This window comes from Falco punctatus (assembly GCF_963210335.1).
Source record: "Falco punctatus genome assembly, chromosome: 11".
NCBI classification, from domain to species: Eukaryota; Metazoa; Chordata; class Aves; order Falconiformes; family Falconidae; genus Falco; species Falco punctatus.
Window position 1 is genome coordinate 2728078 of NC_137591.1, and position 121896 is coordinate 2849973.

General features: G+C 42.8%; 2 protein-coding genes across 12 annotated transcripts; one reads left to right on the top strand and one right to left on the bottom strand.

The window, feature by feature from the left end:
• The first annotated feature begins 14412 nt into the window (after positions 1–14412).
• JAK1 (Janus kinase 1) lies at positions 14413–77029 on the top strand. 4 transcript variants are annotated; one of them, XM_080407243.1, is made up of 25 exons: positions 14413–14592; positions 46351–46430; positions 47298–47496; positions 49714–49837; positions 54946–55099; positions 57024–57187; positions 57761–58100; positions 59592–59768; positions 60503–60660; positions 61368–61491; positions 62981–63170; positions 65110–65216; positions 66479–66625; positions 67473–67560; positions 68114–68241; positions 68749–68884; positions 69325–69476; positions 70599–70749; positions 71477–71571; positions 71762–71954; positions 72574–72698; positions 73452–73624; positions 74082–74199; positions 74552–74662; positions 75300–77029. In XM_080407243.1, exons 2-25 carry the CDS (start codon positions 46425–46427, stop codon positions 75399–75401), a joined length of 3462 nt encoding a protein of 1153 aa, XP_080263369.1. In that variant the 5' UTR covers positions 14413–14592; positions 46351–46424; the 3' UTR covers positions 75402–77029. The 4 variants fall into 4 exon arrangements, with proteins under 4 accessions (XP_080263369.1, XP_080263372.1, XP_080263371.1 ...); XM_080407246.1 differs by having other exon boundaries at positions 62984–63170; XM_080407245.1 differs by having other exon boundaries at positions 46355–46430.
• A 158-nt stretch (positions 77030–77187) lies between these two features.
• RAVER2 (ribonucleoprotein, PTB binding 2) lies at positions 77188–115413 on the bottom strand. 8 transcript variants are annotated; one of them, XM_080407264.1, is made up of 15 exons: positions 114796–115413; positions 104570–104636; positions 98766–99235; positions 94649–94840; positions 93630–93756; positions 92635–92720; positions 89134–89238; positions 88800–88911; positions 87457–87689; positions 85485–85596; positions 84948–85093; positions 83104–83193; positions 82284–82412; positions 79032–79133; positions 77188–78365 (listed from the first exon to the last, which is right to left on the bottom strand). In XM_080407264.1, exons 1-15 carry the CDS (start codon positions 114967–114969, stop codon positions 78303–78305), a joined length of 2208 nt encoding a protein of 735 aa, XP_080263390.1. In that variant the 5' UTR covers positions 114970–115413; the 3' UTR covers positions 77188–78302. The 8 variants fall into 8 exon arrangements, with proteins under 8 accessions (XP_080263390.1, XP_080263389.1, XP_080263387.1 ...); XM_080407263.1 differs by having other exon boundaries at positions 87457–87686; positions 92635–92717; positions 114796–115114; XM_080407261.1 differs by having other exon boundaries at positions 92635–92717; positions 114796–115114.
• Between the last annotated feature and the right edge of the window lie 6483 nt (positions 115414–121896).

Here is a 121896-nt window from a genome sequence, read left to right on the forward strand (position 1 = left end):
GGTTCATGCAAAACGAGTGAAAAAAAAAAAAAATCCATAGAAGCACCAGCTCCAAACGGACAGGAGGTGGGACTGGAGTTTAAAGACCAGCCAGAGAAACTTAAAAGGCTGTGAAAAGTGAGAACTGGCAGCAAACACTGGAAACAGTAGAGTTTTTTTATAAAAGCATATGGAAATATGCAATGTCTTTAGCAATAACAAGAACAAAAATGTTTGCTAGACTCCAAAACTAATGTGGGTTTTCCTCAAAAAGGGGGATTCTTCTGATGCTAACAGGGAACCTACTTAGGCTTTTTGTATCAGGTCTGTGTGTCTTAAGGAACAAAGCAGAAATCGGGGTGGGGGGGTTGTCGGTGTTAGGTGCAAGGGAACAAACTGTATTTGTATTGGAGTAAGAGCTAGATCCTTTCTGGAGAAAATGGCATCAACCCTTACAACATACATGTGTGCAACTCAAACAGCCCTTGTTCCAGAGGGTGCTGGGGAGATAGTGTTCACCCTGGCAGTCACATATACTCTCCCTTTAAAGAGCGTAACAGTAACTGCTGGAGCACAGAGTAAAACCTAGAAACAGTGGTCAAGGCATACTTGAGCTATAAAATCACAATTCTTCTCTTGTCTCTTCAGCCTGTGAAATGTAGGATTCCCAATCCTATGTTTATGCCATTCTACTGAAATGGGTAGAATTTTTCTGCTGGAATAGTAATAGTGTTGTAAAAACACCTCAGAGTGAGAGCAAATGGTTGATTAGTTACGCAGCTTCCTTCCTTTTCAAAAGTCACCGTTGTATATTCAGAATATGTCAGTATTTTTTACCGAGGTTTTTTGTTGTTTTTTTTTCCTAGCAGCAGCGGATTCTTTAATGATTAATCTGCAAATGGTGGTAAATCTGTGAGTTTTGGAATATATGTTTAAGTCATCTGTGTCGTCTTACGTCAGTATTGCATAATCTGTTGGCTGTCCCCTTTTTATGTAATGTATGTTTGTAGTTTGTTTTAAAATGTACAAATATTTTTTTCCACTGCGTGCTTCTACTCAGATATTTCCATATTTGTCTCTCCATTGCCCTCTTGAGTTAAAAACTTGTAAGACATCATTTTGATAGCTGGATCCAGCTGAGTGTTACGTATTTCTCTTTTAAAAACAGTCTCCATAACATCTTGAGACATGCTTTTTTCCAGGGTAATTTAATCAGAGTGTTACACCATTTTTGGAGTTTCTGCTTCCTCCTGGTAGAAATGTGAGAGCAACTTGTTCTGGTGAAGTCCATCAACATCATAAACTTTATAGAAAATTTAGTAACACATTAACTTTTACTATGTAAAACAGTTGCGGTTTTTAAACCTGTTTCAGAACTCAGTTGTATTTGATTCCCTAAACCAAAGGTTGGGTGTTTGTGTAGGAGTAGTCGTTTTCAGCAATGCCTGGTTTTAGGGAAGAAAAAAAAAAGTGTGTGTGTGTAAAGTATAGGTTGATGTAAGTTAATAATTTAACTGGTTTGCAGTGAAAATGTTTATTGTGCAATTTTGTATTTGGATCCTATGATGTAAAAGTGCCAGCTGCATACTTGGAGCACCTCAACCCTTTAAGTCCCTCTTCTGCTTACTCCGGCTGCAGTCCCTTATGAACGCAGCTGGCTGCCTGGCATTGGGTGCTGCTCCTGTCGAAGCCATCAGTAGGCATAGGAACGGGCATCTGTGATGCTGGCTCCAGAAGCACATGTGACAAACTCCGATTAAGCCCAGCTGAATGTGTTCACAGTGCTGTAAAATTCCACCACCTGCCAGCCCGCTCTGCTGGCGAAAGGCTGGCAGGCTTGGTGCAGTATGCCGCGTGGTCATGGCATGGTGCTACCCTTGTATTCGTGCTGTTTGTGATCCCGCTCCTCAGCTGTCACTAGTGGTGTAGTTCCACTAACTTACCTGGCTGTCTGCCATTATACCCATTGACTGACTGGTTCATGACATTCAGTACTTAAGTAGCGTGAACCAAACGCTAGGTTCTAGCTCTAGAATTTAAGGGGGACAGAGGAGTGCCCCCATTCACTGTAGTGATAGTTGTAGAGTGGTTAGTTACCCTTTCTCCAACACAGCACTGGTGGATTTGGTCAGAAGAAGCTGCTACTTAAAAACACTTTGAGCTGCATTGTAAAAGCTGCAGTGGTCATTAAGATAGCATTAATTATCTGGATAATTTTCTGGACTGAAACCTCAGATGTGAAGGCAACGCTCCAGAGCCTTTCACCTAGCAGCTTGGCGTCTCTTGGGGGTGATGTGGGATTTTTGAGACATGTGAGGGCCGAGGAGACAGAGGACCTGCCTCCTGGGCTCGGCAGTGTTGCGGGGGGGCTGCAATGACTGACAGGCTGCCCTGGCTCAGTTATCACAGTGCTGATGCTGTCTCTTGTAAAGGTACAGTACTGTGATAACTGAAGGATGGCAGCCATCTGAGCTTCACGGGGCCCCACGCCACTGGTTCTCTGTGCCCTGGGGACCGACGGACTGACACACAGAGCACAGCATCCTGACCTGGAGCGTACTTGTTTTAAATGAACCTCTTTGCATAAAAGTCAAAGGTTACTGTTTTATTTGAATAAAATATTACACTTTATTGTAGAGTTTGCTTGTTAATTGACTGCTTTGCTTTGAAAGGTTTTCCAGAAATGCTGCACTTTGGCAATCTTCAAAATGGTTCAGAAAGCAGGATCCTGTGTGGCATGGTGAAGTATTACAAGAGCAGAGGGGTGTGTCTATGGGTAGTACTGGTAACAGAAATTACTGTAGCTATACAGAAAATAAACCCCTTTTTAGGTATGTTTTAATACTTCTTGTTAAAGATACCACAGTCTTGGTTAACTAGTCTCCTAACTCATTTTCTGCATGTCTCAGTACATGAAAATAGGTGGTGGGACACAGGGTATTTCACAGACTGGCCAGCACGCTAGGGCAGTGCAGCGGGATGATGGTGGTGGTGCAGCAGGAGTGGTCCCTTGCAGAGTTTGCTTGGGGCTTTTCTATCCCGGTGAGAGAGAGGCTGCAAATTCCCCGGGTAATTTCTATAGCAATGTCATCAAAACGCCTAGAAAGGACGAGGTTTTTGGGGAACCCACTTTGACCAAAGTGGCTGGCGGACATTTTTTGTGCCATGTGAATGGCACTGTGCTGGGAGGCTGAGAGTTGAGCTGTCCCTGCCTCGGTGGCTCGGGGGCGGGGTGGGGGGTGGGGTGCTCAGTGTGCGATGCTGGCGTGCAGGGCTGGGCTGCAGTGCTGCGGTGTGACAGCAGAGGGGCCCCGTGGACCAGGTTGTGTTGAGGAACAAGAAGTCCGGAGATTTTTGCATAAAATAAGCAGAGAGATCTGCAGACATGTTGCTGTGGTGCCTGTTCCCCTACACGTACACGCGCACACCACCCCGCCTCCAAGGAAGTGTATGACCCGAAGGCTAGCACAGCAATTTCCAGAGGTTGCAATTTATTCTTGATACCGACATTAAGTGTGGTCATTAACCCAGCAGTGTTTAGAAAACTCTTCCTTCTGGACTGGATGATTCATGTGTGTCCAGGGCCTTGCCCTGCACAGCCCCAGCTGCTGCTCGCTGCTCCAGGGGGAGGATGAGGATTAGCTCAACCAGCGGTCTGCTCCAAGATAGCAGTTAGGTGGTTTATGTTATTTTTCTGATTCTTTCGTACTGGAAGGCGTTTCTGCCAGACTGCTGCTGGCTGTGTCTGTGGGCTCAGACAGGGTCAGTGCTATATAGCCATGATAGAACATTTTGCCAGCGTGCGTCATTTAAATGGAGGAAATTATTACTGGTGTTTTGATAGTGCCTCGAGTCTGTTTCTGGAGGAGGGCTTTTATTGTACTAGAGACTGCAAATGATAAAAAAGACATCCTGCTACCAAGAGTTTAAGTTCTAGATAGGTTACAATCTGAGCAGACTCAATGCTTGGCTTCCTCTCTGTCTCTTCCCAAAGCCTGCAGGGACCCCTCAGCCTGGGCAGGAATGCCCTCATCCCGAAAAGGAGAGCTGGTCATCTCCTGTGGCTGCAGCTGTCCCTAGCTGTATGACAGCAAGACGCCTGCGCTTCTTCACGAGCCATGGCACGCTTCTGTTTTGGTTGCAGGATGAACGGGAGAGAAGAGGAACTGTGGGAGTGGAAGCATTTGTAAGCTTGCAGGCTGGCCAGGGCTGGGGTTCATCTCTTTTTGCCTATTTCTGCTGTTTTAGCATCCATCAGGTGCTCGGGCAATGTACATCCACTTTCCTGGGAGAAAGGTAGGTGGCAGTGAGGTTTGGAGCTGGAAGTAGCATGGTATTCATCCAGGTCCTTGTGGTGCTGCCCCAGGGATGGCTCTGGGTGTTCACTCATGAATACAGTAGAGATGCTGGCTCATACTAGAAACCAAAAAGTTCTTGTCCTTCCCCTGCTAAGACACACATACCAGCTGTGTTATGGACCAGGTCCAAGGAATGAGGTTCCTCACCTACTGAGCCCTGGGTCAGATTTGAGGGTTAATGACCAACCCAGCTCATTTAGTGGGATGTGCAGCAAAGCTGCTCGCTGTGTACTGCTGCACATATCAAGTACTGGTGAAAGAGAACAAAGAGCCTGTATGAGTGACATGTGCCTCTGGCTTCAGATTGTGATTCTTGTTTCCTGTTACAACAAGTACGGCTTCGAGGTCTGACAGGAACTGAAATGCTGTCTGTGCCTGAAAACAACACCTCTCTGATCAGATTTACTGGGAGCCTTTATCTCCTTCTAGCTCAGCAGACATAGAGTCCATCTCTTTTTTTCCTTTAGCTTCCGACTGATATCATAATGGGACAGACTCATAAATACTGGTGGGTTTGTTATGTCTAAATATTGCTACACATGAACAATGCAACTATCAAGTCTTTTTTTGGCGGTGGAGCACTTCCTCCCACAAAACGTGTTAAAGCAAGATGTAAACAGCATGCATACAGTGATATGTGGCATCACTTTCTGCTCAAAAGTAAGGTCTCTGAGGAGCATCCGTTTTCTGATAAAACTTTGTTATTTATGGGTTTGGTTCCCAAGGCAAGGCAATTTTCTTGTGACACGTCTCAGCTGTCATTCCAGATGAATTTGTTCTAACCCGGTGGTTCTCAGGCTTTTTCATCAGGAAAGTCCCTTTTCCCATCTGGAGGCCATCGCCTTCCCACCCACGTTTTGCATGAGAAGAACAGCAGTTCTGCTCCTGTGACATCTCCTTGGGACTGCAAAGCTGCAGACAAGAGCGGCTGTTCTGTTCCTGGCTCTCGTCCACAAATCATCCTTTTAAGGGTTGAAGTTTCTGCTCTGAGCAAGCTGGCCAGCAGCTATCAGCTTCTGACAACAGCAGGATAAAAGAGTTCCATTGTCTCTTAGCTCTCAGCCTTGAAACCAGGTGAAGATGTTGCTTTTCCCCAAAATACTTTTTTTTTTTAAAAAAAAAATGACTCCTGTTACTGTTCAGAGTGAACCATCGGTACCAAAAAGCCTCGTTTCAGTTGTACTAAAATAAAAAGAATCATTCCCAACAGAGTTTCAAGCACACAGTCGTCTTTTCGAAGTCCAGCAGTGCCCTGTATGAATCAGACTGTGTTTTAATTACTGTTCATTCAAATCGTTTCTGGCTAGCACAGAGCATTTGAACTTTAATCCAGACCTTCTTGATTAAAGATCTTTACAAATCAAGTAGCCTAATTGGAATGTCCCGATATGTGCAAATGTTAGATGAACCAGAATGTAACTTGGTTTTAGGTCAGGTTAAGCAATTTCTGAATGTGAACCTGGAGATGTTGGACAAAGTGGAATGAAAAAACCAAGTGGATGAAGGCTCTGGTGAAGTCTGTATGATCAGAAATGGTGGGGGTTCAGCTGTGCAACATTGATTTTCTTCAGGTGCAGAGATACCTTCTTGGCATGCCAGCTCCAAACCTGCTCAGTTAGAGCACCCCGCCTGCAAGATCTCCTGAGCTTGACAATAATTCAGCATTATTCATTCATTACAAATATGCTCAGCTCAACTGTGGCAGTATTTTCTTTGAGTAAAGTTGGATCGATGTGTTGGAGCTGCATTCCCGCTCTTGCTATTCTCAGCAGAGTGCTGTGATGATGTTCTTGCTCCTGTTTGCAGGTGAGGGCTCCTTTTCCACCCAGTGCAAACACTGCAGTTACAGTAATGGCAATTACACCTGCCTGTTACCGGGAAAAGTAGTCCCCAGGAGTACTGTGAACAGAGGATGACACAATCATTTCTGCTCTATGCATAAAATATTTCTGACTGTATCTCATCTTTTGGAGATACATACTAGCTGAGGTGTTGAATAATACGTAAACCCTGCATTTTTGTCATTCATGTGATTCACAAAGGGAAATGGTGACTTTAATTAGTGTTTGATTGTGGACAAAAAAACTCCTCAGGAACTGAGTGTTTCTGTGTGGTACAGTACCAAAGTTACTGCTATCATTTCTGTATTCAGGCAGATGATGAAGTCAAGGTTGTGCAGCTTGGTACATAATTTGCTCTTCATAACCTTTCATGGGAGCAGGAGGGGGGCATGGATCTGTGGGTGGATTAGTATAATCTTACATGAGATCATGGATTTATGTTGGGCTAACGTTACAAGCTTTCTGGGACAAAACACTGCTGGAGCCAGAGGAAGAACCCCTCTTGACTCCAAAGGGCTGTGGCTCAAGCCTATACTTCAGATCAGAGGTAAAATTCTGATCCCAATCTCAAGTTCCCCATTGACTTCAAGAGGACAAGAGCTGCCCTTAGGGTTTTTTGTGATGCACAGGGATGTGCATCTGACACTGGAAAAAGCCACATTCAACCGTAGCAGAAAACGGGGCTGGGGGAAAGGTGTGAGGCTGTTCAGGAGGGAAACAACTCTCTTTTTGGGTGGTTCCCTGGACCTTCTGAAATCAAGCACTGCAGCCTCAAACACAGCTCGGGACATGTTAGTCCCTAGTGCTGTGCATACACTGGTTTCCTTAAATTAAGGCAAACTTGTTAAGATTTGGTGCTCTGCTGCATCTGGTCACCACTGCCAAGGGAGCACAGCAGTTACGGTGTGGCAGCTTGTGGTGCAGGAGGGGTGGGGAGGGAAGGTGGTTATCTCTGTCTGCCACAGTTTGCTGCTTCCTCCCTACGGTGAATTGAGAGCTCGCTATCGACTGCCCTCCATTTTAATTAACTCCAGAAGCAGGCAAAGTACACTGAATAATTCAAGAGAGACATGTGTTTAAACATTTGCGCAAGCTTCACGTTTCTCTTGCCTAAAAATAAGTCTGTGAGAGAGCAAATGATTCCTGTCCAAGGTGCTGGCAGATGGACAACAGAGCCATGGACCCCATCCCAACACCATCGTGTTGCATCACCCAAGAAGGCGCCATCCATGGGGCTCATCCTTGCTGCTGGGACTGTCCTGGGGCTGATGGTGGTGGGAAGTTCAAGGAAATGAGTCAAAGGCTGCATGCACAAGGGCACCACCAGCACAGGCAGTCTTGGTCTGGTGGTAGCAAAGAGCTCCTAGAGAAAAGCCCTGGAGGAAGGGCTGGTAGAGGAGTAGGTGAGGTCAGCGACAGGTCTGAACATCAGTCGTTTTAATTGTTACTCTGAAGTTACAGTGGTAGCTGTTTTCCGTAACTGGGAGTCTCACCTCCTGCATTTTTTTTAATAGAGCATGACTTTAACAAAAGCACACAAGCAAAAATGTGAATGTGAAGATGCCCTTTAGGGTCAGTGTTTTGGAGTGCTAAAGCAGATGCAATTCTTCCAGAGGGAAGTGGGTTAGGAGGAGTCAATACCTTTCCTGTGGAAGCGCACTGATAATGGCTGTGCCAGTTTAGATGGGCACAGATCAGCAGAGACAATGTGAGAGGCTCCACACCGATGTTTCTGATGTGTGGCCAGGATTACCAGCCGATTTGGTGTACTTCATATGCAAGCAATTTCCTTAAATGTGTTGGCTTCACATTCCCAGAGTGATAAAAAATGTCATGTTTTAGAAAAAAAAATTTCCACCCGCTGCAGAACAGCAACATTCAAGACAGCATGTGATGCCGCCCCTCCAGCATCCAACCTTGCTGCATTCTGGTTTGAAATGCAGTGCTCCAGGGAACTCTGGAAATAAAAATTTCCGGAGGCTTATTGCTGTTGAAGCTTAATTAATTTAATTAATTTTGGATGTAAATGTGACATGCTGCAGTTGTAGTTGCATCCCCATTAAAGGAAAACTAATTTTAATCACAATCTACAGTGGGTGTTTTATCTGAAAATTATTAGAGGAACATAGTAGCTATTTACTTCCTTCTTAGTCGAAGGGCTTTTCACTTTTTCACCTCTGTAAGTGGGTTGAAGTTAAGTTAAAGGAAACACGCGACAGCCTTTTAAAACACTTGCATGAAATACAGCATGTTTCACTGAAGAGGAAATGAGGAAAACAATTACTGAAAACGGGAGAAAAATCCTACACTGCTTTTCACATCCATAGGTCTCATGGAATGAAACAGTAACATCAGCTGTTTTCACCAGATTTTGTATTGCAGCCTGCATGTTCTCGGTGCCTTTGAAACCCATAGCTAACAATATCCAAATGCACTGTAGGAATTACCCTCTTGCTGTAGACAGTGTAGACACATGGTCCTGCTGAATCCATGGTACACGTGGCTAAGCAGCATAGTGGGCCGAAGGCAAAGACTGGGGCACTAAGCTCCTGACAATGATACTGCTAGTTCTTAATAGGCTTGGGAAAAAGTCCACATTTCTCCAGGCTGGGAGTTTGTTTGCCATTCTGCTTTTTTCTGAACCCTCTGTGCCATTATGAGCAACACCCTTCTGGAAACATGACCTTAATTCTCTGTCTCCATATGGCAGAGGGAGGGGAATATGGCAAATGACATATAAAAATGCTACTTTATAACACAGACCAAGGAAATGTAGTTTCCAGAAGTACACCTAAGAAAAGCAGCAGCAACAGAATGTGCTTTGGAAGTTGTCCAAGCAAGGCTGCTAGTGATTTGTTAAAGATTTTAGAAATGCTGTGTGCTCCAGGTTGTGTGTGTTCTGAAAGACACAGGCACGTGGTCTCTGGACACTGACCTGAGACATGTCCCCAGCCATGCAAACAAGCTCTGTGATCTGTGGACCACAAGGGACGTGAATCAATGTTGTGTATCGTTATGGAAAGGTGAATGCTTTGGTGACAAGTGTGGCATTTCCAATCCTAAAATGTTTAATTATTGCTCTGGTTGAGGTCACTGCTCTGCTTTGTCCCTCCCCACCAGCAGACCCACCTCCAGTTCCAGTTAGTGCTAGACTTGCCCTTATAAAAGCCAACCGTTGCACATATAGCTTTTTCTGGGTTTTATATGTGTGTGTATGTGTGTATATATATATATATATATGAAGCTAGTATATAAGCAACTGTGTCTAGCTCTAGTGGTGTAGCTGGCAGGCAGCGTGGTGGCAAGTGGGTACCTGTGAACTGTGCAAGCACCAAACTCATCCTGCTGGAGACAGCAGTGCTGGAAAGCAGATGAGCTGAAGAAAATGCATTTGAGGTTCTGGGCAGTACTGATTTGTCTTTGCATATTTTACTAGTTTGCTTGAAGCACAATAAAAAGGTGCTCATCAAATGAGTCTGACTTCAGTGGAGAAGGAATCAGAAGTGGGATTTGGAGCTGGCCACCATCACCACCACCCCACCATCATTGCTACCAGCACCACCACCACACTGCTTTACTATGTTTCAGAGCAGTGATGGCTGAGACAAGGAGCCAGATTTAGGCTGCCCCAGTTGCAGTGTGCCAGCTGTGCGGCCACAGGCACTGGTGTAACTCCCATCCTTTGCAGCTGCTCTACAGGTCTTTACACAAACCCAGTTTCTGCCTTACGAGAAGTGAACACAAAGTATATTGTTCAGCAGAGAAATCTAGGGAAAAAAATGCACATAATGCTGTTGGTTCAGTTTGTTAAGAGGACAATGATCAAACAGAAAGCGAGCAATGGGAAAAAACAGACAGTGAAGGCAAGCAGCAACTTGCACATACCTGATTCAGGATTGAGGCACAGCAGCAGCAGCACCATTCTCCTAAGCTTGGAGCAAAGTGAGCAGCTCCAGCTCCCTGGCCCGGGAAATCGGGAAATCGAGCTATGTGTTACACCTCCTACACACTGCTCTGCCAGCTCGCTTCAGCCCCGTGCAGGAAATCCCCCTGCAGCTTGGCCTTCAGCAGCAGCTGCCACGGCACCCTCAGAACAAGGACTGCTTTGGATGGGCAAAATTTAATCCTTTTTTTTGCAGAGTAAATTTGGACTACTGACATGAAGTGCCTCTTCTTCCCCAAACTGAGGTTATTAGAAACCCCACTTAGCTTAAAAAAAGGGGGTTGAGCATGATATTTAGAAGTAGTTAATGAAGAAGCAATTCACACATTCCTGATGTCTCAAAATAAATTCTCACACTTGACGAGCACTCTGAAAACTGTCACAAACATGGTTTCACCCATGTTGTGTGAGCACAGGAAGTTTAAGATAAATTCAGCAACAGATCAGATGAAAGAACTTGTGCACTTCTGTATCTATTTATACAGCTCCCATGGCAAGTCCCACCCCATCACTGCAGTGTCTGGGGGCCTCACAGTCTCTAAGATACTGCATGGTGATGGTGTACAGCACTACCCACTTCGTCAATGGAGAGTCATGACGGGAAGGAGGTTGCAGCATGAATTCACCCACAACACCCAGCTGACGGGCGGGCACCCAGTGGGTGGTTTGGAGCCCCTAAGGTTGTTGCGGTGTGACCCCCTTCACCTGACCCAGCTCTGTGTTGCCTGATAGCCTGGTCCTCCTGCTCCTCCTGGCCCTGCATCCTGGCTGCTCCCCATGCTCCAGCCACAGCAGGGTGAACCAAACCCAGCGCAGGTCCAGATGAGAACAGCTTCTGCTCTCTGTGTTATAAAAAATAACTTCAAGTAAAAAGATCAGTGTGGTTGATCTCGATGAAAAAATCATAGAATCACAGAATGGTTTGGGTTGGAAGGGACCTCCAAGACCACCCAGTCCCACCCCCCACCATGGGCCGGGACCCCTCCCCCCAGCCCAGGCTGCTCCCAGCCCCGTCCAGCCTGGCCTTGAGCCCTGCCAGGGAGGGGGCACCCACAGCTGCTCCAGGCAGCCTGGGCCAGTGCTTCGCTGCCCTCACAGTAAAGAATTTTTTCCTAGTATCTACCCTAAATCTACCCTCTTTTAGCTTAACTTCATTACCCTTTGTCCTACCCATACCCTACACGCCGCTGTAAAAAGTCCTTCAAGTTGCTTTCCATTGTAACTCCCACTTTTTTTCCTGGAGATAAAAATGGAAGAATGTTTTTCTTTTTGGGGAAAAAATATTTTAAAAATAAGTTCTAATTTGAGCAGCACTGAACATAGCCTGACACTCTGCAGGAGCATACAAGAGCACAGAGAATTATTCTCAGAATACTTTCTAATACTATCCAAAGTTTAAGGAATTGCTGACATTGAAAGTCAGCAGCTCATTTTACACATTACACAGCACCTCTGACTTCATTGCCTCCTCCTGATTTTTGCTAGTACGTATGAGAAGAACCAGGCTCCAGAAGTACTGCCGGGAACAAATCAATGACAAACTGAAGCCACTTAGGTAGTGTTAGATCATATTTATGTAAAGGTCCAGACAATCCCAAGCTGATGGCATCGGTGATTTAAAGCACTTTACTGTATGTACAGCTCCTCACTGTACCTTGAAATGCCATGGAAAAAAAAAAAAAAGCTTTCCAGACATTTATACTGTTTAAAATAGTGTGGAAACATCACCATTTCAGAGGCAAAAGTGAAGTTTGGCTTCTGGAAGCTTGAAAATCAAACTGCAGAGCAGGCAAGTAAGAGATAATGTGTGCATCCATCCTTACCCCTTCTTTAAAGAAGGCTGCCAAAGAGGGTTTGTTTGAATTTAGTTTGGTTTTTAATTCACAAATATCAAGACAGTCAACCCTGGCCATGTTTATTTTGCCATTTTTTTTTTTTTTGGTGGAGGATATCCATGAATCCTGGAATTTGCAAAATAAATACATAAGACACAAAATAATTCTTCTGACCTGTCACTGCACCCAAGTACAGGACTGACAGGGGAAAGAAAAATTTATTTTGCATCAAACGCCTTTTCTGCAGCTCTTTACAAGCCTATTCTCTATATAAGCAAGAAAACATATTCAGCAAAAAATACATGTGATTAATTCCTTAGAGAAGACTACTTTAAAGGTTTTAATGCAAAATTACATCCTTCCCATAGGATGGTATGTTGTGGTAAAAGCAGACCATTTTGGGTATAGGTTGGAAATCCTCCCCTGTTATTAACATATTTCTTGGAGTAATTTTTAGAAGCACATTAATTTCATCCCAGTTATATGTCATGGAACAACTAGTAGAAACGAGCAGACACTAGTGTCCTGAAATTAAAGAGAAAAAGCAAAAAGCTCACATTGCAGGCAGGACTAGGAGACTGAACACGCAGTTTCTGTGAGACTGTAAGTGCCACAGGAGCTCAGCCCCCTTTTTAGAGAGACATGTGTGAACATGAGTGTTTAATTCCCACTGAAGGATGTGGCCTTTCGCAGCCTGCGTCATTCCTGGACATGGTCTTGGGCTCTAGGCACTGATTTAGATGGAGGCAGAGGTAAAGCTGCTCTGCTCTGAGCTGCTGCAGGCACAAGCAGGCCCAGGCTAAGCCCCTTATACAATCCTTCCGTCACAGCCACCTCCTCAGCTTTGCTTTGATTTGATTTATAGCTTTGAGCTTCAGGATTCAAGGACTTCTGCAGCATCAGTTGCTGTGCTGGGAAACGACCCCTGCCTGTAAAGCATAAATAATAAAGATCTGGTATGTTATTTGGCATGAAAACCCACTAAGAAAAACTGATTTTATCATGATAAAGGCAAAGCCATGGAAAGGACTAGCAAGAATGAAAGCTAATCAATGGAAGCACAGCCTCTGCAGGCAGATCCCAGAGGGGAGGGTGGGGAGCAAAAGAGCAAGAAAAGGTCGGGTCTAAGAGCCTTGGCACAGCCCCGTGCATGTGCAGGGTTTGACATCTCTCCTTACAGCCTCAGGCCCATTTCTGACCTGAGTTAAGATTACCAGAGTGATGGAAACAGGGTGAGACTATGGTGCTTTCCTCTGCACCCACAGCACACGGTTAATCCAGACCCAGTGGCTGAGGAAGATTAACAGGGTGCAAAACCATCCAAATTAGGCTCTGCTGGCTCCTGGACAGCTGGGGAAGCAGGTGGGGAAGGGCTAGCTTGTTCCCTCTTGCTGAAGGGGGAAAAAAATAATCAATGATATGTAATTTGTAAACTACAACCACCTGACATGCACATCCATTGGCCACGGCCTCCCAGCTCCTGCTGGGAGAAGAAAAGCTTTGGTTTGATTTCCTGGAGAGAAGGTTCAGGACTCAGGACTGCTGAGGCACAGGGCAGCTGAGCTGGGGCCAATTAACTGTGCTGGGGTATAAATGCTTCAGAACGCAAAGGGGCTTGCACAGTTGTGTGTGAGGAGAGCTTGACAAGATGTTACCAGTGCTCCAATTAGTCTGAATTATGTGAAACTCCACCATGTCAACAAGGGGCACGTTTACCAGGGTGGTGGTGGTTTTTTTTTAAATTACCAATTCAGCTGTTGGGACAATTTTCGAAAATGCAGCAGCAGGTTGGCTCTTTCAGAAGAAAATGCCAAATATATGTGGGGGGGGGGGGGGAAAGAGGGAATCATTCCATTGAACTGCATCATTTTCTTACTGCTACTACTTCCACTTGTGCCATTCCCTGTGATTCCCGAGAGAAAAAAAGGAGTTTGAAACCTCAGTGAAGCAACCAGCTTCGGTACGGGCAGCAGAGCTGCGCGTTATCTCCTCATTTTGGTGTAAACACCAGGCTGTTTGCGCCGGCTCGTTCGTGCCTGCTGAGGCTGGAGATAGGGCCACAGGTCTGTTAACCCGACCCCGCCGGTCACCCAGCTACGGCACGGCAGGCACCGGCCCGCGCAGCCGGAGCACCCCTCGCCCTCACCGCGCGGCGCCATGTTGGCTGCCGGGGGGCCTGAGGCACCTGCAGATCAAACCTCCGGGCTGGCGCCCCGCCGCACGCCTTGAACGCTTTGCCTCGCTTCGCACCAGCCGGGGACAGCCCCACGTCAAACCCCGCTGCCTCCTCGCTGAGCGGGCTCCGCGCACGCCGCGACGGCCCCAGCAGGAGTGACCTCTGAGGGCCCGAGCGGCCCGCGGCTGGCCCGCCGGCAGCTCCCCTCAGCCCGCGCGGCGGGAGGTGGCGGCGCGGCACCACCCCGGGGCGGGCCCGGCCCGGCCCCGGCCCGGCGCATGCTCCGCAGGCGGGCTCCGCCGCCGTGCCGGGACCGCCGCCCTGCCGCTGCCGAGCGCCCGCCGGCTCCGCTCTCGGACAGCACCGGGCCGGGCCTCTGCCGCCCCGCCAGCGCTGCGGCTGAGCGGAACGGCCGCCCCGCACTCCCCTCACGCCGGCTCGGCTCGGCGCGACGGAGGCGGTGAGTGGGGCCGGGGGGGGGGCTGCCGCGCCCCTCGGCCGGGCCCCTGGGCTGAGGGGAGCCGGGGAGGGCGGTGCGGGCGGCGGGCGCTTTTCCTGAGGGAAGCTGCCGAGATGGCCGACGGCGCGGGGGCGGCCTGAGGCTTCCCGGGCTCAGCGCGGCGGCCGGGTCTGGGGCCGCTGGGCTCCCCTCGGCGGTGAGGGGCCGGCGCCTGGGCTGGGGTGCGGGGCTGTGGGCTCCCCTGAGCGGTGAGGGGCCTGGGCTGGAGTGCGGGGCTGTGGGCTCCCCTGAGCGGTGAGGGGCCTGGACTGGAGTGCGGGGCCGCTGGGCTCCCCTCGGCGGTGGGGGGCCGGCGCAGCATGGGGTATATGAGCCGAAGGGAGTTTCAGAGCCATGTTGTGGCGTGGGGGTGGGCAGGTTTGGTGATGGGAGGAACGGGAATGAAATAACTTCGGTTCTGCCCGCGGATGGGAAAGGGTGAGGTGAAAAAATATCGCAGGTGCTCCTGAGTGAGCTCAGATCCCCTGTGCTTGGTCTCTCTTGTGACTGGAACTGCATAGAGATACTGCTGCCTTGCCCTTCTGTGCAAATTAAGGGCTTGGAAAAATTTATTTGGGCTAGCTGTCAGTCTGGCATCTGTTCCTGTATGAGGGATAAAGACACTTTTTGGACATCTCTCAGCCCCCATCTGTAGGTGCTCCTTCCCCTAAGGGTGGGGACAGCTGCTATGCAGGCAGGCAGGTCACCCATCGGCTGGATATCCATCACACGAAGGGACAAGCAGGCATGTGGAGCAGGTAACCTGGCATTTGGAATGTTGCGCCTACTTTCCACCTTCTCCAGACACCTAAAAACATAATTCTGCTGTACGTGGTGTGAAAACAATTATTATGTTGTTTGGATAATCCTGTTGAGTTGGGATTTTCAAGATCTGTATAGAAAGGACATACATAAGGAGAATCGGGACGCAAAAGCCTGAAGCATGTCAACCATGGAGGTTGATGGCAGAGACAACATGGCAGCCACTCGGTGTGGCAGGAGAGGCTGGACCCACCTCTATTTAAACAGGCATTGAATCTGTGCTTGGGAGGAGGGTGGGGCGGTGCTGGGGAAGCATGTGGCTAATGGGGTGGCCACTCCAATGGATTAGGGATGGGGGGATGTATTTTGAAGCATAGAGACCTGAAGGGCAGATAAGTGCAGTACAAGAAAGTTGGGGTTTTTTTCATTGTTTTTGGTGGTGGTTTTCCTGGGGGGAGATGGAAGTAATTCAAAGTTGCATTGGTGTTTAAACTTAACTCCAGTTAGCTCAGTTTAACTCTTGCTTGTAAAAGTTTCTCTGCAGTTTTCTTCTTGAGCAGAATGTGTATATGTTGGTACCATTTTATTCTTGACTGCTGGAGCTTGATATTAAGTTCAGTTTTGACCATATATGGGGAGTAGTAGGCATTTCCTCCTGGCACTTGTTTTTAAAACACACAGGAAGTTGCACCTTGATCTGGGTTTGTGCTAGGTGACACAGAGACAGGTGCTTTGAAATACAGAGCCAGTTAAGGACATGCTGCTCATGTCTGAGCAAACAGCAGATCGCATCAGGCTCTTGCTGTCATTTGCGGTGTTGAAAGTTAATGATTACAGGCAGATTTTAGAAGTGTTTTTCTCGGTACATTTTTAGTGATTCAGTTCTCCTTAAATACCTTACTTGTTTAAGTATCTGAAAGCTGTTTGCCCCAAAGCCCAGTGGAACAGAGAATATACTATGCTCCTGCAGAGCAAAACTGCAAATGTTTGACCTTTGGGAAAGATTAGGTGAAAGCTTTGTAAAAAGCCAGGGTGAGTGGGTTTAAATTTGCACAAAAATATAAACACAGAACTGGAGCAACTTTTAGTTTGTGAACTCCTGGAAGTAGCTGCACTGCAAAAATCAGAATTTGTTTCAAGGTGGCCTTGTTTGAAAGGCAGCTCCTGTAAATCTTGAACTGTTCAAGCATATGCTGTTTCTATGTGTCCGAATTAACTTGCGTGTTCGATGAGTTTATTAAAAAAACAAATGGGAAGCAAGATCTGGAGAGAATATCTACTACAAAAGCTTTGGAAAGTAGACCTGTTTCAGTTGCAAAGCAAAAAGCTGAAGTGTACATGAACAGTCACTGGACAGACTCAGTGGTGAAAATCAACATACCTTTTAAACTCTTTTTCCTTAGCCAGAGTTTGCAATTTAAACTTTAATTCTTTTACTTTACCTCTTGGGGGACTGGAAGTAAGCCAGGGTTCTGGGCTGGAAGAATAAGCACTACTAATTCAGTAAGCTTAGCTGGACGCTTCTGTAGCAGTTCATGACCTTGCAAATAAAAGACTGAATTCACAGAAACTAGCTTCCCTTTTTTTGTGTAGAGGGGAAAAATCTTTCCGTTTTCATAGGCAGTATCCTGACAGTGATGCCTGCAGTTGCGGGCAGGAAGATTTCACCTCTTTCCTACCATGTGCCTCCCCATCCTCCCTCAATCTGGAGGTGAAACACCTTTTTCTCCTTGGCACCTTGCTGCTGCCTGACTTGGTATGAGGAAGAGAGGTTCAAAATACAACACCAACCCAAATGGAGAACCCTTGAAACTGTGCACTTTGTTGGGTATGAATTGCTCTGTGTTTACATAAAGAGGAGGGTGTTTGAATTGTTTTGAGAGGTTAAAGCTTTTACACATAAAAACAAACCCTTAAGACTGATTTGTATTTAGATGTGAAAAAGATCGTTATGAGAAGCTACGAACCAGAAAGCATGCTGAGAAGCCAGGTTATGAAGACTGAGCTGGGTTCCTGACTCATCTTATGTCCAACAGCAATTAAAAGTGACAAAATGTTTTCTTCTGGACAATAAATTGGCAGTATTCAAGTTGTTCTTCTGTAGCCTGTCCAACAGTTTGCGATTTCTTAATGATCGGTTATTATTTCTGTAAACACATCCAGAGTTGCTGTAGATCTCTAAAGCACTTAAAATGCAATTAGCTTTCAGGTAATAGCAAGCACTTGCCAAAGTGATAGAAAATGGCTTTTACAGTTCAAGCACATGATTCAGTCAGTTAGTGCTCAAAGTCTGCCTTTTGCAAAGAAAACTTTTTCATGGATTGATACTGCTCAGTTTTGCTAGCAGGGTGAGATAAATATGGTTGGAGCTCATCAGGAAAGTGGAATCTCAAAAGAACGGCATTTTGGGTGTTTGATAGCTAAATTGTTACACCTATCTGTTGCTGCAGTATATGAAGTGACAGACTGGGGGGTGTTATTCTGCTCATCACTTGATGTCTTTATCAGACCTTCAGGTTTGTTTTCCCTGTTCACCTGATCCTTCCAAAACCCTGAAACAATGCTAAAAAGTGCTAGGTTACTGGAAAAAGAAGTTGATGATGGTTCTTTTGGGCAAATTGGTTGCAGTTTCTCTTCATTGAGAGTGAGGAAGTGTGATTTAGTGGTTTTAATGTCCTGGCCTGTTGAAAACAGGTGGATTTTTAAGGAACAGGTCCTGACATTTTTCTTTGTGCTGAAGGGTTTATAAAAGTACAGACAGTTTTGCTGGCTAGAGTAAGTCTCATTTTTTCCCTGAACTGGTTATATAAGTGTAACATAAGTTGCATAACTGACATAAGAACTGAGCTACAAGGAACTGGAAGAGCAGCTTCTACTTGGAAGGAGGGTAGTCTGTACCACTCATATTACACATCATTAGCTTTTACCATCCTCTGACACTGTATGAGTTGTTTGATAAGTGGTGTGAATATGGTTCTCTGCATGTTATGTGATTATGATCACACTTTAAAACAGCTGTCCCATAAAATTATTCTGTTAGATTATTTTTATTTTTCCCTGCAGGATGTGAAAGGTAAGATAGGAAATAAAGGAAAAGAACTGGAAGTTGATGGAAAAGCAGAGAATGTATACATCATCCTGAGCTATGGAGCAAGGTGGTGGTGAAAGTCTGGGAAAAATCAAGTTGGAGTTTTTGTTTGAGGAGGAACTTGCCTGCAAGGTTAAGATTCTGAACAAATGCTGTTATAGCTACCAAAGAATAGGAAAATTGTATTGGAGTAAATGCCTTGGTGTTACTATTGATTCTGCTTTGTCAGCAGTTCTGAAAATAAACAGTCCTCCAGAAATACCAAGTCACGGTTCTGCTGTAGCTGTGGATGAGCAGCAAGGGCTTGCTAGTAAAGAACAAACTTTTACAAGGTATCTGGCTTCAAGAAATACATGCGTTTATGATGGATGAATCTAGCGGCTTTGCTTTGTGAAGTCTTTTGGACTTGTATTTGAAGCCAGTATGTTATGTAGAGGAGGGTCTGCTAATAAATGGAATAAATTCAGTATTTAATGCTGTGTTCTCTGACTTTTGAGGCACATAGGATTTACCATGAGTCAAGACTTCGGTTGCCTCTGTGTGTAGTGGAGGAGGGGACGGGAAGGCTCACAAAGATAAGGAGTCAGTCTGCTGGTGGATAAGCATGTAATGCAGCATTTGAGGAGTATAGAACCCTTGAGGTGTTTTAATCTCAGCTGTGTCACTGGCCAGTGCCTGACTTTGGCTGAACAACCTGTTTATTCCTTCAACACATTTCTCCTCCACTCTCCTGGAAATGTTGTGTTCCCTCCCCAGTCCTCAAAGGCTTAATTCCCTTTAAACACAAAATCTAAGTGACCATGGCTACTCCTGCTTCCAGGAGAAAACTCCTAAAGGAAAATTGCACATTCCTCAGACTGTGGTACACTATCTCCCTTTTTTGCAGAGTGGATCTCAGAGTGACCCTCGCTTGTTGAGCCACTGATATACATCAATATACTGCAAGTTTTAGCAGTTTTGTACACCAAGTGCCATTTAAACTGTTCCTCGAGTGTTTTGTTTCAGGTCATTTTCAGCTATTTGAAGACTGAGTGGAGTCTGGATTGCCCATCAGGTGGCCCAGTTGGAATTTAGCAGGGTATTGAATTACTTAATTTTATTAGCAGTATTCCTAATAATTACCTTTCAGTCTGGGGCATATTCTGTCAAAATAAGTTTGTTGGCCTTCCACTTCAGATCTTTTAAACTACTTAGTTTCACTGGTTGGAAGTTGCGATTGAGGTAATATTGACTCATGCTATTTAGAACAGGAAAAAAATTCTTGTTCAGCCTGGGAGGTTGTACCTAGATCTGTGAGAGCTACTGTGCCTAGGGCTGTGCTGGAGACAGCAGTTCTTGAAAAAAAAATCCTTACACCTTTCATGTCAGAGGAAGGACTAACTTAAGCCTTCTACTTTTTTATATAAGGAAAACAAAGCAGAATGCTGGATCATCATGCTAGGTCTGTGACTTGAGAGGGGACACTTGCAAAAAATTTGTATGCAGACTGAATTTTTGAGGAAATTAATTTGGCGGAACTTACTTTTATACTTATTTTGATACACTAGCAGCACAAGAGATACATTAAGCAAAACAAACCTTAAAAGCCTTGGCACTTGTACTGTCTACATAACTTGCTGTTGCTTGCCATCCATAAATACCTGTCTCTACTCCTCTGGATTTTACCAGAGTGTGATAACAAATTCAGAGCAGGCTGTTTGTTTGGTTTTTATAAAGCTATATTATTTTTTAGGGCATTAGATGTTTAAGGGGAAAAACACCAGAAGTACAAAAGGTACTGTCTAGCTTAAGGATTGCATTAGGCTCAGTCTTTTATATTTAAATCTGCTATTTTAGTTGGGTTGTTTCTGTTGTCCCTAGGGTATCAAGCGCTTGCACCTCAACTCAAGCTGGTGGCCGCCTGCATGGAAAGAAAGTGTGGCCACTCAGTTCTGAGGTTTCTGATGAAGAATAACTATAAGCTGGCATTTGGAGTTTACTTACGGTTTTCTTATACACAGAGTGTCTTTCGTGTTTACTGCAGATGCACAAGAAATAACCTTTCACTTCCTGAATGTTTCTGCATTTCACTTTTCCTCAAAGTATGGCAAAACAAATGCTAATAATTTTGAAATTGCCAGAGCCCACCTGTTCAGAGAGTTTAAAAGTTCAAAAGGAACCAGACAGTTAAGTCAGCGAGCCTGACCTGTATGTATCAGCCTCTGTTGTCACCCTTCACAGCTCTATTAACTGTGCTGAAGCACTCTCTTCTACAGGACTTATCCTCTCCCCTGAGAACAAAAGATTACACATTCACTGTTTACCTTTTTGCTTTTTCCTGCTATTGATTTCTGTTGCCTTTGTATTAAACTGTGGGGGTTTTTTTTCTTCATTTGAATCTTCTGTCCTTCTTTCTTGTTCTTTAGACTTAAGCTGAAAGAAGAAAAAGGTTCATTTGACTTCACTAATTGAAGTAACAGCTGCAATGCTGAACCTTAGCGCTTGCTGCCTTCCAGTTTCTAATGGTAAAGTCTATTTGGTCTGTAGGCCATAATGGACCGCACGTTCTTCTGAAACTGTGTTATAGCCTTGTAACTTTTTCTCACTGTTTTCCTATTGGAAACATCAGTGCCTGGCTTGGGCAGAGAATGGCTGAAAACGTGTTTTATTTGATTGTTACATACTGATTTTTAGAAAGCCTCTTAAAAACTCTGTCCCCTAAAGGTAGGGAATAGTCAAGAGTTCATCCAGTCTCTGCAGAGTGCTGGTATAGTCAGAGAAGAGGGGCCTGTCTGATGCCCATTTGTTTGTAGGGTCATAACTCTTCATTGCCAAGAAAATGTCTGTTTGTGTTCATGCTGCTGCATGCCCTCATGAAGGGAATGTAGAAGTTGTGTTTAGTGATGATACAGAACAGGCCCCCATAGCCCACTGAATGTGTTGTACATATGTGCAAATCACTAGCACAAGCATTGCCAGCTGGGATTTTCACCTGGAAGCCTTTGTCTTAACACCAGCATCACCTAGAAAAAAACCCAACTTGTGTTGTTTTATACGAGCACTCATTTTAGTAGTTCACAGCGATGAATTACAACTTTCTTACAAGTGTGGAATTGTTTAGTACAGGAGAGCCTGGGTTTGATTTCACTGTCAAGGGCACAGGTGGTGAGTGAAAGGACATACAGGGATAGCTGACTTAAAAAGCTTCATTTTACAAAAGAACAGCTATCTTCTGCCAAGTCTAAAAAAAAAAAAAAAAAAAAAGTCCTGCGGGTTTTACAGTCCTTTCAGCTTCCTGTACATGTGACTTACACCGCCACCAAGTTACATCCATATAAGCAAGATTCATCAGCAAACGGAAGGCTTGCTTTGCTTAAAAAAAGGTACCTTTAAGTCTTGAGTAGTCAGTATATGCCAGCACAGCCTTAAACAACTAAAACCCATGATACTGGTCACAGTAGCTTAGCTGTGTACAGATTAACTGTTTGCTCCTTGTTGGTACTACCTAGAAGTTTATCTTGCAGTCAAAGTGTGTGGTATCTCCAGGTTTCATCTCACCATGTTCTTACAAGTTTGCTGTCAAATTAAGTGAAAAAGTTTTCTTAGTTTATGCTGTGTGTGTGGAGGGTTTCACATTGCAGGTCACAGCAGCACTGTTAAGGCACTCCTGTTGTGGCATGTCATTCCTTTGGTTGAGCAATTGGCATACTCTGATGGATACCTCTTCCAGCTCAGAGGACTTCTCATCAGCTGCCTCCTCTGCTTTCCTCAGGGATGTGTGAACTTGGACACTGTGTTGTGAAAATCCTGCTTAAGAAACACCAGTATACTTTTAAGTAGAGGCAGTGTGACTTCTTCATATAGCCCAGCACACACAAAATAGTTCTCTAGACCCGACTTGCACCACGGCATATACCTATTAACATGCTCTGTGTGCCATTTAGCATGCAGAGAAGCATTTATGTAGAACCACCCTCTCGCTCTGTATGCTTGGAGAATTAATTTTACATGGTGAGGGCAGGACCTGTCAACCTACAGGACTCTGCCTCTTCAGGGAGATAAATCTGGATTGCTCATTACCTTCACCTCTGCTATGCTGGCACAACCTCTTTGCGTGTCTTGTGATTGTTTCATGCTTTCTCTGATGAATACATTTCTTAAGGCTGTTTAAATCCATTATATCTTTGTTACTTAACTGCTTGATAAAGTTTAATTAGCAGTTAATGTAAACTGCTATGCTTGTTAGTGTACATATATGTGCTAACTCCCATTTGTCTTTAGTTCCACACAAGTTTAGTTTCTCACAGATAGATCAGTGCATATCAGTGAAGCTGAGTAATTACATAAAGAACTTGATTTGTCCCAAGCTTTGTGGTGAGTTCAGCCTTTAAAATACAGCTGAGATGCAAACCACCGTCTCTTCCTGCTAATTTTGCCAAAGCTGGCAAAGGCTTTTCTTAGAACTGCAACTTTTTTCATCACTCCATCTGGAAATACAATTTACCACACGTTTCAGCTCACATATATAAAGCAATTTGATCAGCACTTGTTCTGCTTTCAGGCCAAGACAGCTTGCTCATACCTATGTAACCACTTGAGCTGTACCATCCCTGAGTTGTTCACTGCTCCCTTTTTGTTGAAAGGTACTGCCGCTCTCCCCACAGCTGAACCATGTACGCTTTCTTTTTTTGCCAGAAAGGCTGGTAAACTAACACCTTTACCAGGCTCTGCTGCCTGTACAAAGCATGTACATCTGCTCACAGCCAAAGTAGTTTTAGAAATGTTTTAGGGTATGGCCTAATGACTGAATGATGCTTTAAAAGAAAATCCTTTCTTTTAGATATTAAAAGCAATGGAGGTCAGCAGTTTTCCCAGACCATTTCAAGGTATTTGTTTTTCAAAATCTATTGTTACTCAGTTTCAGAGGCAGAGAAAGTTAGGAGTAGTTTAATTAGCAGGCAAGACTGATATAGCAATCCTAATCTTGGAAACAAGTACATGCTTGTGGGCCTACAAAGCTATTCTACTGGTTTTAATGGGGCTTCTTATGGTGTGTACTCATAAGGGCACAGCCTACAAACACTAACATATAATTCACAGAGTCCCAACCACACACTTAAGAAGAAGCCAAGTATCTTCGATCTCTTTGTTAATAGAGGATAATTTTTCTCGACTTACTTTAGAATCAGGCTGTTAATGGTAGGGATTATGGCATAGTTCTGCAGAAAAGCAAGCAGTCTGCTCCATGAACATCCCATTATAAAATGTGGTGAAGGGGTAATTCCCTTTCTTTCATCTGTCTCAAGTCTTGCCCGTAATAAGGGATGAGCTATAAAATGTCTTTTAAAGGGTAGGAGTAAAAGGTACCTTATTGGGAATTTGACCTGAGGAGTCAATGCGGAGAAGCCTAGTGTGATGGGTGTGCTTCAGTAGCAGGCATTCTGCAATAAATAGTTGATGACTTAGAAATGCTGTTGTAGAGTTCTGTCTTGATTTTGCATGCCGACTCCTGCATCAGATTTTCTGAATTTATAGCTGAGGTGTATCTTCCTGGTTTGATTTGCATTTGAGCCTGTTAATTTCCAGAAGCTGTGACCTTACAAATTAATTGGTATATTTTTGTGTGTGTGAGCATGAGTAATGTAAGGGTGAGTGGGGGCCCAGTCCAGGCAGTAATTCAATGTTTTTTCCTCTTTTATGTTATGATTTTATAGCTGTGGTCTTGTTCTAAGTCAAAGGCGCTGGATTTAGGGAAAGAAAAATAATTTAATCCTGATTAGTTTTTTATAAGGCACCATGTCATCTTATGCTTAAGAAAACAAATAACGTTTTTAATTTTTTAAACAGTTTTGAAACAATTATTTCACAATCAAGAGGCTGGAGCATCCTTCCTTGAACACTTTAGTACTGTGAGGGTGGTCAAACACTGGACCAGGCTGCCCAGAGGTGTTGCCTGCAGAGAGATGAACAGCCTAAGTGGGGACATCCCGGGCAGCCTGCTCCCACCACCCCTGCCCGAGCAGGCAGTCTCAAGAGGTCCCTTCCCGCTTCAGCCATTCTGTGGCATGGAAGTTGTGGTTTAATAAAATTAACAACTCTGTATGTCCATTTTTAATTTAATTCTGTAGTTGGATTTATTGCCAGATGAAATTTGTGTGTTTCAGTCCTCTAAAAAAACCCAACCGATAATAACTAGTAAGGAACGGCTTGCTCGGAATATCTGGTATGTGTATTCTGTTTCCCTTGCCACATCTTTGTTCTCTTGTTACAATAAATAGAAAAGAATCGACAAGATTTAAAACTGGTGGGTTTGGCTTTTGTAATTCTCAATTAAACTTTCATCATTCCTAGCTAAAATTGCAGGGTGCCTCTTTCAGGGTTTTTGACAAAAGTGTTTTTTGGGAGTCTAGGTTAAGTATGTGGCGGTAACTAGCAGAAAACAAAGTTTAAAGCAGCCTAAATGAAGTCCTTTGCCATGGTTTCAGTGACTTCTGGTCACAGTCCATTAGGTCTCAGAAATTCTTGAGATAAAAAAAAAAAAAAGCGATATGGTATTTCTGATGTGTTTGACACTTAACAAATCGTGTCTTCTATTATCATCAAAGAAAAAAACCAGAGCAGTTTTTCTGTATCTCTCTTGAATCTCTTAGGTGTACTTTTGCTTCCTTGCTATGATAGACAAGGAAATAGTGGCACACAGATTTCTCTCTCTTTGCAGAAGTTAGGAATTTAATTTTACTCACAGTGATTTTGTAGAAAAGGCTTGTGGCCGTTTTGCTCATGTGTGAGGTGACTTTGCTCATGAGTGTTTTTTGCATGTCTTGTTCCACTAGACTTTCAGATTTTCAGAAGAGATTGAGAGATTAATTGTACACTGAATGCTGGAGGGGAGGAGTGAAAAGGCTGTATGTTCTTGTTGGAAGCCAATGGATGCTGAGAGCCAGCTTTCTGGTGGCTTGGTAAGAAAACAGAAGATGAGAAATTTGAGGTTCTTGTAACTGTAGGTGTCATGTATTTTTTTAAAAAAAGTAAAATTGTACATGAGCCATTTTGACAAACATTATTGAGAATCCGTCTTTCTGCTTAAGCACTTGTGGTTTGAGTGGAACGGGCATAGTGTGAGCATCCTTGTTCCATGTGGGTGAAGATCCTGCCAGAGCAGAAGCTGTTAAATATATCTCCAGAGATGATCTCCCATCCTGAGTGGTGGCATAAGACATGTGTTGAAGTGGAAAGGAGAAATTGTGGGGAGTGCTGAAATCCCCTCTTCCTCCCCCACTTTATGCCTCAGAAGCCTGCAAGGATGGAGTACTGCTGTAGGTTTATCAGCTGGCTTTGAGTGTGGTCTGTGTAATCCTCAGGATCATCCAGAAATGGTGCCAGAAGCCTCCAGCACAGCGATCAGGGAGATGTTTCCTGGATGGGTTGTGTGTTGTGGTGTTAGTCATCTTGATGCACAGGCATGGAAGTGACAAGTTCTGTACTGTTGACTTGTTGAATGTCTATAGACCAACAGCATACTGGGTTTTTTTAAGTTTGTTTCCCCTTAAGAATGAGGGAAATACTTTTTTTTTTCTATTTGCATAGAAAGACTGTGTCTAGAATGGTATAGAGAAGTGCAGTAGACATGTTTTTAACTGCAAAAACCCTTGCATATTAGAGATAACCACTAAATATGTGCAGAAGTTACATAAAAATAAATGTTGGTGTTCTGTTTTCTGGTTAAGTACAATTTATGTGCATTTATCCATTTGAGATACTGAACCGATTTTACTTTGCAACATAGAAGTAGACACCAAGGTAGAAGTGCAGCATGGTTACAGCCAGATTTCTAGGTTGTTAGACACAGGGAAAGATTTTGATGGCTTGTTTGAAAAATGGGGTCTGTCTGCTGTGAAGTTCGTATGATAACTCTCAGATTGCTTAAGAAAACTGCTGGAGGGGTGATATATATCCAAGTTACTACAGGAATTACAGATATTTTTTCTAAAAAATAAAAGGTTGTAGAGATCACTTGTAACTAATTTCTGTGAGTTTTCTCTGAAGTCTAGTTAACTTTTCAATACAGAGATATGCCTAACGTAACTAATACCTGTTGCAAATTTATTGATACGCAATTTCAGTGTGTTAAGATACAAGAATAGGTTTTTTGACTAGCTTTTAAAATGTGAAACTAGCCAAGCATTATGATTCTTCTAATATGTTGATGAATTTTGAGTCAGTTTTTCACTGGGATAACAGCCTTCTGGCAATTACAGTGACTTAGGGCAGTGGTTTGGAGTGAAGCTGCTAGTCTTCCTAAAATCCATGAAGCTTCTGTAAATGCTGAGGAATGCCTGATGTGGTATTGCTACTTTTTGTAAGGGCTGGACAGTTTAAGACTGGGGATGTTTGTATGTTAGGTCAAACCAACAACACAGTAAAATTTGAAAGAGGTTTTGTTGTTAAGATTCCTGCATGTTAACTTGCAATTCAATTTCTAAGTTGCTTTTAAGGACAGAAAAAAGGAAGTACTTTTATGGCTAAGAGTATTTCGAGCTAAGGCTTAAGTAGCCATCTTGTACTGCCGGAGCTAACAGGCTGTACTTGGCAGTTAGTGTATGCCCCATGTGCCTTCTGGTTTTATTTTTCATTATTTTCTGCAGAAGTGCATGTGCTTTAACAGACAAATTTGCTCCCCAAAGCTTTTTTTCTCTGAGTATTTGTAGGAAGCGTTGCCTGCTACAGTTAAATATTTATTGCCCAGAATAGCTGCACTGCTGTATTTGCAAATTGTCTAGCTGCAGAGCTTGAGCGAAGCATGAAATGCCCAGCTGCTTTTTGAAAGTTCCTTTTCTCCATAGTTTTTAATTTTGAGATCCAGGCTTTGGAACTCTTAATTGTAAAACATCCAGTTCCATCACAGTGTATAAAACCAGGGGAGAGATGTGATTTAAAGTTCCTCAGATTTGCCTCTCTCCTTCTCTTCTTTTTTTTTTTTTTTTCTCCTTTTGTCTTTCCTAATTTCCTGGCAGTGGTGTTTTACTGGAGGACCTCTCTGGTAGCCTTTCCTTTTCAGCTGTATTCACTCTTCTGTGTTTTCTCATTTGTGGAAGTATGAAAAGGAGTACACTGTCTGTGAAGCTACTCTCTGTTTAGTTGAAGTTAGAACTGACTCTTTGCAGCAAATAGTTGATTTTAACTTTACACACACACGCCCCCCAAATTCAGAAGATTTTGTCTCATGGTCTCGACGCAAAATGTGTTGTTAGTTCTGGTATCAAGTTCAAAAGGGGAAATACGAAACCCCAATTCTAGAGCACAGTTCCTGTTTTTCTGACTTGACAGTTTGAGCTCAGGCTTCATTACTGCTAGTTTTTGTTAGTTTTGGAAGCAGTCAAATGCTATTTGATAGTTAAGCAAATGGGTCAGTCTGGGCATAACATTTATCTGTCCTCTCTTCTCAGTTATGCTGAAAACATCCCCCACACATGTCATGTTATGCTTTTCCTAGCAAATAATAGAAGAAAGTTATAATTTTTAAGGCTAGCATATCCTAACATAAGAGAAAAAGTAACTATGAATAATTCACAAATAAGGTACCTAATAGAGTAGTGCAAATACAGCACTCAGCGACTTGGGACTTGTGTAAAATAGGAGGTATTTTTATTAATTCTGTCAGGATAGTGATTCTCCTTCTGCATTTTCTTTTCCCTTGATGTCTGAAAAAGCCACTCAACCCCTAAGGAAACATACTATTGTTGTTTTGTCAATGAGAAGTGAAGATGTAATAAAAACTTGACATAACTTCTGAAGGATATATATGCTGATTAACTATATGAAGTTGCTTTGCTACCACTGGCTTCTCTCCTTCCTTTTGTCATTTTCTTTCTGATCTCTTTTAAGGCATGAGCATAAAAATTAAGTTATTTGGGTCAGTGGAAATTACTGCAGATCTGGCAAAGACTTTGCTCTGCATGATTTTTAAGCACATAAAAATAGTTCTGGAGGGCTAGTTATTTATATAAAATATACAGGATCACATATTGCCACCTATAGTGTATATGTAGTATTAAACAGATTGTAACTGATAGCTGATTAGCCTGATTAGTCTTGATTAAATTGTACATAGAATCATAGAATTGCAGAATGGTTTGGTTTGGAAGGGACCTTGAAGGCCATCTAGTTCCAACCCCCTGCCACGCTTCAGGGATACCTTCTGCTAGACCACGTAGCTCTAAACCCCATCCAGCCTGGCCTTGAACCCTGCCAGGGATGGGGCATCTGCAGCTGCTCTGGGCAACCTGCTCCACTGTCCTCACAGTAAAGAATTTCTTCCTAATATCTACCCTAAGTCTACCCTTTTTTAGTTTAATACATCTATTATAAAGGTTTTGTAATGGCTTTTCCGTTCCTCTCTGATGTTTTGATGGTAAATGTACAGTTGAAGTATAAAAGTTATAAAACTTAACTGTCTGGAAATTCCCTATATGTAACCACTAGTTCCTGTAAACTCCAGTAAATAAGACTAAGGCTTGCTTTAGAAGGGTTTTTCTCTGATTTTTTGGGTGGTTTGAACAAAGACTGCCAGAGAGACTGCATTCAGAAAGCCTGTCCACCCAATTTGTGGGTTTCTAGGAGGATGATCTTGTTAGAGGGCGTCTCTGTGTGGCTGCAGCTAGGAGGGAGAGAGGGTAAGGAAGTATTTTGTGAAGCGAGATGCTTGGTAGTTGCCTGTCAGACTTTTTGAGACTGATTTAAGCATGACAGCCCTTTAATTTCTAGTCTTTTTTGATGTTGGCTTTCAGTCCTTTTGCAGCATAATCCTGTGAATCATTTACTTAGAAATGATCACTGAAGCCTGAAAAAACATGTAGAAAATTCTGATGAAACCTTAGTGTTGAGTATTGATGCATGTGACCCCTCCATCCTGGACATCTCAGTTGGCAGTGGCGTTGTCCAGTATGTAAAATAAGAGATGTTACAGTCAGCATGTGGAAGGTAGATAAGGCAAGAGGTACTTGGGGTGAGTCATAGACAGTTGAGTCAGTGTTAAAAGCAATTGAACAAGAGTGCCCCTGCTATTTTTAATATTTGCTTACTCACATTTACTGTACTAAGCTCTTTACAGGAAAGGCAGTTAAAAGCTGTAATAAGGTCTTAAAGCTACTTTTAATGGCAACAGCTTATTTTATTGATTTGGACTGACGTCTTCAGTCCTGCCTTTTCAGAGATTTTTAGTTCTTAGTGTAATTCTTGTTCTGCTTGATGCTTCCAGAAGTACTGCAGTCCAGTATTCACAGCATTGCATCTAGACCTACGTGAATAAATTGGCAGAGGCCAAACCTTACAACCAGATCAGCAGTGGCACAACTGAAGCGATGAAGAGAGGTGGTGATGGAGTAGCTTGATAGTACATAGAGGTGCTTTTATATCTCATGAAGTGGAAGTCTCTTTCATAAGGGATTTGATTTAATATAGTAAAAAAAAATATTCCTGGGTTTTAGCCACTATGGAATATAAAAGTCACAGCTTTTCTTTTGTAGAAGCCTGCTTGCGATTTACATAATCATTAGGGTGCTGCCCTTCCACGAACCGAACATGCTGCTGTCTGGGGATCTCTGATGACCCGTAAGCTGCACCCCTGATGCCCTTCTTTACAGATAGGGATGGTCTCTTCTTTACAGTGCTGACGGCTGTATTTGCAGGAGGAAGAAGTTTAGGAGGTTGCTTGGGGTGCACATGTGTGTCATGGAGTTCGGTGGTGGCTTCCTGTTTACTGCTGCTGAGTGAGGATTTGGGCTTGGGCCAGAGAAGGTGCAAGAGTGTGGCTTGTGGATTTGCTGTTACACTGGTTTGCCCCTGCCTCTCCCCCACCCTCCCTCTCACTAGCAAGATGTTGCAGAAATTACTGTAGCCATGGGTTGGGTTGTTTCTGCAGAGCAGCCGCAGAATCAATATGCTGGCTGGAAGTCGCTTTCTTTTCAGGCTGCTGAAAAAATTTCCCAGTGTGCAGCCAAGTTCCTTGAGCTTCGTGTTGGCACTGGAGCGGGGGAGGGAGATTGGGGTGACAGTTCTTCAGACCAGAGACTCTTTGGTTGAGTGTGGATAAACTGCGCCTGCTTGAGCTGTTGGAGCAGAGATAACTGTTGTTATCAGCCTCTTGGGAAGAAAGGCTGACTGCGGCATGTCCAGCTAGTATCTTGGGACTCGTCAGTGGGGAGGGGAGCGAAGCAAGACGGAATGATTTCTTGGTGTCAAGTCACAGCAGCAGCGTAATGGTCCTGCATCCAAAGCTGCTGTTGTGAGAGAGGCATCGGAAGAGAGGGAGGGAGAACTGCAGCTAAGCAATGTCCGCTGCTGTGTGCTCAAAAGAGCTGAAATAAAATTATACCTGGACCGAAAAGTGAATTGGCCATAAACTTTTATGAAACTGCTCCTGGCCAAAACTGGACATTCAGAAACAGTGAGCTACTGTAAATTTTCATAATATAAAGACAGTACTGGGAATGCAGATAGGTTCCTGAAAATGAGGATAATACTCCTCTCATAATTTTTGTCTTTGAACAGACCTTGTAGCTGTGCTCTGAAGAGTGCCACTCGGTATTCTGAAATGTAGAGTATATATTACTCACACTTTTTTTTTTTGTCTTTCATACACTGTATAAGACTCATAGGAGGATGATTTTGTTGTTGAGGGGAAGATCACCAAGTTACCAGGCAGCAGCTGCAGAAATGGGGCAAGCAAATGTTTTCTAAAAAGAGAAATCAGTGAACTGTAAATAAACATGACATTATTCAGCCCTACCAGAACTTTATAGAAGAGTTAAGTTGGATTGGTAAACCAGAAGAGGTTTAAGACTTTCTAGGCAGAAAAGTATTTGGACTGCCAGGTTGAAATTGTTGTGCAGGTTGAGATTCTGTGCATTGTCACACCTCTATGTCAAACGCTAAGCGTAGTAGAGTCTGTCTGGGTACGGATGGGTGTAAAGGCCAGCTTTAGTCATTCTGGGACCAAACCATCAGCGATTAAGATAATTGTGCAATCTGCAGTACAAATTCTGAAATTCGTAACCTAAACAAGACTTCCTAAGAAAAGAAAAACAAAGTCCCACTGCTCACCATTGTACATTAAAGCCACCGACATGTCTTACCACCTTTGAACCACTGTTGGCACAGCTCTGAGGTAAACATGCAAAATTTGCTCCTATTTAGCTGGTTAGTTAAAAATAGCATATGTATTTGTCCAAGAGATTGAATGAATTGAGTGTAAATATTTAGTTTGCTTTACAGGGTGATACTAGGACATAGCTCATAGTTGACAAAGACTCACACCAGTAATTCTCTTAATTGTAAGAAGTACACTATGTCAAGCCATAGCATTCACAATTAAACTGGATAGCGGAAATTTGGTAGAGAACTTGCTGAAAATAATTGTTAGAACTTCAGTTGGTTGAAAAAATCTGTAATTACTGATACAGTGTCTTGAAACACTGTACTGCTGTGCTCAGATTATCAATTCAGGTATGTGCAAGCTGGGGAAACACTGAAATCTGTGTTAATAGGTGGTGGTGGAGCAGCATACTGCATTTAGGGGTTCCTTCTCAGCCCCATGTTCCTACAGAATAGACTGCTTGTGGCAAAGTCTGTGCTTAAACTAAAATGGTTGGTTGCTATAGTTGTCTCAGGAGATAAAACTGATACTGGAAGAATATCAGGGTATTCTTGTATTTCAAGCAGAAAACAACTGTTAGATAAGACTTTTAACTGCAGCAGTTGGCAGCCTGGCCTTCATAACATCACAGCTGTCCCATATTCTGAACTCCTGTGGGAGAATCAGTATGAAACTATGAAGGATGTGTGCTGTCTTAGTATCCAGAGACCACCTGAGATATGACTGACATCATGCTTGCATTGAAAGGAGCAGTTGATTACTCTGTGTATGTATGTATGTGTGTGTGCATCTAAGTGAAAAAACAGCCAGCACCATCTATAGGGATGGACACAGGAGGCCAGAAGAGTGAAGGAGGAGCATCTGACCCTACTGTTGGAGAGCCCCTGCAGTTCAGATGCTGCTTTTTGGTCACCAAAGGGAAGCACAAGGATCCTTGTTATCCAGCAGAGCTTGAGTTGTCTGCTCAGACAACTTTCTAAATAGCTTAATTTGGATTTCATGGATTGGCTTCCCTTGTTTCAAGTGGCTTCTGCCAATTTACTTGTATTCGGTGATTCTTAGGCAGAAAAGAGCCTGCAGCTCTGAAAAATGGTGATTTTTTTTCCAGTCTTTGTTGCGGTTGAGATCGCAGAAAAAGGATTTAGGGTGAGATCTGTACCATGTCATGTCTTTATCAACTTTGCAGGTGATATCTAGGGCTTAACTCCTCTTTTTAAAGTAAAGTAGGCAATGCAAGGATTCATTAAAGCCTGAGAATATAAAAGTAATTGCAAGCAAACAAGTATATCCTGGGGAGAGTCTGCTCATCCAGCTTTTGAATCTCTAGTTTAAAGAGAAAAGCTTAGATGCAGATGTCTGAGATCCCTTCTCAGTTAGAAGAAAGATTCAGAAAATTCATCTGACCTACTTCAGATTTGCATCTTGGGCTTAATTGTCCAGATTGACAATGAGAGGAGCATACAGTGTCTAGGTCAAAGGCAGACATCTGAATTTAGGCAGATATACGGAAAACCGGGCAACGTACAAGTATTGCCAGGGTCCCCTCTCAGCTCTGGCTGGGAAACCTGTTTTGAGCACGGCTTCTTTCTTAACAAACCATTTGCCCGAGGCTGAGATGAATAAAGGTCAGTGCAAACTAATTTTTCAGCTGTTAACCTGTGCTTCTCATTTGTGGGAGAAGAGGTGTAACTGTGCTTGGCTTTTTGAAGAGAAGAGATGAGAGCTTATCCCAGTGCTTTTCAGGCAGAGACTAAAAATAAGCCAGTTTTGAGTTTCATCACTGTGATCCTTTTTCTCTAAAGGTCGGTGTATACACCATTTTCCATACTCTTCTATTTTCTGCACACTTGCAGCTACTCCTGGCTGGCCTTTGAGATGAATGAAACAAGGCATGAGAAGTCCTTGGTGGTAAGGCTACAGGGTGTAGCACAGCAGTCCTTGCAGAGGGACCTTGCAGGTGAGCTGACCTGCTGCCTGCCCCAAGAAGCTCTAACTTTGGTGAAATGGTGAGGAGAACAAAAAATAAGCTGAAAATAAATCCATAAAATGGACTGGATGGAATTAGAAGAGGTATTTCAGTGTTGTGTCCCATTTTGCTTCAGACGAGCCAATTAACTAGTCACAGTTCCTTCCTCTGACTAATAGGGATAAATGTGTTTACAGCTAACCATTAATATAGGTGCACTCTGGTGATTAGTCAATAATAAAAAGTAATTGCTATGTGTGTTTATCCCAACAGATGAGCAATAAAGAACTGTATTTCCCACTTGTATTAAAAATTACGTCTTAATGACAATAAATCTTTCTCATCTCCAGTCATATACATACTTTGAAATATACACACGGGTATGAGCATGCCAGTGGATATATACTGCACTGTTGAGAAGTAGTTATTTAAATTAAAAGCTAAAAAATACAATTAGATTCAAATAGCGATGTCAGAACATGACTTTGCTTCTCCTTTCTGGGGGCTGATCTTCCTTCGGGTCTTTGTCATGCTGGTGGGAACCAGTAGGAAATGCCTTTTAAATGCATTTGATACATTTAATGGAGTAGTGAAGTGTGAGAAAGCAGGCAGTTTGCTGGTGCAGTGCTGCCTTGTTTCCCGCTGGCATTTCCTGAATGCCCATCCCTGCTGCAACCCCTTGGGTTTGGTTCTGGGAGATTTCTCTTGAGCCAAGCGAAAACCCAATGAAGAGTTGGTAACTGAGCAAAATATGCCTTGTTAGTTTGTTTCCACATGCATGGATAAGAAAATAAATGTCTGGAGAATGACATTAGGACTTGTTAGCTAAAGTGATGGTGAACTATCTGCAGAGACCATTCCTATTCTGAAACCCACCTACTCATATGTATCCTGACCTCTACATCCAGCCTTTGCTTTTCAGGAGAGGTCTGAAAGCAAGTTTGAGCCACTTTGTGGTCCTCACAGTTTGGTGAGTAGATCTTCTGTGAGCATGCAAATGTCTTGTGCAGGCATATTGGTCTTGTCCCCAGGCGTCATGCATGGAGGCAGAGGTGGGACTGTCAGAGGCCTTTTCCTTGTGTTGGCTGGTTTTAGAACATGAAATGCTAAGCTAGTCACTCTCTTCCTGCTGTTCGAAGCTTAGAACATTTTTTCTATACACAGTGAACCAGTGTCATCCAATATGGGAACTTTTTGGGTCGGAAAACACCATACTATTCACTCTCCATTGAGCATGTCTCTTGTATACCTATGTGGCTAGATACAGATTTTTATATTTTTTTTTTTCCTTACTGTTTATTAGAGCATTAACCTGAATGCCTTCAGTTTTTAAATAATAGCTCCTCCTAGCCACATCTGCCATCATTAGAACATTTACCCTCTATTTGTCAACTGTTTTAGCACTACTGAGCACAGTAGTACACCTTTTATTTCCAAACATGGTGACTGCCATATGCTGTAGTGAGAAGAATGAAGCCCAGTATATCAGAAAGCAAAAGATTCTTCAAAATACAGTAGTTAATAGGTATAGTAAGACAAGGTTGAAATGTTACCTTGACTAACTCTCCATTAGTTTCCTAGCCAGTGTATTGGATTTTCAACGCTCTGGATGGCATTGGCATAGCTACTGTGGAGCTCATGTCTTTCTGTAAATTGGTCTTAGATGGCTGTGGCTTTCCACGGCAACATTTGCTAACTCTTTGGCAAGAAAAATCTGAATAGAAATTATCTCACAAGCAATGAAAAATGATGTGTTGATATGAAGGAGCAGTTTCCCCCTAGATGGAGGTATTGGTAGCTCACTGTCCAGGGTGCTCTGGTAGCCTGCATGATGTGTGACAATGTGCAGTGGGGTGGGCTGGCCAGTGGGATGGGCAGGGAAAGCTGGTGTTGCTCTGCTTACAGTCATACAGAGGAGAGCTACAAGCCGTTTTCAAATCTAAGTGGTGGTTTGCATGATGTAGCAGAAATCATAATGCCGCTTAAGAGGTGATGCTGCTTTTTGGTCTAGCGCTTCTAGCTTTCTAGACATGAAAGTGCAGTCAGGAGTTGAGCTTTTTTTTTTTTGCTGGTAGTAGGGCTACACACTGTGTAGACAGACCAGCTGGAGTCCCCTTGAGTCCTCAGTGAAGGAACACTGTGTGAGTGCTAGTGGTTAGTTGGTGTTGCCATATTCCTCCCTTATGCAGATACCGGGAGGAAGGAGGGTGAGAGAAAAACTGAAGCTAAGCTCTGTTTCTTCCTATTGCTGAGTTTCGCTCTGCCAGGTGGCAGGTTTTGCAGGAATTGGATTCTCACTGAAGGGCAGAGGTGCCACCTAAAAGTTCTTCGTTGTTGATGATGCATGTTTTTCTTTCTTGGTTTCAGTAGTTGTTTTGATTGCAGCATAGCCACACACTGATCTGTGCAGTTAGGTTGAGCTAACTGAAAGAAAGGTGTGCTGCCTCTGCTACTGGAGGAGTTTGGAGGATGAAGAGTTTGGTCACTTGTTTGGTGACTTTTGTTTGGTAGCTGTATGTAAGGCTGTACCTCAGAGTTTTTTGCCGAATTGGATTACCCTGTCTGTAAGACCAGAGGTGATCTGTGCTTAGATCTGAAATCCCATTGGAATTTTTCATGTTGCCCTGTTCTTGTTCTGTTTTACTGTGTGCAATGGCCCTTACAGAGTTTTTATGACTTACAGGACCATGCAGCTACAATTAGCACTTCCTCTGCTACTACTGGAGCTCCTGCTGGTTTAAGGAGATTTCTGCACTTCAAATCTCAGCTTTTTACTTTGTTGCATTGGAACTATGTATATATAGTGCCTAGCAGAAAGGGCTTTATTTGAGACACTATCTTTAAACCTGAGACTGTTTTGTGCCATCTGGCTGTACCTTCTCCAACCAGAATTGCATGCAGTGTTCCAGCTGGGGCTACCAGCATTACAGTAGTGTGATTTTAACTTAATAAAAGATGAGCAGAGAACACAGAGAGGGGTAAGAGACTTTGAAGATGAAATTGCTCTTGCTGTCAGTAGCAAATTCAGAGTTTGCTATGAAATTGTATGGGTTTGTAACTATTTTATAGAAAGAATGTTTGTCAGTTAGGGGATGTCTTTGTTGGTGGTTTGCTCTGAACAGAGAAGCAAAGATAACTGGTAAAGTTTTGTTTGCTTTTGTTTATGTCTTGTTTTAAATGGTGAGCCCTTAGGAGTGAACTTTAACAATATCTTCTCACCACATTAAAAAGAAAAAAAAAAGGCAAACCATCAAAAAACACTTACCAAAGTGCAAAGCCGCCACAGGAAGCATGAAACTACCAGAAATCTTTGTGAATAAAGCAGTCTAGGGGATTCAGGTATCTTGCCATATGCAGAGTAGATGTTGACCACATTGGTAGAACTCTTTTAAGGCCCTTATAAGTGATTTAAGTGCGTTTGGCAACAAGTAAGTGACACTTATTTTTAAACCAGATAGAATGCAAGGAGTTGCCAGTGTTTCAGTTTGTTCTTCTGAGGACTGCGATGGTCAGCTTGAAGTTGCTCTTTGCCATCAGTAATTCCTGCTCCTCAGGGTGCCAGCACTGCTTCTGGGCAGCTCAGCCCCATTGCAGGATGATGCTGTGCAAGTTCCTTCTCTGGGGTAAAGAAATCTTGCAGTAGCAGAGCCTCCTCTCTCACCTGTTCCACTTCAGAGGCCAGGTGACCTCCATGCATGTGGTGGATGCTGACAGGGGACAGAGGGAGGGACATGGGGCATGCTTGCAGTCCCTCTTTGCTGCCACCATCGTAATGTGCAGCCTGTGCAGTTAGTGCTGCCCAGCTCTGGGGAGGAGGAAGCAGGGGGTGGAGAGAACTGGGACAAGAGCCTCCATTTTGTGATACAATTTGAAAATGAAAAAGGTTAAGAACATCTGTAGCTACTCTCAAGGAAGTGGGTACAGGGCTGAACACGGGAAATGACCGTGTGTGGTTGCTGTGCTGGTGGGGAGCCTTACTAGAGTGGTCTGTGAACAGCCGGTGAGTCTTGGAGGAGGGGAGCTTTGCAGCAGCTCTGTGGTCACCAAGATGTCCCAGCCCCTTCGCACGTTTTACATACTCTCAAACTAGAAAGCTGTAGCGTGTGAAGTCCGCCTACTCAGGCTGTTGGTATTTGGAGGAACTGTTGTTTCTAATTCTATCTGTCATGTTAGAGGCTGCAGAGTGGGATGTGGGAGACCCAGTCTAGTTATCAATGCTGGCGCTGATTTGCTGGGTAAGTGGGCAAGTAATTGAATTTATCCTATTCTTCTATTCATTTGCAGAAGAGACACGCTGATAGTGTTTCTTCTGCTGTCTCATCAGTCTTGGCTAGACATCAGCTACTTGTTTGTTTTGGTTTGTTTCTTACTAAAGATCTAAGACATGATCGGAAATCCGGGTGCTGTCATAATAAACCTAAGGTTGTTTTTTCCTTAAAAGCGAGTCAAATGTAGGATTCCATTGTTGAGGAGCACCAGTGGATTGTGGAGGTGATCACTGTACCTGTTTTGCAACAGGGGAGTACAATCAGCCCCCTCCCAGGTACACTCAGTCTGAGTAATTACCCAGCTGAAGCTTGCTGAGTGTGGAACAGTGTGGTGCCAGAATGGCACATCTAGGACCTGGGGTTTTCTCTTCTCTGCGTGTACAGACTGCTGAGCAAATGAAATCAGTTAAGTGGATAAGGTAGAGATGGGATGGACTGTGGCTTATAAAAGACGGGGCTTGTGAGGAGGACGTGGAGGAGAGCCTGTACATGCATAGTGAGTCCCCAAATGTTGGGTTCCTTCATAAAACATTTCAGCATGGTGACATCTCTGAGATTTAAGGCTTGGAAGAGCGGGACAAAGAGACCTCTCTTGCTGCAGTCCAGTTAAAGAGGGGAGTTGTTCTGCAGTTAGACCTTCATCTGGAAGATGTGGATGATGAAAGTGCTTCACCTTCCTCCTGGTGGCTTTTCCTGCTTAGGAAACCTGCTGGTAGTTCCTAAATATGCAAGGAGCAAAGGGACCCTGAATTACTAGGTTGTTTTGTGAAGGAGGAAAGTAAGTGTTGAAGTTTGCAGAAATCCTGTCACAGTGTTGGGCAATGAATCCCCCTTGTGCTTCTAAACCCCAGCACCATCCTGGCCAGACAGCTGCTCTTGCCACATATGTGCACGGCACAGTGACTTGTGTGATGATGTTAGCCCACTATAGTCTTCCAGTCAGCAGAGAATGCTGTATGTCTTGTAGTGGTTTTTCTTCTGTTCTGTGTTCATTTCCACCTTTGTCTTTCTGATGGATCTGTGCAGTGACTAGTGTGTTTTCCTCCCTTGGAAAAGGCAGAGCCGTTCCCTGGGGTTCAGCACCTCCTTGTAGACCTTAGAGCTGTGCTGACTTTGGGCTTGGGCATAGGACCAAAGACTCGTGAGTTGAAAGAGTTACTGTGTATCAGCAGTGCTCTCTGCCTGCCCCAGTTGTGAGGCTCATTCTATTAGCTTTCACTGAAGTTTTAGCTTTGAACTGGGGCACAAAGAGCATGTGCGTAGTCTTGCCACATTCAGTTCTAGTGACCTGACGAGGACCACTTGCCAGGTAAGCCCAGAAAGAGCAAGCTCTGCACACCCTTAAGACTTTCTCTTTCAAGAGAACGTGGATTTGGACGTCTTTACCACACTGACTGATTTTCCTGAAGATTTTTCCACACATCTGAACTGAACTTCAGGAAACCCCTTAAATCAGTGCAGTGCCACCAGGAAGAGGCCACGTTTCCTGAAGATGTGCTTCGTTGCTGGGAAGATGACGTGGGTCTTTGCCAGCAAACTTGCATCACATCTGAAAGGTGCAAACTGCTAGCTGTGTGCTAGCGCAGGGTCAGGGTGGGGACCATAGCTGAGTGGTGTGGAGGAGAACATACAGGAAAGAAAAGGATCATTAATGCTGTGTCCCAGGCAGGAATAAAACCAGATTGTCTGTGTAAATCTGTTTAAGGGTGGAATCTCCCTTCAGTCCTATTAGCATCAGTCTTAGTAATAAAGCTCTTTTTCAGATGGTTGGCTTGTGGGAGGGGGGAAAAAAAAAAAGAAGTTCCATCTATTTTGCATGTAATAGGCTTTGGAGTATTGGCTACCTGGTAATTACATAACAATCATGTAATTGTTTGGTACGTTTCCACGGCTTGAAGCTTGATGTGTAAATAAGTTTGCCTCCAAGGAAATTGATATGGTTTTAGCTGAAAAGTGGTTAGTATGGACTATACAAGGATATAGTAACAGCTAGTAAGCTTCTCAAGAATTGTATGATTTAAAGTTGTTACTATACCAGAAATTGTGGATGACAAAGAATTAGGTACACATTTACAGTTTAGAAACAAGCTATAAAAATTGTTGGTTGCTGTAGAAGCCCAATCCATATCCAAAGGAACATCAGTCAGGCTGGAAAGATTAGGTAAGAAAGAACAGTGTGATTGTGCTTGTATGCATGCTGACGCATCTGCAACAGCCGTTACAGGTGGGACAGTAAAGGTGGTAGATTAACACGCAGCTTTCAGAGCAAGCTGAAAAACTTCTTCCCACATAGGTGACGTCACAAAATTCAGAGAAGTAGCTGAAATTGCAGTGGAAAAGCACAGGAAACAAGCATGGTTAGTTCTTGTAGTGTGACAATGAATTGAGTGGGTTTGTAAAGCGTTGGGTTTGGTCTGAAGCAGTCAGTAAGTGAACGCAACAGGAGTCTGCCGTCTGCCTCCTCTGCTTTTCAGTTAGATTGCTAAAAATGGAAATATATAACATCTGTTAATATAAGCGTGCGAGTGATGAAGGCTGGCTGACATACCTGATCATATACACCCTGTTTTTCAGTTCTGAAGAACTTCGCTGCACCTAACTATCCTTGCTGAAAATTTCCATTACATGCACTCTCAGCCCAATTTTTAAAACAAAGTTTTACAACATAGATCAGTCATATCGCAGAATGAATACTATAGAAAAACCCAAGGGGAATTAGTAATTCTGGTTTTGGGGCAAAGGTAAACAGCATGTGGTGAGATCAGTCTGAATAAAAGAATAAAATAGATTAATACTAAATTGTACATTCAGTGACAGAGTCCTGTGGAAAAAAATAGCATGTGATCACATACATAAAGGTGACGAAGTATTGCATACCCACAGAAAACACCCAAATACAATTTAAAAAGCAGCCTCGTTCTGTCCTGTAGCATTTGTGTTCTTGAATTTCCAGGAATAATACTTTAAAAGCTTTTTTCTTCAGTATGACTCAGAAAGAAACATCCCCAGAAAAGAGCACTGATAGTAGTTATTACATTTAATCCCAAAGTATTAGTTATTAACGAATGGGAGTGTCAAGAGCTGAGTTAGCAGCAGTTAGCTCACTGATTTTACGAGCAGATCCACAGGTCAGAAGATGACATGGGTACTGTAGGCAGTAGAGAGGGAAGCGCTGAGCTTTTTGCTGTCCTCAGATTTACTTGGACAACAGTTTTAGACCTGAAGGAGCTCTGTGTATGGTCATGTTCTACTCTATAATGAAAAGTTTTTATCTTTTTCTCTCCAGTGAGCTTTAGTTAATCGAGACTGGTCCAATCTTTGCCTGCTGTGGTGGTGTGTTGTGCCTTCCCAGGGCTGCTGTAGGAGGGTCTTGGTCAGAGGTTCGATAGCTCCTTTGGTAAAATAGGATTTTAACTGCTGCTTCACTCCTTGCTGTCATATCATTCCTGTCATTTTCTCTTGTTAAAATTTATGAAGGAGAGTGTTTGGTTTTATTTTAAATGAGTCTCTGATAGGTTATGCTCGATTAGATGCATGTACCATGCTGAATGGGCTGTGACAAGTTTCTTTACTAGTATGTTGAAAAAAATAATACTAATAGAGAACTTCTGGGCTGACATAAACTATGAATACTACAAAAATGCCATGCCCTGCAGGCTTAAGGAAAGCCTGTTACTTTCTTGCCATAAGCAATCATAAACATCCCCTGGCTCTGTCACAGTCATGAAACCAGAAACTGAATTGGCTGAAGGGGGAAAAAAGAGGAAGAGCTTGCAAATGGTGCTTCGAACTGACTTCTGGTTTGGTCAGATTTTATCTGGGATTTTCCTCTCTTCACATTTTAGGGACTTTTGCCCCCAGAACAGACCTTCCATCTTTGCATTTTGCTTTCATGATCTTTGTTTATGGTGGAAGCATGGACAGCACAGGCAGTGGTGTAGCAGGGTTGGCGCAGGAGGTCAGCAGCACCAGCTGGAGTCTTGTTTTCCTGTCAGAACTCCCCATAACGAGCAGGAGGCAAAACTTGCATTTTAAATCCAAGCAGGTCTGAGTGCACAGGTTTACCTCAGGATAAGCATGGATGTGTGCTGGGGAGTTCCTTCTCAAAACCTTTGGGTTTCGTAGTTTTCAGTGGTCCATTAAAATGTTTTATGAGTGGAAAACAAAGGGTGCCGGGTCTCGGGGGTCCAGCGGGCATAGGCAGCACCTTTCAGGGGAGCTGAGGGCATTTCTCCTGGCAGGCACAGCAGCTCTGCTTGCATCTCCTCCACGTTGCAGTGCCTTTCTTCTGGGAATTGCAGCAGTTCTGCTGGGAGAAAATTAAGTGTGTCCCAGTGACAGCAAGAAAACTGAGTTGGGGTAAAAACTCAACAAACCCTTTGTCTACTCATATGGGGAGCCTAAGCTGTGTGACATCCATTGCCTTGTTCCAACTTGGGTGAGAAGTTTTCTTAAAAATGCCCATTAGCGCTTGTAGCCAGTTTCTGTTGGTATCAGATGTCTTGAAGTATCTCCCAGCTGACAGTTTTATCCTCTGTTTCCTTATTCAAGTGAAGCTCTTTTTGTGTTTCGAGGTTTTTTTTTTAGAGGGGGACTCTTGGCAGACCGGGTGCAGATGTTCCAGCTTCACAGGAGGCTTCAGAGCCAGGCTGGCTTTCCCAGGCTTCTCCTTCCACAATAGTGGCTTAACTTCTTTCTGGTTCAAGGAAGATTTGCAGTTGTTTCTAAAGTATTTAATTTATGCCTTTGCCTTTTCTTTGTTTGATTTTTGAGGCATGCAAAAGTTTAAAGGGGTCATTTAATAGTGTTGTACATTTGTAGGTTTTTTTTTCCTTAGAAATGCTGGGACTATTGGGCTTGAACCGTTCTGCTTTTACTAAGGTAATCTTGTCTGTGGCAAGTCATAGGCAGGAACCTGAATTTTTACCAACTATTATTCTCTTCCAGGTATTTAATTAAGTATGAATAGTTTAATAGCCAACAGAAACAAACTAATTTTGAACAACCTGTCTTTAGATTTTCCTCTCCCTATTTTTTAACTTTTCATCTTTCTGATACCAAAATTTTGCGGGAGCTTCATCAGTGTATGAGAAAAAAATACTTTCTGTGGGCTCCAGATCTGTTCATTGACCTTGTCCAAAGAAATTAGATATGAGTTTTGGCAATTGTGGGTGCATGGTTTTGTTTTTGTGCCTGTGTGCACCCAAAATCACTGATTTTGTGGTTGTTAACCTTGCATGAAGAATGAGTCATTGTCCCCCTCTGCTGGCAGTGCACCGGGCTGGGGATTTGTTCACCCTGACAGCCAGCGAAGTTACTCTATGAATGAAATACAGAAGGTGGCAGGTATGTGTGTATATGTTGGTCAGGACTTTAAATGGCCAGAGAAACCCTTTGCTTTGGGGAGTGCTTGAAAAGCTATAATGCACCAGCTTTTGAGGTGAAGATACCAAGTGGTATCTTGAGTAAAGCCATCCAACCTTCCCAGAAATGTTTTGCAGCATGCGTTGCAAAAGACTTGTTTCCCCCATGAGAAGAAAAACACACTCTGAAAAGTGCATATTCTGTCTTGTCAGTCAGACTACTCCCAGCAGTATCCCTGTCATCCGATGCTAAGTCCCCTGGAGCAGTGCTGCTCAAGGAGGATGGGTGAAGTGTTGGGAAGTGCTGCAAGAATGAGCAGGGGAAAGTGGAGCTTGTTGTGCAGGAAGAGACCAGTGGAACATGGCACAAGCCAAGCAAAGTGCAACCTGAGAAGGGATCCAGCTGGTGTCTATAAGTTCATCAGGGAAATATAAGCAAGGGAGATAATCTGCAGAAGATACACAAAACAATGGTCTGCTGAGGCTCTGAAACCTTGTAAGTGGCAAAGGATAAATATCCCCTTCAGATTTCTGAGATGAAGCATGAGGGCTGTGTAACATGACGCCTAAGATTGCAAGAGACTGAATGTAATGGCCATGGGGAGCTCTGAGTCATGCACATGGGACTGGGGTGAGCCTTGCAGAGGGGACAGTCCCATGGCTGCCTGTATGTGCTGGCAGGCAGCTGGGTCTGGAGGAGCAAAGGGCTGCCGTAGTGCTGGCCCGGCTGGCACTGGGTGCCATCACCTGTATGTATGTAATATTAATGTGTAGGACTGGTAAGAGATGCTACTGTTAAGAGAGAGCAGGAATGTGTCTTGTTCAAAGGATGCTTTTTGGAAGATTAAGATGCATTTTTAAAAAGGTGAATTCCTGACATTGAGCATGGGAATATCTGGAAAATCTGTTTGTAAATATTAAGTTAGAGATTGGATGTTGGTTTGTTTGGTTCATCCCCTGAAGTGTATTGTAAATGAAGTGCTTAAGGCTTTTTGTATTCTGGGAATTGCTGCTGCGATTAGAAACAAAAGGACAAACTACTAAGCAAACCCAGAGAACTTATGTTGAAAAGCAACAATTTTGATTTATGAATCTGCAAGAAGGCAATGGTTTTATATTTCCCTTCACATTTTAAAACATCTGGACGATCTTTTTACTGTTATGCCCACACAGACATTAAAATATATTGAGTTTCATAGAACGGTTTGAGTTGGAAGGGACATTAAAGATCATCTGGTTCCAACCCCCCTGCCATGTAAAATGTTTAAAAGAGAGTGTTTTCAATTAGATTAAAGCTAATATCTGTAGCCTTTTGTGTTTAATTTTTATGGTCCTGTGCAGAAATAATTACTGGCTTGTCTGCATGTTGCAGTAATCATGCTCTCAATTACTTCTTCCCCATATTACTGCTGGAGGAATGTGTCTGGAAACTCAGATTTAGCATTAAAGTGGCACGGATGGAAGGAACATTCAATTTAATTGTAAATGTGTGCTGTGCTGTTAAATGTGGGGTTTTTTCTATGTTACCACATTTGCTGGGCACTTCCCAAGCACAAGGGAAGCTTGTGCAGCAGTGTCAGACTTTTCTCCTGTCTAAGTGTAAGGCTTGTAAATCAATATTCATCGAACTCTGTTATATCAGATTAAGGCCTAATGCTGTTGCAGTGAAAACAATACACATTTAGTTCAAGTACGTTTTGGCAGAGATAGCAGAGAAGAGAAAAAGGTGGGGATGGAGAATACAAATGGAGGAGTCTTTCACCCTCAGATGAGTAGTGGGTGATGTTTACCAAACCAGCAGTACTGTCAGGTTTAGATCAGGCACATTTTGTCACATTTAGTTTGCCATTGCTCTTCGTTAGTGACTATGCCAGGAGAAGCAAGTGGAATAGTTTTCACTTGAGAGCATGGAGCTGTGGCTGATGGACAGTGACGCGGGACCAGGGCCAGAGCACAGGAGTCTCTCTGCAGATGCAGAAGAGAGTCCCACATCCTTCCTCTCTTCAAGTAGTCCAGACTCCTTCCCCATCTGGCTTATTCCCATTCCTTAGGAGAGGAGCAGCCTGTCTGTCCTTGGAAGGAAACATCACCCATGCCTTTCAAGCATGCCAGTGCTTTCACTGATGCTCCATGCTCTACCATCAGGACTTCTTACCAATCAGGACAGATTTCTTAACAATCCCCACTCTTTCCCCACCTGCTTCTTAAGTATTCCTGTAGCGTCTCGTTGATTTTAACAGCCATGCCTGGTATTAGATAATGCTTTAAATAGAGGCACTGTCATGCCTGCCAGTAAAAGAAAAAGAGATGGTATTGTTATTTTGCTGGTTTGCTTCAGGTGATGAGGATAACCTCTAACTTTGGGTGGGACTAGTTTTGCAAACCAGCCCCAGAATACTGAGGTGGTTTGTGGTGTTTTTAAGCCTTAGATAAGGCTTAACACCGTTTCCCCCCCCCCCCCCCCCCCCCCCCCCCCCGTAGGCTCCTGGAAGGTGCCTGTGCTGCTTGAAGACACTGAAGACATGGGCTGTGCTCCTTGTGAACAAGGTTCCTCTGACAGAAATACAACCCTTGCAGTGATGCTCCCTTGAGTAGCTTCCTTATTCTCTGCATCCCACCCAAGGCTCTGCACCTTTCATAGGGCAAAGGAGACTAAAATAAAGAAAAAAACCACAATAATTTGAAGGGGAAGACACAGTAGAGACTAGGGAAGAATTGGAATTAGCAATATGAAGTTAAAAATGTGAAGAATGAAGTGACTTCAAAAGCCGCAAAGGAAGTAGAGCAAAGAAAAGAAAGCTTCTTTGGTGTCACAGCTAAAGGTTGCAATGACTGCAACACCAAACTGATGGTTAATGCTCTGAAAATAGGAAAAAAACCCCAGTGAATAACCAAGGCTTTCCCCTGTTTTTTGTTTGCATCTCCATCAGGGCATCCAAAGAGTCAAAAGAAATCAGTAGACTTACATAGATTCCTAGACACTTGCTATGACTGTCTTTGGCTGAGACTAGGTCTGGATCTCAGTTACATTAAATGAAAGATTCCCTTGGATTTCAAGTGGCATTTTATCAGCCAGGCCATATATTTTGTGCCTCAAACTGTACAAAGCCATTCTTGACAATATTATTTTTTTTTTCCAGCCAGAGTCAAGTTGCTTTTGGAAAGTGTGAAGATAATCCATTTCAGTTGTGTGGAGGATCAGACAGTCACATAAATGCAGGTGTGTTGGCTTTTGAGGTTTGGTTTTGTTTGTTTGTTTTTCGGTGGGAGGATTGATTTTATAAACTATAGAATTGGTGGTTTGGGTTTTTGTTATTAATTGAGCAAAGGCTTAGTAAAACGTGGAACACAGACCCTGTAATACCTGGAGTGTGTGTTCTTCTATTTCCTTTCTGCTCTTTCTATTAAGCACTGGGTATAAAATGCAACATGCATTTTCTTTCGAGTCAGAGCTGTCTTGTATGCATTCTTGGCAGTCTAAAAGCTATTGGTTTAAACCTACTTAATGCTACTTTTTCCTTCTGGAGAGAGAGAGAAGTAATAATAAAAACCTAACTCTCCAGTAAAGCTCTTTTCATCATGACACATCAAGTATCAGATGTTTAAAAAACAAAGAGTGAGAGGGGAGAAAACTATCAAAAATATTTAGCTGTTAAGGAGACAGTAAAAATAGAAGCTACCTTTTTTTTCGTTTTAAGGAAATATAAATTGTACTGTTTATATTACCAAGCCTCAAGTATTGTTTTTCAGCCAGTTAGGTGCTTAAGGATGTGAAAGTTATTCCTGCTTTACAGTCAGAAGAGAAACCTCCTAGAATAGTTATGGAACCACCAGAACAGAAGGGAATTATTTGGAACAGAGTTACCAGAAACAGAATAAATATCGACATTTCTTTTTTCACTTCTCCCCTCGTTTGTGAAAGGGGGACCTGATTTTCAGTAATCAGGTTCCCAGTGTGAAGACTCTGAGATGCGCTGTGCCTAGCCCATCATAGTGTACAGCAGCCTCATCAGCAATGGATTTGTGTTCTGATAAATACTCAAACTCTGCTTCACGTTTTCCTTAACTATTTTTCCTCCACTTTCAGTATCTAAATGTAAAGGAAGATTGCAAGGCCATGGCTTTCTGTGCAAAAATGAGGAGCACAAAGAAGAGTGAAGTAAACCTGGAAGCTCAGCATCAGGGTTTAGAAATACTTCTATACGTGCAAGATAAAAATCCCATTTGTTACACCAGTGGCGAGTTTACCTCGGAGGAGCTGTGCATTATAGCTGCCAAGAGGTGTTGTGAGTATTTGGATTTTATGTAAGTTCTCAGTGGCAAGGCCTGACAGTATCGAAAGTGATGCATCCTTCTCTGCATGTAAGTCAATGTTTGTAGAAGAAATGTGCGTGTTATATAGTCTAGGATGGAAACTTTTGCCAAGGGTCTGTTTGTGCAGTTCTTAAACTGCTTGGAATGGAAGAAATGGTGGCAGAGACTGTCTTGAGGTTCACCTAAAGTGACGATCTCCCACCCTGGTTTCTGGCAGATACAGGTACTAATTCTTTAATTTGGGTGAGGTATTTATGTTTCTTTTAAAAGGAGACGCCATATACAAATAAGTTAACACAAAGCGGCTTTTACTTTGCACAGGAGTTGGTAAACCTGTCAGGATCTGTCCTATGTTATAAAAATTTTTGGAGAGGGCTCATGAAAAAAACAAAACCAAACCCAAAACCTATTTGCTACTTTCCGCTTTTAGGTTTCTGTTATTTGACACCCCTTTGCAGAGTTATTCAACAGTTAAGATCACCTGAACTGCACACCATTGTGGTAACACGTAAGCGTATAATGAAAAGTCCTTGCTTTGTTACTGTGGTCCTTGGCTCAGCAAAATGTTTGAACATATATGTAATTCTACTGGAATTAGTGGATTTAATCTATGTTTGAGCCTCATGAACCAGTGTGCTTTTCTATTTATGATGCTACAGTTCTTTCCTGCCCTGATCCCAAGTTTGTGTTTCCCAAGCTTCACAGAACACTATTACTCAGCTGATGTGGGAGTGGTGAATCTGGCTGTCTAAATGGACAAACTGGGCTTAAGTTTTCCTGCAGCTTTAAAATATTTTCTTTTCCCGTGTCGTCTTGATGCCTGTGACATAGAGTACCTTTTCGTTCATTTTACCTAATTGCTTCCTTTCCATTGGAAAGGCAGGAATGATGGGAATCTGCAGGACAAACCTCATCAAATAAGTACTTTTGTTGTTTTTGAATAGTTTTAATGAAAATGAGGAGTACTGACACCCCACATATTTCTGTCAGCATGGAAGAGCTGTGATCTTCTACTGTTTGTATGGGTGTGAACCCGCACACTGTGCAGCTGCTCCCAGTAATTTCTGTTGGAAGTTTAGAACCTTTGAAGAAATTACTTGAAGTGAGCTTTCCTTAAAGGAACTTTTTTCTGCCTTCTCTTGCTTTTCACTAAGTCCACAGCACATGGCAGTGAAGTACGAAAGTCTTACCTGTTTCAGCAGGCCTGTGATGCTGGTCTCTGCTGTAAATCACAACTTGAATGTTAAACAATCGATGGCATTTCTGTACTGCTTGTTGACTGGCAGAAGGCAACGGCTGCCCAACACCACCTTCTGTGAACTTTGCAATTAAGCTGTTCAGTTTTTATTCCCTTGACTTCTCTTCTTCCCTTCTGCTGTCTCTACCCAATTCACAATATAGAGTTTCACTGAATTCCACAGGACCCCAACAAAGTGCTCTGCACTTGGCCTAATTTCAGAAAGACACTTAAGCACATGCTAAAGTGCTTTCTGCAGCAGAACTACTTGGCTGCTTTCGTAAAAAGGTACTGCCTCCTGTGGAGCAGGAAACCAAAGCAAGGTTTACAACAAGGGTAGACTTGTAAACATACCATGGTCTGTTTTTCTTTGGGATGATGTAAATACAAAGGTTAAAGCAGGTCGGCCTAGACATACAATTCAAAGTCTGTTCTTCATTGGAAACCCCTCTGTTGAACTAGCAAAGAATGGAAAGATTCTGCTTGTTTGCTAGTGAGAAGGGGATTTTCATTGTTTCGTTAAAACCTTCTTTTTCAACTAGGGGAATAAAATTTATTAATAAAATAAAACTGACAACAAAGTTGTGGTATCACTTGAGTCGTTTTGTTAAAACACCCGTTTCTGTCGTCTGGAAAAAGTGGAGATTTTTAAGTCGTTTCCTCTTAAGTTCAGACCTTTGGCAAAATCAGGATTTCAGAGTAAGTTTAATGTTAGAAGTAGCTTAAATGATACACTGTTTAATACATGATAAATCTGTTTGAGTGAACGAATGTGCAGTTTGCAGTTCCACTTTAACAATAACTTTCTAATGTTTGTTTTAAACTAATCCTAGTATCAGTTTCTGTTCATGGTCTATTTTGCAAGATCAGATATTTACGCATTTGTATTATTGGGACACACATATGTATTGTAGCCATGCGATTCATACATTTGTTTACTTTTCTCTGACAGCTATATCTCCTCTGTGCCATAATCTCTTTGCCCTGTATGATGAAAACAAAAGACTCTGGTATGCACCAAACCAGGTCTTCAAGATAGATGAAAAAACATCACACCAGCTTCATTATCGAATGAGGTAAGTGCAAAACATCTGAAATATGATTCTTTAACTGTATGTGGATGCTCTGACTCTTACTACTGAACTCACTGAAGAAGCAGGAAAGCAAAACCAAAAGAAGCAGCTTGCTTTTCACAGCATAGGTAAGAGATGAACAGTAAAAGCTTAAAATGTCTTGTCTCCTGATTTTTTTTTCATCTTTGCTATTGAAAAAAGCCCCAGAAGTTGAAAACCCACAAGAACCCTTATTCACAAAGCTGTAGGTGACTGAAGTAACGAAAAGGTAAATTGAAGAAAATGGCTGGAAAACATTGTTTTATTATGTCACTATTTTGAATGTTTCAATTGCCTTTGAACACTTTGAAGTGTTCAGAGTGAACTGTACTCCTACTGAAGTTAATGGGAATTTTACAATGAACTTGAAAGGAGAAAGCAACATGCTATTACTTTTGAAATTCTCTAGGACTGTAGGGGAATCAGCATGACCTCACTGTGAGTCGCATGCACTAGACTGTAGAAAGCATCAGAAAGTAGAAACCATTGTTCCCAAGATGTTTACCTGACATGTACCATCAGGTTGAACTTCAGGTGGCGTCCTTAAAATGCAGCACATAGCATGCTGAGGTTGCTGGGGCTGAATGGGTACAGCAGCCCTCATCCACTGGGAAATGAAAGCAGTAATGCTGACAACTGTTGAGCGCTCTCACATACTGTAGCTAAAGGAAGCATGCCCTCCTTTTAGGATTTGACAGAAATCTATTTCTGCACATTATACTGCCGCCTTCTTTTCATTTTTGTTATGACTTTTCTTCTTGCATTAATTCGAGCATTAAGTGTATGATAATAGGAGAAAAGTATGTGGAATAAACTTTGCTTCCAGGAATAATTATCTAGAAACTTTACCCATCTTGCTAAACCAAGTCCACAGATCATTTCTGTCGATTCTTCAAGGTACAACTGTAAGAAAATAAGCTTCTACATAATATTCCCTCTTTGCCTTAAAACGTAATACATACATGGTCAGTTTGTGCTATAGCGAAAAAACTTCAAGTGGTAATATAGCTGTGTGCATTTTAACGTCTTTTTTCTGATAATCTCTAGTTAGACAACATGACTGTCCCTTGTACATGCTAAGGGGGGGATCGGCATGTATAAACTTCAGGTTGTGCATCCAAACTGTTTTCTAGGCTTGTTAGAGAGTAACAGCCTCTTTGCTTATACAGATAGAAAGAGACAGCTTTGAAAAGGTGATCTTTGAATTGTAAGGTTGCGATTCTGATTATGTTTGTGCCAGACAAAAATACTGGCAGTCAACAAACAGATCTTTGCTTTTCAAGTAATTATAATACTGACAGCTATTATATTATAGTCTTTTCTTTAACACAGTCTTTTAGTTGTGTTAATGACTTAACCTTGTCTAATCTCAGATTTAAACAGCTGTGATTTGGCAAATAAAACACCGTAGAGTAATGACTCCACAAGAAGCTCTGAGGACTCTGATGGCCTCTTACAGAGCATTCAGTGCCCTTTCTTGCTTTAAGAGATCGGTCAGATTAACCATATACTAGATAATAATAAAATTTCTTGGTATAATGTGAGTCTGGGGTGTTTTCCCCTGATACTGAAATTCTTTGATGTGGTCTGCTTTTTTTCAGTAAAAAGAAAGTGGTATTTTAAAAGTGTAGTTGTGGGAATTTAATTTATCTAATTAGAAGTATGATACCGGTTTTATCTCAATTCTTAAAAAATAATTTCTGCTGTGTTTGGTGTCCATATGTTTCTGCTTTGGGTGAATGGTGAGAGCTCTCTCCAGGTACTCTTTCATTCCTACTGCATCTTACCTGCATAGTGGGTAAATGCCACCTTCTTTAAAACTGCTTGAAGAACTCCCCCTTATAATCCTTCTTTGACTATTTGTAACTCTTATCAGCTGATAGGTATATAGGCAAAATTGATGTTGAACTTTATTTTCTGGAAATTTTTCTATTCTACCATTTTATAGAATGAAGCTATGGAAAATGCTCTGCTTTCCCTATTTAAAAAGTTTTGGTGGTTTATTTTTTTGAGCTTTGGAGTTGGGATTTAAAGTTTGGCAAGGATGTCTCTTTTGTCAGATGTACTTCATCCATGTAAAACTGGCAAACTTTGGGCCAAGAATATGTATTTAAAATAATTTCACATGCACTTATGAAGAGCCTATATGAGTTAAGCACTAAAATCTAAAGATTCCCATCTCCCTAAGAATACTGTCATGTATTGATGAAGTGGTATTTTTCTTTCTTTCATTTCTGATCTGTTGTGTATCTTGGCTTGGGCATCTGAACTAGAGAGCAGGGCAGAGCACTGTAAAATTATGAGCAATACTGGATTGTGAAATTGTTCTCTAAATGACTATTGTTTATTCTGAGCTCTGCAAGAGCAGAATTCCTCTTGAAAAAGGAAAATGCTCTGAGCTTATTCAGTAGTGCAGTGTATTAGACTGTATCTAGCGATTTAGAGACTAAATCATTTTTATGTGGACAACCTTATGTTTGAAATTTCATTACATTGATAGATTTGATTTAGTCGTGTCCTATTGAAATAATATATATAAAATGAAGGTATGTGACTGAGTAGTTTCAAATGTTTTTAGATGATTGGTTTCTCTCCCACTGCTGAAAGCTTTAGATTTGGTTTCTGATTGTGTGGACTTCCTGTCTTCCTCCTGCCCCCATCAAATCTGTGCCAGCTGCTGTACTTAGGTAATATTTTAAAAGGACTTCGTTTTCTCAAGAAACTTTTTAACTAGCACTGTACTTCTTTCATTTACCTCAAGCTTAAAAAAAAAAAAAAGTCTACAACATACGAAACCACAATATTTTGTAATGCTCTGGTCTAATTAGCACACCAGCTGGTGGACGAGGAGTTTAACTGTTCCATAGCTGCATTGTGTTTAAGTCAGAGGTAGCAGTGTTTCTTGGTGTGGAGAAAGGACCCAAAGAAATGCTTCTGAAAGCTCTGGTAAGAGGGATGATCACAGCTGCTGTAGGTGAAAGAGAACAGCAGCTCCCCCTCCAGCATTTCCACCGGGGGTGACCCGCTCGGGCTGACTCCCAAAATCCCTCTGGCTGTCTCTCACCCATGCTGCAGGTGCCTCCCTGGGCTAAAATGCTCTAAAGGAGGAGGAGTAGGTCATGCTCCTGAAACACAGGAGCCCTCAGTCTCCAGCCCATTTGCAGGACTTCTGAATTGGAAAGCTTGTGCTCCTGTTTCTGTTTGTGAAAATGGAATAGTAATAATCTGTCTCCCCCTTGTCACAAGTCCATCAGTCTGTTCAAGACAGAGACTGTCCTTTATTTATATGGTTCCTCAAACAATTTTTATTGTAAATTTTAAGTGTCTTAATTGATGTGGTTTAAACGGGGAAGGAGTAAATTCTCCTCTCAGTTACAAACAATACGCAATGCCTTGCCCATAATTCTTTTCAGGAAATAACAAAAGAATGTGAGGTATTAATTATTACTCATTTTTATAAAGTAGCATATGAAAACAAGGTATTTCCTGGAGGCAGAAGGATTTGCTTTGCTCTGCTTTTCATGCTTCAACCAAAGGAGTTCTGCATTACCTTACAGTACTTGTCAGGAATTTTTGGTGTAGTTGTGTGTTGGTGTTCCTACTCACGCTATAGACATGTGCTTTTGGGGGACTTAAAAACAACTTACCAAAAAGAAAAGATGTACAGAAACACAGTACAGAAAGTCTCACCTCTTAAAGTATAATTTGATACGTAATTCTTCAGTTGAATGGTCAACTTACTGTGCAGATAACTACGTGTGATTAAAAGACATGATGCTGAAGTAAAAGTGCCAATTTTGCTTTGCTTTTGAAGACCCTGACTCTGGACTGAGGCTGGTACACACCAACCTCAACCACTGCAGAACTGGGGTTTAATCCATGAACTCATATTCTGTTCAGAGTCAAATCACAAAGATAGTCACATAACTTTAAAACACACACGTTTGCATGCGGGTTGTCCTGCACCATAATGTTTGTAAGCATTGATTTTACATCTCCCTTTGTATTAATGCAGAGAGACACAGACAGACAGACACACACACACGTGTGTGTGCATGGTTTGCTCTTGCTGGTGCTGAATGCTCCTCTGGAATTAGATGGACGTATTCTTATAGAAATCATTTCTACTTAGCAGTTGCGTAGGTCTGCTCTGCTGTGGCCTTTTAATTGTAAGTAGTACATGATCACATGCAAGGCATGAACCTTTGCACAAGGCACATTGATTCAAACCAGATTTAACTAAACTTTATTTAAAATGTTAATAGAACCCAGATAAACACAAATTTCCGTAATAATTTAGGCAAAGATTTCTCAAAAGGTGCAAAGAGAGGCTCCAGAATTTCAATTCTTTTCAGCAGATGCCAACTCCTTTAGCAGCTTTTCAGTTAAATAGCCTTGCATACAGATGTGGCTAAAAAGCTTGCTTGCAATATACACAGAAGATCAACTGTGTCCCTTGAAGACCAGATGATTTGAATTAGTGCTTTTTTCACCAGCTCCATCCAAAACCAGAGGGAAGCAGACATTCCAGGGAGCGAGGCATCGTGCTGCTTCCTGCTCCAGCTGTGGGGGAGGTACTCATGGCAGTTCTGCCCTGCACATTGCTTTGGTGCCGATAGAAGAGGAGGCCTGAAGTCTTGCTAGCCCTTTAGATGAGTCATTTTATCTTGGAATGCAAATGCCAGTCATCGCGCGGTAGAAGCATTACAGTCTCATACTGCTCAAGCAGTGTCAGGGGTGATGGAAATCTAATTGTCATCTGAGTGGTGGCTTCTTGTTTGGTGGGCTGTGCAGGGATGCAACAGGCAGTCAGGTGTGAACTGTGAGTTAAGAGTGTGAGATACTGTTGAGTGGAAATGCTGAAGACCTTTGACTAATACACCATTTTCCCTCAATTCCTCAGGCCAGGCATGTGGTTTCTTTCAGCAGCAGACCATGTGCAAGCTGCAGCCTCAGGGACTGATGGGTTTCAACTTTTAACTGATTTTCTTTTAGAAGGTTAAAATATGTATCTAATCTAAACAGAGGATTTCCCCAAAAGTTTTTAAAGTTTATTCCTCTTTTCTTGTAAGGTACTACTTTACAAACTGGCATGGGACTAGTGAAAATGAACCCTCAGTGTGGAGGCATTCCCCAAGGAAAGCAAAGAACTCTTATGAGAAGAAGCTGGCACCAGAAGGAACTCCTATACTTGATGCAAACTCATTAGAATACATCTTCGCACAGGTAAGAGGTTGCTTGCAAGCATCACACAAAAACTATTTGATCCAGTAGAAGTGGCTTTAAAGACCTATTATCAAACTTCTAAAGTACGTGCAACCTTACCTGTTAGTAATTGATAAGTGATTTCTTCATACTCCTGCGTGGTGGAGAGAAGAGAATTGGCTATGTGAAGAGCAACCTACCTATATGCAGAACGTGTGAAGAAACTATGTCTCACAATCCAAAAAGGGCTACATTTTTATGGTGTACTTTCTTTTAATATCAACTATTTTTAGATATAAATGCTATCATCTTTTCTTTTGCCAAACATTTGCACACAACTTTGATATCTGTAGTCCTATGGAGAGGAGCAGCAGCAGTATTAAAACTGACAATATGGTGTCCTTTTAATGAGTCTTTTTTACTGTGTGGTGTAAAAGCATTTACTGATAATACCCCTGTCACACAGTCAGCTTACGTGCAGTTTTTCTTTCCTTCTGTTGTGCCTCCCTCTTGGTGGCGGTACAGGCAGCACGCTGGATTTGGCAAGTAGGCAGGATCCCTATTTCAGAAGGCTTGTGCTCTTGGACAAAAAAGTTTGTCCATGATTTTGCAAACTCCAAACTGTGTAGTTTCACCAAAGAAGTGGGAAGGTTGAAGTTGATGAAGGCTTGTGAAATGAGCAAATTAAATGCATTGGAGGAAAACTTGTTTACTTTTAATTCTGAGTATAATTACTGCAGAATTTTAAGACTTTGAAATATGGTTGTGTCCCTCAGGAAAAGAGATAGCATGAAGGTGCTTCACTGAATCCTTGTTGTTTTGTTGTGAAACCAAAATAAAAGAAAATACCAAATTAGCTACAGCTATGTGTGCGTTTTAATGGTACCACCTGCATTTTATAGTAAAAGAAGCAAATCTTTTATTCTGTATAACCAAACTGACTTACACCTTTTTTTATATGAACATTCCTGTGTACATATATGCAACTTTGCAAAATCACTATTTGAAAACATGCTGCAAAACTGGGTTTTGTCCTTTTTTTTTTTTTTTTTTTTTTTTCTTTCTTTCTCCTTTTTTTGAGTGTCAGCAAAAAGAATGAAAACATATTTCAACTTGTGGGATGAGTAGGGACCCTAATGGGTATTGTCAGACAATATTGTGTTAAGTAGAATTTTACTTCTGGGTAATAACATTTTTAAAAAAGGCCAGACAGACAATGCTAATGGTAATATAAGGCGACAGAAATGTCTTTGCTCTTTGGTAACCAAATATTTTTTGGACTGTCCCAGAGCAAGGCGGCTGCCACAGAGTTTGCAATCTTGGCTTTGAGATGTGGCTTAGAGACTGAGTGCATGAGGTTCATAGAGACACCAGGCGATGAAGGACAAAGATAAAGCAGAGGCACGGAGTATTTGTTGAGTACTAGAAAAAAAAATCATGATGTGCTAGAAGGGGACAAGGGTGGTGCTTTCTTTAGTTAATTACAAAAAAAATTGAATTTTTGATGGGCTAGTATATAAAAGAAGGGGACAGGGGGTTTTGAAAGAGTCTGAGCAGCGCTGGTGTTCTGCCTGTGTGTCTATACACGTTCTTTGTGAAAGCCACCATGCTGTGGACTGCATGTGGGGTGGATATGCTGTGATGATCCACATGGTGATTCCAGCTGTTCCACAAACTGTCACTTCAAAACCAAAGTGCTGGTGTTTCTTCTCAAATAGGCAGGGTTTTGGGGTGAGTAGCACTTGCCTGTGTTGCTGTTTCACTGGCCTGTGGGAAGACTGCATCAATTGCACAGCTCTTTCCTTCTACCCCATCCTGTCCTGGCTTACAGTTTTGGGTGACTCTTGCTCAAAGAGAGCTGTGATGTTGTGACATATTGCTTGCTTGTAGATGATCAAAGACAGGTACCAAATCTGGTAGCTTTCTTTTTTTGCTTCCTATGAAGGGTCAGTATGACCTAGTGAAAGGCCTGGCACCAATCCGTGATCCTAAAAATGATCAAGAGGTTCATGAAATTGAAAATGAATGTCTGGGGATGGCTGTCCTTGCAATCTCTCACTATGCCATCAAGAAAAAACTGAAGCTTCCTGAGCTTCCCAAAGATATCAGGTGAGCTGGGATAACTTCTTTGTCTCTGTTGGGTCTGCTGTGCTTCTCTTCCAGAAAGGATTTTAAGCATTTTGCCTTCCAGGGTCTGACTGCACAGGAGTTACAAGCTCCAACACCACTGTTGCTAAGTGGGTCTTCCTAATCTTGTCAATAGGGATATGTCTTAGAAAACTGGATTTTTTTTTTCTCATCTGGAGTGTGTTTGAAATCCGTGCAGCTAGTGCATGCAGCATACTGATGTGTTGGCTACCTGGGAATAGTTGGCTTGCTGGGAATTCTGGGTTCTGGGTTAGCAGGTTCAGAAACGGCAGTGTTGTTAAGTGGCAACCTCATGAGAATACTGTTAGAATAAATTGTGTTATGGATTTGAGTGGGCTATATCCATCTGACTAAAAAGCTTTCAGTTAAGGTTATTATTTGAATTCCTATTGGCTATTAATGCTGTAACCCCCTGTTACAGTACCAACTGCACCTTGTTCTCTGTAACTCCTAAAATAAGGCAGTTGCACATTTTAGAGAGTTAAAAGTTTAGAAGACGACAGTATTAACCAATAGCATTGTTTTTCTTTCTAGCTACAAGCATTATATTCCTGAAACTTTGAACAAGACTATCAGACAGAGGAATTTTTTAACCAGGATTCGGATAAATAATGTTTTCAAGCATTTCCTTAAAGAGTTTAACAACAAAACCATTTGTGACAGCGTATCTCCACGTGATCTGAAAGTTAAATACTTATCAACAATGGAGACCTTGACTAAACATTATGGAGCAGAAATTTTTGAGACTTCATCTTTGCAGATTTCATCTGAGAATGAAATAAATAGATGTAATTGTGGAGACAATGAGATCCTTCCACGATACGAAGTCATCGTAACAGGAAACAATGGGATTCAGTGGAGGCTCAAGCCAAATGTAAGTATCCCTTGATAAGTGGGAATTAGAGGATTGTTTTGGGGGGCATAACTGTTTAAAAATGATCTTCAGACACTGCAGATCAGCTTTTTATTGAGAGGACTTCTTTCATAGGATTGTAGGATTGTGCAGGTTGGAAGGGACTTCAGTAGGTGTGCAGTTCAAGCCCCTCTTCAGGTTTAGCTTGAGATCAGACCAGGTTGCTCGGGGCTTTATCCATTCTGGTCTTGAAAACTTCCAAGGATGGACACTGCACAACCTCTGTGGTTTAACAGGAAAATTAAAGACTGTACTGTATCTGCAGACCAGACACAAGTCTTGAAAGAGAAATGTCTGTGGAGACCCTTATGGTTTGGTGCCCTCTCTTGATATCAAAGTCTGTTAATGCTTTTTCTGTATATGGCACCCCAGGTGCTCTGTTTGCTCATCCCTGTAGACTTGTCATGAATAAATTAAAATATAGTGACATTAAAGCTAAGCTTTCCCCCATCAGTGATACTTTAGTTGTTCCTTGTTTCAGTGCTGCTAATTGAACTCACTTTGCATAATCTCTTCTGTACTTTGTGTACATAAACATTAAATATGCTCTAGGTTTGAAGGGGTTATGCCATATTCTACAGTATTTCTCCACATACAATACTTAAACGAACAGACCTCCTTTTGCTTGCCTCAGTTCCCGATAGTGATAAGAACCTACTGATAACTGTCTTCTGTAACATGGAAAGTAGTTTGTTTTGTTCTATTTAGATGTAACCTAACGATCTATCTCAACCTAACTGTCTATCTCTGATGGAGATTTTCTGATCTAAATGATAACATTAACGGGGAGGAGGGAAGGAGGAACTGATATTTGAGCAGAAAAGCTTGCAAGAAGTGCAGCCTGTTTCTTCTAAGGCTCCTGTTTCTGCTGCTTTATAGATTGTATTTATTTAAATGCCTAAACCAAAGACTTTCATCTCAACGTGAGCTTTCCTGTGACTAGCAGGAAGCTTTGATCAGCCTGAACATTTATCCTTTTTAAATAAGTAGTTGCTAATAATTTTCAATAATTTTTGACCTGTAAGATGATCAGCTTCATTGTGGCCTGCCTGCTGAATTTCATCTGCTGCTGGCAGTTCAGGCATGCAGTGTGAGAAGAATGTGGCTCTTGCATTTGGGCTGAGCTCTGAAAGGGTATTTCAAGTATATGATTTAGAAATTTTAGTAGAACTTTCAGCTCTGTACTGCTACTAAAATTATTCCTAGCATACCAAGAGAGAGGTAAGTCAGCTAGCTTATGGCTTCTTGCCTTCATCCTCATGAAAACTGTATCGTGGACAATTCTTGATAGAAGTATATCCTTGCAACACAGATACATGGAACATGTAAATGAATTCATAATGCGGTGCGAAAAGCATTCAAGAATTAAATACGTGTGGAAGAGTAATTTGTTGTGAATTTTCATTAAGATACGTTTTTATTACTGTACTTTTATCCAAAATATATTTCCAGTCTGTACAGATGGAGAAAGAGAAGAAGAAAAAATCTGATGGCAAGACCAAAAAGGAGGAAGAAAAACACAAAATTCAAGACTCATGGAACAATTTTTCCTATTTTCCTGAAATCACCCACATTGTCATCAAGGAAGAGTCTACAGTTAGCATTAACAAGCAGGATAACAAAAGGATGGTAAGAACTAAACCTGGATAGTTTTTCCTCTCATGGGAGGCTGTAATGACACAGTGTTGTTGGGCAACAGGTGACAACCTCCTTGAGGCATGCTTTTTGATGAGACTCTTCAATAACAGTTCAATATGCTGTCCTCAGCACTGTACAGATGCAAAAGTCCTGGTTAGAAGAGCAGAAAGTTAGTGAGCTCAGCTGATTCCCTATGCTTGTTCCTGCATGTGGCCTTCCTCTGCACAGCTTGGATAGCCAAAAGCAGTATCAAGAAAGAGGAGCTCAACACAGATGGCAGAGAGGAGCTGGGAGGGAAGGAGAGAAGGGTCCGTTTATAGATACCCAATTTTAAGTGTCCTAAGTGATTTTTCTTCCTGTGGGCTGCCAGCTGTTATCGTTTGAAAAGGAGCTGCCAGAGTGACATTGGCTTCAAGTCCAATGTGTCTGCCCCAGTCCTGAACTCGTCGTGTTTCACAAAGGCTGGCACAAGAGTTGGCCTTTCAGACCTCACGGAAGATTACAGCAGAACATGTCATGCTGGGGATTGAAAGTTTCTGGCCAGTAATGAGCGGAGAGGATAGCAAATGGTCAGTGTTGACTCCTTAAGTATGTATGGTTTTCTGTCATAGGTTTCTGGGCAATTTTTTAGCCACTTTATGCAAAAATTGCTGGATATTGAGACACTCCTGAAATGTTTTAACAGAACCGTAAGAATTCTTCACTAAAATATCTTTTTGTTGTAGGAATTAAAACTGTCTTCACATGATGAGGCCCTGTCGTTTGCATCGTTGATAGATGGATACTTCAGACTTACAGCAGATGCCCACCATTACCTCTGCACAGATGTGGCTCCCCCACTGATTGAGCACAACATAAAAAATGGATGCCATGGACCTATTTGGTTAGTAAAATGTTTGATTTTTTTCTCCACTTGAATAATTACTGCTGCATTGTGAATCCATTGAGGAAATCTGACATTTGGAAGGCCGTCAGTTACCAAAAGGTTATAAAACAACTCTAACTTTTCTAAGGATTATATGGGAAGAATATCCCTGTTTCTCTCCATGTCAACTCCTCTACAAGACCAATGTTTCCTCACTCTAGGAGTATTTTGAGGTTCACTTCACTAATAGCTGTAGAGATCGTTGTCAGTTGAACAGATGGGAATATTTTAGGTAAACAGAGTTGGACTGTGTCTACTTTGACCCTGGGAATCCTTGGATGGACAAACAAAAAGCCGTTCCTTTTTTTTTTTTTTTATTAGCTAAAGCAATTATTTTCTCTTCTGCTCACTTTTTTGACTTTGAAGTTTGAATATGCAACATACAGAAAACCGAGAGCCTGTGTGTGCACTGTGCTGGATGTGGAATTTCCCCATTAAACGTGCTAAGAGCTTAATAAATCTTCCCTTCCTCCGTGCAGCTAAATGCAGGCGTGCGTAATGCACACAATTGAATCATGTTTTAATAATAATATAAATATTTCTAAGTTGCGGTTATACATTTTTGTTCCAAATATAGGATTGCTCTCCTGTGTATTTACTAATAATGGATTTTGGATGCAACTCCTTGTTTGTTATTTTCCTCATTTGTACGTTGACTCTTTCAGCACGGAATATGCCATCAACAAACTGCGACAGGAAGGGAACGAAGCAGGAATGTATGTGTTGAGATGGAGCTGCACGAACTTTAACCACATTCTTATGACAGTGACTTGTGTTGAAGGCTCAGAGGTATGTCACGTGTGGTATTCCCAGCAGTAATCTGATAATAAGCTAAAGACTGGCAGCTCCCTGTAATCCATGTTGATATATTTATGTTCTTTAGGGCAGTCACCCTTATCTTTGTTTGATAGCTGATGCAGCAGAGGGTAGGTAATTCTACTCGTAGCTTTGTTTTCCCCAGACCCTTGTGCTGTCTCCACAAATATGATTCATTACACCCAGAAATTTTCCATTCGTGGTGATAAAACTGTGTGTGAACATGATTGAAATAAGGCATTTTAAACTCATATGGTGTGAGAATGACATACAGCATTTGTCACTGCAGCTTACATAATGTTTTTTGAACATGGATTTAATTATATTAATGTATTTCTACTGACACACTGTAAAAGAGTAGTGCATGAGAACAGTTGCCTTTACGTGTAGAGCACCACAGAAGGAGATATGTACACAGTTAGCTGGTGGAACATACTTCTTGAAAGATGAGTGATAAGCAAAAGCTCATGAGGTAGGATAGGTGAGGGAACCAGATGGTAATGGTTAGAAGTAGAAAAGAAGAACGTGTGAACTGCACAGAAGTTTGAATTTTACTGACCTCAGCTGGAAGTCTGCAGCTGACTTGCTGGTTTTGGGAAAACATTTAAAGTGTACGCACAAGAAGAAGAATAGCATAAACTCATATAGACTGCTTTTCTTGCCTTAGGAAAAAAAACATTACTAGAATCAATGAGGTCACAAAGTGGTATTTGATATGGGGTTCATCTTCTGTAGGCATTTTCTAGAAACACTAGATGATAAACACTGTCTTCTAACAGGATAAGTGAGGCATTGAAACAAGAAATTAGTTATGTCTTGGAAGACATTCAACCTCACTGCAAGGCTTAGAGAGGAAAGGGAAAGGTGGCATGAAGCTGCAGTATGGTAGAGCTGAGGAAGCAGGTGTAGAGGGTAGACCTTGGAAGGGCATAGGCTTGAGGCAGGTAAGTACAAAAGTTCAGTCGTTCTTCCCCAATACCTTTGAAGGAAACTGGAGGGTCTGAACAACCGCCTGAAATTTTGTTTCACTTGTTGAACAATCTGGGTTGTGAAAGGGAGTTTTGCTATTTTTAAAGTTGAGATTTTGAAACTGTGGTCCAGATTCTGCAATTCTTAACCAAGTGAAGAGAAAATTCCTTCTGAAGAGCCAGGGCTTCCACATACTCTGAGGCTCTGCAAAACACAGGAGCGAAAATTTGGACTTGTTAGATGATTGCATTTTTGTGTTGCTGCTCTTCCACTCTGTTATTATGAGCCTTCCTGGGACTGAAGATTATAGGGATTTTAGGGCCTTTTTCTACTTTGTTGGAGTTTGATTAGAGGTCCCTGGCTTAGGAGCAATGGTTAGCCAGTCCTACATGTAATTTCGAAGGCTTTTGGGGAGCTTTTAGGGCTTTACAAACCTTCTTTGACTTTAATGATTATATTTTGCTTTCTTTTTTTCCTCTCTCCCCCCTAATAGCAGATGATAAATAATTCAGTCCAGTACAAGAACTTCCAGATTGAAGTGAAGAAAGATGGGTACTCCCTACATGGCTCAAACAAGTCCTTCTCATCCTTAAAAGAGCTGATGGATAACCTGAAAGGACAAATACTTCGGACAGACAACATAAGCTTTACCCTGAAGAGGTGCTGCCAACCAAAACCGAGAGGTAGACTGTCTTTAAAGAAAGGCAACGAACTTTGTTGTCAAAAGGAAACAAACTTCAGAAATAGGGGGCATACTCAGTGTCTTTTGTTCTGTATTCTTGTGTGAAGCTCTATTTTTCTCTTAAAAAATGCTATTTAAAGTTTCTACCTTCTCTGTGGAGGAGGACTCTGGTCAAAAAGCAAAAGCAAGCACTGTGAAGAAGGTTTTAGGGACTTCCTTTCCATGTTACAAGCCCAGCACAGGATGCTCAGGGGCTGGTGCTTCTCAGGAGCCTTGTTTGTGTGAACTTTTTCAATGACAGTGAGAGAAGTTCTGGTTTCCCTTTTTGCACCTGAACAGCTGGCCCTGCAGTATTGACTCTAGATTTGTTCAAAAAGCAAATGTCACAGCTGCGGTGAAGAAGGGACCATATAAGGTTCTTCCTTTGCTCCACCAAGTCACGTATGCCAGGCAGTGCCGCTGTGCATTGCATTTAATTCCTCTAGCAAAAGAGGGCTGCAGTCTGCAATGGTTGCGTGGTGACCTTTGGTTTGAAGTTTGTTTGCTCTCATGATGAGCTGTTGTTCATTCTATTAATCTTCATGAAGCAGCAGGGAAAGCTTGGTCTGCAACTCTTAGCAAGCCTTGCAGTCGGTAAATCCATCTGTGAGGTCATATTTTGAGAGGGCTGGGGGCGATCATGTAGTTGTTGAACTATTAATGCTAACACTTACTAAAATTGTTTGCTAAAACTACAAGTGTCTTGCAGCTGAATTTTGTACAACAGAGGAAACAGTGCTGTGATTGTGTTCATCAGATAATGGTTTCCTGTTAGAATGAGGGGATTAACTGAGCTACGTTAATTACCTGCTTGTTCTGACAGTTGTGGAGGAGCGGGCTCTAGATAAACACTGATCTTATCAGCACTTTGAAGAAGATTAGTAATTGTCTGGAGTGTGGAGAGATTATACAGTTTGACAATTTGGTTACATTTTGACAGCTGTATTTGGAATAACATAAAACGGGTCAGGGAGTTGACTGCCCACTTCAGCTTTTCCTTGGCATTAGTTACAGTGGGATCCAGTGCATTATCTGTGCTGGTCCCTGTTCTCTTCCATTGTGGATTTTTTTCCCCTGCTTTTTGAATCTGGCTGTTTACTTGGTTATTCACAAAGAAGTTTAGGGGATGCAGAAATAAAGCAGTTTTTCCAGTGTATGGTTCATTACTGATTGTTTTCAGAGTACTAGATCACAGTTGAGCTGTGACGTAACAGTAAGGCCAGATGCACACAGACATCTATCTAAACCCATTGTATTGTAATAAATAATGCCTGCTGTCAAAACACAGGAAGACAAAATTCATATGCAAGAATTCTAGATCCAGCTATGAGTCTCCCTGACCAGAAGCAGTGGGGAGGAAGCACTGGCCTTTTGAGTCTTTTCCTTCTGTTTATTTCCCATTCAATTTAATTCCAGTGTTCTAGAAACAGCCTGTTGGTGTTTCCCAGAGTGCAAAAAATTTTCAAGGGGGTAAAGAGAGAGGAAGTAAGACTCCAGCTACCCCTTTTTTCCCCTCTGCACACTGGAAAGGACTCGTACCTGTTGGCAGGAGGGAGTGTGTGCTATTTTATTTAAATGTACAGCAGTGGTATTGCCTCTTTCAGTCCCAAGTATTTCTCTGTGCAGTAAACCCTGTTCGGTTTCCTAATATCAGCCCCAAGAAGGCTAATACCAATGCTGTATATATAGTATAAAATATGTAGCTCTGCGTTAGTGAATTCTCTGATGAATGACAGAAGTTATTTGAGCAGAAGTTAAGTCAGTTTCTTCTTTTCTCCCTCCTCCTCATTCACCTGGGGGTTTACCTTGCAGTAAGCATATACAGTAATGTTACTGACTGAGAAGGGTGAATGCTGTTATCTTTGAAGTCTTAAAGAACATTTTCTCTCCCTGCCTTCCAGAAATCTCCAACTTGCTAGTTGCAACCAAGAAGGCACAGGAATGGCAGCCTGTTTATCACCTAGGGCAGCTGAGTTTCCATCGAATCCTCAAGGAAGAAATCATGCAGGTAGGAAGCTGCTGAACTCCGTTTCTGTCTTGTCATCAAAGTAGTACGGCAGCCCAGTCAAGTAATGCAAAATCACCCCCTTCTGGCTGGTTCTTCCACTCCCATTTCTCCTCAGCAGAACTGAATCTGAATCTCAGTTTGCTTTAAAGACTTTTATTGCAGTATATAAATGTTTATAAGTCCTTGTGTGGAAAAAGAAGATAAGCTTGGAAGCAATGCCTTTCACTAGAAATTAAATTGATATTTGAGCAATTTTCTAATGTCTGTGGGAATAACTGCTTCTAAGGTAATTCTTAAAAAATCATGGAAGTCTTAAGAGCTGTTTTTCCTACCTGGTTTGTTGCTAAATCTGGCTGTATCTTTTAAAGCCTGGTGTATCAGAGAAACAGGCAACTTGAGGTTTAAGGATGATATCCTACAATTAAAAAAAAAAAAAAAAAGTGAAGTATTCAAAACTCTGAAGAGTGTTAGCACTCAAAATTTTGTGTTCCAAACTGATTTAGCACCCAAATTTTCTGACAGTTGTTTGCAGTTAGTGATGCAGTGACCTGGATAAACTTAAAAAAAACCACGCAGTGGCTTGAATGCACAAATCACATTTAATGTTTCTAAAAGACCCAAGCTTTTAAATAATGCAGTTAGCTTCTTCAGTTAAATAAAAAATTTGGTGATTTTTTTGTTGTTTTTGTTTTTTGTTTTTTTAAAATGACATCATTGACTGGGGAGGACAGATAGAGATTATGTTAATTGTTTTTTGATTGGTATATTTACAGTCAGCGTGCAGGCTTCCTGCAAAAATATCCCAAGGCGGAATCCCCTGTTATTTAGGAGGAAATTGCTTTCCCAAACAAAGTGTTCCGCTGAAATATTACTTCCTCTGGCTCTTGGAAGCACATTAAAGATTGCCTCAGTAGCAGCTTATTGTAAATAAGAGGCTAGTTATTATTTATTCATTTGGTGTTTAGACTAATAATGTTAAATCGCACTGAACCTCTTTGATGTTAATGGAGGTGTAATAGCCTTTTAATATCAAATGGGTTTACAGTGGTGAATATGCTCAGAGACCACTAAAGCAAAGAATAATGTGCTGTCATTGGCTTCTTGCTGTAATAATTTCAAGTCTGTAGCTAGATCGAGTAGAGGGCTAATTCCACTCTTTACTGGGAGAGGCAGAATATAGTGCAGATTCAAGTATTTGTGTAAATCTACACTTGTTTGCTTTGTGTCCTGGTTTGAAAAATACGTGGTGTGTTATGTCTTAGGGAGAACATCTTGGAAGAGGGACGAGAACACAGATTTACTCAGGGATTCTCAACTACAAAGATGATGAGAATGAAGGATATCAAAATGAAAAAGAGATTAAAGTCCTCCTCAAAGTCTTGGACCCCAGCCACAGAGACATTTCTTTGGCAAGTTTTTTCCTTTTTGTCTGTTGTACTACAACTGCCGGGCCTCACCATATCGTACATGGCTAACTATGAAAAGCCTTTAAAAAAGAAAAGGAGTTGTGTATATGGAAATGGGATATGTATATGGAAATGTACATGAAATGGGAAAATGCTGAAGGTACATCTCACCATCTTAGGCAGTCAAAGCCATCATTGACCAGTATTTTTGAGACACTCAGGAAGCTGATCCCATTAGACGGGCAGCAGCGCTGGGTCTGGCTGCAGCGTGCCAACACTCTCTTCCAGCCTGCACATGTGCAGACCATAAGTGCAAGGAAGATGGACTGAGACCCTGCTGTGGTGTAAAACGCACCATCATACCCAGAGTCTTGCAGCTGTGTCAGCTGAGAGCTGGGGAGTTCAGTGAGGGTACTGCTGCCTTCCAGAGTTTACCTGTGCCTTGTGCGTTGGGCTGTGAGTCTGTCACCAGTTCTATCATCAACATGGCCACAGGCAAGTTACTTGATCTGCATTTTGCTTAATCAGCTAGCACTAGGCTGAGCACATAGCTTAATCAAAGACAGCACAGGGGATGCTAAGACCTAGTGTATGCGTGTCTGCAAGAGCACAGGGAGGAGCATTGGTTGCTTGCGTGACCTAGCAAACACCAGCACACCTCTGAGGGCATCCATTGCCCGTTAGTACAGTGGGATGGCACACCTCTAGCACTGTTGACCCTTTACGTTACTAGAAAACAGTGATCTTTTGCAAATGTTTCTGTTACTTGATGCTCTGTATTTGTTAAACACTTCGATGACTGACACAATGACCAGCCACTTAATGGCTCACCTCTTCCACTTCCTAACAGGCATTCTTTGAAACAGCAAGCATGATGAGGCAGGTGTCTCACAAGCACATCGTCCTCCTCCATGGAGTCTGCGTCCGTGACGTTGAAAGTGAGTTCAGTGAACTGGAAGCCACTAGGCAGCACGCTTCAGCAGCAGCCTTGATAGGGACAGGGCAGCCATTCAGTTCAGTGCTAGCACGGGGGGCGACGAGGGCTGGCAGCTGCTGCCTCTTGATTTTTTCAGTGCAGACAGAAGTGGAACTGGAACAGCAAGGCAGCTGCAAAGTCCTTTCTACTAAGAAGTTTCATGTTCCAGTGCTGCCTTACAGGATGGCTCCTTGAGGTCGGAATGCCAGAGCAGTAGTGGTGGTGCCAGCACAAACCGGCCTTCTGGCTGAAGTTATTTCCCTGGGAAGGCTTGGCCCTGTGGTCTTTGAAATGCTTTGTTCCAGGTTTACTGCTCATTCACTGCGTAAAGCCACTCTTTTTAGCCTTTTGATTTGGCCATTGTGGGCACTGAAATAAACTTTGCAGAAGGTGAAATAAAGACATACTATAGCCATCTCGCCTGGCGGCTGCGGGGGAAAATGGTGGCAGGCCTGTTAGGTTACTCAGACACTGGCTATTGCAATACCGACTTTTTTATGCACCTGACTTTGTAGATATCATGGTTGAAGAGTTCGTTGAATTTGGGCCTCTGGACCTGTTTATGCATCGGAAGAGCGAAGTTCTGACAACTCCTTGGAAATTCAAAGTTGCCAAGCAACTTGCAAGTGCGCTGAGCTACTTGGTAAGAAGGCATCTTGACAAAAGCTTTGCCTACAGCTGCTGCAGCCTAACGCTACAGCGGTTTCGTGTGCCTTAGTAAGTAACAACTTTCCTTTCTCAGGAGGGACTGTACAGTGTACGGGGTATTCTTTTTGTATTCATGATGTTGCTTTAAATAAGGAGAAGGACTCTCAGAGAAGGTGACGAGCTCCTTTTTTATCAGCAGGCCAAACAGGCTGTGTGCTTGCGTTTGCCACCAGTTTCTGTACACACCTGCAGTTATGCTCCTTGTGAAAAAGGAATATAATGTTGGTCTTTTTTCCAAAGTGCCTCAGCTCTGCAAATACAAATGCTCAAGTACGAACTCCTCCTTTCCCTGCTTTTCTCAAGGATCATTTCTTCCAAGCTGTATTTTTGGATTTCAGTGTGGAGTATTTTACAGTGATCCCCCTTGTTATAGGTATGGTAGAGCACTTGCAGAGCATTGCTAGCTTGCTGCACTCACTATTCTTTTCCTCCCTTACTGTAGGAGGATAAGGATTTGGTACACGGCAATGTGTGTACTAAAAACATCCTACTGGCAAGAGAGGGAATTGACACCGAGTACGGGCCTTTCATAAAGCTGAGCGACCCAGGAATACCAATAACTGTGCTGTCCAGACAAGGTAGGGTACAGGAATCGGATTTCTCTCTTCAGCGTGGTGGGGAAGGGGAAAGGAACAAATATAATTCATACCAGCTAGAACCGGCTCTAGAATAGAAGTAATCAGCTTTCATGAATCTGAAAACTACAGGGAAATAAAGGAGCGCTGCTGATGGTGGGTGCTTACTGTATTAATTTATTTAAAAAGTCACGTTAAGTTTAGTGAGATAATACAGAAGGAATCTGTTTCTGGACGGCTTAAGGCACGAGCCTGTAAAACCCACAGAGGTGTCCTCCTGAGAGCAGAGATTTGAGAATCCAGATCTCCCTGAAACTGGGCAAACGCTGTAGCTTTATTTTAGTTAAGCAGCTGTTAGACAAGAATAATTAAGTTAGAAGGCTGGTTTTTTTAGTCCTTCGATACTAACTCCAAAATATATTGCTTCTGTGTTTTTATCTAAGAATGTGTTGAACGAATCCCCTGGATTGCACCTGAATGTGTCGAAGACTCCAAAAATTTAAGCGTTGCAGCAGATAAGTGGAGTTTTGGTACCACACTGTGGGAAATCTGCTATAATGGTGAAATACCACTGAAGGACAAGACATTAGCAGAGGTAAAACTACGTTACATAAACTTTGCCTGAACCTCTTGGATACAGCCTCTTTGGCACATGCGTTTCCATATCCAATTCGCTTTCAACCTACAGGAAAACCAGCCCAGTGGGACTCAACAAGGGGCTGATCCATCTAAATGGTTGCAGCAGGAATTCTTGTCCTTACTACAAACATTGCTAATTATTGCTTCAACCTGACCTTGCTGGGGATTTTCAGAACTCGGCATAGTAACAATTAAGCAGAACTTCTGATGCTCTCACACCTGCCCTTTTCTAACCCCTGCGTCCAGTTATAAACTGAGGGTCTGCTTAAAAGCAGCTAGGTGCTTCTCTTGTTTCTTTTGGACATCGGTTCAGAACTAATACCCTGTGGGACACCATTGTTGCTCACTCTGAAATCTGAAAAAAAAAAAAAAAAAGGAGTAAATCTTGTTCTGCCTTACTGCTGGCAGTTCTGTTCATCACTGCTGGAGTCCCTCAGCATGTGTTCCACATGTGCTTTTTCTCTCTTGAAGTTTTGCTGTGTTGGGAAGGCGACGGAGCAAGGCAGCTGCTGCTCCTCTGAAGGAAATGACTGAGTACTTGAGTCACTGCCCAAGTTGTTCTAACAGGAGGTAGCTGAAAGGAATTCTCTGCCCTGACTATGGGGCTGCTTCCTGCATGTGGCAGGCAGCTGGGGGTGGTTCTTTCAGAGCTTAAAAAATGCACAAGCCCACCCTCGTCCCATCTCCCTGAAGCTGGTACCTTCTCGGGGGTCGTGGATAGCAGGCAGTATTGTGTCGGTAACCTGGGCAAGCATTTCCACGCAGCCATTTGTCTCGCTGCATAAGTAACATGGCAAACCTGGCAGAAAAGTAACTTGTGAAAGGTGACATCTTCAGCACATTTTAGAGACTTCGTGTGTTTTCAGGGGTTGCTCCAAACTACACCAGATTCAGCACAATAGTAGTTATCTACTATTAGGAGATGGTTTAGAGTTGCTGCTGAAAAGGAGGATTTCCTTGACAAAGTTGAGGTTTGCTGCGAGTTAAGGGTCTAATGGTCAAATCTGCTGATGTAGAACATGGGGTTATCAAGTGAAAAGCTAAAATTCATGCAGGAGTTTCCATGTGTGCCTTGCAGAAGGAGAGGTTCTACGGGGGCCATTTCGTGTTGGCGACACCATCGTGCAAGGAGCTGGCTGACCTGATGAAACAGTGCATGAACTACGACCCCCACCAGAGACCCTTCTTCAGGGCAATCATGAGAGACATCAACAAACTGGAGGAACAGAGTAAGGCACAATTTTGCTTAGCGGCTGGAGAGAGGGGTGAGGTTTATTTGGCTGAGCTGGGCACCTCACAGCAGCATCCTTCCCCAAGTATGGCTGTATTGACAGCAGCGTGTTGTGTTGTGTCCCTGCAACAACGGAACTAACCCCTTCTATGGGTGAGCGCAAATAGGATGTGGGTGTTGAATTCATACTGGATGTGTGGCTTAAGGTGTGGTGGTGTTAACTGCCGTTTCACTTGACGATCCATGTTTTATACAACAGCTTAAGTTAGTTTCAAGACAATCTTTGAGCTCCGTGAGATTTCCATAGGACTCTCTTGATCAAAGAGCAGATGGCTCTGGTTCATCTTAAGTTGAAGTTTACTACAGAGCTACTAATAGATGCTTAGTTAAGGGCAAAACTTTTCATCCTGTACCTAGTCTTACATAATCATGGAAGCTGAGTGGGTGGGAAGTGTACCAAGAGAAAAGTGACGGGGTCTGGAAGAAGACCCAGGCAGCAGCCCGCAGAGTGAGGGAGGAAGCTTGGCAAGTGATAGACGGGCATGTACAAACAGGAGGCATTCCCTGCCGACAAGCAGGCAGGATTTAAATAAGACCAGTTGTGACAGCAGGGACAGACACACTGCCAGTGGCAGATGGGAAGTGAGCAAGGATGCCTTGAAGTGTCAGGACCAAGATGGCCTTGCAGGAATCTGTCTGACCTGGGACTTTTCTTCCACTCCTAGATCCCGATATTGTCTCGGAGAAGAAGCCCTTTACAGAGGTCGATCCCACTCTCTTTGAGAAACGCTTCTTGAAAAGAATCCGTGATTTGGGAGAGGTAAGAGGAACATCGGATACAGAACACAGATGAGTGTTGGTGTGGGTGTGGGTGTGTGTATACACGGCTGTGTGCACTTTGTGTGTCGCAACAGGAAGATGTGAACCATCACCACCTGACGCAGTGCATCAGCGATGCTATGGCTGGCAAGCGCTGTGTTAAATAATGCTCTCTCTTCTTTTACAATTAGGGTCACTTTGGCAAGGTTGAACTCTGCAGATACGACCCAGAAGGTGACAATACAGGGGAGCAGGTGGCAGTTAAATCTCTAAAGCCAGAGAGTGGAGGGAATCACATCGCTGATCTGAAGAAGGAAATAGAAATCTTGAGGAATCTTTATCATGAGAACATTGTGAAATATAAGGGAATTTGCACAGAAGATGGTAAATTTTCATGTAGAATATTAAAAGTATACACTCAAAGTATAAGGGTTTTCCTTTAGAAACGAAGCGTAACAGTCTTGGTTCAATCTTAGATCTCTTTATTCACCGAAAAAGCAGCAATTTCTCTGTGTAGTCCTCCTGCCTATGTTTGTGCTTGACTAACCTGGATGGGAGCAGCTGGTCAATATTCTCACCAAATCTGTTAAAAAACCAGCAACCAAATCCACCTGGACAGGCTGATGCTGTCCATGTGTCGGGAGTGAGCTGACCGCTGCAGCTGGGTCACAGCCCTGTAAACCCAGAGGCCATTATTGGCAGCATATGTTATTCATAGAAAAGAGCTCAGTTGTCTTCTGCTTTTGCATTTGCAGTAGCGATTGTTCTAAGCCAGTATTAAAAAACTTGTAAGAACTTTGAGTTCAGTAACTGCCCTGCCTGGAACAGATTCCCCTCCGGATTGGTCCGGCAACTGCTACGGGGAGTTAGCCCGCAGCCTGGCCACGGTCACACGGTGCCGTTACAAACACTGCCAGTGCTGTGGGCTGGTACAAAAGTTACTGGTGTTAATGATGTGGGAAGGGCCGTGTCTCTGCAAATTGAACACACACTCTGTTTTTAGGAGGAAGCGGGATTAAACTCATCATGGAATTTCTTCCTTCTGGGAGCCTGAAGGAGTATCTCCCACGGAACAAGAACAAAATCAATCTCAAGCAGCTTCTCAGATACGCGGTTCAGATCTGTAAGGTGAGCTTGGCACCAGAGCCTTCCTGCAACTCTTCTGTTTGATTAGGCGACTATTTAATTTGGGGTGGGGGTTGGGGGAGAAGAGAGGCTTGTTTGGTGAACAGAACCATTGTCCTGTCAGGGACCTGAATCCCAAAGCAATCTCTCTCGTGCCTCAGGTGCTTACTGGCACAAGGATCAGCAAGGGAGTCATTACCACGTTCCCTTGCATAAAAGTTTAGTGTGAGAAGTTGTTCCTGCTGCAGAATTTGAAGTATTAGGAGGGAGGGCAGCCTTTAGAAAGGGCGTGTTGGCAAGAGGGAAGGAGCAACATGCAAGCCTTAAGCGAGGAAGGGATGCGAGTGCAGTCAGGCTGTGTGAAGCAACGTGTTTTCTGCAAGAGACTCTGGTTTTGTGATGACAGTGGACTGGGTGCTTGTAAGGAGCACAGGCACAGGCTGTCAGATTTAGCAGCACACAAAGGAACTGCTGCTGCAGAGAGAAGGGCCTGAAGACGATGGCTGCTCAGCTGAAAATTAAAAACCACAAAGCCAGAAGAGCAGTCTCAACAGATGAGGAACTTGGAGGCAGCATTTAAGGTGTGGGGGTGTCAGAAAAGGACCCTCGGAAGTGCCAGCAGATGGAGAACCTGCCGTGGGAAACCTGGTACTGAAACATGTACTATTGTGTGAACGAGGGAACGTGTGACGGGGAGGCTGGAGAAAGACAGTGATTAAAGTATTGGAGAACTAGTGTAACTCTGTTCTCTCCTAGGGAATGGACTATCTGGGCTCCCGTCAGTACGTGCACCGGGACTTGGCAGCAAGAAACGTCCTTGTTGAAAGTGAGAACAGAGTGAAGATTGGAGACTTCGGTCTCACCAAAGCAATCGAGACTGACAAGGAGTACTACACGGTCAAAGACGACCTCGACAGCCCTGTTTTCTGGTAGTAACTTAGAACTTACTTTCTTTAACCAGACTGTGCAGTGGAATAACTTGTCTGCTCCTGCAGACTTAGGCTTTTAGGTGTCCTCAAAGTTTTTTCTGTTTTGGCAAGAAGCCTAAATAAAGACACATCAGAGCAAGGAAAAGGCACCTGGTAGACTATACTTATCTACTCTTGTTCTGTTTATTTATTCCTGCACTTAATGATCCCTTTTCCCATGATATTTTTGTTGGTTTTGATTTATTTTTACAGTGACTTGCTGTGTAAGTCGTACCTTACTTACCTACTACTTCTGTGGCACCCCCAGCCCAACAGGCGCGTTAATTTGTGTACAAGGATGCTGACTTTTGTGTACAAAGACGCCTCTTTAGTTCGCTTTAAATGCATTGGGCGTGCGCATGTACGAGCAGATTGTGCAGCTCTGAGTAAGGTTTAACGCTGCCCGTTGTGTCCTCAGGTACGCTCCGGAATGCCTGCTCCAGAGTAAATTCTACATTGCCTCGGATGTCTGGTCGTTCGGGGTGACACTGTACGAACTGCTTACCTACTGTGATTCCGAGTCCAGTCCTATGGCAGTAAGTGGTTGTGAAAGAAACTGCTGCTACAGCCGCTTCAATCAGATATTTTAATTTTTTTAAAAAATGTGTTATTTTTGGAAACAAGAAGTGGAAGGAATCTCTTTATCTCCTGAAAACAACCCCTTGAGGTTGTCTTTCACTAAAGATTCTGTACAGAGTTAAGTTGTGGTGACGCTATGTTGATGTTGCTATCTATTTCCTAATGCGAGTATATGGCGCACGGTGTCCGTACAATAAGCATCTACTGATTGTTTTTATTTTGAGACTCAAATGTCACCTTAATGTCAAATTGAAATGGGCTGGATTGGCACAGGGTAAGAGGATGTGCAGCTGACTCCTCTCTTCACAGGAGTTCCTGAAAATGATCGGCCCGACGCAGGGACAGATGACGGTAGCACGGCTGGTGCGTGTCCTGCAAGAAGAAAAGCGTTTGCCACGTCCACCCAACTGCCCGGAGGAGGTAATGGATGCGCCTCTGCTTTTATAGTGGTGACCTCTGATGCTAAATTAGCACCAAAAGCATCTCGTGTTCATTAGCCTGGCTAATCCTGGCAGGAAACCAGTCAGGTGTGCCATTAAAAAGGCATTTCCAAGTTTTCTGAGCATTATTTTAAAATGCTTTTTGACACTGACATTCCCAAGTTCCTGACATCCCTACAGAGGCATTAAGAACTTTGCTTTAATACCTGGATCCATGTAAAATTCGATTAGAATCCTTCTGATTTTTGAGATGCAGAGTTCCAGGGTGTGCAGTGGGGTCCCAGTGCACAGACCCCGAGGCGCAGCCTGGCTCCTGCTCCTGGGGGAGCCGGGACATAGCCCAGCTCTGCCTGAGGCACGAGCGATGGAGGCGGGGAGGGGGGGGGGGGGCGGGCAGGCGGCTCAGGGACAGGGAGGGGAGCGGCACAGCGTGGCGCTGGGGAGCTGCCTCAGAAGGAAAAATCCTCACTAGTAACAGTGCTGGCGAACTCCGACCAGAATCCGAGGCGTGTCTGTCTGGTAGCAGTGGGAACCCGTTCCACTGTATTCACTGGAAAAAACTGGAAAAATACAGTGTTTCACTCTTCCTCTAAAAATTTCTCTTCTGTTGTTGCTAGGTGGACCAGCTGATGAGGAAGTGCTGGATATTCAAGCATGACGAACGGACAACCTTTCACAATCTGATCCAAGGATTTGAAACAATTATGAGTAAAATTTAATTAGTTTTTTTTTTTTAAAATACGGTCAGTACTTTAAATGTGTGTCAAAATATAAAGGCCTAAGACCTTTCATTTTATTTTTTTTAACTACTGTAATTTGTACTCTGACTGTGCTAATGTGTTTAAAGGATTCTTTTTCCAACAGTTTTCCTTTTTAATTTTAGTCAACAGTTGGATCAAATTAATTAAAAGGTATGGCAGAAACAATAGCTTCAACTCATTTTGCTGCTGTTATTGCAAGGCAGTTTTCTCTTTATCTGATTCTGGTCTCACCACAGCTGGAACTACCCTGCCAAACACGAACCGAAAGGGTGGTGTCAGAAAGCGCTGCAGGTGTCAGTGCAAAGCTGGGGCACTTAACATGTCTGCTGGGCACGCTTATTCCCTGAAGAACTAAACCAGTGGACATTAGAGGACTGGAGATGGTAATTCAGTTTGAGGAAGTTTTAGAAAAAGGTTTGGCTGACAACCGTCTTTCATGTGCACTTAAACTGCAGTAGCAAAAACCCACCTCTGGCATAAAAATCCAGAGAAGACAAAATAATGAGCTCACCTTAAAGTGCTCTGCAGTTCTGAGCTTTTAGGTATGTTTCTAAAGAAATTGCTTAACTGTTGTGTTCAAAAAATGAACCAAACGAGAAGCATGATCAGTGTGTATAATTATGCATTGAATTGAGAAACCCACTTTTGGATAAATATATTTGCTTTTCCTAACTCAGCCCCCTGCCCCTTTCTACCTGCTGAGGCTTCTGCCCTCTGTGTCGCTGTTAACTGTGCGAACACAACACTTCTTGGCTTGTACTGCAGGCAAACTGGTGTGGTGAAATGTGCGTAGGAGATCAATTACACACTTCGGGGATAGAAAAGAAAATGAATTCATGTACAGAACCCAGGGGAGCACTCCCCTAACAAAGAATAATTATCTAAAAGAGAGGACTGAGCAACCAGGGCAGCATTACTAGGTGAGCAGATACCTCCAACACACCAAACAGTCTTTTTGTTACCTGCAGTGCCATCCAAGGGGTGCGTGATGCACTTTTTTTTAATTATTATTTTTCTATGATCATTACACCAAGGATTTATTTGGCCAGCAGGTTGAATAATTTTAGTAAAGCTGTTTATTTGGCCTGACGAATCTTTAACACAGCACTGGCCTTCATTTCATTTGACATACAGGCTCGAACCATACACTTGTGCAGTATTGAGTTAACCAAAGGTCAACAGCGGGACCAACTGGGACCATGCACGTTTTATTGTCAGGGCCAGACTTGGGGCACGGGCTGTAAGGCGGCCCAGTGAGGGCACTGGGCACAGGTGGTGTAAACCTGCCAGGCTTCCATAAACAGCAGCTTAACTGGAACCTTCTGCTGACCCCTGTCCTAGGACTTTCCCACCACACCTGGATTTTGAAAATGCTTTGAGGAGATATTCAGTTCTTACAACAGAAAGATGTCTTGAGATATATGTATCTATATATATATAAAATTGTAATTATGAGCTGCAACAAGGTCAGATTTATTTTTACAGTATTACTTGTTTTTTCTGTATGTCACTTATGAACCTGATTTAAATCTGTAAGCACTTTGTTACTCTTTATACAAACAAATCTAATAAATTTTTTTTCTCCACGTGCACCTCTTTTTTTAAATCATAAATTAAACAGAGGCAGATTTTAAAATAACTTCCATAGGAATGGTGATCTGAACATGCTGGCTTCAAAACAACCCTGCCCTTCATTAAACGATCACTTTAAAGGTAAGCTAGAGATGTTTTCCTCCCACAGAAATCCACTTTAAATGCGTACCAACAATTTATTTTCATTGAAAAGCGTAACAAGTTGAGAAAGTTGCATATACAAACAGTTTGAACAAAATATTACAAGTGAACTTATCAATACATACATGTAGAGTCCCAGAGGAGCTCTGGTAACCTGTGTTTGCTATTTGGCTGTCTTAAGCAGTTATGCCTGTGGGCACAGCGCCCTAGCTCTACAGCACAGCAGCTGAGGAAGAGCCGCTTGGATTGTGTTTGGTTTTTTAAGCTTTGAAAATACATATCCTGGTCACATCACAAAGCTTGAAAGGCAGAGTTTAAGACTTTTTTTTTTTTTTTTTTTTTTTGAAACAGTACTGAAAAATGGCTCCAGTATTATCTAGCAAGGTGAAGCCAGAAGGACCTGGGTTCCAGCCTCAGTGCACTCAGTCCAAGGCAGCAAACCCTGCTGCCTGTCACAGAGGGCTGGCTCCTAATCTGTCGTTCACAAGCACTGACTTCAAAAGGAACGATTTCTAAGTCTTCTGCTACAAGGATTAACAGCAGAAAAGAAAGGCTTGAGCCAGAGCGGCTTAATGAATCAGCTGAAAATACCAAGTCTTTAAAAAAAACAAAACCATATCAAAACACAATCAAGCTGGGAAATAATGGGGGCCAGGCGATGCACAGGGGCAGGCAGGCTGCCACAGCTCAGTCTCAGGGGAGGAGGGAGCCCACACCGTACACCTGGCACAGGTGAGTGAGTAAACAGTGTTTCCTTCTAGTGAGAACTACTTCATGCAAAAGGTAGTATGTAAGAAAGAGTGAAAACCAGAACGAGGATGCTCTGCTCTAGCAGGCTTTGGAGTGCAGCGCATTGCTACAGTTAAGATGCTTAAAAAAGAAGAAAATACAGTCAAGAGCAGGAAGGAAGGATTAAAGCCATCACCGAGGAGCATGTCAGTATTGCTTCTGCTCCAACTGAATCATCCAGATCCAGGAGGAGTCAGAAAAAGCAGAACAGGCCATTGATTTCTTCCACTTTGTTACCTTTAAACTGCTCCACCACCTGAGCATGCTGCCAGCAGCCGGCCACACTGACACGCGTGCCTGTTGGAAGGAGGACGGCACTTTGCCACGTACACTGTGTTACACAGAGGCATTCACAAACTGTAAGTTACTTATTCCAAGGAAAAGCCGTGGATTCTTGGCCTAAAAGCAGATAAAGGTTACTTCATTGTCAAAGTATCACCTATCTGAAGCGAATTGAGTGTTGCAAGGCAGCACACAATATAGCATCTTACTTTTAACAGACATTTATTGAAAACATCACAGAGGCTGTGGTAATACATTTGGTGTATCTCCATTCCAGGATTAAGAGGAAATATTAAAAATTTAAAGGCTGTAAATGCAGAACTTTTAATCCTGGAAAAAGTAAGATTGAAAAACCCATAATCTGAGTTAAAAAAATATGAAAAAAATTACTATCAAGATTTCATCTTTTAACTTCCTCAGTCTGAGGACTAGGGAAAGGATCAGCATTCCCTCCTCAGTATTTTTATTGCTTTCAGCTGGTAAGCTACCCAAAACATGCCACATTGCTTTGTCAGCCTCAGCTCACTGTTCCTTGCAGTGGCAGACAACAAAGGAAACACTCGTAGCAATATGTACCATTTCCTTGGCAAATTTGCCCATTACAGAGGTTGTTCCTCTTGGGATACTTATAACCCCCCTGGAAAGAAGAATTATTTGTCTGAAGTTAAGGCAGCAATAAATAGCAGAGGTACGAAAAGCCTGCCTTCACACCTCGAGGCAGGAGTCATTATTTAGGTCTCAATAAACGCGCTTTTTTTTTAGAGAGGATTCTGCATAACGTACTGTGGGGCCCTGAGTCTGCTGGCCAAGGTACTCCAAGGGGCCAGGTTCTGGGGAGGACATAAGGTACGACGAGCCTCGCTTCTCACTTCTCATTGGAGCCACCTAAGGACAAGAAGAAAACAAGTGACACATGATCCAGAGTAAACGGTGTCAATAAATAAAGCTCCAGCCTGGGAATTACCAAGGACTGGGAGCCAGTAACTGACTCCAAAGGCCCGACTCCCTCAGCTGTAAGGTCCAGCTATACACAGCTCATGAGTCAGCATTTGTGCCCTTTCCCTAAAAAATCCCAAACCAATCATAAATGCATTGGTGCCCCACCATCCATGTGTGTCTGTAAGGGCAAAGGGCTGGCTGGGCCAGGTGGCCCTGCTCCAGACAGCTTCAGTCTTTCCAGTAAGGCACCACTGGGCCACCTTTTATCCCTCTGTCCTTTCTCCTGGAGAGCTGAATGGGTTAACCCATCCTGGCCCAGCTGTCGTGGCAAGGCAGATGGTGAAGGACTCGGTTTGTGCTGCAGATTACAGGTAAGCAGCTGCCACTTGCAGGCACAAGTTTACATCTGGCACCAAAGCCAAGGAGAGAGCAGGAATGGCTCTTCAACCAAAACTTCAACTCAGCTGTGTCACCCTGACACTGCAAGGCCCAAGGCTCCCAGAACTGGGCTTCTAGCGAGGGCACGGGGACCTAAGGCTGCCCCCCTGCCAAGGGCTCAGGTTCAGTTCCTCTTTGGGATCCAGCACGGCAGGACGGCGCACTAGCCACGGACCTTCAGCACTGCAAGCTGTACATACACATTAGAACCCACTGCCCTAATATAGATCCCTTCTCCCTGTCCCCCAATGTGTTATTAATTTCATTACCAAACAGCTTAAACAGTCGCCCAGTTCTAAAAGGCTGAAGCATCTGCCCTGTAACAACCACCTGAACCAGATCTGAGCACATCCTGCCCCACCACACCATGTGTCCTGGGTTAACTCTGCCTCCTAGATCAGAAGAACTGGGGTTTTGGTTGATGTTGGAGTGAGTATTTTAGAAACCTTAACATGTTTCACAAACCAGGACACTAACGCTTTAACTCAATCAAATGAGCAGCTGTGCTGACCCATGTCCCCACGCCAAACACTTCCCAGCAGTTCCCGGCGGCTCCCCTTGCTGATTCACATTCACAGCTCAAATTACCCTCTAAGTCTGATTTCTTTTGAGCCTGCACTTGTCATCAATAGGAATCTGCCTGAGGAAGACGTTCAGTTTTCCTCCTGTCCTCTCCCCTGCACTTCTAACAGCTGTGGAACATCACACATCCACCGTAACCTCCACCGTGTCCTGCTCGCATGGCAGAGCGCAGCACCACCACTGCAGCCTGTGCACCAGGGGCTGACCATGCTCCTTCTGAACTCTGAAATGCTGCCCACAGAAGCAGGACAAAAATGGGCTGCAGGGTTAAAGCAAGTGCACACGTGAGCACACATGGAACCGATACAGAGCCTCTCGGGGACCAGGCTGCATGCCCTCTTCATGGAGATTTAGCTGTTAATTCCTGGAATGAGGAAAGTGCCTCGCTGTGGAGGAAACTGCACTTGTGTTTGGTCTGTGCCAAGGGACAGACCGACCGCTCTCTTTCTGCCTTTTATGGCATCTGGCATTAAGACAAACTTTCAAGCTGCTCAGCATCACCCCCACATACAAGCTTTCCTCTTTACACTGGAGTTAAAACTCAAAGGTATTAGTTAGCTCAAACCCCGGAGTCTCTCCTTCTCTTGTTACAATTTCTCTCATTTCCAGAGCTGTTAGGAACCTGAAAGCTCAATTTTTTGCTGCACAGACTACAGCTTTCACATGGCCTTGGCCATCTCTAACCCAAGACCTGCCAACGCCAGCTCCAGCCAGGCCTCATCTCCTATCTAGGACTCACAAATTGCTACAGTTGTGTGCTCCTTCTAAATCTGCTCCAAAAAACCATGGGAATCTCATGCCAAGCCCGAGATGCAAGTTTCTGAATGCCAGAACATCATGTGCTGAATCCGGCTGCTAACCTCTGCTCAGTGAAGGGATTTAAAGCCCTGATGGAGGAGAGCTGCGCAGGAGGCTGGGCCCCCTAAGCTCTCCCAGATGTGACTGCTGACTACAGCCATGGCTCCTCTCAGCACGCCCGGGCACCGCACAAAGGTCCACTAGCTGCGCTGGAGGCTGGAGAGGCAGCTCAGCATCCCTCCAGCAGTGCTCTGCTCCCAGAGATTACCAGCGCTCCCACAGCTTTGTGGCTCACAGTGAGGCATACCTGCCTGCAGCCGCTTCAAAAGAGATGAAAATCTGGCTTTTAAGGTCTCTCCCACCCATAAAACCAGGAGCAATGTGATTTACCCATGGCAGGAGGGTATGAATTCTTCAGGACTTCTACAGCACTCGGGAGATGGGAAGTCCTCTCTTCAGACTGAACAAAGCTTTTATCCCCACCATACCCCGCCTGTGTTCAACCAGCCTCTGGTTACACTAGCCTCCAGCCTCCTTTAGGCTGGTCCTCCCTGCTTCCATAGCATTTCCCCATCCCCTCCACAACTTTTCTTGATGAAAACTGTCTACTGAGTGCACCAGACAAAGGAAGCTTTGCTCAGTGAGTCTGGCTGAAGTAGGCTGCATCTGACATCTGTTATAAAATTTCAAATTAAAGCCATTTTAAAATGGTTTTCTTCCCAGGATCAGTTAAGAGTATTACAAAGTGAAAGCTGTAGGTAAACTGGACCCTGCCTTGATCTGCCAGTTCCAGAGGTTTTATCCCAGTGGCACTCACTGCAAAACATCTGCAAGTCAGGCAAAAAAACCCTTTTAAAACCTCTGTGAACTACCTCCTACTCCTTTCTTCACTTCCTACTTTATTTGCCTCCTTCAAGGCATTTCTGCACATTCACCCTCACAAGTAACATCTTTCCCAGAAGTCTGCTCACAAACATCCAGCCTTTCTTTGCCTGTGGGCTTCGGTGGTTTGTGGGCAGTGAGGAGCACAGATCTCCAGGGCGCTGGAGGGCTCCGAGGGGGGCTGGCGCTGGCACGCCCTGCCCAACCACTGCTTTTATTTATCACATTCACTGGGAACTGCACGTGATCCTGAGCAACTCGGGATCCCGAGGGGCAGGGATGCAGTGGAACAGCTCTGCCTTGGCTTGTTGTGGGTCCAAAGTCCACTCGGTGGCAGCACAAAGACAGCTGGCTCGGGCTGTGCCTGCAACCACTCTGCTCGCTCTCTCCTCTCACCTTATTTAACGGGTTTTGTGGAGGAAGCTGCAAGCTGCCTGGCTGGACTGATCCCTGGGCTCCACTGTAAAGTGTAGGCATGACCTGCAAGCAGGTACTGTAGTCTGGGTAAGATCCACCTGTAGATTCCTGAATGCAGAACGGGATCCATGATCAACCAGAAGTTGAAAGAAAATAGGTTTAGAAATTAATTTTTACTTGATATAGTAACGAGCGCTCAGCTGGCATTTTCATATCTGAGTCACACTCAATTGCTAAAAGGAGTGTACAATTCACAGCAGCTCAGGCATGCAGCAATTTCTTGAGCAAAATGTAAGATTTGGGGGATGGCTTGCTTTACACAGTTCCTTTAAAAAAAAAAAAAAAAAAAAAAGAAGAAAGAGGGAAAAAAAAAAGCGTGCTTGTCTGTGGTCACAGAAACCTCGGGCTATGTAATAGCCTGGGCAGGAAACAATCCTCCAAGAGGCTCGCTGGAAACAACATTACACTGTGCTGTTTCTTGGCAGGAGTATTTTAATACACTCCTGAACTGTACAGGTAACTTTGGCTTGTGGGATTTCAGAGGGAGGGATATTTATGGCAGATATAACCACAAGCGTGAGTATGAATCCTGGAGAGTAACTGTGCAGGGATGCCCTGTGGAAGGTGACCATGCAGTGCCATTCATCCCACACTCTCCGGCCCCTTATTTCTTTCCACAGTACTGACAGCAGCAGCCACTATCAACAAACAAAGCAGGTGTCCAGAGTCCAAAAGCACCCTTGCAGCTGATGGGAGAAACAGCCAATGGAGACAGGAAGAAAATAAAATTATTTCTCACCTCAGAGGCTTCATTTTCAAATTCATCAGCTCTTGCCTGGGTAGAGTTACATGCCTGAGCATAATGCTGATACCACTGCTGAACAGCCTCCTATAAAGGAGGAAAAAACCTCTTCCCATTAACTGTCTACTAAGATCACTTTTAAATGAAAACAATTCTTACAACCTCACAGGACATGAGTAAAAGGCAAAGCTCTCCAAGAAGCATCAAAACATGTTTAACACCAGTGATACTGTAGTTTTAAATGCTTGGTTTTATCTTTAAGTGGTTAAAGATACACAAGGCACCACTGCCTTGGCAGCAGACAATGTCATTTCTGATGCGTAGAAGGAAGTGACAGTACCAATATAGCTGAGTGAGTGACATCATTTGAGTCCTTCTTGTTACTACAGGTAATACTAATAACACTAATACTACAATACTGCTGATTTTTTTGGACACTTTTTTAAGGATGTGGGGTTAGGGACTACCTCCAGGAAACATCAAAAGAAATGTAAAGCCCAGTAATCACATTCAAACAAAACATTCAAGAATACCGTAGCGTTTACACAAAACACAGAGCACAGCAGCCCACAGGACACCTCTCTTCCTTCTTGAGCCCACAGCTGTCACCAGACTGATCTGACTGGGAGATGGGTCTGGCTCCTGGCAAAGCTCCCTGCTGCAGCAAATGCAGTGCAGCGACACCGTCGCCTCCACCACTCCTTGGCCAGGCTGAGACCCTCCTAATATGAAACAACCCCCGTGCCCACCCACGCGCGCCCGTCTCCATCCCCCAGACCCAGCCGGCTCCCAGAGCAGCCCTGCTCTACCTCAGGAGTTTTGCAGCCACACACATTTCCTTGCCAGCAACCCAGGAGAGGGGAGCACAGTTTGTTTCTGCCTCCCAGCCACAAGAGAAAGATCAGGGAAAGATCAAGCGACTCTGGGGAGGAGGTGATGGGGACAGGGCATGGAGAGACCTACTAGCAGAGCAGGAGCATGTGTCTCAGCCCAGACCCAAGATTTTCACACAGATTACCTGATGGAACTACAATCCAATTCTCGTATTTGATTTGCATACAATTATATATTCCTACACAGAGTAGTGATGGCTAATGAAAATATGGAAAGGTTATTTCACAGAGCGTCCCGACGTCTGTGAAACCCAGAACTTGCTCTCAGTAGTGCACCACTCTCCAGAGGGGCAGCCCTCCACCTTAATGGCCATGCTGTGATCACCAAATAGGACGTGGGGGGAAGAAATCCTGAGCAGTGAAACCAGCTGGCAGAGACTGCAAAAATTCCCCAAGCTACACAGGAACTTCTGGTAGACAGAACAGGCTCTTCTCTGGGATCTAGCCAAAATTCAAGAAAACTTTAAAACTCCTTGGGAAGGGAAAGAGAAGAACTTCATGGTTTTAAAGACAGACAAAAGCCAAGCCAGAAGTTACAAGTAGTAATTTTTTAGCCGACTGCACTGAATTCAGGTTCTCAAGAAGCAACCTTTCAATGGTTCTATTACTGCAACAGGGAAGGTATTGAGGCTCTTTTTGACCGGCATTAGGTGTACTTTGTGCTAAACCAATTCTGTACCCTGAAAGAGATAAACTATCAGTGAAAAGGACCTACAAGGTTCAGTCTGAAGAAGAGGGTGGGCTCTGGTTGTAGGAAGGCCTAGGAACCACTGAAGAAGAGTTCATGATGTTGGACAATACTGTTCAACTGCATGCAGGGCTATCGGACCACCTGTGTACCAAGGGATGAACATCTCAGGAACCAATCCCTGAGCAGATCTCTGCCAAAAATCCTGCTATGAGAGCTCTGAGTGACAAACCAGAAGAAGGTGCTGCAAAACAATGTACCTGTGCGTATTCCCCATGCTGTTGAGAGTAATTAAAATAACTTTCCATTGCATGTTGTGATGTAGTTCCCTGAGACACAGCAGCATCCACGACGTTGTTCGAAAGTCCAGTCTGCTGTGGTGGACTAGAGGCTTTGCTGGCAATTGCTGTTTGTAAAACAAAGAATACACGGTTTGTATAAACACACCACTTGTATAAACTGTACAAATTAGGTTGCAATCTTGTTTAGTAATATTCTGGGATTAAAAGAGAAATCTGCTACTTCAGATTAGGCTGTGCTCAAAATTTATCAGTGCTACTAAAATTGAAGGCTTTCTAGGAGTTTCTCTACATCAGTAAGCCCATTAAATCTGAAAATCTATGCTTCCCAAAGAAAATATTAACTGTAAGGATAGATTACATCCCAATTTTAAGAGAGTCTACAAGATTTCTGTAAAGATAAATGTTGCTGTCGCTAGAATTACTCGCCAAATGGTATAACTATTTGCCACACTGGTCAAGGAAACTTGCAAGTGAAACTGCTAAATGTTTGCTTACCTGGAAGACATATACCAGGCAACACACTCGCCAAGTTCAAGTAGGGGTTGGTACTAAGACGTATTTCTTTTGGTGGTTCTCCTAGCAGCGAAGTCTGTTTTTTCAAGGGAGTCTGTGAAACAATTGGACAGCACAGTTTGCGTTATATTCATGCAACATTCGTCAGAAATAAGGTAAGTGTTCCAGCAGGATTTTGAAAAAAGCTTAGCCCTATGAAATCTAACAGGAAAACTTTTAAAATAAATACTGGGGATAACGATCTGGACACACTGGCTGCACTTTTTTTCTTGTCAAATAATTTTGTAGGAATGTTTCTCTTTAGACTGTAACTAACTGAAGGATATCAAAAACCAAACAAGAGAGAGCCTTTTATGTTCAAGTAAAGGAACAATAATCACCGTAACGACTCCAGATGCAGGGAGTTAGCATTAAGAACATGGCCGAGACAAAAATCAACTCCTTTCACCCGGAGTCACAAGCAAATAAAGGGCAAATGAATGCTGGAGAGATGACACTGCCTGCCATCTGCCATTATAAACACTTCTTACTGATCACTCTTATTTATAAGCCCACACTTAAAAGGAGAAAATATTTATGAGCACAAAGCATCAAGACTCACTCACTCACTCCAAAAGTGTTTGTTTCCTATGAGGGACTAGGAAGGGTACACTACCTACCCCCTTACTTCCCATTAGCTTGTATTAGAAAAAATACTGACAATATGGATGAAGTAGCTGTAGCAAGTTACACAGCTTGCCTGAAATACACAGCTCAAAGACATTTATACAGTATTCTACTCTACATCTATTCTGTTCATTTATTCAAAGCTCATTAGGAAAAAAAAGCTTTATTTTAATGGATCAATACTATTTTCAGTAAAACTATTAATCAACAACTTTTCAAAAACAGTGAGACCAGTTTGTAAACACAGAAAGTTTCAACAGAGTGCTGAAACTTTTCATCTGGGTGCAAAAGCAGGCATTTAATTAACTATATAGACTTCTAATGGTTTACTTAAGTTTCCTTTTAACTAAATGAAATGCTGAAACAAACCACTGATTTTATATATGTACACACCCCCCCCCCATGTATTTTATTCACATGTATCTACACACAGGTAAAATACCACTTCATTACAGTAAAAAAAAAAATTTAAAACATGAAAAACATACTTTCTGAAGTAGGACCATATCTGTCAAAGCTGTCTAACAAAGACAGATACCAATACTGTATATAATCTGATTGCTTCAGAAAATATGTAAGGAAAACACAGATCTGATCTGAATTAAGAACATGTTTCCCCATAAATGTCAAGGTATTTATGTGTAGTATAAAAATAGTAAATTCTGTTAATGGCAGGAAAAAAACTTCTGAAAAAACTACACTGTTCTGGTTCAACTTAAATCCCACCCCATCATCCTCTCACCTCATGCTTTCAAGGGAATAAATATTAAAACTGATACAGACTAAGTAAACATCAGCTATGGCTAATAGGGTATGGATTAAAAGCCGACAATTTACACACACACACACACACACACATATATATCTCAACACACACCCCACCTGGAAACCCAAAGGCCCTACACATACCACCAGAATTGCTCCTGATTAGTCATGAAATTCAACCACAAGTTCTATTTTCAGTCTTTAAAAGGAACATTACTTTTGAGATAATTTCATCATCAAATACTATGAGGTATACATATGGAAAAAAAAAAACCCTCCAGCATTGTAAAGACTCCTTTGTTAATTCATCTGGACCTTTCACCAAAGAGCATTATTGTTCTCTCCCTATTATTCATAACTGAAATGACCTTACAATGTCTCCTGAATGATCCTGTGATCTAGCAAATTTTACAGTGAAGAACTACAATAAGCAGTTGCAGGTAACTCTTAAGCATGTTAAAATAAAAAACTATAAAATCCACAGACAAGAAAAAAGAAAATACTTGTATTCAGTGTTCCTTACCCCCAAACTTGTATCAGTACTTTTTAGTTGATTTTGTTGTTTGGCATGTCCAGTCCGCAAAGGTCCCACAGAAAGATTTGTTAAGGTCTGATGATACGGCTGTGAACCCGAGACAACCGCTTCGGTAGGCGGTTGTTTATCTGGAGCATTATTTTGCCCTGGTATAGCTTGTCCAACAATGTGCTGATTCGGAAAGAATGGCAGCATGCCCATCCCTGCTGCTGCTGCTGCTGTTTGAATTGGAGTCAGATTAGGTGCCGCAGTCAACCATAAATGGAGAAACTTTTATGTTAGACAAGATTTATCAGTACATTTTGTTTGTGGTTTCTACTAAGTGATGAGAAAAACATTTAGAGATCTATTTTACAGCTGCCCCAGAACACTGGATTCTAACGATAGTTTTTTGTTTTTTACCACCTCAGGAGCAAACAACTCTATTTAAAGCTAACACAATTGAAGAAACTCCTGACTTTTCTAAATGTTCACCATGATAAGAAGTTACTTGGTGTTCCTGTCACTTTCAAAAACCCCATGAACAACATCCCAGAGGATCCTGCATTGCAACAGACAGGAAAATTATTTTTACAAACAAAAGAGCCAGAAAGTATTCTCCAAAATTAACATCTAGACATTCAGAACAGGTTTTTCCCCCACTCCCTCCCCCAAGCTTTTCCTTGCTCCTCGTTACTACCATAACTCAGACCACGTCTAGAACCGCAGAATACATGGCTCTCAGTGGAGGAAACAAAGAAGATGTACTAGAAACAGCACAACTGATCTCTCCTCATAAAAATTGAGGGCATGACTGGTGCAGAAATCTGCATTCAAAGTTGACAGCTGTCACAGACATTAAAGCTCTAGTACTCAATGAAATGAATGCAACAAATCTATCTGCAGTGCCCCTTCAGCTACTCAAATTATCTGCTTTGAAACCACAAACCCCAAAATTTTGGTCCTAAATAAAAACATATTCCAAGTGTACTAAAAATGGCAGTAACTGAGCAAGCAGAATATTTAACAACCTGCCACAACCAATTTCAACCAATGCCACAGTGTACTCTTTCTTCCCTGACAAACAGATGAGAGAAGCCAGGCAACAAGTCAAGATATATTGTTTGTTTCCTGCTTAAACCAGCAGGTTACCATTGGTCATATAGATACATAACTTGTTACCTTGCTTAACTGTATAGCTATATAACGTGCATTATTGTCCAGCTCTCTGCCTACCTTACTGTGCAGTCAAAACATTCAAACGTATTATTGCTTTTGCCACAGTGGGAGAAAGCGCGTAATTCCAAGCTGAGCATTTATACTGATTTGGTATGAAATAAAATGTCACTTACACTTAAGAGTTTCTCCACGGGCTCCCATGCCTGAGCTCACTGATGGCATTACCCCTATTCCCAGTACTGTCTGAAGCAGCATTGTTGGAGGTTCTCCCAGCAAACCTGGTTTCTGTAAGGAAGAATAGAAAACTCTCTAAATGAGTCAAATAATCCATCTGTAGCTCTTTCTTATAACTTTCACATTCAGTTAATCTTTTTAGATATACTAAACTGTTAAAATTATACTAGACAAAAACAGTTATCTGTTTTAGCAGTTTTAAGAAAGTTGAAGTTGACAGTCTTGAAGTTGAAGAATGAAGAAAGACAGTCGAAGTTGAAGTGATGACCTTACACTATTAGCCTTAATGTTTTCAATCTTCATCAGCTGCTGCTGTGGCAATGGTAGGTGAGCTGGGCTCTGCAGCAGTAAGTTAGATGTACTCCCCAGAATTGAACTCTGTGGAATTATTAAAAAAAGTGTTAGCTAACAGTCCAGGAAAACAGTACATTCTTGAAACATTTTCAGATGATACTTCTTAAAGAAATCTAGATTACTTTCTGAGTTAATACGGCAAAGGAAAACAGCTTTCTTCCACAGAACTTGATTTTTGTTTCATTCATATTTCAAGTTCTTCTAACCTCTCTTCCACCTAGCCCTTTTTTTCACCTCAAAACTACAAGTATGCTTTGTGATGGCTTTTACAGGATCAAGAGTAACTCCAAATACAATCCAGACTCCATTGCAGTCCCTGTGTCTAAGCCAAGATGGAAAGTGCAATGTGTTTGGAGCCTCTGCAGACAGACTAGATAGGGGAGTTACCTATAGTGCCAGTAAGAAAGATGAGACACAAGGATTTCAGGGGATTAAGAGCCCTCTGAATAAGGACTTCATTGTTGTTAACATCTGCACTGTGCCTTGCATTTCAGTTTTAATACACAATCTCTGTCAGGTATCTATACACTTCACAGGACTCAGCTGTAACTGGCAGGGACTCTCATTCCTTGCTTTACAGTGACCAAACAGTATCTTCACTTTCAAAGAAGAATATCCAGATATGCTTCCCCTCTCTTTTTAGTGGCAAATATCTACATGAAATTCTATTCCAGAACCATTAAAAGGCTTACAAATCACAGTGCCTACAGATTGCCAAGTCTATAAAATATTAGTATTTTTCATTCAAAACATTCTGCATCAGTTTGCCAGCAGAACCGAGACACTTAACAACTTTGGGGCACCATGTTCAGACTCTGCTACTGGTATATTCAGCATTATGTGGCTTAAACGAAACCTTATGTCCACTCTGGATCAAAACCCACATTATGATTCATCCTAGCTGAGCACCGGCTTGAAACTGTCTGACAGCAGCTTCTGAGCATGATCTGTGAGGCAAAACATAAATTGCTCAACAAACCTTTTTGTACAGTAGTGCAATAAAGATATATGGGACACTGTGTCAAATCATGAGTATAGCCTTCCTCATTTTTTTGAAATCTCCTACATAGGAAAGATCACCAAAACCAGGTAATGAAGATGGAACCCCACAAAAGCAGGCAGCCCTCCCAATGCACGGCTCTGCAGATTTTGCCACCTCCTGCAAAACACTTCAAAACTATTTTCAAGCTTAAGTTTGTCTGAATATACAGCCCTCTGTACCTGTAATATGGGCTTCTGGACTCAGAAATGTGCAATTTAAAACAAAAAAAGTGCCATATCTACATTAGTTATATATCTGCTCTTTTAACTGTCTTAGTGATTTCCATTAAAAATTATCCAGGGCTGTTTATTGTCATCGATACCAGTGTTCTTCCTTCTTGGTTACGTCAACAAAGAACATTTACTAGTTCAACTGCAAAACTTTCAGACATACAGGAGTGGAAAATCAATTTGGTTTGAATCCTCAAAAGAAAGTCTCTGGGTTAATAAACATTCAATAAACTGTTGGATGACTGAGGGAAACACACGACTGTGAAAGCTTAAAATGCATTATTTTAGCACATGGTAACTATAACTAAGAGAAATTAAAAGAAAGAAGTTTAAAATCATGCCACCTCCACAGTTGAAAGATTACTTAATGAATAACCTGTTGAATCTTGATCAAATTCCCCTCTGTTGAATCTTTTTTTATGGATTATTTTCTAATGTTGTGGCATAGTCATCCTAAACACATTATTTCTCTTTTTTTAAAATCTTTTTAACTTTTTTTTTAAAAAAACAACTTTATAAAACCTTGACTATAAAATAGCAAAACCAAGATATACAGTAAGCTGAATCAGGGCGTGACTGGGGAGGTGGGGAGAGAGTCAAGCCAAGACACTGTGTCTGTTCCTCTATCTTGCAACAACACTGAATTTCAAGACAATAAAAACAGTGACCTGGTTCTCTGGCTTTAGAGAATACTCTGAAATAAGTCACTGAATAACAGAAAAATGTGCCTAACAGAAGGAACTGGGATAATCAAATCATTGTCAACAAAATTCAGGCTATTAGACCAGGTTTGGAGCTAATTAAATGACAGGAAGCTCCCTGGAAGAGAACTAGACTTGTAAGTCTTCCTAAAGAGAAAACACCAAGTTGTCTAGCTGCAGCGCTCTTAAGCCAAAAAATATTGGATCATCATCAATCACACTGTTAACTGTGTAAAACATGCCTGTCTCCAGCTGCAATTAGAAAACACTCACATTGCCTTCCAAGGAAGTACAGACTCTCCAAGGCTGAAGAGAGAGCAGCAGTAACTAATCAATTGAAAACGTCATTTAAATGGAAGAAGTACAAGCAAAGAATGATGGTTTTTCTTATTGTACAGGACCAAAGCAACCCATCTGAAAGGGCAAAATTAAGTAGCATTTATTCAAAATGAATATATTCACCTACCAGTTTTTAGCAGAAAAAAACCCAGAAAAGCTAAATATACTTAGCAAGTATCTCTGCATTTTGGTGTGTTTGTTTTTTTGTTTTCCTAAGATCTTTAAGTCTGTGTTTGCCAAAAGAACAGCAGAAATAACAACTAATTGTATTTTATTTTTTAAATCGGAATTTCTGAAACACCAGAAATAGTTAAGTCAAAGCAAATGAAATAGGTACTTATGAAAATCCCTGCCATGAATATCACAGGCAAACCTCGGCTTCTGGAGCTGGAGCAGTCTCTTAACAGAATCTCAATACAAGGTGGAAGCCAGGCTGCTGGCCAAGTGCACTGCTGCAGGGAGGAGTTCTGGCTGTGGGTGCTACTCTAGCATATACTCATCTCCAATTTCTAGGGCAAACTCACCCAAATATCCTTTATAGTACCTTTCAGAAATTCTGGTGTCCATCTGGAATTACAGATGCTCTCAGAATACTTTAAATAGCTTAAAGCTTGGGGGTTATTTTTGACTAAGTAGTAACATCTGAAAATCACTATTTTTTATGGCATATATAGCACATTCTAGTCCCTGCAAACTTTAAAATGAAGATAGCAATGCTAAGCTTTTTGGCTTGAATAAGATAAAACAATCAAGTCTCCACAGGAGAAGGAAGTGTTATGAGTCTGCATTCTCCAAAAGAAATGGCTGTGCCATGCTCCTCCAGCACTAATTTAAAGAGGACTTTTTTTGCCAGTAATGGCAAGTTGTCTCTACATCAGCAGGTGTTAGCAAATCAAAAGCTCAGTTAAGATAAAATAACTCACTGTGGATAGTAAGCACACTCTGCTCTTACATCCCCACAGGCATCTCATAATAGAATGCTTTTCTTAAAGATAGCTTTAATGAAAACTCCTGATTTCAGTTGTAATTCCTTAAAACTTTTGAGAATATTTTTCATGCTAAGATCTCCATAAATATCTATTTTGACAGAAGTTATTTTGTCACATACCTGATGAACTTTATTCAACTGCAAAAAAGGTGGGCCAACTGCGGAATTTATAAGGTGAGGTAAACCTGCTGATGCTCCAAGAACTGCTTTAGAAACACAAGAAAACATTGTAGGCAAGTAAAAAATCTTCAAAAGAGTTATCCTATTTTTTTTAATTTGGTTTTCATGAAACTTTCCAGTGTACTAAAGGTCACTATAATGAAACTTTTCAATACACCCAGCTCTGATCTGCAATTAAGAGCACATGAGACACAAATACACTCTCAAGGCTCTCCTCTAAAGCTGAGTTTCACTCCAAGATTCAGAAATGCCTGGAGCTGATTACAAGACCACAGCATTATCTCAAGTGCTTTGAAAAGTCAGCATTAGCTGTCATATTTCTTTGCTGAAGTGGCCACTTCACACAATTTCTGTGTTATCTTCTGTCAATAGATCGTGTTACAAACTCTTAGCTGTCCCCCACTTGACTCTTCAAATTATCTGTTCTCATCTCTGTTCCTAATGCTTTTTCACCATCTGAAATGTGGTAAGATTGTTTTTTGTATGTTTAATAACATCCATCCTAGTAAGACGACAGAGGAATGTTTCTGGGCAATACCATTACGAATGCTGTTTACAACTACGGTAGCACCCAAGTGAATCAAGATTTACATTGGAAACAACAGGAGAAAGACTCAGGCTGCAAAATTCACATCTAGAATCAGATTTCAACTTGTCATTTTAATGATGTTTTCCAAAACCATTTCATTTTAAACCCATTTCTAATATGAACATTCAGAGACCACAGAGTTAATATGAAGACATTTTTAGGTAACACTAAATTTTACCCAAGCACAAAGCATAGCAATCCACCTCCTGCTTTCATAAAATGTGAAAGTGTCTACACAAACACACTGCACAGATTTTAAAATAGCATTCCTCCTTCACTCATCTGCTGAAAGCCTTGTATCACTAAGAACATGGTTCCTTTTCTTAACTGTTTTTAAACAACTTACCAGGTTTAACAGCATGTCCACGCAACTGGGGTTGCAGTAGCATTTGCAACATTGCTGGATTGTTAAAACTTTTCATAATCTGCACTGGATTCGGCTCTGGAAGCAAGCCTTTTCTGTTGTTCCTCATCTCCAATTAGAGAGATACAAAAATGTTAGAATCCAGAGAAAACAAGGGATACATTCAAATCCCTCAAACTTGTGTGACAATGACACACAGAACTCATTTTCCACAGAAAAACCAACTCCTTCCCTGTTTCCTGCTCTTTTCCCTGTTCATTTTCCCTCAAATGAGATACCTAACAAACTATTCCCCCCCAGAACTTCAAGCGTATTATTTTTCCTGAGACACATTTATTTTTATCCCATAAGCCAAGACAGAGTTATCAATAAAGTATATGAAAGGCACTGTTAACATGAACACCACACGCTGTTTTATAATAGTGCCAGTCATCTCTTTTATGAAGACATGGGCTAGAGCTAACCAAAGTAATGAAACTTTTCTGCTTCTACATTTAAGACAGCATCATGTAACACTTATCACATCCAATTTTCTAGGAAATAACTTGCTAAGACATGTGGGTGTAAAAATCTCTCTTCTATATTGAGCATGAAATTAAACTATTTCTCTTACCTTGAAATTTACCTCAAAATTGACTAATTCTTGCCTGTTTTAAACCAAGTTTAGCTTGCCAAATGACTCTATTTCCCATTACTTTATTTTTTTTCAACTGGAACAATTTATCTTACAGAAAATTAAATTTACAAAAATCCCAGAGCTATGTAAAGCGTAATTTTGTGATATCCTACAGCTGTATTTTACCCTTCCTCCTTGCAGGATATGGCCATTCTTTGCCTAGGAAAGAGACTTAATTGGGCTGACTAGATTTAAAAAATAATTAAAAAAAAAGCTAATGCTTCCAAAAGCTTGGCTCCTTTTCCTAATGCAAAGCAGCTGAATGCCTCTGACCCAATTCAGGTGTATCAAACTCATTCTGAAAACAGATTTGCAAGTATCTTACCATCCTTTGGGCTGCTATAAGTGCTGCTAACGTGCTTCTGCCTGGTGCTCCTGGAGCACAGTATGACACCTGGATTCTCTTTCCTTTGATAGTCATGCCATCAGTGACTTCATGTACTTTCTCAGCCTGCTCTGCAGTTTCATACTCAACCACAGCAAAGTCACCAATGCAACTGTCTTCATCCTGAGCAAACTGAAACAACATTTCACAGCACGCTGAAAAAACATACAGAATTTCAGGAACTGCTTTGCAGCACTCTCACCTATCCACAATAAAACACCTCACAAGCAGCCAACACCCTATGTCAACGCCTACCCAAATCAGTATGTTTCTTTCTCAGATGTACTAGATATAAGCTGAATATCATAACTTCATATGATATTTGGCACACATACTCTTACCAACTTGAAATACCACCTTCATGTCAATCTAATCTCGGAGAACCTGAACTATGAAATGTATTTAACAATTATTTTCAGAATGAAAAAAGGAATGAGAAGGAAATTGTACATACAGGTGTATGCTACTATAATCTTTAATTTGCATGAGGATAAGAATTACAAATTCATTATTGTTCAGTTTTTAAGCCTACAATAATAAAGATGTCATTCATCAGACTGTGTGGTAGCTGTTGAAATATATAATGATGCAAATTCCACTGATATATACTGTCTTTTAGGAGAATATGAAGTGTGCGGTTGTATTTAATGCCAAGAGAAGATGCCAGACTGATCAATCAAGCAGACTGGAAACAGGCTTACATGGAAAACAATGCTCTGTCCTTTGTTTCCGGAGTTTTTATAGCAGAATGAGCAGATTTAAATCAAACAAAAAAAGAGGGTGAGAAGGGAGGGAATAAAGCTTAGGCAAAAATCTCCAGTCCCAAAATGAACAGAAATGATATACTGAAACTAGCTCTTATGTGGAACAGAGGAAATCTCTAGATTTCACTGGATAAAAATAACCTATTCACAACTATTAGGACCCACAAACTTACATGAACAATTGAAATAGAAATCTCAAAGATTTTGAAGAAAAAGAAGGTGGTCAGATCTTTAATGCCACTGTTAAAAGACTGGCCTCTGGGAAGAGCTCTGAAAAACACACATATTTTGATATACAAATACACACACACACACACATATATATATGCTATGTATATATGTGTGTGTGTGCGCGCCTATGGGAGAAACACTGTATTTTATTTTGACATCAGTTTAGCTGCACTGGTAAAGACCTGAAGTACTTGTGAAAAGAATGGTTTGCAGCTATGGCACATATTGCAGTTTCATGCACAGTTAAAAACTCCCTTTACATGGGGAAAGTACAGCTACCAGTGTTCTCACAAACAGATCAGTATTTTTAAACTTCCCAAGTAAACAGGTACAGAAGAAAAGCCCTCTGTCCCTATCTAGGTAACAGTGGAGACTTCCTTGTGACAATTGACATAAGTTGACATAAGAAACGAATGAGCTTTTCTGGTTCATTTTATTAAGCAAGGGATGAAATACATTCCTATAAGTCCTAGGAAAAGTCATTTTTCTAAGACCCATGTATAAGTATTTGGCTTCAGCTTTTCCTGACGCAACATTTCTATTGTAAATAGAGGAGACATCAAAATGATTAAAAAAAAAAATGGTACCTTTGGAATAAAATGAAATAAACCAGAGTTTATTTAATGAGTTAATCTAAGATAAAAGATCATATTTACATGATGAAATACTGTGTCAGAGTTACCAGCAGAACCAGGCCATGAAAGCAGCACTGAACAGCTACATTAAAAGGAGCCACGCCAGGAGATGGGCAGAATAGTTTAAAGTGACCCTACCAGGGGGACAATCTAAATGCAGGAGTGGTGTGAAGGCTGGACTGGCCAAGACCAGGAAAAGGAAGGAAGACAGTGGCAGTAGTCACCAAGATGTAAAATAACAAGAGTGAATGAACATTTTAGTGGTTTTTCTAAAACATGTTCATTCTTCCAGAAGTTTTCCAGACAAAGGCACTTCTCCTAGTTGTTCTCTATTGAAATTCCCTCCGCACTGACGTTTCTGCTACCCTGTCCTCTCCTTGTTTCCTCTTATGTCTCTGCCCATCATTTCACACCTCCTTGCTTTTTTCCACACTTTTTGGGGTCTTCTTCCTCCTCCTTTCTTTGTACTTAATTTTTAGGTCACCTCTCTCATAAAACCATAATTAATTAGCACTATTGTGATGAGAATTCATCCACCACCTTCCCTTTTTCATCTACCAAATTTGAACTACTTGTTTACCTACCTCCACCCTCATATCTTCCCTCTCCGGAGGGCTCTGCTTCCCCCGTTAGCCCATGAGGTTCATCTCTGCAAACTAGCACCTCTGCTGCCTCTCCCCGCCACCTCTCAAGGCAGAGCCTCCCTTACCAGTCAGCACCTGCTGGATGCCCAGTGGAAACAAGGCGTGACTGAGAACAAATCACACGTTTATTCTCTGAGAATCACCAAGAATGAACTGTAAGTTATAATGAGTGAACCTATTTTTCTTCTATTATCATACTTCTATGGTCTACCTAATTAGTCTGTTACAGAGTGTGCTTATTCAAGTGATAGGTAATATAAGAATGTGCCAATAATGTTTTCTTGGATATATTTTTGTCTGGGTGCCTATTTCCCAATTCAAAAATCATACTGTCTGATTCCTGTATTTTACAGAAATGTATTTAGTGCCATTTACTGATATAACACATACACAGATGCTCCTCACTTACACCAGGTGTGACCCATGTATCATTATGATTTAAGAAGGAAGGTAAAGCCCATTCTTAAGTGCCTCTAACTGCACTGTAGAATACTGTTAGTGAAAACCATCTTTATCAAAGCTTGTTACTCTTTGAACTTCAGAATTTTTGAAGGATGTTGAAAAATTGCTGGGGGAGCCGATAACAGCCTCCAGATTATCTGACAGCTGGAAAAAAACCCTGAAGTAAAAGACTTTAAAAGATCAATCTGTTTAGCTAATTAAATAAAGACTGAACAAGTGACTTGATTAAAGCATTTAATACCTTCTTACAGGAAGAAAATGGTAGGGAGCAAAGGCTCCTCTATTTAGTCATCAGTGAGGTAAAGCTGAAGCCAGATACATTCAACTGAGAAAGACAGAACTGCAAAATAACAAAGGAAGGGCAGTTTCTGTAAAGAGTTTCTTCCAATTTATGCATCTCCTAGTGTATTTGGATCAGGGAAGTATAAGGATGTACTTTAACTAACTACAAATCACTGGGGCTTGAAAAGAGCACTAGCCAAATTGTGATGGCCTGCAGGTGGTCAGACTAGACAGCCTGATGGACCTTCTGGTCTTAAGATACTGGGGATCTCTGGTTACTTATCCCTGAAGCTAATCCCTGAGCAGCCTTCCAAGACACTTAAGAAGAAAAACCCAACTAACTGAAATCATACCCAACTATGTGACTATGTAGAAAGCTTTCTTTCTACTGTCTGTTTATGCTATGTTGTTCTGCATCACTTCTACAAGCAACATTTTAATCATGGTCTAGTATCTCACAAGCCATGAAGATGAGTAGGAAACCTTTATACTTGCAGAGACTTCTGTACCTGCAAGCTTTCCAAAAGGCATACCACTTGTATCACTGTCAAGCCCAGCAACTATGAGATCCCAAGCCTACATCTTCCTCAGTCAGGGAAAAAAACACATTACATATTTGCAGAGATTTACTAAATATATTAATTATATATTCTCCTTCATCTAAACTGTTGCACTTGTGATATTCATATACTATACCTTTCCTTACTGAGCAATAAAACCATGAGCAACATTTACTTTAAAAGTTCTCTAAAGTATTTCTAAAATTAGTTTCAATAAAATACATGAGGAGGGGATGTCTTACAAACATCTTATTGGTGCTTCATGGGTGTGGTGTCCTGCAGAATTCCCAGGTAACATAGACCAATCACTGCAAATCCATATCAATAAATCATTTGTACCACATCATGTATCACAATGCAGATGCATAATCATTTACTACTTAACGTAAAAATAAAAGTATAAGCAAGCAGTGAAGCATGCAAATACAGAGCTACTTAAATCAGACCTTGATCTTACAGAAGATACAAATTCAACATACCTGACAGAACACAGGTTTATACTTCAGTGAGAAAGCTTGGATCAGTTCTTTTGAATCAGCATAGTCTTTTTGAAATTTATCTACACAAAGGCACTTAGAGTGAATAAGATTCGTGGTCAGCAGGTTCACATCCATCCACTGTGCAAAGAGAGTGCTCTCATCTAACTGTTTCCCCAGAAGTTCCAGTCTTGCCTTTGCAGCAGAGTCCTTCTTCATATATTCCACAAAGCCATAACCCTTTGAATGGCCAGTAACTTCGTTATAGACCAGAAAACACCTCTCGACATTCCCATACGCACGAACAAGTTCTTCAAACTCTTCCAACGTAAATGAAATGGGCAAATTAGTAATGCACAGCAAAGCATCTGTTGGTTGCAGCTGCACGGATATTTCTTTTCCCCGGAGAGAATACTGGTGAAATTTCTGAATTGCATTTTGAGCTTGCTCTCCATTTAACAGAGTAACGAAAGCTGTAAGAGACCAAAACAAGTTATATCACCTACCATAGCTCCTCTCCAGCTACAGATGTAATTACTATACCTCTCCCTCCCCCTAAAACCCACCAATGTAAGTCACAGGAAGAATAAGACTTTGCGATGTACCCTGAAGATGCTATGGATAGATGGATATGCTGTAATACATATTTTACAATCTAGCATTATCAACTGGACATCGTAAGTAATTAACTCCAAAAGTGATTACAGAAACACAGATACATACAACCTAACTACTTGTAATACAACAAAAAACTGTATTTGGGAAACAAAAAGAAACTAAATTTTCTACTGAAGTCAACACATTCCTGATTATACTGATTATCTTTGACAACAGCATCAATAAATTCTCACTTCAGGGTTCCTGGACCTTTTTTGGGTTTTCAGTCCATAATGCATTTCACACAATCAGAGGCATACCCTGGATGCGGTCGGCAGGCACCTCTAGAGGTCACCTTGAATAACCTCCTCCTCAAGCAGGGCTACCCAGAGCCGGCTGCACAGGACATCATCCAGGTGGGATCTTAATATCTCAAAGGATGGAGACTCCACCCTCCCTGAAACCTGTAACGGTTCTTGCTGACCCTGTTGTGGTTTAACCCTGCTCGTAATTAAGTACCACACAGCCGCCCCCTCACTCCCCACTCACCCAAAAGGATGGAGAGGAGAACTGGAATGTAAAACTCCAGGGTTGTGATAAGAACAACTTAATAATGAAAACAGAATAAAAATTAAGAGAACAATAATAATAATAATGATTATGACAATATCACTTATAATGAAAAGGGGGCTGGGGGAGTGCAGGTAAGAATAAAATCCAAAGACAAAAAAAGAAGGAAAACAAGTGATGCACAATACACCTGCTCACCACCTGCTGACTGATGTTCAGCCAGTCCCCAAGCAAAAAATGGCAGATCCCAGCCAACCCCGGTCCTGGTTTCAGCTGGGATGGAGTTAATTTTCTTCTTAGCAGCTGGTGCAGTGCTGTCTTTCGGATTTGGTGTGAGAACAATGTTGACAGCACACTGATGTTTTCAGTTGTTGCTGGGTAAAATTTATACTAAATTAAGGACTTTTTGGTTTCTTGGGCCCAGCCAGCAAGAGGGCTGGAGTGGCACGGGAAACTGGGAGGGGACACAGCCAGGACAGCTGGCCCAGACTAGCCAAAGGGGTACTCCATACCGTATGACATCATGCTGAGTATATAAACTCTGGGGGAAGGAGGAAGAAGGAGAGGACATTTGGCATTATAGTGTTTGTCTTCCCAAGTACCTGTTAGGAGTGATGGAGCCCGGCTTTCCTGGGGATGGCTAAAAACACCTACCTGCCCATGGGAAGTGGTGAATGAATTCCTTGCTTTGCTTACGCGTGTCGCTTTTGCTTTACCTATTAAAACTGTTCTTATCTCAACCTTTCAGTTTTACATTCCTTTCTGACTCCCACCCCCGATCCCTCTGGGTGAGGGGGAGTGAGCAAGCGGCTGCGTGGTGCTTGGTTGCCGACCGGGGTTAAACCACAACACACCCCCAAGTTTATGTACCAAGCAGGACTTCCCATGATATGGAACCTCCCTTTGGCTAGTTTGGGCCAGCTGTCTTGGCTGTGTCCCCCTCCCAACGTTTTCTGCCCCTCCAGCCCTCTCGCTGGCAAGGCTTGAGAAACTGAAAAGTCCTTGACTTAGTATAAACATTACCCAGCAACAACTAAAAACAGCAGTGCGCTATCAACATTGCTCTCGCCAGAGCCACAACACAGCACCGCATTAGCTACTAAGAAGGAAATTAACTTTATCCCAGCTGAAACCAGGACACCCTCGCAGTGAAAAAGTGTTTCCTGATGTTCAGAGGGAAACTCCTGTGGTTCAGCTGGCACCTGTTGCCTCATACCCTGTGAACTAAAGAGGATGCAACAGTCTGTAGCGAACCACACATGTGGGTCCGTGTGTTTTCTTCCAGCGCCCAACTGAAGGGCAAGGCACAGGGCAGTGCCAGGCAAACACGCTGGCTCATTTCAGGGACCGACAGACAACTGTCTTGCACTTCACACAACACTGCCAGCCACTCCTGGATGGACGGCTGGGCAGCGGGACACGTCTTCAACGCCAAAGTTGTGAAAGATCACCTTCCAGAAAACTCCACAAACTTCTTTCTTCCAGAATAGCCTTCAAACCCACAAATCTCGGCAAGTACCACCCAAACTCTTCAACAGAGAGCAGAGCGTAGGACGTGCTGCTTTTAACTCTCTTTTAACCTTTGCTGAGCTGCTGTTCTTCACATCCTACAGCTAATTTATTTGCTTCCCCAGCACTACCAACTCTCGTTTTCCGTTTCATTTTTATTCTTTACTTAGTTGTGTCTTCTCATTTGACCACTGGAAAAGCGGGATCACATGGATGCAGCACCAACTCCAGGCACCAGCCTTGGTGATGTCACGGACACATCACAGTGGGGGCTGCTCGTGGTTGGCCACCTCACAAAGGGCTCAGTGACACGGTTGCCCCACCTCGGGTATAAAAAGGGCTGTGCTGGCTCAGACCGCCAGACAAGGCAGGTGAGCAACAGCTGCGAGGAGCAGGCACCGAGGGGAGGGCAAGGGGGCTGGGGCTGACCACAGGAATGGAGCGTGACTTCTCTTTTGTTGTTTCTCCTGGGAATTACAGCCAGACTCTTGGAAAAGGACGCAACAAGGGCACGGCTCCTGTCCCTTCTCAGCTCATCACTTGGCGTGAGAGTTCTCAGCGTTCTACAGGACAGATAAGACAGTCCTGGCTTCTACCCCATCCTGGTTTCTCAGGGAGCCTCCCGACACCATAGGCAAAGGTAGCTTCACAACCCTCTCCCCTGGGTAGCCCAGGGCTGGCCACCAGCCCTGGGGATGTCCCGTCCCCTCCATGCCACAGCAGGCAGAACAGCAGCAATGGCCCATGTCATGGTGGCTAAGGGACAGCCTTGGTCCAGGGCAGGTGTTGCCTGGCTCTCTGGGATTCATATGATAGACAGCCTTGGCACAAGGCTGGCCCGGTTCCAGGCAGGGAAGCGAGGGCTGCTCATGGCCATAGAGAGTGGCTGCCGAGGTCCTTGCTTCTCTGCTTGACAGCCACACCCTGGACATGAGCACAAACACACAATGGCACAGTCCTGCGGTCTCCCACCTTCTCACTCAGGGAGAGAGCTCTCAACACTGCATGGGACAGATAAGACAGCCCTGCCCCCCTACACCATCCCGGACTCGCAGAGAGCCCCCCAAAAACATGGGCAAAGGGAGCTCCACAAAATTCTCCCCTAGGGAGCTGAGGGCTGGGACACAAAGCCCTGGCCCAGGACTGGGCGTGTCAGGGTGATGTCACAGGGGGCCAACTGCTTATGCTGGTCAACCGACAGTTGTGCCATCCCCCTTATCTCTACCCCATCCAGGTACCACAGGAAGATCAAAGGTGCCCACTACCATGGATAAAGGCAGCATCAGAAGACCCACCTTATACGTACCCCAACATCATCCAGCAGCCACCAAGACGGTGCCCACAGCCATGGGCAAAACGAGGGCTACAGCACCCACCCCGCCTGTATGCCCCCCTGCACCCACGGGCAGCTCAAAGGCACCCACAGCCGGGGACAAAGGCACCTCTGCAGCAGCCACCACCTCTCTACCATGTTCGGGTCCCACCGGAAAACAGAACCAACATGCAGCCGTGGAGAAGTGGACCCCTGCAACACGCACGCTGTCTGCAACGTGTCTTCGTCCCACAGCCAACAAGAAGGCGCCCACAACCACGGGCAAAACGAGGGCTACAGCACCCACCCCGCCTGTATGCCCCCCTGCTCCCACGGGCAGCTCAAAAGTGCCCACACATACGGACAATGGGAGCACCACAAAACCTGCTGCATCTGTACCCTGTCATCCTACAGACAGCCAGAAATTGGCCATGGGCAAAGGCAGAGCTCGAGTACCCACTGTATCCTCACCACATACAGCTCCCACAGGCAGCTCAAAGGGGCCCGCAGCCGAGGACAAAGGGAGAGCTGCAAAACCCAGTGTTTCTCTACTCCATCTAGCTCCCACAGGCAGCTCGAAAAGTGGCTGCAGACATGGACAACGGGACCACCAAAACACACATGGTATTTGTACCCCGCTGTCATCCAACAGCCAACAGGGAGGTGCCCACAGCCATGGGCAAAGAGGGCGCCGCACCACCTACACGACCGACACCCCATCCAGTTCCCACAGGCAGCTCAAAGGTGCCTGCAGGACTGGACATCGGAGCTGTGCAGCATGCAGCACGCCTCTCTACCATGTCATGGTCCCACAAGCAGCTGGAAGGAACACGATGCCACAGACAAGGGGACCTCTGCAACAGCCACGGCAGCTGTACCCTGTCATCATCCAACAGGCAGCAAGAAGTACACGCAAGAGCAAATGGAGTTCCAGATTAAATTAAATCGTTCTTCTCTTATTCCTTCCAAGTATTTTCAGATACTTCTCTTTACACTGAACAGAGGCATTCATTCTCAGTGTTCAGCAGTACCTCATACACAAGCTGGCCTTATTCCAACTTCAATACATTTTTAAGGTAATTGGACAGTAAAGTACAAAGTTTTGCTCCTTAAGAGGCAGCTGCCAAGAAACGCCATCATCTTCACGGGATCCTGACAGAATTCTGTTACATACACCGCTTTAGTATTTTTCCTGAAAACCAAGGTTGCCTGAGGAGATGGTCCAGGCTGCAGGACCTACGGCAATTTGGAAGGACAGCAACACACAGAGAATTATTTGTCCATTTCTGTACCTCACAAGCACTAGGGATTCGCCAATTCCCCATTTAGGGAATTAAGTTGTAAATGAAGGAGTGGACCAAAGTAATTCAGGACATTTCCTTCAAAGACTTAAGTATTCCTTTAATAAACCGCTGCTGGCTTAATTACCCAACACAAATACATCTGGAGCTAGGTTCATCTTCCTCCAATCCTGTCACAGGCACATGTCGTTTGTCCTAAGAGAAGTCTCAGGACTAGTTCTTCAAAGGGAATCAGACAGTTGAGGTTAGCTTTGTCCCAAAGAGTCACTCCCTAAGGGAACACACGAGAGAGATACCATAGTGGGACGACCTACTGCTGGCTGGTATCAGTAAGGCTTCCAACTTTCCATTGGCTTCAGTAGAAGGTGACAATCTATGCAGCTAAAAAACATCCCAGAGGGACAATCAAGCTGTATGACAGCGGAGAATTTGATGACTTCACACACTGCAGATGATCTTCCTCACTAGTTTCACCACACAGCTGAAACGGTTGACACTGGCAGATTTGAAGTTCTTACCTGTTCTTTTATTTCTGTCCACATAACAGTACTTGATCTCATAATCTTTAAATAAGTCATGGATTTCCTAAAAGAGAGAGAAACGTCAGATGAGTAATTCACCAGAGCAAATAAGGCCAGAAATTAATCAAACAAAAAAAAGCAAAACACAACCAAAAATGTTTCAAATAAACAGAAAATCTGACCATAGAAACACTATCAAATATTTGTTTTTAAAAGAGTCGGTTATAATACTGCAGCAATGTTTTTATCTCATGTAAAAAATAGGCTTACTGGATTTGATTATTTTACTTCTCGTTATATAAAGTCACGTAAGCACAACAGGGTGTCCTGTTGACTGTCTTTTGACAAAGACGAGTAACATCACAGTTCATAAAAGTAGCAAAAGCCCTACAATTTCTCCAAAGGACTGCCAACATATTTAAAATAACACACAGACAAGAAGTACTGGCAACATCACATCATGCAGTTTACTGAGGGCAATGCTGTCATAAAACACAACAGTTGCTTTAGTTGCCTGTAAATGCTCAAGTTCGCTTTAAAATATTCTCAGTCTTTTAATAATGAATATTCTTTTAACCAGAAGATAATCGTGCACAGAACACCCCCTGGAAAGTATCCTCTATCAACTATGCACAGACGGTCAACGAAGAATCAATCCAAAGCATTACTTACTCGCGCTAATTCACAGGGAGAGAGCAGGGGTGTGGGAGGGGTGGGGTAGGAGCAAGCCTAAGAGGTTTGTACCCATTTGCTATAGCTATTCCCAGTAAGAGCAAGGTGTATGCACATGCCCCACAAAACCATGAACGATTATCAGTTCAGTGGTGAGAATACAAAGATGAACTTTAATCATCCCCAAGAGGAAACCATGAGTAGCAACCTGCGTACGTGTATTCTTTCAGTTGGATCAATCTCATACACAATAGCAAAAGACCATCTGAATAAGCAAAATAATCCACCAGCTTTCTCTGAAAGTTTAATTGCAGACAATTGCCAGTAGCCCAGCCTACTTGCCACTTTGTTAATTCGATATATACAGTCTAAAGGTTAATTGGGTTCTCTGTGACTGGTATCAGGTGTATACCTTTTAGTCAAGTGAGCACCAATCTCTAGTTTCACTAGTTAACAGCTGTCAAATACTACATTAATAAAATATGGCAGCGTTTCTCAAGCTACCTCTTCTCAAGACATCCTCTATCAGATGTGATAAGGATGTGGTTTCTAAAAAGCTAAATATGCCAGGCACAATTCAAAGATTCGAGCCAGGTAGGCGATTGGACATCTCTTTGACATGAATTAGATGGTAGTTTCTTGTCAGTCATGAGAGACCGGGAAGACACTTTCTGCACAGTTTTGTACAGCTCAGCTGTATTGTGCCACTGAAAACTCCAAAGAAGTTATTTCTGTCCCACTTAGAAAAAGAGGGATATATTTACCTTTTTTATTTCTTGTATGATTTTACAAGAAAAACACTGGAAATTTTATATGATCACTAAGTAGCAGGCAATACTATTTCAAAGTGCTCTGAACACTCTTTTGAAAGTCATCTGTGAATCATATGATTTCACATGATTTCCCATCAACTGTTTGAAACTTTAATGGAAAGAGAAAATAGATAGTACTGGGCATATTTTTGTGGGGTAATTATAAGGTCTCATGTGAAAAATGATGAGGACATAAGAAAGATTTAAAATGAAAACCTAAATTAAGGAAAGTAATTTTAGTAAAGATTTTAACACCAACTTCCACAGGTTGTTGCAAACACTGCCAAGTTTTTGTGCAACAGGACCTCGCTGGAAGGTGCCTATACTTGTGCTCCCATGGTCCCTGTGGCAGGCCTGAGACCTTACCTGCAGAGCTGGGTTTGTGTAGTATTGCAGTGAAAGCATTTGTCACGTAAAGACCATTCCGGATAATTTACAAAAATAAAACACACCATGACGACTCTTAAGCAAATGTATACTCCTTCAAACTAAACAGATAAGTAAATATGCGCGTACATTAGACTAAGACTCTTCATAGTATTTTCAGAATTACTAAGACAGCTTTTGAACTCAGGCACTTCTCCAAACTTTACCTTCAACAACTTGCAACACTTGGTTGTTAGAAAAGAACCAACACTGTTACCATTTTAATGTTGTTAACAGTTTCTGTTCCCCACAGCTCAGAGCAGAACTGTCAGGGAAAGCAGTAAGAACACTTTTATCTGCTGCTCCTAACCGGGTTCAGCTGCGCACCACCAAACATCGTGCACCACCAGCACTGAACGCAAACACAGTTGGTCCCTTTGGTGTAAGCAGGTAGCCGGTACTTGGGCCAGGGAGGAGTGTTTACTCTAGGAGGAGAAATGGGTCATCCAAGTCAGGTATATTCTCTGGTGCGAACCTATCAACTTGCAAGGAATGTAAGCAGAGGGCTGTTTCCCTGAGCACAGCAGAAACAAACAGCCACAGGTCGTTCCCGGTTCCTGACCTTCCAATTGCCTGCCCCCCCCTGCCCAGCCACGCCAGCCCTCTCCTCACATCAGGGCCTACCGCCACCACCACACGCACCCACAGAGAAGCCGTTAGCCCCTACCCACACTCTGCGGCAGGAAAACCTTTTGCCCTCCCCAGGTTAGCCTTACCATGGCATCACCTTGTGCTGGGCAGCCATGCAAGAACGGCAAAGCAAGAGCTCACCATTTCTTTTCCCATGAGGTTTAGCAATGCCGTAGTACTAAACCCAGCGATGGCACCGCACACAAGCACTGGTTGCCATCCCCAGTGCCACCACTTTGCCCATGCTCACAATATTCACATTCAAACCATCTGTTGACCAAGCCTGGCCACTGTTAGCATTTTTTCCACATAACGTTCATGAAGTTGCTTCTCCTAAAGGATTGTTTTCCTCTTTTATAATAGAATGAATCTATTAGTCTAAAAACAAGTGACCAACAATCACCACAATAATCACAATTTAACTGCATCATATAAAGTCTAAACATAATGGCAACATCCACTAACGTGCTGGAGGTCTAGATGGCATGAGTGTCACACTGAACATCGGGCTAGATGATAGTATTTCGACAACAAAAGTTTTGAGCAGTTACAAAGCTATCTGGCAGACACAGAGCAGTCACAGATCCCATAAAGTTTCTAACACAAGCACTGTTTATAGTGGGGTCTGTCTTGGCCCTTAATTATTGCACTCCTAGGATCAACTCATAGCCGGCTCCTGAACCAGACCTAAAACTAGCACCAACTCTTGGGCACCGACGTGCGTTTATACCCAAGCAAAACGGAGCAGAGTCCATGCCAGGCAGCTCCTGGGGATGTGTCCCTGGACAGAGCAAGGATGATATGTACCACAGAAAGGGAGAGGAGGAGAGAAAAACAGAGAAGAGAGCTTGCTCAGAGTAACAGCAGTTGCATAGACATGCAGGCCATACCAGCGGCTCTAACTAAACATCTTGGAACAGGAAATGTACAGCCCCTTAAACTTTCAGAGTTCTTAAAAGCAGGCTTCACAGCTAGTTAATCTTAGCATCAGTAAAAATTAAAATCCTAACCAGAAAACAGTCAGTTCACACTTGAAAATTTGCAGAAAAACCAAAACCAAATGCATTAAAAGGAGTTTAAGAGAAACCGCTAATTAATACAGGCTAAATATACCTTAAAAATGCATTATTTACTACTGTAAGAAACATGGTCTTGAAAGACTTCAGTTCTTGTCCTGTCCTGTCTTGTCTTGGGTAGAAAAACTGGCAACATGATATTCTACCACATACGATCAATATGAAATCTGCATCTCTCAAATGGAAAGAATGCTTTCCTCAGAGTGGATCCGTCTTGATGCTTTATTACCTACATTGTTTAAAACGCAAACAAGGAAGGCAGCTACTAACAGGCACATTTGCCCTATCTATCAAATTAGTAAAGCTCAGATTTCACTTCCAATAAAATCAGCTTCTCATACCCAGGATCTCACAGTGCAAGAATACGCAAGAAATACTCAGCCACCACCTGGAACAGCATACTACACGTGTTACACCTCCAGCACCCTAAACCCAAGTGTTTTTCTCTCTCTAGATGTAACACTCATTTGTGTTGTTCTGGCAACAAAAATATTTAACAATTATAACAGTGCCTGGCCAGATTTCTACAGTAAGCTTTAGTGGTGGTTCCAATATAAACACTGTACAAGTCCGGTCTATAACGTGGCTCTCAGTCAGTAGCTGAAGGCCTCAACTTGACACACATATTCTTGAAATGGGAATCAATTATGTCTTAAAAGCAGCTGAGCTAAGTAACATGTTTGGCTAACCAAGAAGTTTTAAATCATCTCGTAACTAAAGAAGACTTTGTTTTCATTTGTAGAGACAGAGCAGGAAAGAGGAGGAGTTCCTGAGAAAAAGAGAGCAAGAAAGAGGAGGGAAAAAGGAGGGAGGGCGGGAGGGAGGGAAAAAGGAGGGAGCGAGGCAAAAAAGTAGTCTGCTATGGGGAAAGAAAAAAAAAGGGGGGGGGAGGTAGTAAGAAAGAGAACATTAGCACAGTTTAAAATTATAATCTTTTACTGAGGGAAAATCCTGGAGCCTCTGTTGGACAATGAGAAGTGGAGGACACAGCACCAATGACAAGGCCGGATACCAAAGCACAAGGTGTGATGCACAGTGCAATTCTAAACACCTCCTGTCTGCTAATGACCACAGAGGTAGGAGGTCCTCAAATTTTCACCAACAGCGCATCGACTGCGGATAAATCTTCCCTTGCTTCTAAAGAGCAAAATCTCAGACAAAGATTGGGCTCACCATACTGTATAGTACGTTCTCTCCTCTGACAAATGTTCAGGGGTTTTTTCAATGTTGCATTCAAGAAAGTTCTTAGATGAGCAACAGCTGTAGGATCAGGTCTAAGATGTTTAGCAGATGTTTACCTGCCCAGGACTCCAGGAACAGTGAGCCCTGAGATGTGCCCTAAAGCTGTTTGCTCAGCACATTCCCTCTTCACTTCCATGAACAGTCACAAACTATGAAAGTTGCAACAAAATCATGCCTGTAATTTTAGGCCACAAACTGCCTCCGGTGCAAACCTTTTTGTTTGAGAACTGACTCCCACTTTTGTAAGATCATACCCTCCAAAGATCTTTATTAAAGGAATGTAAGAAAATGTTAAGAGAGAAGAATAACGGTTTCTCAGTAAAGTTATGACGGACATGGAAGGAAAAACATATTTCTCTGATCTTCCAGAGACATATCAGTGTGTTGATAAGAGGAACACTATGAGACTGGAAATTAATTTCATCATCCTGGGTATTCTGGGTGGTATGCAAGCTAAAGGAAAGATGAAAAAGACATAGAAGAGGTAACACGAGAGAGCAAGAACACAAAGCAAAAGAAAAGCAATAAAGAAAATAAAAAAAACCCCACGTACATCCTAAGGCATGAAAGCTACTCACTATCCAACAAGTATGCCTTTCATGTTCAGTCAGCGTGACAGGGGACTAACTAAAACACAAAGGCCCCTTCTACTTAAACGTCAGGCATACAACAGCCTGGGAGAGAGTACTTCCTCAAATCATCGCAGTTCATTAAAGGCTTTCGATCAAAAAGGAACAAGGAAAAATTGGGGCTAATCCAGGAAGAAAGAAGGGAAGGAAAAAAACCCAAACCCAACCAACCACTCCACCAGAAACAGCATCACGCTAAGCAGTGATCTGTCTTTTGATCAGGAACAGACACCAGTGAAAAAAACTGGGTAGGCACATCAGGTCCCAAAACACAAGATAAATCCCCATCCTGGGCGGACTGCACCAGTTCCTTATCAACACCTAAAAATATTTCATCTTTCTTTAGACTCCATCATACCAAAGAAGAACTACAGGGTATTAAAATAATTAATCAGCCCTACTTTACTTCATGTCCCACATCAAAGTAGAACATTCCCTCTACAACATTTATTTTCTAGCCTCAGGCGTTAAAGAAGAAAAGCAGGAATGTGAACGTAACATGGTGGCATTTGAAAATAATAAAGCACAGGAAAAAACTGCTTGGAAGCAAGTGCATCTCTCACAGAAACTCACTCCTTAACTGCAAAGGAGGGAATCAAAAAGCAAACAGCCCTTGCTGGTCAGCTAATCTTCGCAGTGAAGAGTGGAGATTTTGCTACACATCTCAGTAAAGATTAGCAGGAAAGATAACCCAAGGCCTGTTCTTCCCAACAGCAACTCCATGGGATACAAACTGGTATGCCAGGGTACCAGACTGCTGGCTACCTCACAGTAACGAGCCACTGCTCCTACGGAAGTTAATCAGACATAAATAAGGAACCCCTAACAGTGAAAAAACAGTGCCTTGGGGGAAATCAAAACCACTTCTTGTGATCCACTGAGGTAATTACACAAACCAAAACAAGCAGAAGCTGACTTGCTTCAGCTCCAGCAAAATGAAACTTCCTGTTCAGCAAGGTACAACTTCAGTTACATTCTGGTCATCCTGAAGTCCTTAGCATCTCTTTGCCAGTAAAGAAGAGAAGTTACCATCATTTCCCTCCCTCTCTCTGCCCAGAGCTGTCCTTTTGCCTCCCAGAGCATTCAGAGCAGTTTCAGGGTAATTCCAAGGTCCTTCAATTTGCGATGCATGCCTTTGAACACTGCACTTTCAACAACATATGTGATTGTGTTCCTTGCTGTTGAAATGGATTCATTGATTCATCAGCAATGACAGTTCAGGGAGATGCACACACAAGGCAATCGCAAGAGATGTCCAACCAAGAGACTGACAATTCATTGCCGAGCGCTGACCAGAATAAAACGAACAACTACAACCGAGCTTAGCTTTAAGTCTCTTTGCAAAGATTCTCAATACAAACATCAGCCTTGCCACAACACTGCAGCAGAGGACATTAATCTAACAAGAACACACCCACTATCTCTTATTTTCAAGAAGACAGACACCAGTGGGACAACCTTGCCTGTCTTACTGTAAAACATCACATTATCAGTGCCCTCCTAGGATTCCTTGAATCCTTCTAATGGCCCTACACACTAACGAAGGCATAAAATTATTACTCTGGTAAGAGCAAATGACAGTTCCCCACTCTTGCAGTAAGAATTGCAAGTGAGAGGAGTATGTCCATTTCTAGGTCGTTATCACACCACAGCACAGTTCAAGTACTGTGCTGGAGGAATCCGACAAGGATGACTATAGGGACCTAACTGGCAACTCTGGAAGACTTCACCATGACAGGACAGTACAAAGTCAATTGACTTGCCAACTAAACAGAAAACGGGCAATTTGCCTTCAAGAACAGCAAAGGTGCTATATAAAAATGTTTACTGCAGATCTGTCACCAAAAAATCCTTTCTCCATCGCTGCAGTGAGAGAACTGCTTGAAGAAATACTAATCCTGCAAGTATGTATTTGCAGAAAGAATCTTCGTGATGTAATTTTGACTTAATTAGTTCCCCTTCGGATTTCCTTCATATTGAGACCCAATGAGAAAAAGCTTGTCAATGCTGACTTTCTTGGGTGCTACAGACTGCACGGTGCTTTTTATTCCAACTGTCCTCCTTCTTGAAAGCAGGCTCTGGATTTCCTCAGGAACAGCGATGTTGCCAAATGCATTTAGAGAGAATGCCACTTGCCAAGATTCAAATGTGGGCAACCTCTGACCCTTAACAATGCTCACCCAGCACCTAAAGTGCTGAACACTTCGGACATTTAAAGATCCCTGTTTGGTTTCTAAGACTACAAACCTGTGGTAACGTTTCATGGCTAAGGCACATCTCTTCTATGGCCTTAATTTATTTTATTTTTTTTTTAACTTCGGTTTCACACAGGTGGAACTCCAAAGGTAACAGAAGATTACAATAATAAAGAAAACAACCTGTTAATATGTAGCTACAACTGACAGAGGAAAATGCTTGTTACCTAATTTCACCTAACAAAAATTGGGAGTTTTGTTCTCATTTTGAAGATGATGAGCCTTCTGACAGAACCGAGTATCTCCAGCAATCTGTATCAGTAGAACAGCGGTTTCTCATTTGGAAACTATTTTGGTGAATCTTGGTCTCACTCTTCACTTACTAACAACAAATGATAGCAAACTCAGCACCCCAATGATTAGAGATGAATATTTACATTTATGAAAACCTGTTCTAGAAGACTTTGCCGCATTTTAACATTTAATGTACAACTCTTTCCTCACGGTGAATAAACTGACCAGATCAGCAACAGTTTATCTGATTTTACTCGGCTAACCGATCACTTCAAGAAGGAAACAGCAGACAAAGCACCTCTGCGCGGTGTTTACCAAGAGTGTTAATTTGAAATAACTAATGTTAAGTTTGGTGGTAATTTTTGGAAATGCCTGACAGCCAACTACACAGGTATACTTAACATGCCTGACCACAAACATACTTCTCCTTTCCAAAACTGCTCCAGGACAGAAACTTTCTCTGTACAGCACAACTATTCTGCCTTTACATGCCATCACCAATAGCTCAACAACGTTAACAAATGTAAATGACATTTTTTGAAACGGTATTTCAGGACCTGTACATGGTGGTACTGTTCTATCCTATGAAGAGGTGAACATCAGGACCTTACATACGGAGAAAAAGGCATCTAAACGCTACTTCTAAGTTATCAAAACAAAATGGCAAACTTCCAAAATATTACGTGGCTGCCAAATCGGACCTTCACACTACTATTTCCCTGTAGCATTCTTTGTCTGACCAGGCAACGCCAAGCCTGATGGCTTCCATATGGGTGAGATGTGCTTTTAGGCAGCACACATGTGAATTCATGAAGTACCTGCTGCACGCAACAGGAGCAAGTTAACACAACTGTTTTGAGTGTCAGACAAAGTGATCCTGTTCCAGCTATCTGCAGAAAGCATCCTGTGATACACCAGTAAGCCCTCTCTGTCAACACAGTCACGTGTGACAGCTTCTTGAAGAGACGATGAGGATTCGCAGGTTTTTCCAAGTTGTGAGTTTACTATTGGATTAGGTTATTAGGTTGCTATACACAGAGGTGAGGCTCTACACGTAAAACATCGTGCAGGACCACAGCAAAGCTGCCGTATCTAAAACTCTACCTATAATCACACTACAAGCAACAGACCAAAAGGTGCCGGGTATGCGAGAACAAAATATGAAGTGCTGCGGCGAGCAAGCTCGGTACTCTGGATCAAATTACACTGATCGCTGAAAGATTCTCTCCAAAATGAATGGTCCCTTTCCGCCGGAGTTATGGAGAAAATGATAGTCTACACGTGTGCACTTACCCGCAGGTAGCAAACTTGCCCGTGCTTTAGGGAGAGAAGGGAAGAGACACAAGGAGCGGTTTAGAACAAAAGCTGTAATTACTTATTTTTTTATACTTGTGCATCAAGTTGAGTATTTGGATCTGGTAAAGATCCGGTAAGTGACTGGGCTACCAAATCACCTCACAGACCGACTCATGCATTAGTTCACGAATTTGCCGATCTTCTGCTATGAACAGCAGTAATTTGAGCGGAATTTTCCTAAACCACCACCAGACTGCAGAAACCCACTTTCACTGAACACACGCTGCTCACCTCCGGAAAAAAAAAAAAAGCCTTTTAGCTTTGTTTTTACACAGAAACGGGCTGTAAAGGCGCCTTACCTGTTCGGCGAGGGCAGGCGCGCAGGTGCCCCCGCGCCAGTAACGGCCCGCGCCGGCCGTCGCCTCTCCTCAGGGGCCGCCACACAGGCGCTACCCCGCGCCGCCGCCCAGGGAACCGGGGCTGCCCCGGGACCGCAGCTGCTCCCTCACTCCCGGGCCCGGCCCGGCTCCCGCAGGCGGGCGGGCACCACCGCGGCGCCCTGCCCTGCCAGGCGTCGCGCCCCGCGGATGAGGGAGACGGTTCCCGCCCGGGGGAGGCCAGGCTGCAGCCGCTCTCCGCAGGCACCGCGGCCACGGGCGGTAACAAAGCCCATCTGCCACGGGAGGCGTCGGGAGAAGCCCGAGCCGACCCGCGGGGGGCACGAAGGAAGGAAGGGAGGGAGGGAGAAGGGTGCGAAGCTGCAGCCCACGGAATCCCCGAGGACGAGGGCTAACGGCGGGCCGCCCCGCACCTCCCTCAGGCCGGCCCCGCGGAGCGGCTCCCCCGCAGCAGCCGGCCCCGCTGCGGGCGCTTCCCCGGGCACGAGCCGCCTGAGGCGCCGGCGGGAGCGCGCCACGCCGCCGGCCGGCTGAGGGGAGGCGGCGGCCGTACCTGGCTGCTGCTCTCGGCCGGCAGGTTCCTCAGCAGGATCTTACGCCTGTTGCCCAGCTCCCGGCGGGTGCTCGCCAGGCGCCTCGCCACCTCCTCGGCGCCCAGCGCCGGCGGCCGAACCCCCCGCGACGACTCCGCGGGCAGCTCCGCGCCGCGCTCGGCTGCTGCCGCCATCTTGCAGAGCGCCCGGCCGAGCGGGGGGAGCCGCGGCGGTGGGCGGGCGGGCGAGCGGGGGGAGCCGCGGGGCACGGCACGGCACGGCCCGCCGGCGGGGCGCAGAGAACCACACCAGGCCCCGCCGCCCGCTCCCCGCCCCCGGCCCGCCCCCCGCTCCCCGGCCCTGCTGGGGCAGCCGGGACCCGCGCAGCCCGCGCTGACGAGCCCGGCGGGGGGCAGCCCGCGGGGAGGGGCCGCAGCCCACTCTGAGGAGAGAAGGGCGGGGCGGGGGCGGAGCCCGGCGCTGCCCTTCCCGCCCCCGGCCCGCCGCCTCCTCGGGGCGCGTGGGGATGCGCGGGAGCAGCGGGCCGCGGTAACGCGCCTGCGGAAGGACTGCGCGCTCTCGAGGAGAGCCTGGGCTGCGTTATGAGGGAAGCGACCCCAGGAGCCATCATGGCAGAGGCGCCTCACAGAGGCCAAGGCCTGGGCAGCGGCCCTCTCCCCTCACCCGTGCCGGCACGTCCCTGTCCCCTCCCGCCATCACCACCCTCCTTAGGGACAAGTTCACCCAGAGACACTGAAACGCAGGATGACAACAAAATAAAGCAGGTCTGGAGTGAACCCAAACGCTCCCTCCACGGTTAGCAGGCACCACGGGCCGAGATGATCTTGTTCTAATTTTATTCTCCATCGGAAACATACCAAACAAATTACACAGCCTCCAAATGGGTAAACCAAGGCCTGCCCTCGCGGCAGGAGTCACCCTCTGGTGGCAAAGCACCCTGTAATGGCGGCTGGGCAGGCGCAGGGCTCGCGACTCTCGACAGGAGCACGACATCCCGACAGAAGGAAAGCATTCCTGCGAGTCACTATCAAATATATTTCCCCTTCTACAAAGCATCCATCCATAAAAAATGTTTCACTCTGTTAGTCAGCACTTACTTTAAAAAAATAGAACAGATTGTTCTCCTGGAAAACTCATTTCCCCTTACCATAGTTACTTGCAATGTCACTTACAACACAGTAAATTTAGCTCTTACTATTGTCAGCACTGCTATAAATGAATGAAGAAGAATTTCAATATTTGTATCCGGTTTTAGATGTAAGGCTGGCCACAAAGAACAAGCAAAAGAGAATCCAAATCTGAAAAACAGTAGTCTTAAAAAGGAAATGGGAAACACGCTCTTAGTTAAAACTGGGGATATTTGACTGGGTTCTTATCAAGAAAATCTAATTCCGCATGAGAATTCTTGACCAAGTTTCAAGTGCCATTTTAGAGACAAGGCTTACCAGTTACAGAAAAATAAACCCCAACCACGTAACACAACCAAATAACAATAGTGGGTTTAGAAATTGCTTTAGGCCAAACCAAAGCTAGCAAAGAATCCTGGACCTCCGTTACTTCTAAAATTAATTGCAAAATTACTGAGCAAACAGTAATCAAAGTAGGTTTTTGTGTGCTATTAAAAAAGTTGTCATGAGCTGACAAACTTCTCTTCAAGGGCTTCCTTTTCCCTATTTGTTTTGAACAGGTAACGTTCTTCCTCCTGCAATATTTGCATTATGTGTAATGATTTTTTGGAAATCAGAGGTGCGAACGGCACTTGTAAACAGTTCATATATTTGTCATAGGAGAACTTGAGAACTGCCAAATTCAGCCTGTTCTGAAAAATATTAGCTTAGCCCTAATACTTAAACCCAGGAACAGGGGAAAACTACTATAACAAATCATTAGCGTGAGATCTGATCCAAAAAAAATTTCATAGTCTTAGAAAAACAAGATAAGCCACCATTCTTTGAGAAATTTAACTGAAAAGTAAGTACATACCTGCCTTTTTTTTTTGAAATTTCAGATGAAGACTTGCTTCTTAAAATGGCTAAATAACTTTTCCAGCACAAGCTGCGAGTATAGTCTTCTTAAGCCCTAAGGATTCAGAAAGTCTTTATCATACTACCTATAAAACTATCCATGGAAGAGATAAAAAAGTTATGAGAGAAAAGTCTGCTAGTTGCTATTTACAAATATTGTGATTTTCAGATCAAGCTATGAAATTGAAGTCAGGGTACTAAATACCATCTCCTCAAAACCTGTCTGAAGTATATTGTAAATATGTGATCTAAATTACTCTGGAACCATGAATAAGATCGCTTTGCTAGGAGTGCTGAAACACGTAACTATCTGCTAAGAAATAATTATCAGATTAAGCTATTACAGTAGAAATTATATATCTGTTCAAACATCATACAGTTTAGTGAAGCTAATGAAGTAGTGAAAGCAGAGTAATTAATGATACCGTTAGTTTTTTTCAGTTAGAAGATGGACACTGGTTCACCTGTGTGCTGCTGATAATTAATCCTACGCATAGCAATTGTCCTCTCAAAAGCTGCCTGCCTTTCCTCTTTAATAGGCTGCAGGTGTATCTGAATGGAAGCCATTAAAAGTGCGCTGCTAAAAGAAAGAATTCAGAAATGAATAGTTTGATATTAATAGCAAAAATAAAACTACTGCAGTATTAGTTGTCAATAGTTCCAGAGAAGTGTAAGCATTTTTCTTGCTTAGAGATACATATTTAAAAGACTGTATTTTGTAGGTAGAAGTATTCATTGCCCCCTCCCCCCCGCCCCCTATTCACATTTCATTCTGCTTACAGGTAGTTGACGTTGCACATGTAGATTAAGGAATTGCCTGCAGAAAGAGGCAACTACAAAGTGCTGCGGGGAGACAGCAGGAAAGATCAAAGAAACTGCCATGTGTCTGTGGAGGCGGTCCATGAAAAGGAGCAAGGAGGTAGCCACGCGTCACTTTGGATGACAACCAAAATCAGCCAAACAGGCACCAGCACCAAAACCCAATCTGACCAGAGGAAATATTCCCTCCTGAACCCAGATGTCACCCCTGTTTTGAACTACAGTACACCCTCAAAGGTACCTGGAGAATTAAAATATAATTTTAAATAAAAGAACAATCAAAATTAGCCACCGATAAAGTAAAATGCCAGAGTCCTTTGGAATCCCCCCTGCCCCAAGCATCAGTGGGCACATTAACACAGTGTAGAGGTTGTGCAAGCCCACAATCCAGCCTCCTTTGAACTGCCAAAAACTTAGCAATGCATTAGATAGGCAGTTCTCTCATTTGACGAGTTAAACTTCTGCCTTTGGAAATTCTCCCATTTTACCATAGTTTCTGCCAGAAGCACCAGAACACCAGGCTGGTCGCACGGGTTACTGTCCTCCGTGCCGGTTTTGGCCAGTGCTCCTTCAGGTCAGCCGTTACTGCACTCACCTGCATTCTTTGTAACCGCTAACTACTTTGTACCGGTGAAAATAAATTGTGCGAGATGAAGGAGCCCTTGCTAACCTATGCTGTGAGAGCTGACGCAGGTTAGGGAATCCTCTCACAAGCCTTTACGCTGCTCTATCCACAGGAGTGGGGAACGCCTTCATGAACACGCTGTGATGGTGCATGCAACCAGGATGAAATGCAGGTGGTAACAGTTTTCACCCGGCTGTACCCAGGAGAGCAAGAGAACAGTGAGCCAACGCATGTATGTATTTTCCTTGAAGAATTTCATCTGGTTGGTTACAGGCCATCCTTCTATATGCGGATGCTGGATGCGTTTGTTTGCATGACTATACTGTTACTCTCTGTCGCTTTCAAAGGAAAGCCCTACATGCTTTGCACTCTACAAACAGTGTTCAGTTTTCTAATGCCCTTTCATTATGTTTCAAAATCACTGCAAAAGCAAAAAGCGCTATTTAAAAAATATCAGGAAAGTATAGTGATCTGCAAATGTAACTTCGGTTGCACTGCCGACTTGATGCTATTACGCAGATAAGCCACTTTGCGGTAATTTAATTTAGTTCAGTAAATTCCTTGTTAATTAAGTGTAATGTACCCATCCACAGCAGCTGCTTTTGTACCTCTTCTAAGCTGAAGATTAATTTACACATGCTTCTGCAGCTTTGAAGTAATACAAGCCATATATATTTTGTCATTTTTATGGGATGACAGTCATAAAACACAATTGTATCACAGACATTTTTTCTGAATTAAAGATGCACTCAGGCATAATTGTCCATGTTCAAAAGTACAAACAAGTTCAGATCTGTGCAGGTAAAATAAAACCAAGATTTAGAACATCTGGATCTCAAAGACCCATCTGATGTTCCCAGGTATATGAGGGGTACTAAAAATGTATCTGTGAGCTCTTAGACAAGTGGTTTCTTATGTGAAAGAGAAATCTAAGCGATTTTCTAAAACCCAAAACCACGTGATTGGTATGTTTCCTGCAGTGAGGGTGTGGAATCCATCGGTCACTCCAAATTTGAAGCTTCCATAAAAATCCCTGCTTCCTAGCACCACTTCATGTGAACAAAGTGTAAACAATACCATTCTCTTCAGTCTGTATTATGGCCTGTTTCAAGCTCTAGCTGCTCCTTTTGCTTCATTAGGAAACATGTTTTGAAACCAAAAGACATAGACTCAGTTTTCAACATCGGTAATTAGTTCAGCAATAAACAACGAGTATCTAGATGGTATCTCACAAATGTATGCTGCCTCCAAATTATACCAGAGGTGCCAAAAGAGGTCCTTTTCACCATCTTTCTAACAAATACGTTCAGTATTCTCAGTATTAACATTTTGTAGTGCAGTTAACACTGTGGATCATTAAGAAACAAATAGAATTTCCTATCAAATTACTAACCTAGAACAGCCCAGTGAGCAACTGATACCTTCAGGATTCTGATGAAGCAAAAACTTTGTAACCCTGCTCTGCAGCTACTGCATAGTCTCGGGCTTTGCTTCTTCCACGGGGTTACAATTCACTAATTCACCATCAGAATAACTCAGCATGTCTAGACTGCAGTTTTGTTGAGTCAGGTATTGTGACATGGTAAATCCTCCCAACTAACTGCTAAGCTCTTTTTAATACCAGAGATATTTTGATTAATGTTTCATTCTCCAAGCACTTAGGAACTGCAGTAATACAGGATCAGACTTCAGGTCCATCACATCATATCCCGGCAGTGCCCATCTTGTCGAAGAGATGCCAGCTGGGCAGCAGATTGCTTCAGAGATCACAACAGCCACACGCTTCATTCAGAGCTGCACTGCCAATACAGTTATTTTCATTTTGCTCACACTCCTTTGCAGGAGCCTTGTATGTGCTGTACGTAGCTCACATTCACTGGAATCTGTCAGGTACTGCTGTGTATGACCAAAAATGGGATGTTGCTTTACTCCTGAAATGTTCTTCCAATCAGACAGAAAACCACTTCAAGTGCCCACAGCTGAACATCTTCTTTTTAGGTGGAACCTGATAGCTATTAAATCTGATATACCACTGCTCCTAAGTGAGTTAGGGATGATGGATTATCTCACTACCAGAATGGTTAGCAGCTTCTCCTCAGTTTCCATTCTGTTACACAGTGGTCTGCAAATAAACCGTAAAAAGATAAAAGAGGTAAGAGCTGTAACTTACAAAGAGAGTAACTATTCTGAGGAAACCATTACACTGAAATGTAACGGTCTATTTTGGGAATCGTGGTCTTTGCAGTAGAATTTATAATCTTTATTGCCTAATGCGTATCATTAGCAAATCTGTGTGAAGGTTATATTTAGAAACAGCAAAAAAAGAGTAAATCTCAAAACAAACCACCACAAAACAAACCCAGCTTCTTGGATAACAACTGAGAACAAAAGAAAAGAAGATGAAACAAATATTATGAGTACAGTCCTCTTCAATACATGGCCCTAAAGGCCAGTATATTCGCAGGGAGACCTCAGCAATGCTTTCTCTTAAAACAATGCCTTCCCTATTTTATATCACCGTTCTTCCAAATAAATAAATACATCTATAAAATTAGGCTTTATTTTTCCTCATTCAGAGTCATCTCAAAATGTAATAATAACTTACTGGCTGAAAGTACGTTTTAGCAATTTTAGTATTAAAAAGAAATAAAATGTTCCTTGGGTTTCTAGCAAAAGCAGATACAACCCTACATTCTTCCACAGAGTATTTTTATTGGCTAATCTGTTAATGTGATGCAAACCGTAGTTTCAAATCCTTCTGTCTCAGATTTGTGTGAAAATAAGTGCTTATTTTCCAGGAACTGGAAAGTGATAATTGAAAGTTCACAGGAAATTGTGAAATGATTTCACATAAAAAACCCCAGTGAAATCATAATATTGAATTAAAGCATTCACTAGGGCACATTGGTACATCACCATTACTATCTCATTTACAGCCCCCACGGATCTGGCTAATTATAAACTTGAAGGAAATCTTTAACATGATTAACTGAATAGTTAGTACGTACTGGGAGTGAACAGGCTTCTTACCAGCAATTTGTTTTGCTGTGATAAACCAGTCAGTGATTTATCCCTGCCAGCAGAGGTTGGAATTTGAAACACCCCCACAATATTTTGTCCTTAAAAATGCTGCAACTTGTTAAATACGGAAAACTGGCATAAAGGATGTAATGCAAGCTAAACATTCCCAATGCATTCTTAAAAAAATTTATGAGACTTTAAAATGTGCTGGCATTCAGTTATGAAAAGGTTTCCAAGGAAACTGTCATGCAACATGACTTTTTGCTATAAACACACTTACTGAAGTATCTAACTTCTACATGTGCATTCTGTTTTCATGGGGAGAAAAAAAAAAAACCAAAACAAAACCATCAAAACCCACCAAACCACACCCCCCCCGTCCCTCTTCCTGTTTTCCAGGTTCTCTGGCTGAGGTTACAGCACTAACGCATTTCGACTTTTTTATAGAGATTTCCTTGGTTAAGCTGCAATGGAAGTAAACACTTAGAGAGGTTATTATAATTTTGCGGGAATTAGATCATGTAGGTTAATTACTGAACCTTTAATCTCTCCCAATTGCATGTGATTTGCATACATTATGCCAAAAGAATTGACGTTGGGAGCAAATTAAT

What these genes read in the sequence shown, in the direction of transcription:
- JAK1 (XM_080407243.1), top strand. An exon ending in TAGAATACATCTTCGCACAG is followed by an intron (nt 55,100 to 57,023) that starts GTAAGAGGTTGC and finishes CTTCCTATGAAG; the next exon opens with GGTCAGTATGACCTAGTGAA. An exon ending in CAACAAACTGGAGGAACAGA is followed by an intron (nt 70,750 to 71,476) that starts GTAAGGCACAAT and finishes TTCCACTCCTAG; the next exon opens with ATCCCGATATTGTCTCGGAG.
- RAVER2 (XM_080407264.1), bottom strand. Translation starts at nt 114,969, where the DNA reads ATGGCGGCAGCAGCCGAGCGCGGCGCGGAGCTGCCCGCGGAGTCGTCG. An exon ending in ATAAACCTGTGTTCTGTCAG is followed by an intron (nt 94,841 to 98,765) that starts GTATGTTGAATT and finishes ATGTTGTTTCAG; the next exon opens with TTTGCTCAGGATGAAGACAG. An exon ending in AGCATGGGGAATACGCACAG is followed by an intron (nt 83,194 to 84,947) that starts GTACATTGTTTT and finishes CCTCCTTTATAG; the next exon opens with GAGGCTGTTCAGCAGTGGTA.